General features: G+C 43.2%; 6 protein-coding genes across 8 annotated transcripts; 1 reads left to right on the top strand and 5 right to left on the bottom strand.

Moving 5' to 3' along the window:
• Positions 1 to 41,186: 41,186 nt before the first annotated feature.
• micall2a (mical-like 2a) lies at positions 41,187 to 53,333 on the bottom strand. The gene is made up of 17 exons (XM_030089085.1): positions 53,191 to 53,333; positions 51,652 to 51,700; positions 50,325 to 50,466; positions 49,991 to 50,157; positions 49,702 to 49,829; positions 49,150 to 49,626; positions 48,554 to 48,738; positions 47,660 to 47,720; positions 46,942 to 47,105; positions 46,294 to 46,398; positions 46,040 to 46,104; positions 45,726 to 45,849; positions 43,175 to 43,277; positions 43,001 to 43,074; positions 42,792 to 42,906; positions 42,645 to 42,691; positions 41,187 to 42,547 (listed from the first exon to the last, which is right to left on the bottom strand). Exons 1-17 carry the CDS (start codon positions 53,331 to 53,333, stop codon positions 42,468 to 42,470), a joined length of 2,229 nt encoding a protein of 742 aa, XP_029944945.1. The 3' UTR covers positions 41,187 to 42,467.
• Positions 53,334 to 56,767: 3,434 nt separating this feature from the next.
• Positions 56,768 to 62,021, bottom strand: LOC115386666 (visual system homeobox 2). The gene is made up of 5 exons (XM_030089078.1): positions 61,938 to 62,021; positions 60,634 to 60,778; positions 58,646 to 58,927; positions 58,213 to 58,370; positions 56,768 to 57,175 (listed from the first exon to the last, which is right to left on the bottom strand). Exons 1-5 carry the CDS (start codon positions 62,019 to 62,021, stop codon positions 56,768 to 56,770), a joined length of 1,077 nt encoding a protein of 358 aa, XP_029944938.1.
• A 2,786-nt stretch (positions 62,022 to 64,807) lies between these two features.
• Positions 64,808 to 81,578, bottom strand: ints1 (integrator complex subunit 1). 2 transcript variants are annotated; one of them, XM_030089698.1, is made up of 48 exons: positions 81,480 to 81,578; positions 81,016 to 81,143; positions 80,295 to 80,585; positions 80,028 to 80,224; positions 79,606 to 79,743; positions 79,364 to 79,523; positions 79,173 to 79,278; positions 78,823 to 79,009; positions 78,459 to 78,604; positions 78,233 to 78,374; positions 77,969 to 78,145; positions 77,781 to 77,889; positions 77,572 to 77,692; positions 77,403 to 77,480; positions 76,671 to 76,828; positions 76,363 to 76,459; positions 76,181 to 76,272; positions 76,022 to 76,082; positions 75,733 to 75,930; positions 75,455 to 75,584; positions 74,866 to 75,042; positions 74,604 to 74,753; positions 74,348 to 74,527; positions 74,150 to 74,254; positions 73,785 to 73,952; positions 73,606 to 73,717; positions 73,365 to 73,523; positions 73,123 to 73,269; positions 72,934 to 73,032; positions 72,589 to 72,713; positions 71,703 to 71,957; positions 71,465 to 71,624; positions 71,252 to 71,383; positions 70,823 to 70,991; positions 70,254 to 70,380; positions 70,043 to 70,158; positions 69,870 to 69,957; positions 69,532 to 69,782; positions 67,557 to 67,686; positions 67,334 to 67,467; positions 67,056 to 67,248; positions 66,850 to 66,974; positions 66,651 to 66,760; positions 66,430 to 66,546; positions 66,272 to 66,342; positions 66,100 to 66,191; positions 65,852 to 65,961; positions 64,808 to 65,769 (listed from the first exon to the last, which is right to left on the bottom strand). In XM_030089698.1, exons 2-48 carry the CDS (start codon positions 81,068 to 81,070, stop codon positions 65,654 to 65,656), a joined length of 6,561 nt encoding a protein of 2,186 aa, XP_029945558.1. In that variant the 5' UTR covers positions 81,071 to 81,143; positions 81,480 to 81,578; the 3' UTR covers positions 64,808 to 65,653. The 2 variants fall into 2 exon arrangements, with proteins under 2 accessions (XP_029945558.1, XP_029945559.1); XM_030089699.1 differs by lacking the exon at positions 81,480 to 81,578 and having other exon boundaries at positions 64,809 to 65,769; positions 66,430 to 66,543; positions 81,016 to 81,070.
• Positions 81,579 to 89,107: 7,529 nt separating this feature from the next.
• On the top strand, positions 89,108 to 97,342 carry mafk (v-maf avian musculoaponeurotic fibrosarcoma oncogene homolog K). The gene is made up of 3 exons (XM_030089824.1): positions 89,108 to 89,443; positions 94,939 to 95,017; positions 95,093 to 97,342. The coding sequence occupies exons 1-3, from the start codon at positions 89,268 to 89,270 to the stop codon at positions 95,528 to 95,530; spliced, it is 693 nt and encodes a 230-aa protein (XP_029945684.1). The 5' UTR covers positions 89,108 to 89,267; the 3' UTR covers positions 95,531 to 97,342.
• A 2,461-nt stretch (positions 97,343 to 99,803) lies between these two features.
• On the bottom strand, positions 99,804 to 119,406 carry tmem184a (transmembrane protein 184a). Of its 2 annotated transcripts, none has more exons than XM_030089822.1 (9): positions 119,020 to 119,406; positions 118,564 to 118,773; positions 114,392 to 114,557; positions 112,027 to 112,117; positions 109,906 to 109,981; positions 104,630 to 104,721; positions 103,263 to 103,432; positions 102,965 to 103,162; positions 99,804 to 100,969 (listed from the first exon to the last, which is right to left on the bottom strand). In XM_030089822.1, the coding sequence occupies exons 2-9, from the start codon at positions 118,771 to 118,773 to the stop codon at positions 100,737 to 100,739; spliced, it is 1,236 nt and encodes a 411-aa protein (XP_029945682.1). In that variant the 5' UTR covers positions 119,020 to 119,406; the 3' UTR covers positions 99,804 to 100,736. The 2 variants fall into 2 exon arrangements, with proteins under 2 accessions (XP_029945682.1, XP_029945683.1); XM_030089823.1 differs by having other exon boundaries at positions 99,804 to 100,966.
• A 777-nt stretch (positions 119,407 to 120,183) lies between these two features.
• psmg3 (proteasome (prosome, macropain) assembly chaperone 3) lies at positions 120,184 to 122,987 on the bottom strand. Its single transcript, XM_030089978.1, has 3 exons — positions 122,867 to 122,987; positions 121,370 to 121,591; positions 120,184 to 120,806 (listed from the first exon to the last, which is right to left on the bottom strand). Exons 2-3 carry the CDS (start codon positions 121,580 to 121,582, stop codon positions 120,654 to 120,656), a joined length of 366 nt encoding a protein of 121 aa, XP_029945838.1. The 5' UTR covers positions 121,583 to 121,591; positions 122,867 to 122,987; the 3' UTR covers positions 120,184 to 120,653.
• Positions 122,988 to 142,727: the final 19,740 nt, after the last annotated feature.

Raw genomic sequence — 142,727 nt, 5'->3', positions numbered from 1 at the left:
CTGACACCGTTCTCGACAACATTGTCGCTTGATTCCTTCACTGTCACGCAGTTTTAACCAAATACTGCACGCTAAAATAATCAAGGAGTGTCTGATTCAAAATGTGTCACGTCTGTACCCGGTCCAGCTAATTAGACCTGATTAAGCATGAGGGAACGGAGTGACGCAAATGTGACTTTCCACTTAAAAATCAATTAAGTTTTCCTGAGCCATAGGAACAAATGTGTTTAAGTAAGTTCAGGGGGACAAAGGTCTCCACGGGATTTAAAATTCCTTAACCGCTGTATGGATGTCTGTCTTTGCGGGGAGGTGGTAGGTCGGGGAAATCTAAGTCTAGACTGAGTATGCACTTTTCAGCGGGAGGCAGCCACAGCGAGCCATTAATCACCCGCTCCTGACACCGAAAACCTTCTGCCCCTCATAAGGGCAAAATAACCTCCAACAATGAGAGGAACTAAGTGGCCAGAGACAATGGGATATTGCGTGGTAGTTTATGTTCCTCTCATAAGCAGCCCAGCCAGCCTCAGAAGATGAAGCTGCCATTTGACGCAGCCCCCAGACTGTACGACAGCAGCGGGGAGGGACATTACACCGCCAGGCCTCCGCGAAGCGGCCGAGAGATTCAAAGTGCATACTGGAACGTGCGCTGTTTTTCACAATGAAACTGACCCGTAGCAGCGTCATTGCACAAACATTTAGGGCAGAATGCAAAAAAAAAAAACAACATAGAAACAAAGACAAAAATGGCAGCTGCAACAAGAGAACTGCTGAGTTTAATGGAGCGGAAAGCATAAAAATAAACATCAGCTAAAGTCAGTAGGCACGATTTACCATTATAAACATGTCACCGGTGCTGCTTTTTACTTTGATCCATGACCATGAGCTCAGATGATGCGAATATGGGTGAACAGAGGTCCTCGGTAAAAGTAGCAGCCTCAGCCATAAAAACACTCGGCGAAAGTGTTGCATCCTCGATGTTACATAAAGCAACCATAATTGAATGTTTTATCACAACAATTCATCAAATTACAGCGTACACACTAATAATGCGGTGTGTACCGGGGGTCGCTCCAGGAGATGAACCTGCAGATTATCGGGATTATCAACCCAATCTCCCGTCGGCTCTCCGTCGCCGCTGTTTCACAGCAGGCTGCTATTTTCAGCAAACACTGGTTTTAAAAAGCGACAGTAAATGACCTGATCAGGACACAACCGCAGATACACACACACACACACACACACATATACGTCATCGTGAATGTATGGGCTTATCAAGGTGAATCAATGTTGAAGCTGAAAAATGGAGCCTATAGATTGTTTGGTACATTTTTACACCAGTAATCATGAGATATCAAGCACCGTTGTTTAAGTTACTGAAAATTAATAACGGATTCACATCAGCTAGCGGGAGGAAGATGCTCTATCATGGAGATGAAAAGTCTGACCGGAATAATTTGGAAAATGGAAAACTTTCATTGTGTTTTGGTTAGCCTACACGCTAACTACATCATTTCTTGCTAATGCTAAAAGCAACAGAATTCCGTTCATCCATTCACTCTAACATGTTACAAGTTTGCAGTATGGATTTTATGATACAACACTGTCAGTTTCCTCACTGTGTCCAAATACTTTCTGTGAGTGAAAAAAAAAAATCCATATATATGTATCGCTGTAATTTTTTGTGATAAAGAAAAAATGGATTTTCCTTCCCTGTTAGTGCCTGCCTTCCCCTGCTGCCGGTGTCAAACTCACAGAGTGTGTCTGATTGAAGTTGTTGGGGCAGGTTGGATCGAAAGCCCCCCTGTGATTAGGAGGTCAGCAAGTCTGAGAGATCAAACCCTCCTTTCTCATCCTCTAATCACAGACTGTATAAAACAATCTAAGCACCACTTAACCTGCGCCGGGGCCCTGATATGGCTTGGCATGCTCTGTCTCTATTAATCAATCAGCTTCATGCTTTCATGAGAGCCGAGATGCAAATGTGGGCTGCGGCTGAATGTCCCATTTCTATGGATTTTTGCACTCTAATCAATCGGGGCTTAAGGTGCCACATTTCTGTGACATACATGGACGTGGCTTAAATATTTGACTAATATAATAAATAGCTAAAAATGAACAGGCCACCATTTAAATCACGGCCAAAAATGTAAATACTGCAGCCAGTAATGATTGAATATCTTTGTGGATGTCCAGAGCTGATCTCTGTTTCCAGCACCTCCCATGAAAAGCGTGCCGGTGTCTCCGTTTGACAGATCCGTCATCCCCCCCCCGGTTTATCCTCGCTGGAGTGGTGCAGTCTGATCACACTGACAACACAATTTAGGCAGCAGAACAAACTCAGCTGTTTTGTTTTCTGGTGACAGCTGTGTTGCTCTCCGCGACGCGCACGCCACTGATGAGGGAAATGTTAAATATGAGAGCGCCGGAATTCAATATCGCTCCCTTCTGCGCTGCCACGCAGGAGTAAAAAGTGTCTGGATTTCTTTTGGTTTGCATGGGAGCAAGATGATTAAAAGATAAATGAAGTGTCATCCATCAGTGGTGAAGGACACCCGCTTTCCAAGCAGGGGAAATATTTTGGCTTTTATTTGATTTTGTCTCAAAAGCTGGAGAAACCCAGATTCAACAAGCTAAGGTAGATAAACTGAGAGGCATTGAAACTGAGTTTTTCTAATAGTTTTAGGGCAAATCTTGGGATTTCTTTTTATTTTTTATTTTTGGAAAGAAACATGATAAATGATTAGAGGGTGTAAGGCTTTAGAACAGACATTTATAAAGACTTGGATATATTAAAAAAAAACACTATTATGAGAAAAGTTCTTCTTTTTTTTTTAATTCCATCTGGATCCAAACATCTATTAACAATTTTAAACAACAGGAAATGCAGCATTCATCTAGCTTCTTACTTTATGTGAGGCAAAGCCGAAACTTATAGCCAAAGTTACTGTTAATGTTTTTTTTTTTCCAGAAATATGAGAAAACCAAACCGATAAGCTCAAAACCAGCCTAAACCCAGACCAGCTGAATCACTGACATGAGTGCAATGTAAATAAAAAAAGGCATTCTGCTAGTTTAACACTGTTTTTAAACTGGTTAGACTGCAAAACAGTCAGAGTGCTCTCATGATGCTGCTTTTCTCTCCGGACCAAACGCTGTACCAACATTTTGGAGCGTCACGTTCACATGACTACTGAAGAGGGTGACAGTGACATGGTTACAGACTGGTATTTTCCTTTTTTTTTGCCTTCCTGCCTCATGTTATTTGGGTAGAGGCTCCTCCTCCCCATCAGCTGTTTACAGAAACTCTGAAAAGGCATGGACATTCGTATGCTGATGATGAAGTTGAATTATTATGACTCAACTAAGAAACTCTTTTGGTCAGAAAGGGGATGAGAAAGTGAGATTAATGGATTAATGTGTACTAAATGTTCATCCGATGCTCAAGTGCTTTTTTTCAGGTCACTGCAAACCAAAGGGTCGACCCTCTTCTGAGCAACCACAACATAAATCTAAGAGGTAGGTAAAAGGTTGTTACAACAGCTGTGGAAGTCTGAAAATCCTGCCAGCAATCATTAGGAAGCAGCTGCATTTAACCACTAACTCTTATTAGTTTCATTTGCATTAAAAGCAACTAAGTGATTTTAATATCTCACACATTATGAGACCAAAATGGGATTTTTCAAACAAAAGAATATTAGTAAAATAATATTTTTAGAAGACGGCTGATCAGGAAATACAAAAGGCTTTGAGGTTTTTCTGCAATTTGCCCTGTGCGGAAAGTCTTCGGAGTGCAACATAATTATCTACATCATCAAAAGCAATTATGGATGCATAAATTGAATGCATGTCTACGCCCCCATTGTCCCTCGCATATTTGTCCCTTGCACAGATAACACAGCATTACCATTACAATGGAGGGGCAATAATGGAGTTGCCCAGCTGGGGTTAAAGGGACGTGACAATAAGCCTGACAAGCCTCAGTCGGACGCAGGGCACACAAAATAATAATAATAATAATAATAATAATCATAATATTACATTTTGCCCATTCACACGTGGGTTTGTATAATCAAAGAAATCACAGACATCATGGATTCACAGATGAACTGTGACGCCAAACATAAACTCAAAATTAGCATAAGCCACTTTCATACTTGTTTCTGAGAGTATTTTACACGATCAGAGGTCAGAATAGTGAAAACATGACAGTGAAAAAGGAGAAATGCTGTGTGTCAATAAAAGAGTTATTGTTAGTTGGGTGAAATGTGGATTTTGAACCAAATCTCAACCAGTGCTGGTTAGAAATGTACTTTTACCAACATGACATGGTTTATGTTGGTGCAGTGGTTAGCACTTCCAACTCATGTCCAGAGTACTCCGGTTTGATTCCAGGTCTACATGTAGAGTTTGCATGTTCTCTTTGTGAGTGGATGGGTTTGCTTTTTAAGGCAGTGATCACTGTAACTCTCTTAGAGATGTGACTGTCTGTATCTCTGTGATGGGCTGCCTCCTGCTCAGAGCGTGAATTCATTCCCATCAATTTCATCCCTTGACGATTTCATGCATAAATAATAATTTTGCACTTGAAATAACGAGTGTTTTGGGTGATTGAGGGGTTGAAGGTTCGGCTCAGTTCAGAGTTTTGGGGTTGCATTTTACACTTTCAGACAGGATCAGCTCCTTTAAGATGTTCATTACTACTCAGAGGTATGGATGCGTCTTTAAATGAAACCCTGTCAAATACAATGTTTCAAAGACAAAATGTCAAACTTGTGTTGTGTTTTTGGTTGTGTGTTTCTGTGTGTTGTAAGTCTCTGGAAATGTCCCATTTTGAAAATGGTTTACAAACAGAATCGGAGGTTGCAGTGAATAGCTTTTCTGTATATGCACTGACAGATAAACATTAATAATAGTGGTGAATTAGGCCCCATTTACAACATTTCATAATGGAAAATGCATCATTTTTTGTGTTTCTGTTTCTGAAAGGTTTCGTGTTTACATGGCAGCGATTTGAGAATGATGTAGCGCTCATGTGGAGCCACTAGTGGGTGCTATTGGTTGTTTATGTAACCAATATGCTATAAACATTAACAATGGGGAGGAAACAGACCTTTGTATGGACAGACAAACAAGTTGGATTACTGATGGAACCTTTTAAAACTTCCACCATGGGAGCTGCTTTCCAAGCTGTGCTCTCCGTGGCTTCGGCGCACCGTTGTTGCACAAAAAAGACTCCCGAAACACAATGAAAGTTTTCCGTTTCCACTTCAAAACGTTGTCTAAAATGCACATATTAATATAAAGGAAAAGGTTTAGAGCTGTTCATATCAGATCAGTTCTCTTGTTTTGTCGTGTGATTCTTATCTTCAGGTCAAGATGATCAAATACTCCAAGTCTGCGCACAACAGTCTGTAATGAACAACGTAAAGTGTGCACACTCGCTCAGACTCGAGTTGTTTTAGTCTCTAGGGACATAAATAGGCCAAGTACATCCACTCCTAGCATGTAAATGAGCACTGTAGTCAATATTTTTGATAACAGCGAAGGAACAGTTACTGTTTGCTATTAAAAAGTTGAATTATTTTTAAGCCTCTTGAGAATATCATTAATTATTATTTCTCGCTTTTTTTTTTTTCTTTATCAGAAGGCAAAATTCTTTAACAGGCACCAAAAATAAAGAGTCATTTTCCGAGTAACTACAAATGATTTAAATGTAAATATTCAGATGTGCTCCAGTGACTTCCAGTCTGCAGTCTAATTATTTATCAAGAGACAAACTGAGGCTGAGCAATCCTCCTTTAGGTTTTTTTTCTAACAAAAATCTTCAAAGATAAAAAAAAGTCAAACCATCGACAAAAACCAAACTATTTGGAAACGTTGAATATCTGAGGACGTCGTCGAGGAGCTGGCATTTGTCAGATGGTAAAAAAAAAACCAACAACTCCGAAGTGACGGCTTGTCAAACATGCCTGACGTCCTTATCCTCAATCAGCGAGAGGTGATAAACGTCTCCGAGTGCCCGCTCTGCGTTATTATCACAGTCTGCCGCGGTGACTAATTTTGGGCCTTTTTCCTGAGCCGCAGACGGCGCACCAGGCCCTCGTCTCCTCAGCCGAGACTCTCCGAGAATCCCTGGCAGCTCATATATCAAGGGAGATCCTCACAGCGGTACTCCTCTTCCTTTTTCAATGCGCAGGGTAAGTATTTTAATTAGTTGGCTAATTGTCTAAGTAATTGGAAGACAACTTAGCTCAAAGAGTAATCAATCTCTACAGGGCTGTGTTCTATCACATCAAAGGATCTGTAATTAACACTGCAAACCATGGGATGGTCTTTGACTGAGCCCGATAGCACGGGGGCGTATGATCACAGATAGCAGGGAGGTTGAGGAGATGGATCTGGGAGGCCTCCGATGAGCGCGCCGAGGTGTTATCATCCAGACACAAGCAGATCCGAGTCCGCCCGTGTCTTTAAAGCCGGAGACAGACCCGGCGCATGCAGCAGCGCTGCTCTGTAAACAAAGCAGATAAAGCCGGCGCTTATTAAATAATGCGTCTTTCTATGTGTGTTTGGCTCGCTCGCATCCGAGTCACCTTTATTCCTTTAAATTCTGGAAAACAGTGTTTTTATTGTCAATACTTGGGGAAAAAAAAAAAAAAATCAATGTGAATGTCTTTCTGCGAAGCTTGAACGCTCAATATTGGACCCCCCCCCCCCCCCTCCTTCCACACCCTTAAATTTCCCCAAAGCATATCTGTTAGTTTGATTTTGACAACAGAATTGGCAATTCATTAAATGTTTTCATATTCTGAGTATCAATTTCACTTTGCAGCAAAGCTCATGCCAGGCATTAAAAAAATTATACGTTTGGGGATGGACGAGACTAATCACGTCTCAGATTCATCCATTCGAGGCCCCTTAATTTCCCCGTTGTAGAAAACAAGACGTATAATGAACAATTATACATAAAGTCAATTTCAGTGTTGTGCAGAAGACTTAATTAAAATTACTAATGAAAAAGGGGGGGAAAAAAAAGAGGAACTGCTTACAGTGTGGGAAGTTTACTTGTCAATTTCAAAATGAGTAAATGCTTTGTCTTCATGGGCTGTAATGAAAATGACCTGAATGGCAACACATTTCTTTTTTTTTTTTTTGTTTACAATCATCATAAAAAAGGAAAGAAAGAAGAAAAAAAAAGACAGTAACCAGAAACCCATCTTGTCATTCATTCTGAGAAGAAGTTGACCTAATTTGGCAAAATTGTGGAGCGGCTAAACATCAGTGCCATTACGTTACAGCGGGACGCACGTCTCGCATTATCAATTAACAAATGTATTCAAAACGCAAGAAATGAATGTCATGCTTGTGGCAGCAGCCTAAACTGGATAATTATGATGAAACATCCGGAGGAGAGCCGTCAGTGGAAGACATGATATTCCCTGAAGTGCCCCCCCCCCCTCCCCTTCCTTCTCCCCCCTCCCCTCCCCCATCTCCGTCCCCCCCCGCCGCAAGGCACAATCCGCACAGTGGCACTGACAGATTGACAAATAAGGTTAATAAGTACTTTCCACCCCTCCTAAAGGCTAATCAAATATTAATCCTCGAGGTGTGGTCAGCAGGAAAAAAAAAAGAAAAAGAAAAAATACAACAAACAATTGGTGGAGGGGAATTGATCGAATTGATTCTCCTCCCGTAAAGCTGCGGGCCAGAGAAGAAGAAGAGGAAGAAGAAGGAGGAAGAGGAAGAAAAGTGGGAGAGCCGCTGCTCAGTTGGAACTGTAGGAATTCATTTCAGGCTGAGAATGAACAAATATTTGCATATAGGTGCTTAAAGCAATGTCAATTTTAAGTCCATGGCGTGGAGCAGGGCTGTGGGCGTGGAGGTGACGCTGACCTCTGACCCGCCCACAGGAAGCGTCTTCCAAACCATCCAGACTCAACTGGTCTTTAAAATGCGACGCTCCGGTGGGACGATCACCTCAGCCGGTCAACTCTTTCTCAGAGGAGTCATCGTATTTTGATTACTGAAGGTGATTTAACTGACAAAAATATCTTTAAAGTAATGTCTGAGCCAAGATGCCAACACATGACAGTTTTCAAAAACATGCCCATCGCATCCAGTGCACTCGATTCTGTCACATATATCTGTATGTGTTTTAAATTTCCAGTAAATACTCAACAAAATATTGCAAATTGATCATGATGACGATGTCAACATGTAGCAGAAGACTGCGATAAGTCACTCGAGCTCTGCAAATTCAAACGGGCGCTTTAAAATACGAAAGAAAAAAGGAAAGTGTGATTAATTGCAATTAATTCACAAAGGCTGAGTGATTAACTAATTGAAATATTTCAATTGATTAACAGCCCTAATTACTTCATACTTGGTGGCCACAGCGCAGAAACACAAGAATCCGTTACAAAAAAAATCAACATTGTCCACACGCTGCTCCTCCTCTGAAACACACACGGATTTCATTCAGTTTATTTACTGCATTATCATATATTCCGTGTTTACAGGTCTTCATTTGTGAAGGGTTAAACCGTCAAATCGTCTTTTTCCTACGCACAAAAAGTGAGTTTCCGCCGTGCAGCCTGGTGCGCACAGTGGGGGCAAGAATCGACAAAATGGGCCCCTTGAAAAACATACTATTGGTGACAAATTTGAATTTTACACAAATCTCCTCCTTCCACCCCTCTCGGACGCTTTTGCGCTAATCGGGAGCCCGGAGACATCTCGGAGGCCCGGCGGACCATGTGAGCGGGAGCCACACACTCCTGGACTGATAGGGCAAAATTGGATCCAGTGAGAATGCAAAGAAGCTTATCAAGCAACACTTCCAGGCAGTGCTCTCTGCAAGAGCATATGTCAACATCATTTATTAGATGTGGCCAGGGACTAAATTATGTATGATCACAAAACGAGAAAAAAAAAAAAAAAAAAAAAAAAAGGGAAAATAGGATCACACGCAGCAGGTGGATAGAATAATATTTGGAGAGAATATGAAATTATTAATAGAGCCCCTTAAGGGAGAATATTTGTTAACATTAACCGGTGAGTCATTTGTAATGCTCGGAGTGTATAATTAATCACATTGGACATTTTTGAATCATACGTGGAGTTAAGTGAATGTTTTATTTGTGCGGTGTTTCTGAGCGGGCCGAGGCGCGTTGCCGCCGTCACATGCGGTATATTTCACATACCAGTGATACAACTAGAGCCAAATCAACCATTCTCAAAAGGCAAACCAAGTAAATTGTATTTTATTTTTCTGCGAGTGGAATTTAAAAAAAAAGAAAAAAAAAAAAAGAAACCCTGTTAACTGTACGCCCGTCACTCCAGCCAAACATATACTAAGTAGCTTTAATATTGCCAGATGAGCAATCTCTCAAGCAAAATACTCTTCAGAGATACTATGTAATTGACTCCACATCTAACAGTATGGAACAAATCCCACTAGCAGAGGGAGTTGACAAATTGCATTAAAAACACTCAATTGGGCCAGGATTGGATAGAAGCTCATGTTCCTCCTTATCCCATTAAACATGAAACAGTTTAATCTCTAAAACTTGCTGACATACGGGGGAAAACGCTTAAGCGGGAGCGGCTTGGATTTGATTTGCGGAGGGAAATCGAGGCACAACAACGTGGCCTTTGGACCGCCGCGCGCTTCCGTGCGCGAGCTAACACGTGTAGACAAGAGCAGAGTTTGCGCCGGCACGGCGACGCCGGAATGGCATTATTTTAATCAGCGTCAATTACAGCGTCGTTTAGCGGCGGCGGCGGCGGCGTGCGTTCCGGGCGAAGCCGCAGACGCGCATTATCGTTTGTCTCAGCCTCGCAGAAAGTGGGCAACGCTGAAGAGACTCAAACTGTCAAATCATCCAAGTTTTTTCTTCAATAGCTTACCCGATTTGAACATGTTACGCTTCTTTTCAAGACATGTAAACAGGTTTTGACATGGGTCTAGTTAAATGTGTAAGACATGGTGGAAAAAAAAAAAGGAAAGGGAAATGCCTGTGTAGAAAAACACACACACACACACACACACACACACACACACACACACACACATACACACCAAACCTGTCAACACACAGTACCTGCTTTAAATCTGTTCCCCATTTCAGGCAATCTGTGGGAACCAGGCCTGTGGAGTCTAATCCTGTTTTCATCCGTACCCCTTCTACACAGCCCCCCTCATCTGTATCACACTTTCAATTCCACTTGCTAGTGCCTTTGTGTGATTTTCATTTGATCTAGCTTTTAAAATTCAAAATCTATTCAAGGTTTTTTAGTTGGATTCACGCTGTTGCCGTGAAGCCCTATTTATGTGCTACATTTGGAATTGCAAATCAAGAGTGTGTGATTTACTGGGAGGTGGCAGTGTGTGTGTGTGTGTGTGTGGGGGGGGGGGGGTACGATGTCTAACATTCCTCGGCATCACCTTTTATGATCCTGTAGGTTTAAAATGTTAACAAGGGTGTTTTAGCAGGCTGATTTGTGCTCTATCAGCCTGTCTGTCCCTGCGTGACAACAAACACAGTTCAACTTTAGTCCAGTGGCTGAAAGCGTTCATTCCGATGTCTGAACTCGTCTCAAAATTCACAAAGCTTCAACATGTTCTCTCACTATCTGTGTTTTTTTTTAACTCAAAAACTCATGTATTTTTAGATTGTACGCCAACGTTCTTCTTGCTACAACAAAAAAATTCTTCAGAATTCACAAACAGATTGTTATTTACATATATTCCAAAAAATATTCACATCCATATATATGCCCCCCAACTTGTAAAAAGCTGAGACACAGAATACAAAAATGAGCATCCTCAGCACATCCCATGTCCAAACTGAGACATGTTACTGAAAATATTAAAGTAATTTCAATTTTGATCGAACACTTATTGAAAAAGTTGGAGCACTTTTATCTCTGTGCCATAACTCATAGTTGATTTTGGGTTTTACTCGTTTTAAAGGTGCTGCAGGCAGGATTCCGCATCTCCGCCATCTTGCTTAGGGTTACCGAAGCAAGATGGCGATTTGACCCATCTAAGATGGCGATTTGAAACCCAGCACAGCCAATCCAGTCCTGTTTTCTCTGACATCACGCCCTTAAGCAAGTTAAGCCCCTCCCACAAGAACGAGCGACAAACGCCCCTCGACCAATCACGGTTAGAGCCTCATGGACTCTTCTGATTGGTCAAAGATACCTGGAGCTGTCGAGATTCCTTTTCAGCTCAGAACAGAGACAGATGGAAACGCTGCGCCCTCGCGGTAGTGCAGTTATTCTACACTCCTAAAGGATTATCAATGGATACTCTAACATTTAATCCAAAGAAAACAGAAAAATTCGCATTGACTAGCAAAATCCTGCCTACAGCACCTTTAAATCATTTTGAGGCAAATTTAGAGTAATTATGTTATCATAAAGCTGCTACGGTGGAGCAGTGGTTAGCGTTTTCACCTCACAGTGAAGAATGCACATGTTCAAACGCTGTCCAGGGCCTTTCTGTGTGGATTTTGCATGTTCTCCCTGTGTGTGCCTGGGTTTCCTCCCAGAGTCTAAAGACATGCATGTGAGGTCCAAAGTAGTGAATGTGAGTTTGTGTGTGTGTGTGTGTGTGTGTGTGTGTGTGTGTGTGTCTCAGTCTGGCGACCTGTCCATGTGTATCCTGCCCTAAACCACAGCTATCTGTGGTTGACTCCAGCAACTTAACAACCTGCATGGGGTAAAGCTGTGTCAAAGATGGATGAAAACAGAAATGTTTTGTCTTTTTCCGATCAAAAAGTGAAGAAAAACTCACCCAGTGTTATTTTCCTTCCACCTGAATTCATCTCTCGTCTTTCTGCTTTAATCAAAGTTTGCGTTGAAAAGCAAACACATGCATACACAAATTTAGCTATTTTTGTTTGTTTTTGCTGTTGAGGCACCATCCAATAAGTTGTATATTTCATATGTTAATGCAAAGAGTAAAAATATGTACGTTCATATGCCTTTGTGGTTTAATATCTTTATTTGTTAATGGCTATAAAAGTGATTCTGCAAACTGTTTTAACTTTTTGTGAAGTTTTTTTTTTAATTTCTGCAAATGCAGGAGTAATATTAGGCATTCTGACATTTGTATGCACACTTTAAATTAGCTTTTTGCTTTTTTTAGTACAAACACAGTGCACGCTCGATGGAGAACAGTTAATAATGCAGCTGGTTAAATCATAGAGGCGGGAATGTACCATGATGCGCTTGCAGCGCCAGAAACAACGGTGGTTATTTGTTTGGTGCACTTCTCCTCATAAGCCCGATCGCTGCTTTCTCCAAAGTCTCAACAAGCTGTGGGAACAAAAGAAACATAACCTTTTCTTTTCACTCAGTGCTGCCAAATGTCAAAGCACATCTACATGCACAATAATCCTGGAAATCCAAAACTATAAGAGCCCTGCGTTGGATGACCACATGTTGTTTTTATTTATTTATTTATTTGAAGCAATATGATTTAGAAAACACGAAACAAAAGCAGCCGCGTCTTCAATTTGGTCCAACTTTCCCTCGATTATGCCAATGGGACCATATCAATATCAACCAAATTAATAACTCCCGCCACTGTGAGGGATCGTCGCCTGCCTGAGCTGCACCTGCTTCGATCCGCAGGACGTAAGAATAGTGAGGAGACAAACTTTGGATCTGGTGAATAAATTCCTCTGAGCAATATATGCAGAAAAAAAAAAAAATTTAATATTGCTGCAGACTCTCATCCGCTCTGCAAATAAATGGTTACTTCAGCACTCAGATATGACTCTAAAGAGCACATCACAGGGAGACTGATTCATATTCCCGAATCACAGACGTTAGCATTAAGAAAAGAGAGAGAGAGAGAGAGAGAGAGAAAAAAGACAGACTTGGTTGTTTTTCAAATGTCAAGGCATAATAAACAACTGAATATTTCTGAGGTGTGTGTTTAAGCTCAGCAGTATGTTGGGTATCTACAGCAAAGGGCTGCGGTAAGTATACGTGAGCCTTTGATGATCAGCCTTCATCTAATATTTGCTTTGGAATAAGTTGCGTCTGATAATCACATTACAGGAAAACACTGTATCGGCTTATCGGAGAATATTACGGCCCTACTTGATGCCCGGCGAGGGATTTAGGCGAGCATTACCAACTCAGCCATAACAAGTCCCACTTCCTGCGATTATCTGACACAAGGTGCTGACAGACGCTCGCTGTTGACATTTCTGTTGATATTGGCAGTGTGAAGGACAGCGATGGCAGGGACTTTACGGCGCTTACAGGACTCACGCCGGCGCGCTTTCCCTCTTTCGTCGCCCCGCATTGTGCCGCTCGGCGTATCATCCGCCGCTGAATGAGCCGCGCACTGACCCGCCGCCGCAGACCGGGAATCGCGCATCGGGGGTTGTTTTCTCTCCGCCGTCTCGGCCGCGTGGTCAGACCCGGCGCCCGGGAACAGCTGAAACATCACAAATGCAAAACGTAAAAGCCCCATTGTGGAGCTGCGTGTCAGAGAGTAGCACACGTAATGGATCGGGGGTCACGGTGTCAATGTTTTTTCATGTTGTGGCCCGATCCTAACCCGATTAGTTTCTGTTAGAAGTTATTATTAGAATAACACAGACCCTACTTACCATAAAATAACAGGTGAGGTTAATGGCGAATGATTTGTTGCATTAAAACCACAGTTTTCGCGTTCCCAACCCTCACGTCTTTTTTTTCCCGGCCCTAATGGATTTTATTTTACTGAATATTTTCTGAAAGCATACATAATTTCCTGCGGAAGCAAGCTTATGTTTCATGAATACAAAGCAATATTAAAAGCAAAAAGTTAAGGCACTTTGAATTAATCATTTTGCGTTGCTAAAAAATGAAAAATGCACAATTAAGAACATTTTTTATGCCCCTTTTTTGCAGCACGGCAGCTTCTTCCTTTTTCATTTTACTCTGTCACAAATTATCCTTTTGAGGCAGATTCTACAATGGCGATTTAGCTTTCATTAGGGAGTTCATAGGATGGAAAACATAACGAAAACTCTTTTCCTTCACTCACTGGGAATGTAACCAGTTTGATGCATGTTCCACGCATGTTCAGGCCTGTTTTCTCCCGCAGTCCAAAAGACACGGACTTGAGGTCAGTTTGTGATTTGTAGGAGAAAGTGTGAGTGTGTGTGCTTGACCCCACCTGCAGCTGGGATGAGGGTGGGATAAAGTGAAATAAAAGACTGATAGAAGGATGAAATATTTGACATTAACCCTTGGACAGTGTTAGATAAATCTTGATCCTTCTACAGTAACCTCATGTCATCGGAGGGGTTTGAGGAAACTATTGTTAATGATTATAGTGTATCGTTCTCTGTGAGTTGTGTGTTTCATGACAAGAACAACCAACAGAACCAACCAGCAGCCTGGAAAACAAACGATCGTCGTCACACGTTACTGTTCTTTTCATCTTTGTCGTTTTCACACCGTTGCAGTGTAAACGCAAAACTTTCCTGAAACGATGTGTTTTCAAATGAAAAAAGTTACATTGTTTTGTTTTGTTTTTTTGTCTCATTTTGTGCTCCTCAGCTCTTTGTGTACCTGCTTTACACGTGCAACTGATTTGAAAGATAAAACAAGTCGAGAAACAAAAGACAGTCACGTCTAATTGCTTCATACATCCAACAGGTTACATCAGCCAATCGAGATTTGTATTTTTGTCTTCTGTATGGAGGGTTTGTCTAGTTTTAGCATAAATTGCTCTTAATCATCATGTTTCATGACATGTTCTTGTGAAGTGAAGAGATGGATAAAACTCATATTTCAACACGTAGACATAAAGTAATCATTCGAAAGTGCATTTAAATCCAAAACTGGACAACGCTGTTTTGTAATTGTTGGGAACAACTCAGTACTAACTAAAAAACAAATAGTGTTTTCATATAGCTAATGCAGCTTTGCCACATTAGCATTAAATTACTATCACAATTAACAGTAATCAGAGCAAGAAGAGGAGACAGCAACCACCAGGTAAGATAACAAACAATATTATTATTCTGTTAATTCATCATAGATACTGTAGATATAGAGGAAATATACTTACATTAGGAGGGTTTTGTGTTGTGACCAGAGCTGAGCTCTGGGGCGTTCCATTTTTGATTGACATCTCTATCAACTGATCTGTCACAATGTCTGCTTAGTTTCTTCCAGTGAAAAAAAAAATAAGGAATCTGATGCAAAAACACTACATTATTATCAGTAATTCGTTTGACACGTTTATTACCAATCAACAACAAAATGCAAAATAAACAACTGGTGGAAAATGATTTTCGTTCATGGGACTTTTTGCAACGTTTATCAACTGTTTGATGTGATTAAAGTCATTGTCTCCCAAGTTATAAAATTGCCAGTATTAGTGGTTTCGGACATGTCTTAAAAAACACGTACTGTATGGTGAGAATCACATTGCGATGGTCAGAAAATCCATTTTGCTAACAAGTGTTCATGAAGCAGCTGGGAACTTCAGTGTAATAAAGAAATGTACTGCAGCAATGCAATGTGGATTTTTTTTTTCTTTTTTTCGCAGTTTTTCATGATAAATTTGACTTTTTTCTCGCTTTTTTCCTTCTATCTTCTCTGTCATAGTTGTTAGTAAAAAAAGAAAACTTGAGTTTGTTTTTTAATTTGTTTTTTGAGCAAATTCGCGGGTCCTTGAAAAATCAAACATTTTCAATGTATTATAATTCAGTGGTTGCCAACCTCCCCCCCACCCCCCCAGCCAGGTTCAAGATAACTTCTTCTGAGTCCCTGTTTACACCACATTTTCTGTCAAAACGCACCCTTTCAGAAAAGTTTTGCATTTACACGACAGTGTTTTGAAAAAATGATGTCCGTTTACATGGGCACTGCCGAAAACGATGTCGTCAACATGCCACCCCTGTTGGTGCAGTTCGTTGTTTTTGCAATAAAACCACACACACATGCACGCAGAGAACAAAACGCACCACTTGTAATATAATCATTCTCACTCTGAAGCAGGAGCTTCTCCTGCTCTAGATTCCCGGTGATCGCTGCCTCCTACCCCTCCATCCTGGAGAACCACAATGCTGGTCACTGTCAAGGCAGGAAGTGAGAACATCTTTTCTTTGTTGCATCAACAGGTCGAACCAGTTCACCACTGGGGTGGGGTTCGGGTGCAGTAGAATCGGTTGTTCCTTTGGTAAAATGCTGAAATCCCAGCATGCACCATGCTCTGCCACTGTGATTGGATGAATGTGATTTATCAAAAAGTGCTCCGAGGCGACTCAAAGCAGTGACTCTACTGTAGAGGACGTCTTTTTGCCAACACTTCAACCAAAGCACTTGCTTTCATCAAGCAATTCATTTCAGAGTTTATAGATCTCCGACGTATCGATATAAGATGAAACAAACACACATGCACCGATGTGTGATATATATTTCCCTGTGTAGTCCGTCACTGAGCTTTTTGTACCTGAATCACATACAGTAATGACTGTGGCACCGGCTTTTCCCATGACATTTAGAGGTTAATTCGAGCTGGTTTCATGGTCATTTATCGATGGAGGGTTCAGAAATTAGCATTCACCACGCTTTTTATTGACAGAAGTGTTTAATAACCCATCAAATCAAATAGGATGGTCAGTCGGGAAGCGCGTCTGTGCAGGGAAAATATGCTCCGTTTCGAACGGCGAGACACTTTTAAACTCCTGATGCCGGAGCCTGGAAGTTTGAGCGTAGAATTAATTTGAGCATATCAAGGGAAGCGGTGAGACAGATTTATGCCAGGGAAGCTCTGTGGTAAATATTCTGTAGGAAGTAATGCCTTCTGTTGGGTTAATGTGTGTGGAGGGATTTGCAGATGACGGACCTGCATGAGCTGCTTTGATCCAGATGGACCTGGTCAGTGCGCTGGAGACAGATGAGGGCAGAGCGAGGAGAGGCTCCTTGTTCTCACCACAGGTTTCCTTTTATTTTGACAGATTTACAGCCTTGCTCAATCTATTATATCTTTCTTTTTTTCCACCTGTGTTCTGCCTTGCACTCTGTCTGATATTTCTCACTTCCTTTCACATCCTCTTTTTCCCCCCAAACTTGGTCACAGTCCTCTGAGCGACGGCAAAATTGTTTACTTGTGTGCCTGAATGAAGGACAATTTTCTTTCTGCGAGGCGGCAGCTGAAGCATTGTAGCTCGCAGAACAACGCACCATGTTCGGAAGCGTGTTCCTCGTCGGGAAAGAACTTATTCATCAGGCGAAGCTCTGCTCATACAAGCTGAAATATTTTCTTTTTCTTTTTTTTTTTTTTGTCTAGGAAATTAGCTTGAGCGCGTAAAATACACTGCACATAATTTCTGTGATCTCCTTTATAATTCCCAGCTTCCTCCTCCACCCTTATCTTCCTCCAGCCACTGTTTGCTCGAACGTGTATAATTTCACGTCCGCAGATTCACACGGCATGTCACCAACTCCCAGTGAAATATGCTTATGTTCAAAGGAGCCCTAATGTGGAGTGATGGGTGGGCCTACGGTAGCCTCGCAGCCGTTGACACACAGCTGTCTTTGCTATAAATCTTGCAAATCCACACACACACACACACACACGCACACTTCAGGATTCTTTGAGTGCTAAATTGCTTCAGCTCTCAAAGTAAGTGTAGCAAGAATCTTCCAGTATACACCATTATGGGGCCAATCGTTTCAGTCGGCCATCAAAGCTTGGAGCCGGAGCTCTAATAGCACCGAGCAATTCATTCAGATTACGTGTGTGTGTGTGTGTATGTGTGTATGTGTGACCAAATGTAAATAAGTAAACAAATCTGACTGCTAACATATAGTTACTGGACAAGGTTAATCCTGCAGGTTAATAAATACAATGCATTGCCGTCTTAATGGCATGCGTGGCCTTGTCAGAGCTCCTTTATCTCGCAGCCTTGTCTGTGAGGCTGTTATATAATTATATCATTGCATTTGTCATTTGCTTTCACCCTTGGGGTGAGGAACAAATTAAAGCACTGAGTATGTTAGCTTTATAAGCAGGAATGTCCGCAACACAAACCAGAACAAAAGTTCATATTTTCTGTGTAATGAATGTTACATTATTTATACTATGAATTATGGATGAACCGGAGCAGACCTGTGCAGCCCTGAACGGGACGGCTTGTAATCAATCCCCGTCTGATGGACCTACTCCAACAAACAATTATTAGTGGTTCCTCTGTCTCAAGCCTAACTAACTGGTACAGAGCAATAATGGGCGCGATTATTACCTGCGCTGGAGGTTTAAATTACGCGACCGTTCAAGGAAACGGCGCTGCCTGTAATTCGGGAATAAATATTAAGATATCGTAAGTCTGATGATCGTGCAGATCGGAGCATTAGAGATTAGGCAGCTCGCTGATTTGGCGTCATTGAAAAGCTTATTGAAGCAAAGTGTTAATACTACTCCCAAAATACTAAAGAGAATGCACATTAAATGACAGCAGCCTTTGAATTAATACACTTTGTAACTTCACAGGCAGCGGTGTGAGCGCTGAGCCGAGATAGGGAGGAAACATTATTCATGGTGTTTTTCATCCTAACTCTACTTTATTAGCTTATTTGATTCCCCATTCTCCTCATAGTTGATTCAATACATTTCCTATTTGCATAAAACTGTCCGGTAAGATTATCTTCACTTATTCGATCTATCCTAAGAGTCACCTTGTTCAGGATCTTATATGAATAATGAGATTTTAAATTGGAAGACACTCACACAGAGAATGAGGCATTTACAGTTAATTCATCTCATTGAGTTACATTGCTTAGAGGTATTGGAGGGTTTAGATTTTCATTCAAGCATCATATTTAACAGTGTCTGCTTCCCCCACTTTACTGGCATTGAAATTTAAATGGCCCCAGCCTGACAGATCCAATATTGCGACCCACTGTTGCTATTTTCCTGGGAGCAAATATATTGTCAAAATCCGCGCATTCGGAGAATGAGAAAGCAGAAAAGAGCGATCACAGAGAAACGCTCACCTTTGTGGTCTACCCTTTTTTACAAATACTTCAATTGGTGGTGGGGGGGGGGGGGGGGGGGACTCTATTCTTTATATGCCTCTCTGTAGAGGAGTGAATATTGTAGAAATTATTTCTCATTTTCCACATATATTCACACTAAAACAACAGCGGGCCGTTTCCTGTTGTGTGCAGTATAACAGAATTATGCATTAGTGCTACATAGTTGAATTCTGTCACACGTCCATGTTGAACTGACAGAGAAAGAGACAGAATGAGAGAGTCAAAAAAAGAGAGAGAGAGAGAGAGCGAGCGGGGGAGGGGGTTAATTGGCTTTTTATGACTCCAATTAAATAACATTATGCACATACTGGCTTAACGGCTTATATGTGGCCTCCATTAACAATGTCCTCTTGATTGGTTCTTGGGCTTAAGGTCTCCTCCAACTCAGGCAGAGCTTGTCATAGTGTTTAAATCCATATGTGGACAAAAAAAAAAAAAAAAAGCTTGTGACAGAGAGTTTATGCATGTGTGTGTGTGTGAATTCTTCAAATGGAGAAACTACAAATCATGAAAAGATCAATGAACCCATCGAAACGAACACAACCTGCAACAATACCTCTTGAAACATTATCTGTCTGACATGACAACAGAATGAAAGTAAACCTCGCCGTTAAAAGGCCTTGCTGCATTATCTTAAAAGCAGAAGAAAAAAATAAAAGAAGAAGAAGAAGAAGAAGAAGAAGAGAAAGAAAACAAGCATGTGCCTGTCCTGAAGCGGAGCTCCTGAGGTGTTAACTAATCTCTGGTGGCCAGTCTATGCACTGCCTCCTCTAATTGCTCCCTGTATTTCAGTCTGGTGTGAGAGCAGCCATTGTAGCGAGCGCCCAGTCAGCCCCCAGAGGTCTCACACCTTCATTATCACTCTTTATTGCAGAACCTTATACGGGCACTCGGCACCAAACAGCCTGCCCGTTAAAAATAGAGCCTTCTCCTCTCCTCTCCTTTTGGTGGTTTCAGTTTTAATTACTAACACAGAGCCAAAGCCAGAGTCCTCAGCAGGCCTGGCGTTTTTTGTTCACTAATTAAAGCGCGGATGGAGTTTATTGAAGGGACCCTGACTCTGCTCTCTCATCTATTATTAAGAGGGCAGGACAAATCATTTTCAAATTTATATGCTGAAACCTGTCCAGGGACAGGCGAGGGGCGGCAAAGGTTGGGGGAAGGTGGGGTGAAATGGTGCTGAACACAAGGGAAGCCGGTCGAGATGTTGTGGCCGAGGAAATAGAAGCAGCTCCTGGAAGAGGAAGGGATAAATGCAGCTGTTCGACGGCGAAACACAAAGAAGCGAGGCGCCATGGATTACTGCTCGCCGCAACGCACGCGTGTGAAGTTTCAGCCTGATTTGGATCATTAGGGAAAGAGAGTCTTGACAGACCTGCACAAGTAGCATTAGCAACGATAATGGCATTGATTGGAGGACCCCCCGCTGTGCGCTCTGTGTAAACAGTGGGCATAAATACCGAAGCAGCGGGGCGGTAATGCGAGAGCGCCGTGTCCAGCCGGACTCGAGTTCTTAGCGATTCACCAAAAAAACTCAGCCGCTTAATATTCTTAATTGTCGGAACAGTTGCGGCCTGCGCAGGTACCTCAGAGAAGGAACGAAAAAGACAAGAGTTCGACTGGAGAGGCAGCAGCTGGCAGTCAGAAGTAGCTACAGGCATTTTTACACCGACATATTAACATAAAACCACATAATGCAGAGCCTATCTCTTTATACGCGCTGGATTGTGTTTGTGTCAGAGATCAAACTGACTCAGTGTAACGCAGAAATGCTTCAATAATAATAATATTTTATTTATAAATTACTGTCACATAAACTGCAGTGTACAAATGAACGCTTTGTCAAGCCGCTGCCACACGCTCAGCAGCGTGTGAGGTATCCGCGCGCACGGGAAAATTAGCAACATACAATTAGAGGGAGGAAAAAGCCTCATATCTGGTTTCTAACCTTTATGAGCTGAGGTGGAGTGAATTGAAAGTTAGAAATAATGAATTTAGCCGGCTGAAGAGCAAGAGAATCCTCCCTTAGCCTAACAAGCAGCTCGCATCCTCAGGGCAATTAGTCACTGTCATCTGAGGGCAAATGTAGAACCCTCTGCATGCTTGTTAAGTAAAAACTTACACAGAGGTCACTGACATGTAAGAGAAATGCAGTGTAACCACTGAGCTATGGAGGAGTTTTCCACAGTAAAATAAGCCAGACAAAAACTCACAGCGTTGCAACGATTCCGCGTTGCTTTTAAACAAAAACGACGTAGCCTTATTAACCCGAAGCTAAGTGGGAGTATTAATGAACGCTGAGCAAAAACACAACAATCACTGTCTTTGTGGTATTAATACATGTATCTGTGCTCACCTCGTAATTAAATGATGATAATAAAGAAAATAAATAAACTATTCGTAACGCGTTGATCCTGATGGAAAAGCAGAATCTGCCCATTGCGCGCTTCATTCTGTTAACCCGGCGATGCGCCGCCTGGATCCGACGTATCTGCAGTTAAAACCAAACAAATTCTCCATGTAAAGCAAACGGAAGAATAAAGTGAATTTCGCGGCCATTCGGCGTGCGGCTTGTTTAATTTTGCCACTTCTATGCATTATAAATGTACACTTCTTTCAGGGCGGATTTTTTTCCAATACATACAGGGCTGGGATATATAGGTCAGAGACCCCAGTGCCTTATCAGTAATTCGCCATTGCCTGGTTATTAAGGACAGCTTAGGTGGAGAGGGCTGGAGTACCAGGAGGGGTTAAGGTGAATTGATTGCCTGTGGACATGTTAAACATGACCCTGTCAGGCCTCCACTCCACTCCTAAAATGCACCAACCTGTGCACCTCACTCCAAGTAATCAGCTGTAAAGGCTTTAATAAAATTCAGAAAGCCCCGAGAACCTCCCCCCGGGGACTGTACCAAGTTGGAAATAATCGAAACCCGAGGCAAGAGACATTTGCACTGTGTTACCGTAGGAAGCATAACAAAATGCCTAGTGCTCTGACCCCTTAAAAAATGTTTTCAGGCAGGGAGGGGAGAGAGAAAAAAAAAAAAAAAAAGAGAGAAGTTGCGGTTTATGTGCGTAATGGAAGCACATAGGTTGCTGTTGTTCACTGTTAAACAGATTGGAAAGTAATCACCAAAGTGTCTGTTCCTGCGCTGACTGGGTTCAGATGCAGCAGCTTGCAGCAGAGGGGCAGTGGCAGGGTAATTACGGGGTAACTTGGGCTCAATCTGTCTGCGGACGCCCTCCCTCTTGGAAGGGGGTGTTTCCCTTGATTAGCCCGACTCGGGGTGAAGCCCCCACTGCAAACGGCAGATTGAAGTTCATCACAGGGGTCTCAGCTGCCAGTATGTTGCAATGAATTGCTTGCTGTAAGAAGGTGTTGACAGGAGCAGCTGGACATCAGAGAGTGATGAAAAGAAAGGCAAATTCATGGAGGACCCAGACAGAACAGTCCGCTGGGGAAAAGGTGGGGAATTGGTCATCTGCTGGCGGAGAGCAGAACTGCAGCTTTCCTAGCCTAGCCCCAGGGTGTGTGTGTGTGTGTGTATGTGTGTATGTGCAAGCCAGTTCTGCGTATGCGTGGCCGTGCTCGTGGAGAAAAAAGTGGAGAACACCAAAGTGTGTGAAGTACAGTCACACTGACTGATTGGATCACTGTAGCCTCTGGCAATTACTCAAGTGATAACCTCCCTGAAATAGATATTTAAGTCAAATCATAACGCAAGGCGCTGGAAACAAATGCCCGCAGCATATTGATAATGTGACAACAATGCAGCAGCAACCGCACGTCAAACATTTCTATTATCTCGATGTCATCTCTCGGCCGGGTGATTAAAACAATCAGAGCACATGTTAAAATGTGTCACTGTTTAAAACACAGATCACATCGGGCCTTGTTTAGCAGCCAAATAATAAATAATGACATGAGCCGGGGCTTTGCAAGGGTGGCTGACAGCTGCTGGGAGATATTACATGTGTATGTGTCCATTGTCTCAATGCGAGCGCGGCTCCTTAGCTCAGCAATGGTGACTAATGTTAGTGAAAATGAGAAACGTGTGTGTGTGTGTGTGTGTTTTGATGAATAGAGATGGTGCCCTAAGGTGAGGACAGACTATATTGGTGTGATTCTACCATTCACTATATTAATGAACTGCCTAAAGGTGCAAATTAGGTTTTAATGGGTGTTACTTTACCATCTTGGTTCTACCACACACAAAGCCCTTTCACTCAGTGTTACGGTTTCTGAGCCTTTTCTTTTTTCCATTATTATTGTTATTATGGAAGAAAAAGGAAGCTATTAGAATTTCAGCAATGCCAAAATATCGTACAAACATTAGAGGCTCATCTTCTGTGAAAAAAAAAAATGCTTATTCATTTTCTGGTGACACTATGTTCTGACTCTCTTTTTTTTTGCTCGAAATGCTTCAACTCGTGCTGCCAAATCTCATCTTGCACCAGCTTACAGTGAACAAAGCCAAACCACTTCACCATTTTGCATGCCTGCACGTTAGCACCGGCGGTTTAAAAAAAGCTGCAGCTTGCTGCGTTTCAGAGAAAATGCGAAACAAAAGATGAGTTTAGGAGAAGATAAAGCTCGGGGAACAGACGCCTCTTAAGTCAGTGGTTTGAGAGAGGAGCGCCCTGCCTACACTGGTCTCTTAGCACACTTGACACCAGCCACTACTTAATTAGCTGCCATCATCTCTCGGCCCTGGAGAAAGAGAGGCAGGCTAATGATTAGTCATTTAAAAAGAAAAAAAAAAATCAGGGAAATTTAAAAAAAAATACATTCCAAAACATTTTATGTCATTCACTTTTCTTTTATTTACTTTCCTCGATGCAAACGGTGATCACGTCGACTCCCATAGCGCCCTCCCCGCTTCACACGCCGGGACTTCAGGGCCGTGTTTCGCATAAATGATTCAGTTTCCCCGCAATCGGTAACTGATGAGACGTTTTTGACACCCGAAACGGGCTGACTGTGCAGAGTCTACAGGGAAATCTGAAGAGTCATGTTTCTGTCTGCGAGGACAGCCTGTATTGCTTTAACTCCTCCTCCGAATCTCCCAGCATACTGCAAAATCAATTGCTTTATTGATCTATAACTAATTAGGGGAAGATAAATGATTCAACTATACAAATACGGGCTTCTATAATGAGCCGATGTTGAGCAAGACATTTTAATTGACTTGTGCATATGAGGCAATTCTTCTACATTAGACTTGCGTTGAGTGCGTCGCTCCACAGGTACCCGCAGCCTAAAGTGAGGCACCAAATCATCCCGTTTTTTTCGAAAGCGTTTGGGTGAAAAATGCGTCTCCGCCGAGGTGTTCGGCGGGCGCCGGTGTCAGCGCGGCGTCCGGCCCCCGCGGTAGAGGCGCCTCTCGGCTGTGACTCGACGTTGTGTGCAGTCACCGGCGATCAAAGGCTAATTAGTTTCAGCTGACACGGGCTGCGGCCCCCAGGTCAAAGATCATGACTGATGTTATGGAGATGATGGTAGCGAGAGGGAGAGACGCGGGGGAGCGAGCCGAGGGATCCCAATCCTCATTAACCAGGAATTGTTGCTGCTACATCAAATCCGGAGCTAAACTAAACTGAACATATATTTCCCATTCTAATCACTTGTTTTACACTTAAGAAAAATCTGAACTTTGGGGCTGCTTTGTGTGAACGCCTCAGCCCTCAGTGAGCGTTTTGCAGAGAGAGAGAGAGAGAGAGAGACAGAGAGAGAAAGAGAGAGAGCTCAGACATCGTAATTTTTGCTGTATGCTTCCCCCAAGGCTACTTTAAAAGATTCACAAAAATACACACCATGCAATTTACATTTTACAGTAAAGCCAGGGTAGTTCATAGACAGACTCATAACCAGGGGCTCCCTCTACAGGCTGACTGCAGCCCTGCTGACAAGCGCGCTCTCTTGCAATGCTCCATTTGTCATAGCAGATGTTTAAAACTATTTTCCCTGGAAGCCCTAAAATCTGAAGAAGTAAATTAATATCCCCTCCCCTCCCATTTTAAGTCCCTCAGACTCAGTTCATAGCCTGCACTAAGTGCCCTTGTTGACTCAATTGGATTAGCACTAATATGTAAACACAGGAGGTAAGAGGACTAATCCTCTAATGAGAGGAGGAAAAAGTGAAATAAATAAGTTGGAAATGCCTCGGTTTAAACGGGAGGCATCTGTCAGGTAAGCTGGATGTGCGCAGATTGAAAGCAGGTATTAAATGTGGACCAGGGGATATTCTGAGGTAAACAGTTGTGACCATTCAGTGACAGCGTAATTACTTGTTTGTAACTTAGTTGGATAATAGGAATACAGCCTCCGGGGGATAAGACAAAGACTTGTTAATTATTAAAGCTTACATCAGCCGGGCACGGGAGAGTTGCAATTATTAATGTTGTTGTTCTTGTTTGTGCTTAAACACTACCTCTGCTGTTAATATACTCATTAACCAAAATGAGTGATTTTATTACTCTTGATTTGGTCTGGGGCTTGTTAAATATATCAGGGCTCAGCTGTCGGTGTCTGCTCGGGGATAAACACTTCTGGCAGATATGGACAGGTGAAGAGGAAAAGCATCTGCTGCAATTAAAGTAAAAATCACAGTTTAAATTATTTGATTTTTTTTGTTGTTTTTTTTTTTATATACATTTTGTTTAAAAAGTAACTCCTACAGAGATATTTTCATTGAGATATAATCACACATTCAATGTTGCAGGACTGACTAATTGCATCTTCCAGATTCAAACATAATATTATGTTGCACTGAAAATTAAACTAATTGAGTTCTTCATTTTTAATGAGAAACTGCTACATTTTCATTTATTTGCATTCAAATGTCATTGCTGATTTGCAAAGATAATTTTGTGGTAAAATATATTTTTTTCCCATAATAATCAAAAAAAAAATGTTGCAGAAATGATGAATTCCCCAGTTAGAAATGATTCATTCAATATGATTATTTCATCTCGTATAATTCTTGCTTTCTATTTAAAACAGTTGGAGAGGTGAGTGGCTTCAAATCTACATGCAGCTTTCAACTAATTTGGAAATAAAAAAAATATCACATGAACATATTCTTCAAATACACACACACATATATATACACACAAGGGGGGGAAAAAAAAGTAACGCAAACAAGCAATTATATTTGTTCACTCTCTATTGTGAGCTAAAACTCTACGCAGCTTTAAAGGGTGTTTCTCTTCCTAATGGGCCCCGTGGGGATGAAGGGGTTAATTGATGCAGATGTTGATCGCTTTTACACACGATGCAGGGAGCATCTCCCTGGTGGCTCCTATTAGAGGCAGTTTTAATGAAGTGCTAAACAGAAGGCTTTCCTACAGTGTGGCCTGTCCTCAGGAAGACTCGGCAAAGAAAGCACTTCACAGGAAAAACAAGGTCCCCTATTGATTGTCGCGCCAAATAACTGAATCCTTTGCCCAATCAATGCTTATTTCTCAACTTATGGAACCCGGGCAACATGAGAGAAAGTCAATCAGGGAGGCGTTATGTTGCTGAGGGCACATAAATGAGTGTGTGGTTGTCACGTGGAGAAAAACCAGTGTAGATTTTAACCTCTTGGTGGTGATAGTCCCAATAATTAGGCTGCAATTCTGCAGCACGCTGCAGCTTAATGTGTGGAAATCACATAAAATTGGTCAGATTATTTTAGACAAATATGTTAATTTAAGTTTATTTGGGAAAGAAGCAAACACTTTGCATTTAATTTTGCAAGTAATTTGCATTTTTGTTTTTTTTTTCTGCCACAGAGGTCAAACATTAAGAGGCGAAAAATAGAAATACACATTTGAATTAACTTCTAAAAATAGTGACGCTTTTATTTCTAAGCTCACACATGGAGAAAGGCTCCCTGCATGGAACGAACTAGTCAGTGGAGGTTGGTTAAAGTGATGGTAATGCAAAGGGGCTTCTCACGCAGCGTTACCAGCCCATAGTCACTAAATTCTGCTCATTAAAATGACAAACCCAAACACACAGTTACTCAGGCGTGATCTTCAGCTGTGTATGGCATCTGGCCCTGACGCACCTCCGCCCCCCAACTCCCCAGAGCACCCTGCGCGCACACACACGCGCGCGCACACACACACACATACACAGAGTAACCCCAATCAAATTTTAAAACAATCAGCATTGCTTTCATTTCCAATTTAGTCACCTGCCACAGTCTCCTATTAGTGTCCACTATGATACAGTATTAGGGGTTCGTAAATGAGGAGGGGCGTCTCGGTCCCCCCCCCCACCCCCCCACCCCCTTTAGACTGACGGAGCTTCCTGCACGTTCCCCAGTCAGCTTCCCACTCCATCCGTCAGCCTCCTCCATCCTGATTATCAGGAGACACCAGTTTCAAAGAGACATCTTAATAGTGATGTCAACGTATTAATTAGAAGTGTTAATGAGCTAAAAGCAACCCAAATTAAATTAATGCAGCAATAGACAGAGAGCGAAATTAGCTTCAATTTCTGTAAATGATTCTGAAGTGTGCACAACATATCAGCCTGTCTGAACATTCCCATCCCCCAAAGCTAATCAAGAGCTACATTGCAATTAGCTGCTTAATTAAAGCAACACTCTGCTCGGAAAATCCGGCACAATTAAGTAATGGCTGTTATAGCATGAAGACAGACTGTATTTTTCTTCTGGAGGAGGGGGAAAAAAAAAAAAGAAAAAAAGAAAACAACATATTCTATCCCTAATGGCCTGCAGGGGATTGAGCCAGCCAAGATGTGCCAAGATGGAGAGGTTTCTATCTCACGCTTCAATGGGGATCTTTGCTCCAGCTGGAAGCCTTGTGAATCAATGACAGCAAGGCAGATCAAACTGCCGTGCCCAGGGTTGCTAAGACATCTGAATTGGCACTGACTGGGGTGACTGCGTCCTAATCACCAGTTCTATTTTAGCAGCTCAATGGCTTCCAGTTGGACAGAGGGGCTCCAGACTATTGACACTTTGCACATATTTCAGCAGCGGACCTGTTACTGATCCCCGCGGCTGTGGACACTGTTGTCCTCCAGTCCCTGCTGGTGTGGTTGGAAGAAACCACTGTGTTGAATAAACACTGTAAGAGCCAGAGGAAAAAAACTGGCTGTGGCTTTATGTTTTAAGTCTAAAATGCTATATGCAGAAGTTTATCAGTGAAAAAAAAAACACTAAGAAATGCAATGAACCAGTTAGTACCTGCAATTTGTAGATTTTAAAAACCAGAAGACTTCTTTTCATCATAATTGACTGAAAGAAATCTCTTAATAAGTTCAAAAATGTACTCACAGGTAAAAAAACTGCTGCAACTTCTAAACAGTGCAGACTGTTTACACTGATTTTCAGGCAAATTTTGGAAAAAAGTGATTGAGTTTCATTTGAAAATAAAGACTTTTGATGGTAAAATTAACAAACATATCAGATTATAACGCCGTTTTCTTTAAGTGTATGATGAACACAGACTCACAGAGCTCGTTCAAACCATCCCACCCTTCAAATTTGGTTCCGTGTGTCACAGTATTTCTGACATTATGAGATGCTTCATTGTTTACGGTTGCAGTAAAAAAGCATTCTACTGTTTTATGAGCGTTTCTATTATCTGCATCTGTCACAGCAGTGAAGTATTTTACACTGGCTTCATACTGAGTCACCATTCTCAGCTGTAGCTGCACAAATAGAATTTGTCAACAAAATATGCTGATGGCTGCTTGGACATTTATTGTGAAAACTAAAACCTGATAACTGTTGGACTTTTGACACTTTTACACATTACAAAAGACTGTTGAGTGATTTCAATCCTTTTTACAACTTCAGTTGTGCTCTGATTGAATAATAAACTTAACTAAAAGTAAAAAACAGTATTATTTCTCATCCCCTGAAGCCATACATGGAAGCAACTGGCTGGACTCTAATTCGTTGTTTGTGCTTTCAGTGCATCTTCCTGAGTCTCCTGAATGTGCCCAGAAATAAAAACTCACTCTGGGGCGAAAACAGCGCCGTGCTAAAGTTCAAGTGAGGACCGCCGCCCCTCTGCGACGCAGCTATTGTCTGTTTTTAAAAGTGCCCAAATGAGCGGCGAGCTGTGATTAACAGCCTTCTCAGGGGTGGAGTCCGGGGACCGTGGTGTGAACGCCGCCTTTCAGCAGGTGTAGGCCACAGCAGAGCATATGCCGTCAGGTAACCAGGCCGCGTCGCCCTACAGAGACTCGGCTGCGATCGTTTTCCCTGGGCCTGCTTCTGCTGGGAGCCGGTGTCACTCAACAAACACCATCTGCCAGGAACCAGGTCTGCCTGCGAAGAGCGTTTATCAGCGGGTCAAGGAGCGGCGCCTTCCTCACATAAAGAGCCCACACACCTGCTGCTGGAGGAGACAAAGGAAGCCGCTTTTACAGCCGCTAATTTCTTCTTTAGGAATTATGTAAACACGGAGCGGTAAAAGCAGCAGGCACAAGAGATGGCTCAGACCCCACAGTGCTCCGGGATACCTTTCCCTTTGCTGGAGAGACGGCCAAAGACACCTGAAGTGTTTGACGCTAAATTAGCTTTTCAAAGACAATAATTAGACTTCTAGCCTGGAGGTAAATTACCTGCTAACCAACTGAACTGTGTTCTAATTATAGGATCTTGCCTCTGAGCTATTGCCAAAGATCTTCATTCGTCGCGAGACGATGTAAAACACGTTTATATAAAAGAAGAAGAAGAAAAAAAAAAAAGAAAAAGCGTGTTGAAGTGGCAAAGCCTGCAGAATACAGAGTGAAAAATGTGTTCCGTGGCTCCGTTACACGGAGCCGGCGAGCTGACGGATCACTTGCGTAACTGCAATAACCTTTAGAGGATTTAAACAAGATAATTTCATAGTGCAGGCAGATGGCAGCCGCCGTTCCTTATGTGCATTCTGACGGAGGAGGTTGACTGAGCAACACTGGATGGCTGACAACTAGGTACTTATCTGCGCTTTGCATATTTTGCAGTTGATGTTGTGACACCGCAAATTGATTTGTAAGACACACAGTCAGTGAAAGGATATTGAATATTTACACTCGCCAAGTAATAAAAACCCATCACGGGGGCGACGGGGAGGGTTTGGGTTGGCCTTTAGGTCGAGGTAATTTCTCATTGTTCTGCCGGGCGGAGTGCGGCGCCTCCCGCAAGGCGGCACTGTGGCTGCGAAAGGAGGGTGGGGGGGTACGCGGCGGCAAAGGGCCACGCATTTGAATTCATCAGCCGTGCCGACGACCCGCCTCTAATTAATATGTAAATTCTACATTGTTTGTTTGCTGCTGTGTCAGAAACTTGTGTGACGAGTGGCTTCCAGGTTAACAGAGATTTAGTGGCGATGGAGGGCTGGAGACCCGCCGCATACCCCGACCAGCCCGTAATGGAATATTTTTATTTAAATACATCAACTAATACAGTACGTCTCCACAGCTTAGAACCTGGGAGACGGGCTAATGATATTTTATTAAGCCAGAGTAATTGAGGATCCCATCAAAATATGTAATTAAACACTTAAGCATAATTATCCAACACAGTAGGAACCCCAATGAATTAATTAAAAAACGTCAATACATCAATTTATTTGAATTCCTTTGTCCCTTTTCTACTTGTAATAATTAACATTTTAATTGCCTTAATTTGTGATGAGTAAAAGAAATTTGCACTTTATTCCACGCCGGCAATAAAAGCAAGTAAATGTGAGCTCGCTGTAATGTATTCACAGGAAAATGATGATGAATGTTAGCCGGTGTGGCTCTCTGCAGCTGAGGGGAGACAAAACTGCTCCCTTTTTTTTTTCTTTTTTTTCTTTTTTGTGGATTAAAAGTGTGTGTGTGTGTGTGTGTGGGGGGGGGGGGGGGGGGGGGGGGTGCGTAGAGGTGTGTGTGTGCAGATAATGTGTGTGTCTTTGCTTGCTTGCTTGCCTGGGTATATGTTCATTATCAGCAGGCTGCCTGGGTTTGATGCATACCTGGAGAGCAACTTAATATCCTCAGGCCACTACTACATGTCAGGCCATGAGAAAGATACACACACAAGACAGAGGAACATCTCTGGCCCCGGTGGAGCCATTTACCTTTCTCCAAGTAGGTTCAAGATATTAATTAAGATAAATCTACCTCAATTCACACATTCTGCCATCTGCCTATTTATCAGAATTATGTTAATCATTTCTGTAGGGCAGAAGAATTATTACCCATTTTGTGCGTAATTCGCATTAACATTCAGAACTAAATGATTTTGCATTCTGCTCCATATGGACTCCTTACACCATGACATCCTTTCAGCATACTGTAGTAAAATAGGGGACACATTCATAACAGTCGTGTGGTTTGGTGTGACGGCGCTCTCCCTGCGGTACACCTACAAACAATATGGAAATGTATCCATTCTAATCACACTCAGCCTCTCAGGATTTATCCGTCATGATGCACCTCATGTGTTTGAACAGCTTTAAACAAAACAATAATCTTATGATGATCCGTTCTGTCTCGCTGGCTGTGATTTGAAGTGATTCGAGGCTGCTTTTTTTTTTCCCCCTCCTTTTGGCCAATAGATGAGGTAGTTAATTAAACTCTGAGGAGATAATTAAGATGAGACGGCTGCTTGAATCACTCCGGTCATCCCGCCATTATGTGGGGCAGGCCGACAGGTGGCACGGGCCCGCATCAGGTGACAACTCAGCCAGCAGATCGCACCATCCGATGGCACGGGCGGGTTTCAGAGCGTTCCCCTCACCCCCCCCCCCGCCGGTGCGAGACGCGCCTGCACACCCCCACATGTCACGTAAAGTCTATACTGTAGATCCGCTAAGTTATGGGATTTGATCTGGGCTTTGAGTTTGTGTCTGCGCGAGCGCTGCCGGCACGTTTGGGTCAGAGTCGGGGGCTGGGAGGGGAGCGCCGGGGCTAAAACAGGGCAGATCAGACTCCTGCACAAGCCAAGGACTAATGAGGGTGAGGACGGGGGCCAGGCAATGCTATGTGATTAAATTTAGATCTGGAAGGAGATCTTGACCCATGGTGCCCTATGTCTAAGTGACATTTACCCAAGAGAAACACACTGCAGCTGAGGCTTATTAACCTTTTATAGATCTAAGCACTGCCGCCTGTCTTAATTGGCAATCGGATTATTAAATGCACCGAATTCAGAGTGATTTGATCCAACGGCGTCTGCAGCGCGGAGGCTGTTTTGGACGGACGGACCCGTCGGCAACAATGCGGGCGTCCAATCAAAGTGTTTCAGAGTTAAAACTCTCAGGGCAAATCTTCAGTCAATTACCGGACGGTAACAAGCATCATTGGCGGTAAGTCATTAGGTTAACTGGGAATTTCACCATCAATAGCCCAGAGTTCAAATCAGATCCTAGAAAAGAGAAGTGAGAGGAAAAATCCATGTCATGTGGAAAGAAGATGGAAGAATAACGGAAACAGTGAGAACGGAAACCTCGTTAAATGTTTTATATGTAATAGGATGTAAAACCACTTTAGAACAATTAAAAGAAACTTCATTAATTCAATGAAAAATAGATACAGGATGAGAAGCCGGGCTTAATTACCCACAGAGCTCTGAGTGGAAAAAACTTTGAAGCTTCTCAGCTCATTTGGGTTTTAAATTAACCTTCCTGCAACAGTGTGCAAACCTTAATAATAAAGCAAGCGCAGGTAGCACCTTTTAATGAAATAAACAATGATTACATAGGCAGACAAATTACTAGTTTCGGCCAAAGTTTGAAGTAATTAAATTTTGCATGGTTAAGAGAAACAATGTCTTTTGAAATCTATCATAAATATTGGTTTGAAATAAGGCAGCGAGGGGACATTACCCTCTGCCACTGTGGAGCATCAAATAAACTAAACCTTTCAGCAATATTGATAACGAGTGGAAGAGTTACAGTGTAATGCAGGTCCAGAAATTCATGTTGGGAGACAAATCTTTTTGTTGCATTTTGGCCGTTTGTTAGCAAGACAACGGTGTTGGGAGTCACTGAAGACGACACTTTTTCAGAACGGCCCCCAAAGTGGAATTTTTCCAAAATGCCTCGATTCAGTTGTATAAACGAGTGAAAACACAATTTTCTGGAAACACTTTGACTCCGTCTTTAGACGCTGCTACTGCACATGCACACCGTAGCAAAGAGTTCTTCTGCACATGTGCGAGTATCAACAATGGCAGCCTTCAGTGGCGTGACTCCCAGTCCATATTCTCCTGGGACTTGGTAGTTAGCTGAGAGCCACTCAGAATAGGAACCCAACTTCATTGTCTGTCCATACTGTGTTCTCACCATTGTTTATCTTTATAGTCTATTGCTCCCTGCATTCTTTTTGTGCTTTCATTACAAAAACAGCCACACCTACCGGGAACCCTACACAAAAACCAAGTCGTTTTCAATGTTTCTGAAGTTTGTGGATATTCGGACATTGTTTTCAAAATGTTGCCATGTAAATGCTAAACTTATCTGATATGAAAACGCAAAAACATGTTTTCACTTCAAACATTGTCTTGTAAACACGGCGTCATAAAGGCTCCAGCCTGGAATCAAACCGAAGTATTTTCACAGTGAGGGAACAGAGCTAAACACGACACCGCCCTGTAATATCAGGACTTGTTATCCTGTATTTTATTTCTTTTAATTAAAAGAAATAAAAAAGCAGAAGTCTAACAGTTGCTGCACCTTTCGCCAGCCGGGATTCGCTCTGCGCTCTGAAACTCAGACTCAGATGAGGCTGCTATAAAAGATTTCTTCTTGTAAGGCTTAAATCTGACAACCCACACCCAAAAAAAAGAAAAAAAGCTGAGTACATGACTTAATTCCTATTTGACAGAACCGGTTGGCTCATGCTCGACAATCATTTGTGTGATTGCGACTATTTGTCTTTAAAGTCGATGCGTCTGATGTAAAACAGCAACAGAGCCCGATAATCAGCGCAACACATTTTCCCGGCGGCTCTTAAAAACTTGCGCCTCGCCTGGTGCTGTTGATGCCGACCACTCACTCAGCGCGAGACGGCCACTTTTATGGACTTCTTACAGTCAGTTAAGATGACCGACAAGCACTGGGAACATTAGTTCTGTGCCACAAGTCCCATACATCAACTGTCTTGTGGCGAGTAAGGGAGGGGATCAACATATTCTAAATGAGCAGACATAATCCCACTGAATGTGGAGTTAAGCCATTTCATAATTAGCAGATTTTCTAATGTATGCCAGGCTTTAATGACCTTTGCAAATGAGAATGGTTGTTTGAATTTCCATCCTTCACATCGTTTTATCCCTGCCATATCTGCCTGATAGAATGAGTGCACCAGTTGATGATATGCATAAGCTTAATGAACAAGTGCACACACTTCTGAATGGAAACTGATGGGCTCAAGCCAGGGAGATTGGAAATGCATTTCCACACCTTGCATATCATCATCATGACCATAAGTGGTGCCTCTCTGACCCGTTAACAATGCATTTCAAGCCTTTTCCTCCAATTAGGTACACTTCTCTCTCGGATTTCTCTCATCAAAATGTTATTAACGCACTATAGTTTTAAAATATACTAGACTCCTAAAGCTGCACAACCTCTTAACTATTGCAAATGACAAAATTATCATTCAATCAGATGCACAGATGACAGACACAAAGTGTATTTGCCTTCATGATATAGTTTGTGGACGTGTGTTTATGCGGCCAAGACAGGAAGTGTGACAGCTTCAAAGTTTAAACTCGCATCAAGTAAGAAAACTTTGGGTAAAGTTCACATAATCACTCCTGGTAACTACATTTATCACGTTGAGGATGATATTTAAAAAAAAAAAAGCATCATTTTTGAGTTTTCATTTCAGAAAATTTTGACATTTACGCAGAAATGCTACAAACGCAGCAGTTTTCCGGTAGGACCACTAGTGGGTGCTGTTGGTTGTTTTTGTAATAAAACCACACACAAACGCACAAATAAGAAAACACTATAAACCTTGAATGCTCGTGCTTCTTGTATTCTGGTCAGATGAGGACTCTGCCTATAAGATGTACATCAATAAGATGCTTTTCTAATTTTTTTTAGTTTGTTCTTTTGTTTTACGTTTCTGGACTTTTTAACCACTTCACTGTTTCAGTCACGGCTCTCATCTCTGACTGCTACTCTCAGTCGAGAATTTCCCTGATGAAGTTCAGACTCACAACTTTTTTGAATTATAAATGTTGGAAGAGGCCAAAAGTGCAGTTCTGAAAAAAAAAAAAAAAAAAGATTCATTTTGGAGAGGAAATCTACTCTGATAGATATTCAGGCTTTTTTCTATCATAGTAACAGTTTCGCTGGGTTCCCCTGCCCTTAATTTGCTGAAAACAACAACTTATTGACCAAATAATGAAAACTGAACTGTAAATAAAAGATATTTAAAGCTTGGCAGTTAGTGATCTGTGACTGATTCAGGAACTTCTCATTTCTCTTCACTAAAAATATAAATAAAAGGTCATGTTTTTGTTGTATTTCATCATAAAATAAATTCCATACTAAATAAAGCTGTTGTTTGTAGTTGCAGCAGCAGGACAAATCTGGGATGGATTTTCCCTGAGACATTTTTTTCTTTTAATATATGAAAAAAAAAATTCAATTTAAAAAGAAACATGAAAAACTAGAAACGTGTGCAGGCTGAAACCTTTTTCTAATTGATTTTTTATGAAGTTAAAAGAAAACAGACTAAGCTTTAATGACAAAATCAAAAGTGCAAAACAGTTTCGACAAATGCAGACTATGTTTGCAAAGATTATGGATAAAGACTTTTCATGATGGTTTTAGATCTAAAACACTCCTGATCAGTAACATTTTGAAATGTAAGAACATCAAGAAGACTTGAATTCAACCAGAAAACTCCTACTTGGAGCTGCGGTGAGGATTTAGCAGGACCGAGGGGGGAGCGCCGCGAGGGGGGCTCATTCTCCAACATTATAACTCCCCCGCATTATATTAACCTCACTGACTTACAAAAAGGCTTTTTCATAGAAATATGACGGGAGAGACGTATTCTCTGCTGCAGTGTTGCACTTCCTAACTTTCCACCCCCCGCCCCCTCGCCGGAGGCCCGCCGTAAAGCCACGCGGTGCGCGGCGCTCGCGAGCCACCAACATTCATCGCGGCTTTAATGCTATCAAACTGTAATCTGTCTGGGATTTCACGTGTGTTAACACAGCGACAAACGCGAGACCCCCTGAAACACGGCAACGGAACTACATAAATGTCTCAAATATCTTAACTAGACAATAAACAACCCATTCAGTTCGGGGGGATTTGCATGAGAAACGCGGGCATTAGCGAGCAGAGACAAGTCTTCTGGCTTTCAGCTGAGGGGAAGGATGACTTCAAACATGATCCTTTGTCAGACGGGATGATGGGAGACACACACACACACACACACACACACACACACACACTCAAGCCTCTCGCTTTTTTGGCAGATCTGGGCTCACAATGCCGTAGATTAGCGGCAGCCTGACCACAGAGCTGAAATAAGCTAATTGCTTAATTAGCTGACCCAATTCCATAAGCTTCTTTTAGCATATTAACAAGAGCTATGTAACAAATAGTTATGTTTCACAGAGGCGGTGTTTGTTTATGGAATTACAATAATGAGGATCAAGTACAAAACACACGGTCAATGGCTCTCCTTTCATGGCACTCGTGCTTTTGAAAACTCAGAGTGTCGGCTTGATTCCCGAACGCCGAGGTGCTTTTCATTCATTTGAGAAGTGAGTTCAGCTTTTGTCTGATCACCAGCAGGTGATCCTGGTGCTCGACCCTCGTGTCTTTCTGTTTGCATGTTGTGTTTTTCTTTTCTCCCCTCCTCTCTATTTTTTTTTTTTTTTTATTCTGTTAAACAATTAAGCCGCGCGGGGGAATATAGTTTGACCGCCCTCTCAATATTCCTGGACGTTTGAGCAACGAGGGACAAACGACAGAAAGGACAGAAAAGAGGAAAAAAAAATCTTATTAGATTGAATGATGATTGAAATGGATTAATTTACATTTTCTGCATGCATACTTTACATACATGATCTTTGCTCAGCGCAGGGAGTTCTGGGCAAAAGAGCACTGTTTGTATGAGATGAACTCATCTATATGCTAATTCATTGGCATGTAGACCTGCTTCATTTCTTCCATTCAGGACTGTTTACCTATTAGCTCTTATAGATGCAAAGGGAATTGGAATATTAAAACCAAAAAAAAAAAAAAAAAGCTAAGGAATACTGAGCATTAGCAGTACATCAGCTGTTATTATATTCATATTACTGAGGCTGTTTTTTTTTTTTTTTCTTTTTGCCCTTTGTTTAAACCGTGAACCAACTTCCAAGGCTCTTTACAAATAATCCAACTCTACCACTTAAGAGCGACTTGTTGCCGCCGACGGAGGCATGCGGGGTTTTTCAGAAGTCCTTCAGAGGATGAGAAGGGACGACACCCCACCGGAAACCGCACGGATTCAAACGAGGAGCAACGTGACGCGAGAAAGACACGACGCAACTTCTTTCTCCCCCAATTCAGAGCTTTAAGGTACAACGTTCGCTTGAGCTTCAATCGACGGTTTAAATAGTGGTTAAACGTTGCCTTATTACGGCCTTACAGTGAGGGGATGTCTGACGGATCACGTTACAAGAGAAGCCTAAATGCTAATGTAATTTCACATGAACCAGCCTGAAAGAGATGCAATCAGCCGCTCCCGATTCAGATGACTGTTGTGTTTAAGAGGATGACAGCCCCCTTTCTTATTGTCTATGTAATTCACCAAAATTGCCACTTACAGCCGCTAAGAGCGGGACGTTTCATCTCCAAGCTTCCTCTGGTCTCTGCTACTCATCCCATTTCTACTTCCTCCAAAAGTGCCACCACTTCATTAACCTTGCCAGGCGTGAGATAAGAGCGGCAGTGCATCAAAGCCCGCCTGCCCACAGAGAGAACAGAGCCCTGCGTGTCTCCGCTACACAGCAGCCATCACACACACGGGCGGAGGCGCAGTCCACCAGCCATCCGGCGCACAGAAAAGACCTTTTGTGTTCCCAGCTGTCATTCTGAGATGTATTTCTTTCTCCAGTTCTTTTTTTTTTTTTCTTTCTTTCTGTGTCCATAACATCATCACGTTTAAATATATATTCAGGGCGAGATGAAAACATTCGGTCGTCGCAAAGGGAGTCTGACTGCGAAATAATTGGTCCCGCTCAGGCATTTCATTGCCACAGACACTTATTGTCTGGCGGCCGCCGTTCTAAGTGGGGTTCAGGTACACGGCGCCCGTCGCCGCTGTGACCTTATGCAGTTTAAAACCTCGAAAATGAGAAAATTAAACAAGAAGAGCATCAAAGCCAACTTCAGCGCGATGAGTAACAACTCCCGACTTCCTCAAAGCGTTAAACTAGATGGTAGGAAATGTATTAACTGAGTCACAATATTGTTTTACTTGCACCACATACAAATCTCTCTGGTGCATTTAATCCCTCTACCCACAGTTTCTCAGAAAGGAGGATATAAATTATTTTCCTTTGGTGGAAACGGCAAATCCCTGTCTGGATTCTGTTAAAAGGCTTAAAATGTCACTAAATGCCAAGGCTGAGACTCCTGCTAACACGTAGGTCTTTAAGACAAGATGTTAAAGCGTTGAAAGTTACCTGAAATTGATGAGGTTAATATTCTTATCGCAAGCCGAGGCTTCAGAGGAAGTGGATATTGAAAATAGCCAGGTAACCCTCCACATTAGGGGCTATCACGCGGATTAGCGGCGTAAACACCAATTACACATTTCATTGTTTGTCGTCAGCAGTATTTAGGAAACAAGTTACAATGCATAAATTAAAGGGATTGGCACGCAGGAGGGGTGTTTTCCCCCTCACAATGAGGCGGCGTCGCTGTAAAGGAGACAAGAGAACGGCCCCAAAAATAACAAGTCATGATGCTGAATGCCGGGCTGTAAATGAGTAATTTACCATGAATATCCGTCTCTATCCCTTTACGGCCACGCCACGTTTCCCGACCACATTATACCGGCGTGGAAGGGTCTGTCACCGAAATTTGAAATAGAGGACAAAGGGCCGCCGAGCAAATGGGTTTTTTTTTTTTTTTAGACGCCATCCTCTGAGTTCGCTGCCAATGTGAATCGGAGGTAAAATACAGTGCATTAAGTCGACCTCTGAGGCAGCACAGAGGAGGGTAGAGTGAGACATTCTGCTATCTATTAAGACTTGCGCTATGTATATATTGTGTTTTGAAGGAATTTTACTGATCCACAAAACCAGCAGGAAAGGATAAGAGTGAGTCCCTAAGACCATGTGGTAAAGCAACGGCGGCGCGGAATCTCCGGCAAGTTGAAAGTTGCTGCGCCGTCGAGGAGAAAGTCTGGCAGAATCCTGCACGCCCGCTGATAACATGGTTGGATTAAGGATGTTTAAGGGAAGTGAAAATTATTCATTTGAGATGGATGAAAGCTGCACTTGTCAAGTCTACCAGTCATGCACTTTATACATTTCATTTCCACTCGCCAGCATGCATAATTTCCCCTCAATGCAAATTTTTTTTTTTTCTTACACACTGGAAATTGTGAGCATATTTACAGCGCTCCCTTAACACGTTTCCCCGACGCAGAAAATGGATAATCTCTATTGAACAGGGAACAAAACAATGCAATTTTTTGTCTGCAGAGGTGTGAGAATCTAATTTTGTGCGGGAAGATAAACCGACACGAGAGGCAAACGGTGGCTTCTCTTTGAAATCGGGCTAAAATAAATAAAAAGGAGACGGCGCTCATCACAGTGACATCTATGGAAATAAATTAAGCATTTGACCTCTCTTATGAGTGTAATTACCGATTCTGAAGTGACAAAAGTCCTGGCCTCAGTGTTCGCCTGGAAGCCCTCTGCAACTGTGTGTGTGTGTGTGTGTGTGTATGTATACTGTGTGTATCTGCCTCTCTATACAAATATTATGATCTCTCTGATGAGAATTAAGTCTCCAGCCTGGATGGCCAATAAATTAGAGGCACGCTTCTCGTTTACTCATCAGAGCTAATGAGCCTGATAAAATTACCTCGAGGATCATAATTACAGGCTAGTGGCACAGACTCTGGCAGGGACTGGAATAAGACGAAACACACACACGCACACACACGCACACAGAGTCACACACACGGAATTTACATTGTGCTTAAAGAGGCAGGGTACAAGCGCTCAACTAAACACACAACACTGCTTATTAGGAAGAACAACAATGTGCGATTCATTCAGAAAACCTGCAGGAATTCTCCCAAAGACACCAACTTGTATTTAGGCGACATCTGCATGTTTTTTTTTTTTTTTTTGATGTACAGGATTAACATAATGCAAGGAGCCAAACAATATTGCAATTTCCACCTTTCTGTCAGAGCAGTTCAAACTGATTTTACCACCCTTTCATAAAGATTAAGCACTTCATGGGTAATGGCATATTTTAATGAACGATGGCAGCCTGGACACAAGAGCTCACCTCAGAGGATTCCATTTCATCACACATTCACAGGATGAATTGTTTTACTTATGAATATTAATGTCCCACTAATTTGAGGCTGTTGTTAATGCTTGTCGCTAGGAGCTTGGCAAATCAGGTCCCATTCCTGTTAAAACCATGTATTAGACACCCCCCTGACACTAAGCCCTCGCCTTTGATTCTTAATTGCAGAAGTGCAAGCATTTGCAGTAGATGGGGCGCAAAGCTTTAATTAACTCTAATATCACACATTCAGTCTCGACTGTCAACCACATCACGCATGGCATTTCGTACCAATACCATCCCCAACTCTGCTCAGCTAGAAAGATTGTGTTCCAAGTTCGTGATCACAATTTCATGCATCTCAAAATGAGGGATGTGTACTTTCTAAGTAGCTGCTATATTGACTGCCAGTGAATTATCTTGATGCCGTCTTTGGAAAAAAAAAAAAAAAAAGAAGAAGCTGTTTTGGCTGTGCAGCTTTTCATGGAGAGGAGTTCCCGTGTTGTTGAGTCACAGATGAAGCTTGTAACATGAGAGAGAGAGAAAAAAAAAAAAAAGAAGCAGGTTTGTGGTTTCGACAGAAGTGTGCTATGTTATTAAGTAAATAATTCAACCTCTCACACGTGTGCTAATCTTCAAAGGATTTATTGGGAAAACAGATTTCAAGTTTAAAAAAAAAAAAAACGCTATAAATACAGAACATGAACAGAGCATTCAATAATACTTTAAAGATGCGGCGTTCCGGCGCAAACACGGGCGGATGCCACTTTCACAGGCGAGCGACTCCACGTTTTCAAACATTTTTAATAGCTCAGGTATACGGAGCAATTCTGATGCAGATATTAGTAAAGAGTAACGTTTAATTAAACCAGGTTTGAAGATAAAGAGCTCAATACAACCTATAGTTTATAAGCCTCCGCCAGCCATAAGCTACTGCTCTGCCTAATCCTCTTTCACATAACATTATTGCATCAGCGCAGCCGAACATTTTTGCAGCATTTATAAAATTAGCAAAGAAATTAACTGTCTGCACTGTGGCAAATTGGATTTCCAAGTTGTGGCCCGGTGATACAGCATACCCAGGCTGCCACCTACAGTACAGCGCGAGAGAGGAACTGGAGCTGCAGCTCAACATGTGTGGCTCCTTCAATTTTACACTCCACAGCTATTCAAAGTTAATTGTCAAGGCTCGGCCTAATATCCTTACAGGAAATTTGTTAAAATCCATTATTTAATAAATACTGAAATAATTTCATTTCGGATCAAGACCGCCGAAGGATTACACGTTTTGACTCCTCATTCCGCGAGGAGCAGCCAGTGCTCCTCCGTCATTTACACACCATGATAGTTTTACATTTTTTTTTTCTTCTTTTTTTGACCAAGCACATTTTATATTGATAAAATTAATACGTTACGTCACTCCGGCCATCCTACAAATATATAGTCTCTATAGGTATCAGGCAGATCCATAAGTTGTGGTTTTCTTCTAACCCCTGTGCTGAATACACACATGAGCATGTAACACACACCTTTTTTTTTTTTCTTTAAACAGAGAAATAAATGAGAAAGAAAAAAAAAAAACATTACAGCTCATTTGGAAAACAGAAATGTCCCACTTCACTAAAGAACAAACCAAGAAGTGAAGGTGAATTCTTAGAACAAACGAACCCAACGTTTGAGATTGAACATTTTCAGAGTGCAGATTAAATATCAGTGTAATCCTTCATGTCCAATAATTCCATAACCCTCCCGTTTCCTGCTCATTATCACACCGCCTACTTCAGCAGTGAAATATAAAAAGCTTTAATCTTTAAAATGATTATTAAGACAGTAAAAATTATATTAACTTAGTTTTAAAAATTGTAAAAAAAAAAAAGAAAAAAAAAAGAAAAAAGAAATTCCCTTCAGGATCATTCAACTCGTCTTTTATTTCTGCGCCTGAACAGTTTGGAGAGGGAGGATTTCCTCTTAGTTTTGGCTCTCTTCAGTCCTGCACACCCAAACAAACACTGGAGATTAGCCGCTGCTGCTGCACACACAGCTGCGGGACAAATATCTGTGAGAAACACACCTCGGACCGAACTTACCCAGATTCTGCATCATCGTGTTCAACTGCTGATCCTCCTCCACCTCCCTGAAAATCCACCCAAAACTCAATTTGTCTCGTGTGTGAGTTCTACTGAATTAAACCGTCACTCCCGGAGTTAAATCTCCCGGTTGTGGGTCTGCGTTACCTCAGCCTGTCCTTGTCCAGACCTTCCACGATGGCGTTCCGGCCGTCCACGATGTCCATCAGCCTCTGCAGCAGCCCGCGCTCCCGCTGCCGCTCCTCTCCGGACTTCAAGTGATCTGCGGCGCGGAGTTGACAGAAACTCACGTGTTGGATGGAAGAAAAGGGGGGGCAAGGAAGGAAACGAGTTGCTGGGACAGACGGATCTGGTACCTGGCTTCTCCAGCAGCCTGCGGAGTTCCCCCTCCACACCTGGCTGCTGCCGCTCCAGCTCCTGGGTCCTGGCTCTGACACACGCAACCAAACGCTCGTTTATCGCGCTCATCAAGAGTCTTCTCATCAAAAAAAAAAAAAAAAACTCAAATTAACAATAATAAAAGCACTCACATGTACACCAGCTCGGACTCTTTCCTAATGTACATCTGCTTTTTCCGAATGAGGTTAAACCAGTCGACCATCAGCGGGTCCATCAGTATGTCCCCCTCACCCTCTGGAAGACAAAGGAAAAAGAAAAAAAAAAAAAAACCAAAACATTTATCAACCAATTACAATCAGATTCGAGCGTTAAGCAGCTGCACGGATGGCAGACACTTCTTTGAGAAGCCATCAGCTCGGCGCCGCTCGTACGCTTCAACGCGATCCGGCTAAATGTTTCCGACTTGTGAGTAAATGAAATCCTGCAGGGATAAATTAAGCTCAGAAGAAAGTGTTCAGACAGCAACGTTTAAGTAAAACTCAGGCTCCGCGCACTCCTAATGACACCGTGCAAACTGTAGAATTAAAAAAAAAAAAAAAATAGAACAATTAAAGCCCTCTAACCCAACTGCACTCCACCCCCCACCCAACACACACACACACACTCATTTTATTATCACAAGATAAACCGTTTGTGTTTCCTTAAGACTGTTTTATTTACACCATAATAATATTAAGTGCAAATGAGGCTTTTAGGATAATTTGGCTGGTGTGTAGGAAGGAGGCTGAGAGGTTTCTGGAGAGGGAGGATTGGGTGGTGTGTGTGTGTGTGTGTGTGTGTGTGTGTGTGTGTGTGTGTAGGGGAGGTGACTCACCTCCTGGGACAAAGTCAACACCTTTCTTGAGGCGCCACGCCGCAGCCAACCGTCTTCAAAACGGAGCCCAGACTGTTGATAATTTTAAATCTGACTCTTTAAATGATTCCGTTGAACAAAGCCGCTCGTGCACGAGCTGCAGAACAGGATGTTCCAGCAAACCCCGATTTACTGTAGACCCGCTGTTACCCAGCCGACATCTCACTTTGGCAAATATAAATACAATCTGAAAAGACTCCTCGGTTTCACATCTTTTAGTTAAAACGCAAAATGTGTGAAAATATGTAAAAGTCGAGGATGCATGAAAAACATCTGCAGCCCCTTTATTCTGATTTATTTTGTGGGAAGCATAAAGTGACTGCTGCAGAGTTCTGTTGCCACTGGAGGCACCGTTGAGTCCAGAGCGAAAAGCAGAACGGCCATCTCGACAAAAAGTTCCGTTCTCATTGAACAGGCTCAAATCTCATGTGTTGAAGAACTACTTGAATATCTGAGTAGGCGGACGAACTGATTTTAGGGAAAACTTTACAACTGCATTGAGACATTACGCAACGAAGCAAACGTGTTCCTGCAATAACCAGAAAATTATTATGTTCATCTGTTCATGTGTATTCTATTCTTGTTTTCATCCAGTTGAGAAAAAGAAAGCATCCTCTGCGGAGTGTAATTCGTGTCAAACGTCAGATCAAACGTCTGCACGCTCAGGCCAAAAAATAACAAAAAAAATAAAGAAATTAAGCAATCGACTAGAATATATATTACAAAACCTAAGTCATGTTGACCTTGAGCAAAGCAATCAGGCCCCCTCCCCGACTCCCACCACCTCGAAGGGGGAGGCAACATCCCAGTGGGCCGGCTGCGGCTCTCACCTCATTTGGCTGCAGAAAGAGTAATAGAAAGGGCAGGAAATCCCGCCACACACACACACACACACACGCACGCACGTACACACACACACACCAACCTACAGCCGCGTGAGGAAACCAGGACACTGCTCACTGACACAGCAGTGGGATTCAGAAGCCCACCCGCACCACAAAGCATCAGGTTATTCATAGCGAGGGGAAAAAAAATGGCAACTCTGGCCTGATGGTGAAACCCCTCACAGACCGCCGCGCTCTGCGTTCTGCCTTCTCCTCACTGAGATTGGATGCAAGTTGGAAACTCTTTTACTTGTTGCAAATGGGAAAGGTTAATGAAGCCAGCGATACGCTTAAAGGTGCGACAGATTTGTGAGAGTTACCAAGTTTGAGGTCCGTTCTGGATGGAACTTGGGATCAATCTCAGATAAGGCACACAGAAGCATGTCATTGAAATATTCAGTTTTTTGAGCAACATTGTATTTCCTCAGCAATAAATGGTACAAAATATTGATAATTTTTTATAAAAAAAAAACATTTGCAGATATGATATTCAAAGGCTGTATAATTATATACTTTTAATTTGCAAGTTTATCTACATTTACTTTTAAAACCCGGATGTTCTGAGACATTTTGACCAGTTTCAATTGTTCATAAAGGAGTCGAGCAGAGGATTTATAGAGGTCATGATCAAACATCTCCATATTCACTGATGTAACAGTACAATATCACATTTTTATAAAAGTCCCGACTATTTTATATGAGAAACTGAGATTCATGAAGATGTTTGTGCCAGTTAAATCGAACTAATGGGTTTAGAAGGTTTTTCATCGAAACAGGCAAACATCCTAACAACATGTATAAAAAAAAGTCCTCAGTTTTGTCATAACGTACTATTAACATTCAAAATAGAAAACAAAAACTCTGATTTCATTTGATTCAAGATTTCTCAAAAACAGCTTTGCGTCATTACACCAGTGCATTGTGGGAGCGGAGTGAGCGGCGTACCTTCCTCGCAGCTGCGCAGCCTCTTCTCCAGCTCCACGCCCTCCTTCTCCAGCTGAGCCACGTTCGCCTCGATATCCTCCAGCTCCCGCTCGATCTGCTCCACGGGACGGTGATAAGACGCCGCCTGACGCAAGAACAAAGAACTTCCAGAGTCACGTATCGACGGTTTTAATTTAAAATTTCTCTCTTTGCCCACTTTAAGGTAAAGAAGGTCATCTTTTTTTTCCCCCCTTTTTTTTGGGTGGGAATGTAATGAAAGCATATTTGTAGAGCTGTTAATTAATCTCTTAAGAGACTTAATGGAGGGAACTTACAGAGGGTGACCTCATTTCAGGCCTGGAGGCGTTGGTGGGTGACAAATACTTTCCCTTTTTAGCAGCTAAGAGGTAGATAAAATAGGATTAGATAGTCCTTTCATGGCAGCTTTTCAGAAAAGCATTGTCACATATGACTTCACCTGATTTATTTGCTGCTAAGAAAAAAAAAAATGACTGCTCTTATGAAATCAACAGATCGGGTTTGTGCATTTGATGCCGTTTGAAAGAAAGAGAAAAGGTGGGGATAAAACCTGAGGGATTTCCATGACTGGGCGCAGTCGTCAGAGGGGTGACGGACTCCTCCGCCGGCTGTCTGGGAGAGGATTTCACAGGTGAGCGACTCCCGTGTTTAAAGCCTGAAATGAAGAAGAAGAGGCTTTACATGTTGGACATCATCTGTCTGAAACTCCGATCGATAAAACTGGTTCTACAGCCTGAAACTTTAAGATCAATAAGGTTCACGTGTGTCTTTGAGGTATATGTGTTATTCATTCAGGACGAGAAAAAAAAAAAAATTCAACAGTTCACATAGTTAACTGTAAGCATGATAAACAGTACTTGTCACCATAAAATCTCCACTGGCTGCAGTTTTAGCTGGAGAATCTCAGAAGAATCTCAAATATGAAGGAAAACTCGATTAAGTGAGACAAACTCAAACTTTCATGAGCTATATAACTTCGGTGCTGCTTTCAATGTCGCTGCTTTGAAGGGTGGTTCAGCACAGACACTGTCGGGTGGAGACGGCTCATTTTTTTAGGAGGGAAAAATATGAACTGCAGAGATAACGGCAAGAAAAGAGGTTTCAAACACTTCGGACCAGATCCGATAGCGCTGTAATAATTCGATTTTAGACTCATTTAATAAAAGGCGTGCTACTGAAAGGCTCAGAAGTGCCTCACCTAAGCTTTCAGGGCCAGGCGGAGGTTTCGGAGGTGTGACTTCCTTAAAGGGGGCGGGATCGGGCTGATGGAGGCCGACTGGAGGCCGGGCTGCGCTGATGGAGACCGGAGGACCCGTGGACGAGAAGGCAGGTGTGTGTTGCTCCGGGAAGGCTTCAGCATCACTGAATAAGCAGGAAATAAAGTTTTGAAAAAAGAAAAAGTATAAAAACAGCCTTCTAAACTAAAACAATACAGCAAGGCCAAAAATAAATGCGCTCAGAAATTTCTATGTAGCTTTTCATACTCCGGAGTAGAGTTTACTTGAAGGTTTGTGCCTTTAAAATATTTTTTTCTAAAAGGTTTGTGGATTTTTGTGAATGAATGATCATGTTTTTAAGCATGGTGCATGGAAACTGTTGCATCGCAGTCAGTCTCATGCCTCACCATGTTAAGAGACGACGAAAGCAGCGGAGAACCGTCAGCAGGGGTTAGAGACAGGAAAGTGCAGCACAGAGAGGAGGGAAAGTTCAGGCCTGCTGCTTCTTGGAGCTTGTTAGGATGGAAGACAGAGCTAGCGGACGCACTCTGAGCCAGTCAACGACAGCGGAGATGGACGGGGTGTGACGGCTTCTGGAGAGTGAAGGAGCTGAGAGGTCAGACGGGCAGGAGGGGAAATCTTTCTACCATCAGGCGACGGAATCATTTCGTGATTACTGCCAGAGTGGCTCATACGTACTTGAGTCCCAGCTCTCTTGTCACAGGCTTGAGCTTTATGTTCCACTCCTTGAAGCCTGCATCTGTGGGGAAAAAAGAAAGTATACTTTAATTAAGAAATACAGCAAATCCTTAACAAGATTTAAATTTAAAGAAATGTCTCTTCTTACAAGACATCCGTTTCTGTGTTGACTCACGAACGCAACGCGGTTTGTTGTGAACAATAAACAAAAGAAGTCCCCCGACTCCTCCACGTCACGTCCAGCTGAACAGCTGATAATGAGCGCAGCCGCTGGTTTCATTATGTTTTCCTCTCACAGCAAAGCACTGCGCTGACTGATCATCACCTCCACATCTGTATTGATCCAAATGTCCCTCTACCCCTCTCTCTGGTGATTTACAGTTGTTTCAGCTGGAGCTGGATGTGACGTACTTTTACTTTCACACATGTATAATAATGTGAGTCACGCCTGTGAAACAACAGTATCGTCTAAGACAGTAAGTTTTTGGGGGGAGTTAAATGCACGTCTGGTCTCTGGAGTTATTTTCCAAGTCAGTAAGACCTGTCAATGTCAAAAATAAAACAAATCTGAACACCATCCAGGATAAAACCAGCAGTAATTGTGTTTCCGTCTGCAAACCCCCCCCTGCGCACACGTCCGTCCCAGGAGAGTGGCAGCTCAACTAGGAAAGTTCATTAGTACCAGACAGAAATGGAAATGTCAGCTAGCAGCACGCTAGCCCGACTCGCTCTGTAAATAGGACAAAAGATGACAAAAGGGCTTTGTTTTCTGCGAATGTGTCAGACAGACAAAGAGGATGGAGGTGGGTGGAGAGGAGGGGTGTGGGGGTGCTGGCGAGTTGTCAAATAGTGGTTTGAGAACGCATGAATCGGAATGAGTGCGGCGGAGCTCGCCTTTGGCCGTCCCGTGTCCAGCGGCGGGCCTGGCGCTGTCTTTGTCGACGGCCTTCGCACACGGCGGTTCCTGATTGTTTGCGAGGCTGGAGGGAGACCGTCCCGCGCCGCTTCCTGCCGGGCGCTGGCTGCAGTGTTCCCGTCTCAGATGAGGCCCGTCGGCCGGACTTGGCTCGTCGCCAAACCTGCACAGACCGAGAGAACCGCCGCCATCAGCCGGAAACACGGAACACAGCTGAAGAAGAGTTCTCTGAAACTCGAGTCAGAGAAGACCGCAGACAACAAATTTCTTTCCATTGATGAGACAGCTAACTTGTTATTGGATGGAACTTAAAATGTGTTCTTAAGGCAGATGCTTTTTAAAGTTTGTAGTAAAAGATTTCATACTTGAGATGTGTTTGAACTGTAGCAATGCTTCCATTTTCCTCTTACACAATTGAAGATGAGCTATTTTAAAGCACACCATCTTGTATTTTAGACTCTTTCTGCACTTGTGGGTGCCAAAAGAGTAACCCATGCTGTAAAAACTAGTTTTTTTTATCTGAAAAATCCCTTTCAAAATATCTTTACAGCTCAAATCCAGACTCTGTACTCACCGTCTCTCTGCTGATCTGATGGTAAACGGTCGTTTGTTGTTATTGTTGAAGTTCTGCTCGGCCAGTTTCTTCCCGCTCGTCATCCTGGGTCTGTTCTTCTCGTCCTCACCGCCCAGCGGGATCCTGGGTCTCCCTGCAGCGCTCTGCTGCTCCGCAGGTTTCCCGTTACCCGTCGAGACCTTCGGAACTTGAGGAGCGGCCTGGAAAAACTTCTGCCGAGCCGCCTGCGTCTTCTGGGCGCCGGCCGTCCAGGAGTGCGACGGCGGAGCCGGAGCGAACGGCTTCTGGACGACCTTCAGCGGGGCGGTCAGCGCCGAGGAGGGACTGGGTGCAGCCCGGCCGGCGGGCCCGGTTCTGGAGGGGTCGTTAGCCGGGGGAGGTTTGACGCCGCTCTGGTGAGCGTTGCAGATAAAGGTGTCTGGATTCTTCCCGGGTTTGTAGCCTCCTGCATGAAGCACCACGGAGCACTCGCTGCATCTGGAAGTGGAGGTTCATTATTTTTAAAATAACTCATAGAATAAACAGCGGCGTGTGAAACGAGTGAATTCTTACTTGAAGCAGCTTCTGTGGAACAGCTTTCCTTCTACAAAGTGCCTCTGAACCAGATGAACGTGGCTCTTGCAAGCAACACACTTGCTGTTCAGAGTCCCGTTTTTGTTGGCGTTTTCTGCCAAGACCACCTGCAGAGAGGAGGGGAAACCGAAAGGTGAAAGATTTTCACCTAAACCGCCGAAAACAAACAACATTCTGATCTCTCTCTTTGGGATGATAAAAAGTTAGAGCGTGAGGAGATGTAAACACGCTGTCTGGTGAAGACGTGTGGTTTGACATGACTGCTGACCTGGCCGGCGGCTCTGGCCGGCCTGGCCGAGGCCTGAGCCGCACGGGCGGAAGGTAGGCAGTTCTCAATGGCGGCTTTAGGCACGAAGCTTTTGGCAACCACGGGGAGGTTTTTCTTCTCTGACGGCTCCTCCTTGGAGCCCTCTGCTGGCCTCTTTACACCTCCCACTGAGGAAAAGCAAAAACACTATTAGTGTCAACAGATAAACAACAAACCTCAGGCTGCACAGGGGGGGAAAAGTAAGGAGAAGCTCAGAACTGAAGCGGTAGGAGGGTGAAGCAGTCAGTCCTGTCTGTGCGGCTGCTGAGGATGTTTGGATCCGACGTATGCTCACTGGGAGGCCGTCCTTTGAAGTAGTTGTAATACTGGGAGACGTAGGTGAGGATGCTCAGCCTGTCTGGGATCCTTAAAGCCACCATGTCTTCTGCATCCAACAGAGCTGGGATCCCCAACTTGTCCTCCGCCACCTGAAAAGCCTTGGAAAAAAAAGAACCAGGAAAAAAACAGTTAAACAGTGTGACGGAGAAACTACGCTGATCCACAAGCACTTTCTGCCCTGTGAAAACACAGTTCTCCCCAGACACACACACACACAATTACAGCATGTGTAAAAATGTCAGACAATATTGTTTAGTTTAAATATATCAGCAGCATTCGGTGGCCAGGTCTGAGAAGGGCCGTGTAATGAAAAGAGCACTTCCTGAGTGCTCGCAGGGATAAGAGAGGGGACGGAGGGAGCAGGATGTGAGGGCATTGTTTACCATCACCCTGCACATGCTCTTCAGACTTAAAGGAAAACCCCCAGTGAAAGCAGAAACATGCAAAAAAAATTAACAAATTTCTTTAACTAGTTTTGCTACCAGCGCATTTTTCGACCTACAACCTGTAAGAAACACGAACCCATTCATGAAAAATAGAAGGGTGTGAATTACCACACCGGTTGCATTCTCATATTACAGCACAGGGAGCATCTCCAACAGATCTCAAACAAAAAAAAAAAAAAAAACTCTGAACCCGATCAAACACGACATCCTCGCTCCAACGCATCTGTTCTGGTTGCACAGCGTTCAACAAGCGAGCATCAGCTTCATGAGAGCTGTCATCGAGTGGCAGGAGACAGCAGGCCTCATTCAAAATGAATGTACCGGAGAGAAAACTAGACCCCCTCTCAGCGCCGCCCCCCCGAGCCGGGGTTTGCTGCTGACACTGCCAGGACGATCCAAGACAACAAGGAAGTCACACACAGAGCGCACTAATCCTCAGAGCAAGCTGGGAAGTCGAGTCCGGGACTCAATAATGGAGCGGTCCCAGCCGAGCCGCCCGTGGCAGCCAGAGGTTACCAAAATAAATGAGTTCAAGTGGACAGAGGCAGAGGGAAGATCTAAAACTGAGGAAAATAAGGGAAGTCTGGTATTAGCAGAGACGCGTGTTCCAACTCATTCTGCTGAGCTGTAAAGAAAACGTGGAAACAGCTAAATATTTAACCAATCTGCTGCATAAATGCCAAGGCAAGAATAAATACACCGCAACTGTGAGTGTGTGTGTCATCTTGTATCTGGGGTTAATGAAGTGGATGTTTTATGCTACATCAGACTTTGCCGCTCGAGTGCGAATGTCTGCTCCTCTCAGCCAGACAGAGGTTGAACAACTTGACATCTTACCAGCGTGTTGTTCTCAAACACATCCTCCTTTCTGAGTGAGTCATAGTCTCTGGGAAAACAGAGAGAGAACAGAGACACGTCTGGTTCAGGTGCAGGAACTGAGGCGGATCCACAGACTTTTTCAGACCAGGGCACCAAGACCTCACCGCTCCGACGGCATTTATTAAACAAACAATACTTCAATCTGTTCTATTTTCCATTTGGACATGAACAAATAGGCTGAAAACCACAATACAGACCAAAATTCTTAATTTCTAAATTCAAAAACTCTTATCATGACATTAAAAATTTGTCTTCACACTTTTTTTTTTAGAAATTTTTCAAGAGGCATAAATAGGATTGTCAGCATGTTTGAACACTTGAACACACTTTAAAGGTGCATTAAGGAGTTTTACAAACTTAAAAATACTTATTTCCCACCATAAATATGTTACACATTTTTAATGATGTGTACAATGTGCCCTGACATATTCATTACAAGTACCTCTAACAGCGCTAAATTGTCACTTGAAAGTTGCAGTGCCGGTCCGGCACCAGCATTTTTTTGGGGAGAATTTGAAAGGAATGACGTAATGCGCGCTCTGGATGGTTAGGTTTCATTTCGTCCGCCATTACTCCGCCAGATGCTTAGTGAGCAACAGCTGAGCAGGAGCTTCCAGAAAGTAAGAAAAGACCGGCCTCTAGCACTGCCACAGCTCCAGCACAGACTCCACCAGGTAAAAGAAACTTAAATCTTACTCGGGCGCTTCTAAACGAGCGAAGACGGAGCCCCCCTCTTCCTTGCACGCGAGCCACAGGGACGAGTTTTTCACTAAGCTGCATTACGCCCAAGGCCTGCAGGGGGCGCTGTTTCGCATAAAACGTGCAAACTCCTTAAGGCACCTTTAAGCACACAACAGCTTGTCAAGATAGTCCCAGTTTCTCCCCATTTTACTCTGGACACAAATTGTCATGAAAGACCTGGAATGGTTAGATTTTTGTTCAGAATTAATATTTTAGAGTTAAACTTGAAATAGACCTATACAGTGATAAACAAGGCCGCTACTGGCATCTAGCTATCATATTTAAACCACAAAGTGAACTGATAGATCAATAAGTGTGTTTCCTTTTGTTGTTAAGGTTGCAGATTATGACATCTGAGTTTTTACTATGAAAATCTAAAGAAATATACTCAAGAATTTCAAGTCCTGTTCACATTACTCAGGCTTGACCTTTATAACAGCAAAAGCAGGTTGTAACCTTACTAAATAATGGATATGAAGGATGTGGGAAGGGGGCACACATGGTGCCACCAGGGAAGTTCCACCCCTGCTCAGGAAACAACACATTTCAACAAACGTTTCTTCTTTTCTTTCTAATGAAACATGAATTTCACGAAAGACAAAAACAAAAGTCAGAATGAGGCATAAATACACTGAAATATAAACACTAACAGGAAGAAAAAAAAAATGCATAAAGTACTTCAAATTAGAGGCTCCCCGGGGTGTCTGAGGCAGCCGAAGTGCCCCTGAGCAGCGCTAACCTCCTGAACATACTCACATGAGGTCCGGTCTGTATTTGTGTATGAGCGCGCAGAACGCCAGGCCGCTCCTGAACGAGGTGGTCATGTTGGTGATGGCCACGTCTCGGTAGCCCTCACACTGCAGCCTGCACCACTGCTCCAGAGCCTTGATGGCAGCCATGCTGCTCCCGAGGAGTCGCTGTCAGGCTGAGCCGAGCGCGCAACAGGCGCGCGAGACGAGGAGGACCGGGAGGAGGCGCGCGAGGAGCAGCGCCGGGAGGAGCCGAGGTGGGGGGGATAGACACGTAGAGGAAAACCCACAAAAGAATGGTCTCAGCCCGATGTTTGACCGTGAACCGCCGCAGCTGCGTCCTGTTTCCTGCCTTGCTTCACCTGCCCGTCCGTCGCCGCGCGCGGCTCTTCCAGGCTGCGTGCGCGCGCACCGGTGCGCCGCTTCCCCAGACTCATTAAAGTAATTGGCGCCGAGTCCGTCCATTCATCACCCCGAGCCCACCAATCAAAGTCATCCAGGGAAGTACACGGTTGTTTTTCTGCTATTAATGAATAATAAGATAAAAAAAAAAAAATAGGCCAGTGTTGCTAAAACGCGTTTAAAATTTAAATTGACATATATTGATTGTCTTTATTAAACCTGCTTATTTAACTTTAATTTGTTTAGCCTAGCTTATTTTATCTTAATTGGCAGGAACACCTCGTGGGCCAGACAAGTCACATGATAGCATAGCTCTCTTACCTACACACTGACTCGCTTTATTTTGTTTTTAAAGGTGGAAAATTGACACAAAAAAGTGCAATTAGTGAGTGTTTATGTTCCGTTTTTGTCAAGGACAAGTTTTAATTTCTTGAAAAAGCAGGTGAATGTTAATCGGATGGCCATGCTGTCATCCCAAGGGCTGGATAACCGACAACACTGAATCAGACAAAAACTTCAGACCTTGACACATTCAGTTTTTATGGTTTCCCGATAAACCACTGAAAGGTCAAATGTCAGAGACAACAGAAGAGAATTTGGGCTAAATAAACCACATGAATGACTTTGTTATTGGTTAGTTTGTGATCATTAGGCTCTCCTGTCCACACTATTTTGACTTTATTTATATGATTCAGACAGAAACCACTCACCTTTACTTTCTTTTGGATTTATTAGTACATAGGGCACTTCACTTGCTGTAAACCACTGTATACTGATATGTCAGAAAGAAGACAAGACTGCTGCATAAAAGTAACTGTAAAATTAATACCTCATTGAGTTTGAGTTCAAAGTTGCCCCTTTTTAATTATTAGGCCCTCCTGTCTTATCTAATCCTGTTTTATATTTGACAAAGAAAGTTTTCCTAACTGTCCTGCAACATTTGATCAAATACACTCTCCAGCAACTCAGAGAGAAACCTGTGAAACGCCATCCATGCATGGAGAGAACAGGAAAACTAACCACTACACAACTGTGCTGCCCACTTAAGTGCAATGATTGACTGTTTTTATTTAAATGAAGAAAATTCCAGCACTTTAAGTATAGAGATGATAACTAAGTCTATCAGGTGAAATTGTAGTTTGCATGTTCTGTCTTTGGGTTTTGTGTGGGATCTCTGGTGGTCCCTCCCCAGGTCCAAACACACGAGCATCATGGTCCTCTTGTTTCTCCGACTGTTCAGGGTGTCCTGTGCGTTCTGCTACACGTCAGCCGGGTTCCACTCCAGCTCATTTTTATGTACAATATGAATTGTTAGTGATTATTAGGTGCTCCTGTCCTCATTCTGATACTCTAACCAAACAAAAAGACAATCTCTATCTTCATCTATTCTACTTTGATGAAGCAAAGTTCACATTTGCATTTATTTCCCTGCACAAACAGCAGATCACTAACAAACTATTGTTCTGTGTATTAAGGGAAGTGTTTAGATCCCTTCTGTGGATCTTCCTTTATTGTAATATATTCACATTGTGTTCCAGTGAAGTAAAATACTGCATGATTTCTAAAGTATAAAACCACAAACTTGCTATCTCAGGCAGCACACAGTGAATTTGAACTGAATCTATGACATGCTTTTTTTTTTTTTTTTTTTTCAGCCTCAGTTCTCTTTGTGTGGGGCCTAATTGGGGACTAATTGAGGCCAACCACCATCATATAGGATTCCTAACCTAATTAGCCCATATCATTGAGTTTCCCACAAAATCTTTAGCCAAAAAAAAAAAAACTTGTAACTTCCTGTCACAGAAACTTCCAGAGAGTAAAATGATTATGGAGATTTAGTTTCTGGTGAGCGGCTGCAGAGTCGTTTCAGCCTCGACGACAATCAAAATATTTGCATGTGCTTCTCTGACCTGTTTTGAAAAATAGCCCCACATCAAATCTGACCCACTGACCTCTGCAGTCGGCGCTCCAACCTCCAACACGGGGAGCGTAATTAGTGAGGGACCGGCGTTGAAATTGAGCCTTTGAAATGTGAGCGACCCGCGCTGACCTCCTTCACTAAAACGGGGCCACAAATACTTCAAGGCATCAATTGTTTATTAACTGTCACAGGGAGGCCAAGCGGCTTTGAGACTATTGTAGACAGCACAAAAAGAGATGTGTAACTCACATTACAGTGTGAAGGAAATGCAGCTTGTCTTGTCTGGAACACGTTTGGTGACTTGTTCATATCCAGAAGGGGGCAGTGTGGCACTGCACAGTCACTGTGCACACCCCGGGGTCAAATGCATGAAGAGGGCTCAGCAACTCTTCTGTGGTCATGCGTCTTCATCAACAAGCCTTCAACATGAGCACAACAACAGCGGTGCAGAATCGGACTCGTCACTGAACGCGGCACGCTTCTAAAGTCACCGAATTTGTTTGATCAATGACTCAAATTTAATGAACTCGTCATATTTGATTCTCCAGATGCTTCAAGACATGCAGATCAGAGGGGACTTCCAAACGATTGATATCCCTCTGCATTAGGTACCGGTTTGATTAAACATTTTAATTCTTATTATTTCATAGACGCATGCTTTTCTCTTTAGTTTTCATGGAACTGTTCTGCTGCAGTTTCAGAGAAAAACCGACCCGTATCGTGTCGTCTCCTCGTCGTGGAGTCAGACTTCATGATTTCAGTTTTCAGCTATTTCCATTGTTTCCTGTGAGGACGTGTGGCTGCGTGCACACATCCTGCCTGTCTGCGAAGGCTACCCAAAAGGTCATCACTGAAATCATTCACTAATTACTTGACTGTATCCTATTTCAGCCACGCTCCGATGGACAGAAATGATAAGATGTCAACATTTGTCTCTCTCTTTGTCTGTCAAGCCTTCAGCATGCGTTCTTAGGTTCATGCAATCACAGCAGATTCAGACAGACATTTTTTAAATGACCTGGAAACTGCATAACGTTAAAGAGACATGATATAATGGAGATACTTTAAAGTAAAACACACATTAGGTCCTCGGTAACTCTGAAAATTAAATCTGAATCAGTAGTTCAGGCCTCATTTGAGATGTTTCTTTAATGGCAGTGACGTTCTGAAATCTATAAAGGGTTCAAAAGTATATTTCTGTATATTAATAGTATCTACACTTTTGTTTTATTATCAGGACAAACAGGAAAAAGGGAAATGATCAGTCACTGTGCATGGCGTTGCTTTCCTGTGTTTGTGCGTCGCCCCCTGACATGTTTACGGAGCCGTGGATCTCGGCCTCGTGCTCTCTGGCTTTGGCCCTCAGCTTGGCGATGCTGCAGGAGCGGAGCTCCTCCGAGCTCGGCCCCTCCGGCCCCTCCGGCCTCTCCCACTTCCCCAGCGGCGGAGCGTGCACGCTCGGCGCGCCGCCCGCCGCTTTTGTCCAGGGGTAGTTCTCTCCTTCCTGTTGTCGGTCCCAGTGCTCTCCGTCAGAACTCTCCGTCTGCTTCAGACGTCGGCTCGCCTTCTCGGGAGCCTCGTCAGCGTCTTTTTTCACATACGGCCCGGCGAGCTGACCCTGGAGCTTCAGCTGCCGCCTCATCTTGGCACGGCGGTTTTGAAACCAAACCTAGAAGCACAGTTAAAGGATGGAATAACCAAATATGGCAAGAGAACGTTTCCCTGTACAGTCATCTGTATGTTTCCTAATATCAAGACAGGCTTTTAAAATGACAGTATATGATTCATCTCCAGAGGATGTGACACACTATGCTATATTCCTGCAGGGAAATTTCCTTGGGACAGATGCAGATGCAAAAGGAAATGCTGCAATTATAAATAATAAATTAGGAGGAAGAACACATTGAGGAAAGTGCACCTAAAGTACAATTAAAACAAAAAACAAGCTATTTCAAATACATGTGTAATAAATACAAATTAAAAAGACCAAATCTTAAACTGCATTTAGAATATAAACTGATTTGGACCACTGCAACAAACATTTGAAGTGGATTAAAGTAAACATAAAAGGAGACCAGCTGCACAAAATCTGTAAAATGGATCTGTCAAAAAAAATACATGGAAACTAATGTATCAAACATTTAAAGTGCATATTTGTCTTGAAAAGATTTTCATAACCATTGCCGAAAAAATGCTGACTAAATATGTAAAAAAAAAAAACCAAGCCAAAACTCAGTATTAATCCATAAGTGAAAAAACTCAATGAAGGCGTTTCAGAAAAACTTAAAGTGAATTTGAATTTGAAAAAAACCCAAACAAACAAAAAAGCAAACAAAAAAACATCGTAACTGCAAATGTAAATAAAAAATAAATAAAAAAAATCAAGTCTGCATGTTATATTAAGTATATCTTTCTCTATATACAATTCTGTTTAACCGCAGAAATGCAATATATCAGCCACTCCTTGGAAGCTAAACTGCATTTATCCAGACTCCGCTGTGAGACACTCCGGGTTTCACCTCTGCATGTCAGAGAATGCTGAGATCCAAACCAAACAGTGGAGATAACGGCGGCCGACTTATTAAAAAGTGCTGATTACGGAAAAGAGACTGAAGAATGCATTTTCCACCTTGCACAGGAAAATTAATATGAGTTGAGCGAGGATGGTGGTGAACAGTCCCAGCAGGCGCGCGGCGTGCCAACTACCTGTACTCTGGCCTCGATGAGGTCCAGTCTGAGGGCCAGGGCCTCCCTCATGAAGATGTCGGGGTAGTGGGTGGTCTCGAACGCCTTCTCCAGCTCCTCCAGCTGCCAGCTGCTGTAGTTGGCCCGTGCGCGCCGCTGCTTCACTGGCCTCTGTTCATCTGGAAAGCGCAGCACAAGCACCAATTACACAATCGCCAACGGGTGACAAGGAACTAATGGCTCTAGATTGGATAATTAGCACGGCAATCATTAGGCCCACTTTAACACCGCGTGGTAATTGATTGTTAGTTACGAGCTGTTAGTCAGTCTTTTGTAAACATTTACACTGCAGTCAGATGGCGCTCACAGACTGTCTTGGAGACGGCGGTCACGCAGTGCCAGTTTGGCTGCGCTCTGTCGTGCGACCCGTCGCCGCCTTGGCGTTCCGACTCACCCGCGCCCTCCGCCAGCGGCCCCATCCCAACCGCCCGCGTGGCCAGGAGCAGGGCCTCCTTGCATGGCTCCGGCTGCAGATAACTCCTCAGGGATTCGTAGGTGATGAACGGCCCCGGGATGAGGATTTGGGGCTGGGAGCCCAGTCTGGTGGGGAACGCGGGGAAGAAGTGGGCCGCCGGCGAGTGGAAGACGGCGGGGAGCAGAGTGGACACCAGCTGCCCGGGGCCAAACATGTCCACGCCTCGAGGGGTCCGTCCACCGAAGAGGACCGGGCTGCCTTCTAGGAGGAGGATGGACGAGCGGTTGAGCTCATCTCAAAAAACAAGGACGCTGTGTTGCCTGTGTCCCGGGTTGTCGGCGTCCCGTCTGGTTTTGAGGTGCTCGGGTAACACTTGAAGAGCGGAGGTTGGTCTCACCTGAGCTTCCTCCTCCAATCCTCTCCCCCCCCTCTTCTCTCCCGGTCACATGACACCTCAAACAGACAGCAGGACTCCTCTTCAGGTGGAGATCCACCCAGTGATTCACCGCCCGATGGGATTGAACGCATCACCCTTTTCCCCGTGTTTGCATAATTTGTCAGGACGTTTCCAACCACATCCTTCAATCAGGCCCCGACTTCGCTCCTGTGCTCTGAACTCCGGCCCCGCGCGGGGCAAGTCGCAACATCTTCTGAAATTTCACTGAGCGAGATGGATGGAAGCCGAGTAAGCCGTGGTGTTTGTGTACACAGGCATGTGCACGGCGAGCGCTCAGCGGACCGGTGAGCGGCGGTCCAACACAAACAGGGGGGAGATGACTTCCTGAGAGCTCGGATCGGAGCGAATCCTGGAGGTTCAGGTAGCTCTGGAAAAGTTAGATTACAAGCTAAACAGGAAAGGAATGATCGACTGTCGAATTAGTTCTGATTGAACCAGGAATTCATCCCGGTGGAGCGACCGTGACTGTCAGGGACCCGGGTTTGAATCCCAGGTGAAAGGAGGACATTCAACGTAAAAACTAAGAGTAGGATCTGTCGTACATAAACTGAAACACTTTGGAAACTAATGGTGTTTATCAACACCATTTACTTTCATGATTTTCTAAGGTCAAAGGTAAAATTTGTAATTTCTCTGTTTTCATTCCAAAAATAGTTTAGAAAATAGTTTAAACATTTTAATACATATGCATGTCAACAAAATAAAATGAAAATACTAAAAGTTTCTATTAATAAGTCTTTCCTTGAACTGCATTTATTTGCATTGTCATTTGATTCAGTTTTCATGCATAAAATATTCATGATGAAATCTCAACAATGAAAAATTACATTTTGTTTTATGAAACAGAAAGGTTTAGACATGAATTCAGGCTGTGAATGTATTCAGTAATGATTAATTATGTGCAAAACATAGACTACATTGTGTGAATTATGCACATTAAGCAGATAATTGAAAAAAAAAACCAATACATAAATACAGATACATACAAAACAAATGGCTTTTTTTGAAGAAATTTGAATGAATTTTGCATTGTGTTTCTGTCACTCCTGCTTAAACAGCTGACTCTACATTCAAAAATATCAAATCATGGAAAATTATCAATTCAAGTAGGAGGAACTGGATTTGTGTTTCCCATCGAAGCTGCTAACGATTTTTAAACCGTGTTTTCAGCCAACCTTTGACAGATGAATGTCTCTGTGCAGCACTTCCATTAAACCTGTGGTAAAATGTTTTTACCACTGTGGCTGAAGTGTGCAGTCAGTAGTCAGAGTTACCAAACACTTACAGGAATCTTCCCTCCCAGATCAAAGTGTACACATCAACACATTAACAGCCATGACAGGAAGATTATCAGCACCTTTTTTTCTTCTTCTTCTTCTGCTCCTCCTTTGAGCGCGGCAGATGTGGCTTAGCGTTGATGGATCTCTGATGACTTGATCACCAGCTCAGTCTGGCTGAATTAAACCCAGGTGTGTCAATTAATCCAGAGACACATGTCACCGAGGCGTACGTCTCCGCAAACCCGGCTCGCCGGCCGGCGGTGAGAACACGCAGCTGTCAGTGCTGTTGTCACCGCCGGACGGACGGGACGAGGCTTTGATCAGGACGATCAGGTGAGTCAGCGCCTCGCTGTGGACCGCCGCTTTCATCTGCACCTGTTCAAACGCCAGATTAAGGCCTCGCCGGAGACAGGCGCTCCAGATTAGCAGGGCACCAATTTGGATTTTTGACCGCTTGAGTTGAAACTATTTGAAAATATTTGGGTGGAGTGGAGTGTTTGGAAGATGTGTTGTTTCTCCCATAATAAGACAGAAATGTCAACAACAGTGTTTTTGGAAACTCTGTGGACACATTTACCTGTGTTGAAGCTTTTGTAGATGTGCTCCTGTCTTCTCTGCTGGGGCAAAATTTCATATCCATCTCAAGATCTACAGTTGATCTACACACATGAAGCACCTGAACGACTCAATGGCTCTGAAGCTGGCTGATAAAAAAAGAAACTAGAAACTGTTTAAATGACAGTCTCAAGATCTTTGAACGATTTCCAACACTAATCTTTGCTGGACCCTTTCATGGAGTCAGTATCAATGAGTCCCATTCATCCTGCTGACTTTCAGCATCCCACACAAAGTAATCATCTCTATTGAGCTACATTCATTTCTATACCTGTATAATATGTACGTCTCCCGTAAATTTTTTTTAATTTTTGTGATTTTTTTTTTAATTAGTATGAGTTTTATGTTATACCAGTCTTTATCTTTACTTAAAAATAATAATAGTGTTTCCCAAAAAATGCTTAAACACATTCTTTGCATGCTGAACATACCTGGCAATAAAGATTTAAAATTTCTGAGGAGGAAAAATTAGAAGTGATTAGAAGTGTCTGATTTGAGCTGCGACTAAACAAACACTGTGTGTGGTGGGACTGACGATGGAATGGTAATCTCCGTTTGTCCCTGGCACACACGCACACACACACACACAGTTTCAGGGATTTCGGCTCTGTCTCAGAGTAGACCCCCTCCTCCACACTCCCAAACTTGTGTTTGTCTGCGCCCGGGTCCTTTAATGCCCATTGATCCAGATAATCAGGGACAGAATTGGTGAGAAACCAGTGGGGGGAGCAGCTCTGACAGTCGCTCCTCACAAGGCCTGAGTGTGGATAATTGAAGGAGGCATTAAGACAACAATAGTAATGGCTAAAGCCGGGCGATATTGGTATTTCCCCCTCCTGAATGACAAGGCAACAGGCGAGCTCCACACCTAAAACGGCGCTGACGGTGTCATTAGCAGGTCGGACGGGCCGCGCATTACCTGCGGGTTTAGCGAGTCGCCGATGGGACACTCTTCATACGTCCTCGGCTTGAATCGGGCTTGTTTCAGCTTGCACACGCTCATTGAGAAGTTGCTGAGAGGGACGGCTGAAATCCCCCCTTAAATGTGGGGCTCTCGCTTAAGTGTCCCCATAGTGAGGGGAGTTGTGTGTTGTGTGGCATCTTCACATGAATGTTCAATGCACAGGAAAGTTTTGTGTAGTTTGAGTTTTATAAATCACGTCTGAGAGCGGAATATGCAACAGTTATTTGAGTTTGTTGCAGATTAAAAAGCACTGCGAAACAAAAACAACGTCTATGAATTCGGGAGTGGATGAACCGTCGCCGAGTGACGAGCTATCAGTCAGCCCGATGAAGATTATTGTTCCTCCTCATCCGCTTGCAGTGGCACTTTAGCTCATAAAATAAAAGAGTCCTGCCAAATGTCAGCTGAAGATGGATGATTATCGTCGGCCCCGCCGTCGTGGGAATATATCTATCTGGTGTCGTTTGCGAGCCCAGCGCAGATTCAATATTTAATGAAAGTATAAGTGAAGCTTAAGGGTTGTCACTCGCGCCCGTGCCGTTAATGACGTGTCACATTACCATACTTATCGGATTGGGTCAATCTTAACTGCAATTACTGGCCTCATTTCTTTTTAATTCATTACGGACGTCGGGTCCTTTCGGTCGTCCGGCCTCTCTGCAAACACGTGGATCGTTCTTCCCGTCGCTTGAATATGTATTTTAACTGTCAGCGGCCCGGACGGGCTTCACGCTGAAAATCTATTAATGGGTCCGGGGTGCCGCTATAATTCAATCAGCACCCCGAGAATGTGTTCGCAACTTGGTAGAAAAAGTGTATTTCATGGCTGAGGAAGCCCCCATGCTCGGCGCCTCACTCTCCCTGGTAATAGTATCCCTCACGGCGAGCAGGTTGATTGTTTTAGTCCTGGATCACTGGCCGTGGGATAAACCTGAGAGCCCCCGGTCTGCTTTTCATGTCAAAAACCTTCAAGGGAAAGCGGCCGCAATCCAAGAGCAATCACACTTGAGACATCAAAGTGCCAGGAGAGAGAGAGAGAGAGGGAGAGACGGTCTGCATTTTTTCCACGCGAGCCAAGTGCAACTGAAGCGTGGAGTAAGAGGAGATGATCTAAGACGAGGGTGCCATTGAGAGGGAAGACGGAGAGCAGACAGATGTGCGCGGGCAGGTAGCGGCACATCGGAGGCCCCTCCCACGGCTGAGAGAGACACCGAGTCGGTTCAAAGTTTGGTGGAACTGGACTAAAGCTGCAAGGGTGTATCGTGATCGAAGATTTTGTTGAGGTAGTGAGGGTGGAAAGTATCCACCGCAGGAGGATTTATTGAGACGTCCATGAGACATCCAGGCTGGTATGATGAATAAAGCTTGTCAGTGGTCCATCAGGCTCTTCCTCCTCCACTTCCTCCTCAAGCTGTCACTCATCTCTGTTCCGCCTCGCTGCCGTCCAGCCAATGGGATGCTGGCGCCCGACCAAGAGCCCAAGCTGCTGCGACTTGCGCGGGAAGTTGATTGATAACCGTAAACAAGAGCCTTTTCGGCCAGTTATAGGACACCGTACAGGTGCAATTAACACATCGGGCAGAAATCTGCGAGACGAGCCGGTGCGTGGCGAGATGGGCTTCACATGAGAACAGGTTGAAGATGTATGAAAGATGGTCTGATGGTCATTATTATTTGCTTTGTAAAAAGGTAAAAGAATTATAATATACATTTTTTCAATTCCTGCAACAAGTGTTTCAAACCGGACTGGTAAATTAATGTTAAAACAACCTCTAAATCGAAAGTTTTTCTTTCTTGTGAAGAGCACAAATGATGGCAAGGTGTAGATTTTCCAAAAAACTAACGATTACTAAAGAAAATGACTACAATTTCAACAAGAAGTCAATCTTAATGCTACCTTCTGGTGCAAAATACCGTGAGATGTCAGAATCTGCTTTTAAAAAAAAAATCTGTTTTCATTGAAATTTATCACTATTTGCTTGATGGTTTGGCGGCCTGGACTGAAGCCTGTTGCTTGTCAGGTTTTGGCCCTTGAGCCTTCTGTTTGACACCCCTGATCTATTGTAGATCAGTAGTAACATCTACATGAATTGGTAGAATAAAAGCACTTCAACTTGAAGCTGTGGTTGATTTTTTATATCGTTAAGAAAAAAATGTTTTCCTTTTGAATTTAAGTGTAAAAAATGAGTGTTAAAAATAACATTTAGTTAAACGTATTGTTTGATTACCCAAGCTCATCTAACCTTCCATTGCCAGTTGAACTACAAAACAACGTCAGGTCCAGCGTTGACCCAGAACTGGCCACCCTGGGGGGGAATAATGGGGTCAGAGTTTGGTTCAAGCTCAGTGAAGGGGGCTCATTCTCCCGCCTCGCTGTGTCTCAGACATCCTGCTTTCAGCTGCCCGGCCCATCCGTCTCAGCGAGCGTCTGTTTTTTTGTGAATGACAGATTCCCCCCCGACCCGCCAGTGTGGGCACGTCCCGCCGTCACCGAGGGTCCGGGGGCCGGGCCGCGTAACAGAACACCGGGAAGCGGGTCTGTGAAAACCTCCAGCCCGCATCCCTCCTTCAAAAGGACAATTATCGCCACGGTTAATTTCCCACCAACAGCGGCGTCCACTTTCCCGCTTTACCAGCACGCCGCCGCGTTGTTTAACTTTTCCCTTTGACTCCATCAAGAGGTTTTCAGTCCAAGTCACTGGCAGCGGGCAGAAAACAACTCGCACTTTCATGGCGAAACGCCTTCCGTCACAGCGCGTGCATCATGCCTTTAATTTACCCGTTACACCCGAGTGGGGAGCCGCTCCCGCTTTTATCAGCATCCTCCAAATTATTACAGGAGAGAAATGAAACCTCACACCCTCCTAAACAGTATTTCCAAAGGTAATTGTGTCTTCTTATAAAAATTTCTCTTATTACCATTTCGGACAGGTTTCACAAATGTCACCTTTGAGTGACGGCGGCTGCCAACGTTCACTTTCTGCTCCACAAAAAGAGAAAATGTCTTTGAAGACGTGTTTTTATTAGCTGACAGAAAGTGTTCAGGTATTTGATGAACACGGTTTTGAATGGAAACATTTTGGCTTTCCAGTTTTAAACAATGCTTGAAAAAGTTTTTTTTTCTTTTTTGTCTAATATTGATAAGTAGAAACAGTATCAAACAAAACAATGCTATCAAACACTTCGTCAGTGTTTGTTCCAGAAGGCTGACATGTCCTTCGAAATGGAATTTTGGAATTAATTTATTTATTTGTAATCGAATTAATTATATAGCATGTATTTCTTAATTTTTAATTTCTGCTGATTCTCTCTCTCTCTGAGACAATCCCATTCTCCACTCACATTCCAATTAGGTTTTTTTAATACTTGAATTATTGTTAATGTTGCTCCATCATTAATAAAAACACTTCTCCTCCCTCTGAATTTGAGACCAAGACTAATTACTACAGCATTCACGTGAATTCCAAAGTTTTAATTGAAACATGTTCTGCACATTGAGGAAGAATTTCAATGCTTTCTTTGAAGTCACTAAATTAACCAGCAGCAGCTCAGCGGAGGATCTTTTAATCTGCGCCGCCGCCGAGTCTCAGAGTTTGCTAATCTGCGGTGGTCAAATTAGAGCGACGTTTGAACTACGGGAAAACGGAGGGAGAGTCTTTTGCAGTCAGATGTTACGTGGTGGCCTCCATGTGAAGGACCTTCATGGACTCTGAGATCATGGAGCTGGTGTCGATCTGTCCGTAGATCCCGACCAGGAAGGCTTTGTGGAGCAAGATGTCGGCGTGTTCTGGAGAGAGAAGGGAAAACAAACCATGATCGCGATAGCTTCAATTAATCTAACGCAGGACTGACGGAAAGAAGCTTCTTACCTTGACAGAGGAGCACGTATTCAGGCAGATTCCTCAGAGCCGTCTGCACCACGTCGAAGTTGCTGCTGCCCATGCAGTACATGAACGTTGGCAGGAAGTCGGTCGCCAGGCTGCAGAGTCAAAAACATTCAATCAGGCCTAAGAATCCCCCGTTTGGCTGAGTTTTGGTTCATTAAAAGAAGAAAAGTTACGCGGAGACACATATCGGTGGCGTTCTCTTCAGGGTCACAGTGAGGCAGTGAACTCACCAGGGGTTGTTCTGGATGCAGCGCAGGGCCAGACTGAAGGCCATGTTCCTGCTCAGCTCCTCAGACGAGGTCATGAGTCTCTGCAGGTCGTTCTGCAACACAACGTGTTGATCGATGTGTTACACACTCACAGAACGCCGCCTTTTACCCGTGTGTGTGTGTTTAGACTCACGGTGAAGTACTGGATGATCTCTGGGCTCCTCCTCGACTTCTCGTCCACCTCTGTCAGCACCTCCAGCACATCTGCAGCAGACGGGGAAACAGAGTCATCGCATTGCTCACGGCGGGAGGCTGATGCAGGCGGGACGAGTGCAGCAGCGCGTCGTTTACCCTCCACGGCCTCTCCCCTCGACATCTTCTTCAGGTACATGGTCATGTCCGCGGCGCTCAGCGAATACGGGGCCGAGATGTTCACCAGAGGCAGCGAGCCTGTGGCCAGGTCGTCTGCTTGATGAAGAGGAGCAACTGGTTAGGAGCGCGGACGCCTCTGAATTAAAAATACTGCTGTTGAATTAGGTAGGAACTCTCAACACTTTCAGTTGTGCGCTCACCGTCTTTCTCTTCCGCTGCGACCTGAGCTGAAGAGCTTTTCACCGGCAGAGTGAGTCCTGCCAGCAGAGACTTCAGCTGCACCAGGTCTGGATTTTCAGCACACATGCTCCTGAAATGGTTAAAAAAAAAAAAACCCTGAATTTCAAAGCCGAGCCCTTTACCGTAACTCGTCAATCACACAGACCGGCCGTCACGTACTGTAAGATGCCCGAGTGTTTCTGTAGATAGGGAATGGCTGCCGCGGCGTCGTGTGTGATGTACTTCTGTGTGAACTGCAGGAATTTATTGATGAAGACCAACGGAGAGCGCGTCCTCTGGAAGTTCTAAACCCAACAGAAGGTCAAACACAGACGGTGTAAAGCTCCGACTTTTAACACAGCTGATTCCAAAGCTGATGGTCCCACCTGAAGGACCTTCATGAAGGAGAGAAGGCAGTCCTGAAGCGCCCTCTGGTGGTCGCTGTGGAAGACCAGCGGCTGCAGCAGCTCCAGGATGGCCAGGACGTTACTGAAGAACGTCATGTGGTTCTGCTGCCTGAACTCCTGGATGTTGAGGTGCATGCGGCCGTGCAGGAGGCCGGCGATCATGGGAAGGTGTCTATTAGTTAAAAAAACAAACATCAGCAACAGATCATCGATTATAAAAAATAACATTGAGATATTCCTTTTTTCTACCCGCACACCTGAGTAGCAGCACGGGGTGCGACACGGCGAGCTTCCTGCAGGCGAGGTTGGCGTCAGACACGCGACCCTCGGCCGACTTGGAGTCCCCGATGTCGGCGAGCAGCGTGACCAGGCGGTGGACCAGGACGTCCAGCTGGAAACCGCACAATCCAGACAGGTTTAGAAACGGCGACAGTATGATCATTTAAACCCCAGTCTTTGACTCAGAGTGGGCGTGTTCACCTTGCAGCTGCTGCTGTCTGCCGCCCCGCCACTGCTGAAGGTGCCCTCGGGCAAGGCCACGTGCTGGATGACCTCCGGGAAGAGCAGATAGATCTGCAGCAGCAAGTTCTGGCACCGCTTACTCATCGCACTGCGAGCCAAAGTAAAGAAAAAGAAAGAAAAAAAAAAAAGAAGCTGTGTTATGATTTAAGGACGAGCCGCTGGGGAGTAAGCTATTCACTTTAGGGGGAAATACATTTTAAAATTGGCTTAGGACAGTTCAGCTGTCCATCCTAAAGCCACGAGCTTAGTGAGAAAATAATCAAGACTGTAATCCGTGATGTTATTGAGTTGTGCAGCTTGAAGCTATTTAATTGGCGGCGACTGGTTGGCCAGTTTTGTGCAGCCATGAAAAAAAAAAAAAAAAAAAAAAGCCTGTCATAACTTTTCAATTCAACTGAGTTTATTTCTGCAGTTATGTTGACATGATGAAGAAGAAGAAAAAAAAAAAAAAAAAAAAACGGTCTTGCCAGATTCACTTCCTCCTGTCCTCTATTGTTTCTGCCTACCAGAGACATTAATTAATGTCCATTAATACTGGCTGCAGACATAAATAGCGTCATGTAATTCAAAGGTATTTGCCTTCAAGTCACAGCAGTTTCGTAAAATCCTCTTACTGGCTCAGGCTCTTGTCAGGCTCAAACGATGCACTCCGCTAAACGAGGAGTTTATTACCGATATGCATTAAGCGAATCGCGGCGACCTTGACCAAGAAAAATCTGCACGTTCAATAGTTTGTGTGTAATTGGAATAAACACCAGCTTATATGACGGAAATCCCCCCACAAGAAGAATGCTGTACATACGATCCAGTGTTTACTCAACACAAGGCCAAAGCCCTTTACTTCCAGCATGTTTTCATCCCGCCGTATTTTCACCAGCCGCCGTTTCAACGGACAGCTAAGCTCTGCTTAAAATACTGTAATTCTGAAGCTAATTTTGCTTGACCTTGGCCAAAGTTTCCTCATTAAAGTGGTTTAATAACCAGAGACATATTCATGAAAGGAGGGTTTGCCTCCACAAAGAGTTGCACCCTGATCTCTGACAGCTAAGTCAGAGCAGGAATTCACAACACAGGCAAGTTTAGAGCTTCAGCCTTAATCCTCTTGCCTTCATTATAATACACTGAGCTTTTAAAGAGATCACAGTACAGACGACTTCTGCTGGTTTTAATTTCACACCAATAGACCTAATTATCGAGTTTTCCCTGGTCCGCAGCATTGTGGCTGACAGAGGAAGTCTGAAAAGTTCATCTGCACTGGGGAGGAAAATCTTGTGCGATTTACTCCAAGTTTATCGGCGCGCCATAACATGGCTTTCTGTATCGGGGCTAATTAGAGGGAACGATGTCCGAACGGAGCGGAGGAACACGTTGGCGATCCGCCGATGGGAAGATATGATGAACATGTGTTTCTAGAGATAAAAGCTAACCTGAAGAAGGTGACGTTTAGGACAGGTGTCTGCAGCTTTCATACATCAAATCTGAACAAACAGTCGCTTTAATTATTTCACAGCAGACAATGTTTTACAGAAACCTTTATCTTGCAGTTTAACCTTTTTTTAAGGCACTTAACGAAGAGGAAAATTTCAACCCTGGAGACCTTTTGAGGGGTTTTCAACTTTTACTTGACACTTAAAAAAAGCAAAAACTATGATGTGAGGTTTTTTCATTAAAAAGAACTTTGAAAATAGTAAATATTTTAAGTTGTAGATCTTAAAAATATGTCTAAACTGAACAAATCTCATGATATCTTATTGGCAAATTTCATTCAATCGTACTGTCAATCAGTAAACTGTACATCGGTTTACCTTGTGCATTACTTTGGAGCAAGAGGAACTTTTCTTAATTAAAAGATGCCATTATTGAAGTTTCTAGTATGCGTTACTATTTTAACCCTTTCATGTCTTGTGTGTTCAATGCACCTCAGCATACTCACCTGTCCTCCCACTTCTTGGAGCAGTTGATGAGGTACTCCGACACTCTCTTGATGTTTTCCAGGTGGCCGTTGCAGTAGGAGTGGAGGAGGGGCAGCCTGGACTGGATGAGGGAGCAGGACGCCTGGTCCACGTTGGTTTTGTCATCGTACGGCGAGTCTCGACTGTTGAGCTCCGACTCCGATAGGATCAGGTCCACCAGGCTGATGAGCTCCTCGGAACTCAGCCGGAGGACGAATTTCTCCGTTTTCTTCTGCAGAGGGAAAAACAAAGAGAGAAGATTCAGCGTCAGGCCGTCTTCCCTGAAAGGTAACGTTTGCCTGCAGGCCTCTGATCCTACTTGAGGGATCTTCTGGTCCCGCCCCTGCCAGATCCGCGGGATGTGGCTGCACGCCCACAAGAAGTCCAGAGCCGACGACGGGTCCAGTCTGCAAAACAGCAAAACTCAACTGAAGCAACCGTCTACGCGGTAAATGACATTCCCCCAGTGACAGCAGAAAGAGAATGGAGTACTTGTAGTCGCGGCGTTTGCTGAGGAGAGCGCTGATGCACTGCAGCAGAGTGGGCCAGTTTGACTGATGTGTAAGCAAGGCCAGGAGATAAGGTCTGTAGGCCGGGGTCCCTCGAGCCTGAAACAGATAATGCAGAGCAAACGCGTATTCTCACAGGACCGGACGGAGCAGCGGAGAGAGGGACGCTATCTGCTGAGCTGCGCTTATCTCACCTTGTTGAGAGCAAACAGCAGCTTCTGCTGAAGGTCCGGGCACACCGACGTGACCTCGGGGTCCAGATGCTCCAGCCAGTCCACCAGCAGCCCGCAGCTCAGGCCCGACTTCGTCACCTCGGAGCCGCTGCAGGAGTTCAACACACCGTTCAGAACTCAGGAACAATCCTTATTCATCATTAACACACATGTCGCTTGTTCTTTGCAAAAGACGAATAAATTGAAACTATGACCACGAAGATCAACAATTCCAGACATTTACAACCAAAAAACCTGATGGATTATCAGCCACAGCGGCTGACAGTGAGCGGCGGGGCCTCAGTGTGTACCTGCCTCAGCAGCGGGGCAGAAAAAGCACGGTTTCCTCTAAATTTCACAGCGTGTGAGTCTGTAAAGCCACCGCGAGGCTGCAAAACCAATTAAAGCTTCCGCCGAACGCAATCCAATAGGAGTTTACGGCGCCGCGCCGCTATTTTTGTCACAGCCGGCCGTGTTTGTCAGTTTAGTCCCGTCAAACACGGATGTTTCTTGCGTGACTTGTGAGGGAAATAGAAAAATGCAGCGCTCACTTGTTAAGATCTGCTTCCTTCTTCACAGCTCGCTCCTCACACTCCTGAAGGAGCAGGGAGATCACCATGGCAACAGGGCCCGCCGTCCCGTTCTGCGTGCTGACGGTCATCAGCAGGAAGAGCAGCTCCTCCAAATACGGCGACTTCACCTCCATCAGGCCCTGCAGCACTGAAACCAGCAGCGGTGGATTCATTAAATGAAAGCAAAGGTTCCGTAACTCCACAAAGTTCAAGTTTATACTTCTAGTTGAAATTTCTTACAATACCGATTTGCATTTGAGGATTGTCAAAAGGAGGCAGGCAGAATGGAAAGCTGCTTCTTTTTGCTTTTCAATTGACTAAAAACATATAATTTATCAATAAAAAGAGAAAATTCAGCAACATCTTATAGGACCGTCACATCGACGCGCTGGAACGGCCGCTTCTTACCTTTCCCGATGAGTTCCGCCTCTGCGTTGCATCTCTCCCCGGCTCTCAGCATGGCCATGATGGTTCTGAGCGGCACCTCGGTGTCTCTGCGGTACGCCAACGCCTCGGCCAGGTGGAGGAAACCTGTTCGCACTGCGGAGCAGAAAACGTTTCATCGCTCACTGCCTGTGGAAGACGAGTCGTCGAGCGCCGTGAGAGAGGAAGTCTGCTCACCGTCACTGTGCCGGTGTTTGTGGGAGTTCTGACCGGCGAAGGATCTGAGCAGCGTCTTCAGCGGGCCGCCGTCCACCGTCGGATTGTCCAACCAGATCAACATCTCAACGATGACTTTGAGAAACAGCGAGGAGAAGGTGATGTCCTGGGACACGAGGCGCTACGGAGACATTGACATGTTGCAACGCAGCCGCCAATGATTTCTCAGTGTGTGTGTGTGTGTGTGTGTGTGTTGTACCTGGTAGAGGTGAAGCTGGCGCATGAGAGGACAGGAGAGCGCGTGGCTGCGGTGCATGGACATGACGATGGGGCCGGCGTGGGTGGAGGTGAGCAGGGCGGTGATGGCCTGCAGCAGGCGGAAGGCCAGACCCCCCTGCTGAACGTGGCCCTGCTTGGCCCGCATCAGCTCCTTAGCCAGGGCCTGCTGCAGGGCCAGCGAGAGCTGGCTGGGAGGGGGGCCGGGCCAGCGGGGGTCCACCTTCAAGGGGAAAATCTGTGGGGAAAATACAGAAAAACTGGTGAATTTCATACAATATTTACCAACCAGCAAATTTTATGTCTTTAACAGGCATGCAGTTCTACAGCCTCGTATCAGCCTAAATTTAATTATTAAAATTAATTTATTGGAATGATCCTATGTACAGAACGGGGGCTTCATAAGGGCATCATACTAACCCATACAATTTGGACTTCGGAAAAAAAAAAAAAAAAGGAAAAAAATCTACTTTTTATTCACTGAACTTGAAATGTAGGTAATTTAATTGGCATTTTTACACAAAAACTGGAAAAGAAAAACTGGTACAGAGAAGCAGTAGCTAAAAAAAAAATCATGTTAAAAGCGGCTTTTTCATCAACAGATAATTCTTCTCAGCTCTCAATAAAAAAGTAAATTTTCGACGTGGCCCGTTTGGAAAGTTAGTCACCCACTGATGCTGTACAGGATAATGATGGACACTTGCTAATGGACAATTCCCCGAGTCATGCTCAGGTCACGCCCTGTGGCGTAGTTTGTCCATAAACCCACCCCATCAGCAGAGGGTCTCTATCCCAGTATTTTCTCTCCCTTCGACGTATCAAAGAGGCACGAAAAACAAAACAGCTGCTGATGAATTCTAGAATTCTACCTGCAGCAGCATCCCGGTCAGATCGTCGTCTGGTCCGACTGCAGGGAGCTGACTGGCTGCTCTCATCTTCACAGAGCTATGAGGCGTCTCCATGGTTACCTTGACCTTACTGGTTTCAGATGAATCTGTGGAAAAGGACAAAATGCTTTTAAATCAGGCGTTCCCACCCTTGATTTCTTGGAGCGTAAAGGCAGGGAGTCTTCTATCTGATCTTTCATTACAGGGAAATACAGACAGCGATTCAGGTAAACTCTGACACCAATAAGGCCATCTGAATGGGAACTGTTGGATAATACGGGCTGAAATGTCAGATAAGCAGCATCAGGAGTATTAAGTATCACTGACCTCTGCGTGGAGGAAGAGAAGAACTCAGTAAGGTATGGAAAGTGTGCCCCCCAGTGGCCCCTCGCTCGTGTTGCACTTCAACCAAGTGGGCCATGTAGTCTGTGGACATAAGAGTAAAAAGTGAGATCAGTTCTAATCCCAGGGGGGTGAATGACGGTTTGACAGCTGAATGTCTGCAGCGAGTCTTACGCTTGTCCATGATGTTCTGCTCCAGCGTCTGGGGGTCGTGAGAGACGGCCTGGTCCAGGTACTGCAGCAGCTTGCTCATGCTCGAGACGGGAATGCCGAAGGACTGGACGAACAGCAGCAGCTGCTGAGGCTCCAGGTCTTGTAAAGCTGAGGTAAAACGCAGGAAACGGCAAATTACAGAGGAAAAGGACAAAATTATACAATGAGCAGGACAAAGTTTAGTGGACTTGGTAAAGTGGTACCCGCGTCGACCAGTCGAGACACTTCGGATCGAATCATCCTCAGCTTCAACCAATCAGGCAACAGAAGAGCCTCCTCTGACGTGTCGACCAGAAAGGCCGTGGGAAGAGGCTTCTTGTCAGGAAACCAAATGTCCAGAAGAGCGTGGAAGTCACTCTCCCCTGCACAAACACACAGATGTAAACACTGTTACCATTTGCTGTTAACAATGACGACAGCGAACGTTAAAGCGAGAGGGACGACCTTTGGGTGGCCCCAGAGTCAGCAGGATAACCATGGCGTGAACCACGAGGATGTGCATGGTCGCAGTTTCCCCTGTGGTCCAACGCAGGAACACCTGGTCCTGAGACTCCGACTGGAAACACAAAGCTTTTAGACACTGTCGCCATCAAAGGAATGGTTTAGTCCCACCCAGCGCTCACCCAGCTATACAGATCCTCTCCTTCCTTGGTCTTCCTCATCCTCCTGATGTACGTGGAGAAGATGGTGAGGAAAGCCGAGAGCACGGCGTCCGACTCCGGTTTGGTGCAGTGTTTGGAAAACAGGCTGTTCATGATGGTGGAGCGCTCCACGATCAGCCGGGCCACATCCTGGAGAAAAAAAAAACAAACAAAAAAATCTTTAAAGCCTCTTCAAAAAAACAAAGCTGTTTATTTTCGGTACTAGCAGTGAAATGTTTTGCAAAAACAGAAATTTTTTCAAACTTACATTCTTTGCTACAACAAATATACAAATTACATGAGTTTGACACCCCTGATCTAAGCGTTAGAGAGCTCACTGTGATTACCAGGGCCAGGTCATTGTGAGAAGCCTGCTCTTCCACCGGTGCATGCTGGGATAGGTAGATGAGATAGGCGCTGATCGTCTGCGGCTCTGTCTCCATGTGAATGGCCTTTGTGAGGAAGCAGAAAAAACAATCATATTTACAAATACAATAATAACCTTCCTTACACTGTATTGCCAGCTGAACAGAAGGCACTGGGACCTGCTGCAGGGCGGTGGACGTCATTCCTCTGACGCTGTCGAACAGCGGGAGCTTCGGGAGGTCCTGCAGCAGCCACTGGTACCCCGGCAGCAGCTCGGCGTCGGCAGAGTCTTCCTCCATCGGCTGGTCTCGCTCCTCTCCGTCTTTCAAGCCTCCTTCACCCAGAACCAACGACAAACCCTGCAAAACGCACGCAGCACGCATCATTTCACCTGAACCAACAGTATGAGAACGGAGGAGGGGTTAAATACTGTACCTTCATTGCGAGAACTCTGGACGCCACCTGAGACGAGCTGAGACGACGCAGGAAGTAATCCAGCACTTCGCATGTGGTCTGTTCGTCAGCTTTAGGGCCCAGCAGGAGGTCCTGCAGCCGTCCAAGCAGCTGCCTTTGCTTTTGTTGTCTCTAACAAATCAAATCAAATTAGCATTTGTTAAAAATCTTCAAGTCTTAAAATGTACCAGGATAAAACATGGACGACCAATACAAAGATTGTCTATGGTTGGAGTCAAGTTACTTGTCTCTTCTTGGCCTTCTGCTCTTTGCTCTCTTCGTCGTCGTCCTCGATTGGCAGGCTGTCATCTGCAGCGTCGTGCAGGAGGAATTCACACAGGCACTGCACGGGCAGCACGTCCAGGGAGCCCTCACTGGACTGAACCAAGTCCGCCAGCCACGGCATGGACTGAGAGGAAGCCTGCCAGATAAAAGGAAAAGTACAGCATCTTAACAAGGAGTCCCAGACACTATTAAAGATTAAAATGTTTTGGGTTTTTTTTTCCTCATTCCGAAGCATTTCCACAATTCTACAAGTTTTGAGGCTTTATTTCCCTGATTAAAGTCAGCCTGTTTACAATTTCCGGACAAAACAAGTGACTTGCTAATTAATAGCTTGAATGATTTCAACAGATGTCCCAGTAAGAAATTATTAATGATCCAACTTCCTCAGTATCAATGAGAGCACAGAGAAACTGTCAGGAAATGCAGCCATGCTGTATATTTTAAACATATAGCAATAATTACAGCAGGAAACTGAAACTTGAAAAAACAGAGAGGCTCTGTGATTCAGGGGGAAAAGCTCAGGTGGAAGTCGCGCTATAGGAAATGACCTGTCTCTGGATGATGTTGAGGAGAAAGTCCGGGTTGCGGCTCCGGCAGAGGAGATGACCAAGGCGCAGAGACTGGTTCAGACTCTTCACCTGCTCCTGGACCTGAGGAGGGGGTCGCCGAGGAGGACCCCTGCGAGTTAGGAACAGCTGAGTTAGGTTCTGTGAGTCACGTCTACACTCAACGTTTCAAGCATTTAGTTTCTGTGTGAAACATATAACATATTGAAGAATCATTTATTGTTGGGGATGCGCCTGCAGTGCATCATGGGGGTTCTTACTGTGGATCCAGGCTGGTGAGCTGCGAGAGCAGCAGGCTGTTGCTCTCGGTGATGGTCTGCTTGGTGGAGGCAGCGGCCAAGTGGCTCTCGAACGCCAGAATCTCCTGCTTCTCCCTCTGGGAGATCTGCAGCTCCCTGTTGATCATCTCCGTCTTGGTGTCTTCGTCCGTGATGGTGCACGGCGGGTATGTGTAGTTACTATGAAGACGCACAAACACTGATATCTTAGCTGTGCAACGTCATCAAAGTTGTAATGTAGATTTCTCTCTTTTTTCAAATCAAGTCTCACTTTGTCATAACCATCTCCATGAGCATCTTCAGAGTAGGATAGCCATCCCATGCTGCCAAACCTTGAGGGAAACATACAAGGTTGCATGTTAATCGATAATATCTCTAAATATATAAATATATATATAAATATAAATCTCTAAATATCCAAGTGTCTTACCTATCTTCTGAGGATTAAATGCCACCACCACGAGCAGCAGGAGCCAGGCCTTCCAGTAGAGTGTGGAAATTGCCAAATTTGGCGGTTGGTACCTTCAAACGGCAGCAGTGGTTTGTTATTGCAGCCTATAAACAGTCCGGTCTAAAAGTGTTTTAAAAGCCAGCGAGGACAGCCGAACCCACCCCGCCGGCAGCTGGATGTTCTCCGGGTGGTGGTATGTACACAGGTTCAGCACGGCATCGATGAGTTGGATCCTTTCCACTTTCAGGACCTCTAAATCTGTTCAGCAGGAATCAATCAGTCTGGTATACAAATGCAAGCTGGAGAAACACACCAACCGTGACACCGGTGGCCTTTTAAAATATATACATAAGCTGACTTGACTTTTGGAGGCTCATTAAATGAAAGCACGTGTTTATCAAACGTTCAAACACTCTGCCAGGGTGAAATACACACATCTTCAAGTGTCTTCATAAACATTTCCCGTTACCATCAGACTGAACTCCGGCTGCTCTCTTCACCAGGTGATCGGCCAGCTCCATGGCATCAGCCGGGCCCAGGGGCAGATCACGAGACAGCCCGATCACCAGGATGCGCATCAGCGTGTCCTCCAGCAGGGGGACCTCAGAGCACAGGCGCAGGAAGAAACTGAGGAGGAGGAATATTTCAAAAAATTAGCTCCATCAGTGATGGAAAGATGAAAGTGATTTATTGTCACTGTAGCAAACTAAACATGAAGGCACCATATTAAATTAGAAAAACAAATCTAAACAATTTGGTTTAGTTTGGTAGACTCAGCTGTTCTGCTCTTCCTACAAATGCATGTTTTTTTTTTACAGACGTGGCACTATTTCAAAGGGATTATTTTTTTGTACATATTTTAAAAACTCAAAGAAAAAAATGCAAAACGAAACATTAAAAAAAGTCTAAATTATCACAAGGACAAAACACAACATATCATTTACAATGAAACATCCGCATTCAGCAAGTACTGTTGAGATATTTTAATATATCATATCATGTTTACACTTCACAGAATCAGATTAATCAGCATTTATTGTGTTTGTTTTTGTCCTGAAATGTCTGTCTGAGGGTTGACATGTGAATAATCAGGATGAGACAAATCCCCGAGAATATACCGTGTCTTCATGAGGCAGTGAGAACCGGGGAGTTTCTCCAGGGAGGGAAGGTGTGAAGGTGTGGACGCTCATGTTAAACTCACTTTCTGTCGCTCTCCGGAGGCCAGTTGTCCCACTTGTAATACGTCTCAGGCTGCTCTGTGAAAAGCACTTTGTGAAGGCTGCAGAATGACAGAGAGAAAAATTGAACATGACGGAGCAGTGGTTCCTAAAAACAAGTCCAGTCAGGGTCAGAAACAAATAAATATTAACCAGTGAACGTAGTCTTTGGCGCCAACTTTGCTGATGGTAGGAACCACACTGTGAAGCCACCACACTGCGTCTCTCTGGATGGACGCGATCTGATTCTGAAACGACCTCAGGACCTCCAGATCTGAACAAAGAAACAAGCCAACTGTGAGGCAAACCTATTACCTGCGTAGATATGGAAAGATTTGATCAAACACAAAAAAAAAACGCACTCTTCTTCTCTCCTTTGTCCCAAGCAATGCCGGCTTCTTTGACCTGAGCAGTGATTCCCAGCATCATAGAGACGGTCAGTAAGTCAGTCACCTGGATGACAAAGCGCTCCTGATGACGAGAGAAATATTAAAACGTCAACATCGAGGTCAAACCCTTGAACTAAAACAGCTGAAATCAGCATGATTACTTTGAACTCCATATCCACGTAGCTGGCCTCCTTCCTCTCCTGCATCAAGCCGAAGCAAAAGGACTGGAAGTTGATCTCATGCTTGGTCTGTTTGATGATCTCTCTCAGCAGAGCTCGGGAGGCGCGCAGGTAATCGTCCTTATTCGTTAGCAAGTCCTGGAACACCATCGCCAAGAACTGCAGACACACGAATCCAAAAATAACAGTTCATTTTGAGACGACACAGGAATTCAAACACACAATCCAAAAAAGATTTGATTTCACCTTTGGCGCCTGCTCCGGGCTGTGCTGAAGAACCGTGTGGAGGACCTGCATGTTGTTGGGATTCCTGGCGTTAGACAGCTCGTTAAAGATCACCAGCTTCACCATCGTTCCCAGGTTGTCTCTGTGCGCATTCAGCAGCTCCCTGGAGGATCACATCGAAAACATCCGAGTTGACTGAATGTGAAAACAGAGCGGGGGACCAAACAGTGAGGACCAGTCAGCACACCTGACACACAGCATGTAGTGGTTGAGAAGGACTTTGGGTTTGAGGCGGATCTTGATCAGGTTGGAGATCACCTCCATGTCATCCGCCCCGTGGGTGTTGCAGTTCATGCACAAAGACATGAGGAGGTCCTGAGCTGGGCGAGTGAGCTGTGGCCACAAAAACAAAGAAAGTGAGGCGATGCTCAGAAATTTGGACGGTTAGTTGTGGAAAAAAAATCAGTATAATCAAGCCATCATGATGTACCCAGCTCAAGTGATAATGCAAAACCTTTTTGCCATTTTAGTTGTTGCCTTACATGAAAACAGTGCTTGGAGACAATGAAAACCTTTTGACAGCTGATGTACCGAGACATCAGATTACCGACCTTTGGGTTCTGGAGCCACATTTCCAGCCTCTGCACGGCCATGAGCCGCGCCTCTTTGTAGCCACAGGTAGCCGTGAGCAGACGCAGCAGGTTTCGGGACACGTTGTCCATCTGTTGCCTGCGATTCAGCTGATCTCTGAGGACGTCCAGCACATAGTCCTCCACACTCTCTGCCAACTCTTCATACCTGAAGCATTCCAGGGGAAACAGGAAAACCACACACAATGTATCAAACTAATACAGATGGCAAAGAAATACTGTTAGCTGAGCTTTACAATTCTATCAAATGAGTGTAAGACTGCACACTGAAAATTTTAAAGATGTAGTTGGAGTAATAATAATTTCTATACCTCGGCATGACTTGCCCTTCATCCTCAGGACTGAGTTTCTCTTCTGCTATCAGGAGTTCAGTCTGGCTGTCGTCCTCGTCTGGAGTTGAAGGATGAGGACTGCTCCCTAAAGCGCCCCCAAAAAAAAACACTCAATGCTTTTTATAACTTCAGAATTCTACAAATTGAGATGTCTTCAGAATAAACTTTACCTGCACTGAGATCTCCAGGAGTGCGCCCGGTATCAGCCTGCAGCAGCATACTCTTTGGAGGCATCTTTGTGCCAAAAGCAGTCTGAATGTTGTCCACAAAATTCTTACAGTGAGAACTGTCCACCCAGATCCGTTCTCCCAGCGAGTCTTCGATGTACACCTGAAAACACATTTTAGACAAAGCTCAGGAGTGAAGGGAACAGAACGATGGCTGTCTATTTAAGCTATCCCGACAATCTCACTTTGACAAAGATCTCTGGCCAGTTCTCGTCCTCCTCGTAGGCCGCCATCAGCAGATTGCAAGCCAGAACAGAGACGAGGCTGTTGCCCTTGGCTTTGAAGTTGATCGAGGCGTCACGGCGCAGGAGGCTGCACAAGGCCTGAGCAAGGGACACATAAACAGCAATTAAGCCGTTATTAGACTTCAGTGTTTTAAGTCTTTTCAATAAACCTTGAGTATGCTGCCAGGGCATTCACTTTGCAAGACTTCATTTAAAGCTCTATACTTATTTTGTTGACATTAAAATTACAACACTAATGAAAGCAACACTTTCCAGTCACTACTTTTCCAAAATTAGACAAAGAACAAGAGTGATTCATATTGAAATATTAAGATTCTTTGAATTCAAACTATATTTAATCAACATCAAGATAAAGGTCTTACTTCAATGATTCCTTCAGTAGCAAACACATTGGGTTTTATTTTAGCCAGAAACATGAGGCTGAGGTATAGAGTGATGTCAGGCTTGGCTCTGTTCATCTTCAGCTGTTTCACCGCTCCGCAAAGCAACCCCTCAATACGGTCATCGTTTCCTTCTGACTCTGCAGCTTCGATCTCATCCAGCAGCACAGCTGGAGACACTGACAAAACAAACAGACAGATGTTCACTAATTCCATGCTGATTGAAAAACACGAGAGCTACTGGCATACCTTCAATGGGCACGACTGACGGCTCCTTTATGGAGGGTGATATGGCCCTCTTGTCTACAGCCGCAACATCAGCGAGTCGTCCCAGAGCACTGACTGGAGGAGTGGTGGAAAGCTTGGGCCGCTTGGTGAGGGTAGACAGACCCGATGAGGAGGGCAGAGAGGAAGTAGTCTCTCTCTTACGGTCAGCAGGTAAACCAGCGGCTGCAGGCTTCAGGAGGACAGCGGGGGCTTTGGGCTCTCCTGCCTGGTTCTTTGATCCTAAAGCAATAAAATCTCCAGGCGGGGGATGCCCTGGAAAAGTAACATGACAGTTTGATTACTGTTTATTTCAATAGTGGCAAACACAATGCAGTCATTTCAAGGCAGTTTTACGCAGAAAAACTTAACATTTCCACAAGCGACAGTGGAAAACATAAACTTCATTGAACAGAAAAGCTTATTCCACATGAGAGGAGCCTGACAGCTGACAGCTCTGCCTCCTGTTCGACTTTTAAAATACCCAGGACCCTCCAGCACATCAGCACTCTTAGAACCAAGTGTTCTGCTGGGGTGATATGGGTAATATATAAAAGTAAGTTAAAAGAAGGATTTTCAATTCTTTAACTCATTAGAAAACCAATGAATTGAAGCTACTACTGTAGTCACATGCAGTTACATCAGAGGCTCAGCTGCTAGTATTACTATACAACACAGTCTGGAGATAACAGAGTTCTAGTCATACCTGATGGTTTTGCAGCGCTCGGCCGCCTCAGAGTTGTGGGCTTTGGACGATTCATCTTTGATGAGTGGCACAAATCCAAACAGCAGTGAGAGCGAGCTGAGCAGAGAGACTCTCCTCCTGAGAGGAGACTAAAAAAAAAAAAGTCAGGAAACATCACAAGTTCACAGCTAACACCAACTGAGCTTTTCACAGACTAAACTGCACAAAAATGAGTAATAGCCATACAGAAGAGGAGTAAATACATACAAAGTTGTATTCTGACAGTCTGAATACTTCAGAATTAATGCACAGAATGCGTTTTAATTGTTGGGATGCTACACAGAAGACAGAAGCTAGGCTAACAATACAGCCGCTAACGACACACGGACCTGAGCTAACTCCGCTACCAGACATCACTACAAACATTAATCTGTTCTCAGCAAACTCGGAGTGACCTGGATGCTTAACGTGTAGCTTAAACTGACCGTGATTACCCTGAGCGACGCACGTCGTGCTGAAATTCTTACTCTTATTACTAGCCTGTCAGCTAACACTAACACAGAGCCATGATGGATTCTTCTTCGCCTCCGTGTTCTTGCTGTTCACCAACAGAAACAAGGCACAGCGCCGCTAAGCGGTGAGGATGGGAACATCATGTCTGGGTGCCACTGCCTTGCTATTAATCACGTGAGAACGGAAGATATTTCGCCTAATTCCTCCTAAAATATACCCATTTATGGTCATTTTTACTTATCAGTTATTATATCCCATTTGGGAAATTGCACATGATAACTTCCTGAGGAAATTTGCACATAAATGACATTGCCAGTACAGTATGAGCCAACTCATGGTACACATGGTGCACATAATGGTCCTAAAGGCTGAATAGTAATAATAATAATAATAATAATAATAATAATAATAATAATAATAATAATAATAATAATAATAATAATAACAGGAAACATTTTGTGAGGGATGAAAAAAAGTCATTGTCATAACTAGAGGGCCAATTTGTGACCAAGCACAGTGCCATACAATTTTTTCCAGAATCGTGACAGTTAATAAGAATACCATTGAATTCTACAGGCTGCATCATGCATGAGAATATCATCATTAAACAGTGAGCACTGTTGGGCACAAAGTTCTGCCATACTGTTGTTGTCCTGTTAGTTTCACAAAGCTAAGTCACTGCATTTAAAAGCTGATAGAGTCTGTTTAAAAGTCAGCTCATGGATGATCCAATCAATAAAGAAGACATCCAGAATGACTAAACTGGGCTGTTTTTTTTTTTATTTTGACTCTTCAGTCTGTCTGAAAATTCAGCCTCAGAATTAACTACATGGTATCAGATGTATTCAAGGGGTGGTTAATGAAATAAACACTTCTGAGAATTCCTCAATGACATACTTTTATCCAATCATTAAAACAAGTGTAAGCAGATATTTTCTTATCATATAATTAAAATTTAATTCAATAGTTCTGCTCACCATTCTTAAAAACAATTAAAGAATGAAGCAATTCAGCCTTGAAATGTTTTGCCTCATGACTTGTTCATTTCTCTATTATCACCACTCATTCTTATCACATTTCTGATATGACATTCAATACTTGATGATGGAAATCACTCGGTTTGACTTCTCAGAGCATCTGCTGGAGAAAAAAACATTCCTAAATAAAGATTTTTCAATTCAGTGATGCACTACTTATACAACTGGCTGATGTGAAATGAGATCTGTCTTAATGGCAAAATAATGCACTTTATTGAAATTTTGTTTTGGAAAGAATGGTGATTTCGACAAGAGGAGGGATGTTTCTGCATTATGACTCATTATATTTGGATTTGTTTTGAACAGATGTCATGGCACTGGAGCTGCAGACAGTCTGGTGTTAGTGTTAGTCCCCTGGCTTCCTGTTGGCCTTTCCGTTGGCATGAAGCTTCCTGTGGATGAGTGGGTTTTCTTCTGGTATTCCAGTTGCCCCAGTATCAAAAAGCCAAGGATGTCAAACATAAGGCCCTTGGGCCAAAGACTGGCCAGCAAGAATGTCCAATCGGCCCACAAAGCCATCAAGCAAACTGTAAATACTTCAAAGAAAACCTTGGTTTCTTCAGAGTTGTGGATACAACAGTGAAACATCAACTGAGACATCAGTGATGCTGCTGTGAATGACAACAAACTAGCATTAGTTAGCATTTAATTTGTTGGACATTTCAATCAATCAATCAATTTTATTTTTGTATAGCCCAGTATCACAACAACAGTTGCCTCAGAGGGCTTCAAGATGTTACATTGATTGGTAAAAATAAAAACAGTGAATAAGCATAATATTAATATGTCAAATTCAGTAACAAGACAAAACGAAGCAACAACCGCCTTAGACCTTCACATCCGGCAAGAAAAAACTCCAAAAACCCAGTGGGAAAAGAAGAAATCTTGGGGAGAACCACAGTATGGAGGGATCCCTCTCCCAGGGACGGACAGCTTTGGCAACAGCTAGCATGAGACAATAAGAAGTAAAGCCTCGGACTATGTTGAGGACAGTCCGTTGGACGGTCCAGCACAGGAACTACGGATCCCAGAGGTAGAACTGAAGCCAGTCCGCGGGCAGGACCGACAGGAGTGTCCTCCCGGTCCGGCCGGAGCTTGTTCGTAGGCCCTCGTGATAGTGGAGTCAGCAACTGAAACTGGAGAAGACTCCCCCTCGAAGGGGGGGGACAGTAGGTGAAAAGCAATGAACGGACTAAAGGGAATAACATTCAGACATTAGAGGATAGGGCTCAGTGCACCGTACTTCCCACAGCATTCTAGCTCCTGGGGCAGCTTTGTGAATAGTTTAGTATTTAAACTAGCATTAGTTAGCATTTAATTTGTTGGACATTTAACTGTTTGGTGTCATTAAAATTGGTTTTAAGTTGAGATTGTAGCTATTTTCAGCACAAATTAAAAACAAATGACAATTTAATCATGAAAAGTGTGTGCTACAAGGAAAAAAAATCCTTTTTGAAGACCATCATGGAATTATTTCTCCAGTCTGTCCCACTCAAATGAAACTGGGCTGCATGTGACTCCTGTACCAAAATGTGTTTCACACCCCTGAGATTAAGACAGATACCTTATATTAATTAATGTTTATTGATCATTTATAGTTTGTTCATTGGAATTTTTCAAATTCATGAAAAAATGCTTTTATCAAAGTAAATACAACATTAAACAGTATGTATGGGTAAGAAAAATAGCCATGTGATGGGTTCCTTATTGGAGTTTATGAAAACATAATTAGCTTCAATACACAGGAATTTTTTTAGCCAGATCTTTGTACCAGTACCAGTATTCAACATTTTTCTATATTGTCAAGCAAATAAGAGATAGCTATTGAATGAAATGATGAGAAACCGTCTCATTAGTGATTAGTATTGTGGAAAGCATTTTTTTTAAAACATAAATTCTATAAACGGACCAAAGCATAGCACAGCTATATGATCTTGTATCAACTAACTATTGTTAATTTGGAAGAAATTTGGAGTAAACTTAACAAATCATGTCTACGTGACGGTGCGTTCCCCCATGTTTGTCCTGTCAGCTGGGACTGGCTTTCAAATCACACATTCCTGAAGTTCAAGATCATTTAATGGCTGTAGTAGCAAACAACAACACGAGGTGGTGATGGTGAACCGACACAAGGTGGCAGCAGCCTCTGCTCTATAAAACAGATCACTGACTGCACTGCCTCATATGAGCTAACTAACCAGAATGAAAACCCAAACCAAACAGCTGCTTCAAAGCCAAACCGTCCCCTGAGACAGATGACGGAGTGTTTCAGTGAAAGAGGATGTGAAATGTTAAAGAAACGGAGATGAACTGCATCTCTTTTCTCGAGGAGTGACAGTCCACATGTTTTCATCGCCCCACAACTTTTCCGTGCCTGGAGCAAAACAGAGTGAGAGCATCAAAGCCTGGGCGGCCTTAATAATGTCCATATTTAGTCCCGCCTCTGGTCAGCGGCACGGATCTGCTCATTCCTCCACCGTTGCTCAGCTGTGACAAGACTATCAAGTGCAGTAAGACGCTGCTCTCCGCTTCAGCGAAGCAGACTTGTGATCATCTTCCTTGATAGGTTTTTCTTTTTGCTTCAGCAATCAAAGAGTTTTCACTCGGGCGAAGCTCTCAGAGTGTCTGGTGGACACAGCCCTCCGACCCGAGGCCCGCCCCGGCCTCTGCTGCCACCCATATCTAACTTCACGCTGTCGGTTTTTCTAAAGCAGCTCCGAACTGCCAGCTGGTTACGTAAAGTGTTTTCATATGAAACACATTTTGGTGAAGTCAGTGGAATGTTCAGTAAGAGCTCCGAATTAAACTCTGTGTCATCTGGGAAGTTCATAAATCTGCAAAAACAATCCTTCAACTTCTGGCTCGAACAGTGCCAGAGACAGCTATTTCATGTGTCAGGTATTCTCAGCAAGCAAACTGCTCTACAGTGAGTAAACATCCAGCGCGAGAAAATGAGTTTTTGAATCTGTATTTACGATTTTATATGACTTTGCTCGTGGGAATGTTGTTACCTCAGTTTGAAAAATCCTGCATGGTAAATATCAGCCTTTTTTTTCCCCCTCCTTGCTAATAATTTAAAGCATTTGGAAGAAAAAAAAAAAAAAAGATCCTCTTACAACAGGGGGCCTCTTTGTACCAGATCAGATTTCTGAGTTCAACAGTCTGAGTCAGAAAGAAGCAAGATTAGTGACTCAATGTTACTTCCTGTAATCCAAACCTGCCTGCAAGGACCTGGACCCCACAGATCGAACCCACCCCAGTCCGCCGTCCCTGTTTGTGTGCTGTTGGACACCCCGGGTGTATTTCAGGTCATCTACGTGCGCCGCCGCCAGATGGACGGTAATTGGGTGGAATGGCATCGACTGAGCAGCTGGACGTCCGACTGATGCGCAGCACCGGCGGTGGTCCTGCAGAGGCTCTGTCTCAGAGTCTGACTGCTGTGACATTCAGCAGGAAACACAGCGTAGCGCAAGTGCTGTGATCTAGTTTCTGTTTGTTTGTTCAACGTTTCCCCAACTACATCCTGTCTCACTCAGCTTAATGTCATCTCATCTCTGATTTAATATCATGCTTAATCCAATCACAAACCTCTGCACATTTAACGTTTCAATTTAGAGTATCAAAACATCACTTTGATCAAATGCCTGTCAATTATTCTTACAACTAATTCAAAACATTATGAGATTATTTCAAATCCTATTTGTGTTCTTATTCAAACATTTCAGTCATATCTGGTGTTATCTAGCAGCATCATCACATGTAAAGAGAAGTTTCTTTCATTCCAGTCGGTTTTAAACCATCCCGGCTCAGTCTATCTCACTTCATCCTGTGATCTGATCTCATACAGTCTCAACTCATCCTATATCGTTATATCTAATAAAATCTCACACTGCATTTACTCATTCCAAACTATTTCATCCTGTCTCACCTCACCTCACCCCATCTGTCTAATCTCACCCACTCTCATCTGATCTCAGATCAGTTCACCTCTTCCCCTCTTCTCCCATCCTACTTAATGCTTTTTCCCTTTGAACACTGTGCAACTTTACCTCTAATATCCAAAAACAAACAAATATGATCTAATTGAGAAACTTATCCACATAAACCACCCAGAGGAAACTGTGTGTTGCTGCTTGCGGTTGCCCTGATGATGACGATGACGATGATGATGATGATGGAGGCAAAGCCGAACACAGAGCCGGTTACTCATCTATGCTTTCCGTCTTACTCCAAGCGCACCGCAGTGCAGATGAAAGAATGCGGCAGACTATCTTTTAGCAAACCGATTGATTCCACATGCGATCCGGAGGAACGGGTCTGATCTGCTGAGTCATTAACCACAGAGTAAAGACAGTAACCATAAATCTGCAGCAGTCTGCTTCCCAGGAAACATCTCGGGCTCAGAGAAAAAAGATGGAAGGGGGGGTGTTAGTCAGTTTTTTTGCTGGAAGCGGGCCTTTGTGGAGCGTATGAGGGAGTATTCCTCTTGTGACTCACAAGTGTCATAACTCAGTGTTTTCAGTGTTTTGAACGTCAGTGCTTTGGAAAAACAGTAAAAAGCGGAGCCCTCCTCACATCAGAGACTCTGACTAGCAACAAGTTTTATTTCTTTTTTGCCTCAACAGCCGCTCTGTGGTCACAACCCAACAGGCCTTTAATCACTCATTTACTAATCTGCTTCGTCATGTATCTAAAGGTCGCACTGACGACATGCCTCACATACTGCGTGTGTTTATTTTTGTGTTTCTGCGTTTCCTCTTTTGGGCTAAATTTAACTCCACTCAATAGAAGTCATCATGGAACAGAAAAAAGAAAAATTCAATAGCAAAATGTCTTTTGACCTAAAAAGGTCAATGAAATAAAGAAGTAAAACCAGGGAAAGCACCAGACGATGCGTTCATGCTGAGGTGTCTCCACACTGCCTTCATTGTGAAAACTCATTTTTCAGTGCATTTGACAGTTTCCCATATTTTTCTGAATAAATCGGTGGATTTAAAGAAACAAACAGGCATTGTCTCCTGGTTACTAAATGGATGAGTTTTTCATGAAATTGATCACATGCATGTGTCACAGGAGCTGTGTGAGGCACGTTGACCTTTACCGGGAATTTGTAGTGAAAACTCGACCTTCTGTGATTTCATCTTTAATGTGAATCTCGGGGCTCGTTTCCCTTATAAAGCAGAGCGGTCTAGCTGAGTGGTTCCCAACCTTTTCTGCTTCTGCTTTTTGACAGATTCACCTTTCTTTTCAGCCTGACCGCCATTTTTTCTCTCTGTATGCTGAAAAAAATATCATTTTTGTGCCTTTATTAAATTAAAAAAAAAACACCTAATATGTAATCTGACACTTAAACCTAATAGTTTTTTTGACATTGATAGAGTAAATGCTAACTCAGCCACATTTAAAAAGTAAAAAAAATCACTTTAACTTAAAATCAAGAGGCCTTTGGGACCTCACATGAATCTTTGAAGCCACCCCTGTGAGGGTTGGGGCCCCCCCCAGAGAGCTTCACTGGGGACCCAGCAGCAAAAGAAACATCTGGGAGTCAGGTGGATCCTCCTTTTTTCTTTTAATTTACTTTTTGAAAAAAAAAACCCCTCATGATCAAAAGAAATATGCTGAAAGGAAATCTAATAATTGTAGAGTATTAATAGTAATAAAAATAACAAGTGAAGAGCTGTTCCTTTGCTGGGGTTAACAGGGGGCCACGGCCACGCTGTGAGAGTGTGTTTGTCCTGTGCAGGGTAGAGATGGGCACTCCTCTTCTTTCAGCGCCACGGCCCAGCATGTTTTCAATGTTTCCCTGCTGCAGCACACCTGGATTTAATGGATCATCATGAAGCTCTGCAGAAGACCTAATAACAAACCAGTCATTACAATCAGATGCGTCAAAGCGAAGGCACGGGACCATGGCCCTCCAAGACCAGGACTGCTGATGTTCAAGTATTCAAAAAACATGTTTGGAAAGTCTTTAAAATATGCTTTTTAAAAAGCTGGTCCGCTCAGCAGAAACGAGAAGGGAAAGTGAGCTTTGTTTTGAACTGTGTAGCCCTCCATGTTTATAGTGTAAACACACAGCATCTGCTTTTAACAGGCACAGTCTGGAGCCACCTCAAAGCCGAATATCTCAAAACTAGAACCGGAAAAACCTTAAAAGGATGCAGACTAAGCATATCTGCATCCACTGCTTTAATTACCCAGAATAACTTGTGACGTGACTGGCTGCAGCGCAGTTAAAATAAGAGAAATCCTGTGACTGCTGGGCTACTACACCACATACTTTCCCCAGGAATGGAATGCTGCTGCTCCCAAGCTCTCACACAGGGAGGGGGGGGGGTCGCTGTTTTCACTCACTTAATGCACATTTTTGAATACCTTGTAGTGAAGGCCTGACCATAAAAGAAGTGGGAGGGAGCAGGAGGTCTGAGGAGAGCAACAAGTCTGAGATTTCCTCCTGGAACTTCTGTTTTTTTTTTTTTTTTTTTTTTCTCGGATTGTATAAAAAGGAAGAAGAAGCTGACTTCGTACAGATTAGTTTTGTAAAGTAAGCAAAAGCAGCGGCCAACAGTATCTATCTTCTATTTATGGATCCCCCCTCCCACCTCCTCCCTCGACCCCCCCCCTCTCTTCCCAGACTGACGTCAGCAGAAAGTTATTTTCATGAATGGAGGGGGCGGTCACGAGGAATCGGTGACGTGAGTGCTTGCGGAAGCAGCGCGTGGAATGTTGGTACATTGTTGTTGTTTTTTAGTTAATTTAGTACGAGGATACGCCGCCGCCGTCCGCTCCACGCGCTACACCCGCCGTGTCACGTTTAACCGGGACCCGCGCGCGACCGACACCGACTCCCGGCAACATTCACGCAACTCCCGGGTCCACAGAGGAGTCCGTCCACAGAGGTGAGCTCAGCTTGTTGTCTTTTTTTTCCCCACCTCGGTTTCTTTTTTTTTTTTTTTTAATCTACATTCCTGTGTTAATAGTTGGAGTTCTCAGGGTGACATACCGGAGCTCGGTGGCGGGTCTGGGTTTCCGCCGCACAGCTCGCGGGATGAGTTCTGACCCGGTTCTGAGAGTTGATGTTGACTTGGTGAAGAGTTTGTGCGGCGGACACGTGTTGTGCTGGAGAAACACTACGCAATGCCCAGAAAGTGGATCAGGCGTCGGAACAGGCGCGATCAGGAAGTTTATTATAGTAATCGTCTATTATTTGTACCTTATTTTCCTTTTTTCGCTCATTTCAAACTCTTTAAATACACATTCGTGCAATACTTTGAAGTGAATGGATCAATTCAGAGCGCTCAGAACTCACGCCAACTTATTTATGGAATACATTATTTTTCTGAAACAATTTAACTGAAAATGAAAGTTACTGTTGCTCACTGATGTTTGTAATTATAAGTTATTCAGACATTGTTTAAACTCTATTCTGTATTTCTCGGATTATATTTAAAGGATAATAGAAGTTTTAAAAAAAAGTTTAATGTAAAGCATTTCCACATCCTCTTTAAAGACAGTATTTGGAATAGCAGCCTGCTCTTGACATTGGGATCAACACGTGGTCTGCATTTTCGACATGTGGGACAAAGGGCACGATGTGAGGTGAGACCACCAGGGCTGCCTGGTCCACACAGGAGAAAGCAGCAGTTCCAGCAAACAGCAGGAGGGGCACATATTTCCACAATCAATCAATCACTGTGGAGGAACAAATGGCTTTATCTTATCTCTCTGTTTAGCTGTAATTTGTGGTCCACATAAATCTTAATGGGTGAAGATAAATAAACCCGGTTCTCAAAGTGTGCTGACCTGATGGATTTTTCTTTTTTACCTCCATCTTTCTTTTTCTTTCCTGACTATCGTGGACTTGTGACCTTTTTAATGGCACCGTGATTAATAGATGGAAAATATTTGTCTCTGGGCAGCTTGTTCCACTTAGATGGTCACAGATTTGTGCCCAGGATGTTTTTCTTCTTCGTCCACTGTTGGGTGCACAATGTGTCTCAGACAGTGGGATAGGTTGCACCCCACCCCCCCCCCTGTCATGAGGTTAACATGTGGTTCAATCACCAAAGTGATGATGTCTGTTTTGGATGGAGCAGTCACAGCAGCTGACTCATTTCACCACCTCGCAAGCACATTAAAAGAAATCCCCCATGGTTGAATAGTCTGGCTCCGGTTATTCATCTGGCCGGACGGCGGTGGAGAACACAGAGCGTTTTTGGTGGTGGAGTGTTGTGAAAGTGAAATATTTGTGGGTAGCAATGTGATGACTCACTGGGATTTTGTTGGCCGTGATGTGTTTTGCTCCCTTTACTGGGAAAAAAAAAAAGAAGAGATGTTGAGTTTTCATCATTGACTCTGGAAGCCGGCGATTTTACACACAGCTGAACACGCCGGAGAGCGCACATACAAAACAATAAGAGGCAGAGTCTGCAGACTGTGACTCACTGACAGTTACACGGAATCCGAGGAGATTTGCATCATGTTCTTTCCTGGATTTCCAAACACTGCTTTCACTTGGTGGTGGGCCACAGGTGTGGCGAGTGTCGGGTTCGCCGTTTTATTTATTTAGCGAGATGGTGGTGTCGGGCATGCCTTGTTTATTCTCAGCTGAAACTTGCTGATTAGGCTGGTGAGTCACATTGCAAAGTGACAGCCATGTAAACAAATGCTCTAAAATAACCTAAACTTGTGATTTCCGCTCACATCCTGCCCGTGTTTACACCAGTGCCCCAGCTAGTGGGTTTAAAAGAGAACATTAACTGGATTAATATCAACATTTCCAAGTAAAGAGTCACAGAAGATTTTCAGAAACTGTGTGTTTGGCTCGTAACTCCGTTAATGTCCATTTCCGTTGCATTTTTGGCATTTCTGTGAATCGAGCTGTCACGGCTGGGAGAATATCTCTCCTCAGATATTTAGTGACTTCTCCTCCCTTTCCGCGCCAAACGTTCCGGCGGTCATGCCAACCATTTCCAAGGTTCTCTGTACTTTTCCTTCCTCTCCGTGAAACAACGGGATTTTCCAGGAAACGTCAGATCAGGAGGGTGTGATTCCCTGCCGCTGGTCGTCGCTTTTACCAGTAAACAGCGTGACTCACTGCTCAGCTATGCTCTCCATTTCCTTCACATATTATCCCACCGAATGTGCTGCGCCGAGGAAAAGAGCGAGAGTGGGCTGCGCGCCCCCAGTCTGCGGCGGGAAAGCTCCTCACCTCCTCTTTGGAAGAGCGCAAGAAAAGCGGGAGCTTTCTCGGAGGACCGAGGTAGACGGTCAAGGGCGAGCGCCGAGTCGGCTTTCTGTCGAGCTCGCTCCCAGAGCGAGCTGAAAACAGGAGAAAAACAAAGCCGAGTCTGCATTTACCACTGAAGCGTGAGCAGAGGAGTCTGATAGCAGAGGGTTAGGGGTAGGGTTCGGGTTTGCGCTCACCTGCTGCATGAACTTGAGGCTGGAAATGACCCTAACATGAAGAGAAACTGCTCAAGTTCGTCGAAATGACTTGTAAATAGGTTAACATGTGTAATATTCATATTTGTCCCCATTTTCTGGCCTGGGTGTGTTTTTTTTTTTTCTGCTTCTCTCGTGAACGGGGTCACAAAGCGTCTCCTCAAAACAAGACGTGCGCTCAGCAGCCCGGGCCGTGCACAGCTGTCCTAACAAACAGGAGACGTGGAGCAGACAGCTGAGTGAGCAGGACCCATGAAGAAGTGAAAGGAAAGGTGGACTGTATCTTCTGCTCTCCTCGCAGACGGTGGTCTCACGTCCCACACACACACACACACACAAGCGCGCGCACGACACGTATGCCGGGCCGGATTTGTTTGGGCACGGCGAGCGAAAGAGACATGAGACGCTTCTGAATTCCAGACATTTCGCGAAATTTGCGGCCCATTGTTTTACAAGTGGGATCGTCTTGAACTCCACCCCCACAGCCGAGTGCATAGCAGGACATATTCAGGCAGCCCGCTCCCCTCGGCAGCCAAGATCTGCCTGGATGTGTGCATGTGAGAGTTTGCACATGTGTGTTCACTCAGGAATGCAGTTTTTTTTTTTTTTTTTTTTTGTTCTTTACCCGCCATCTGTGGCCTTTTTTTTTTTTTTTTTTTTGTTTCAGATATTTTCCCAGACTCCTTCTCTCTGTGTTATGAAAAACCCTACCATGAGTTGTTTTCTCGCCTGCGTTGGGGGGTGGGGGGGTTAGTGGATTTGGCTGTGTGATATAATTGCTGTTTTTCCTCCGGAGGAGACTTTGCGATCAAGAAAAACCTTGTCCGTGCGCGAGTTGCAAAAACATAAGCACATGCCTAAAGAATTTGAGGGAAACAACCTGGCCTCTTGGTTTAGGCTGGAGGCCTCCAGTACGAAGAGACGGGAGGCCCCACACCACATTTCCATGGTCTTTGAGAGGAATATACCCAGGGACCCCCTTCTGACGCAACCCCTCTTAGATGAGGCTGTTTAGGCCAACTTTCTTGTTGTGGAATGCCTCATTTTCAGGCCGTCATGTTTATTCGATGCCTCTGAAAATCTCGATTACGTAATTCTTCTGCGGCGTTTTTTTATTTTTTTTTTAGCAGCAGATGTTCTTTAAGTTTTCTGAACAGCAGTTCGTGTGGCTCTGGGTTTGGCTTCTGTTTATTTTCCAAGGCAGAGTTCAGAATCAGATTTGAGCTATTTTAAGGATAATGACTAATGTTTGGAAAAAAAAAAGTTTTGTTATATTAGCAACATTTTTACAGCCATGGTGGAAACACGACGAACACCCTGGAACGAGCCGTGGCGCCCGGCGTACCAGTCCTCCATGAAAGTAGCTTTCATGGAGGAAAGCCGAGGGAGGTATTTGCCCTCTTACTGAAGTATCACTTATCACATGCTCGCTTAAATTGTTTAGTTGGCAGAAATTTGTGTCAGCGCTGTGCGCTAAATATATCCCCCCCAGAGTTAAATAAGGGCATGGACAGGCTCAGGAAAGCCCGGCGTAAGAGGATCCAGCCATAGAGGCGCAGCCCTGAATCGATAGACTCCAATTGTCTCTCAGCAAAAAATACATTAGTGACTATAAAGGAAACTATTTCTCTGTGACACTCTATCGTCAGGAATTTTTCCACATGCGCACCTACTGGCCTGTAAAGTTCAACATCACTGTAAACGTTATGTGTTTGGGAGTGTGTGACGGCCAGTGTTTTGGACTGCCTGTTGCTGTAGACACCGAGATATCAGATTAGATTGAGCGGCATTCAGAGGGACAAGTAACAAAAAACAGAGACCGTCACAGGAGAGAGTGTGTGTGCGTGCGTGCGTGTGTGTGTGTGTGTGTGTGTGTGTGTGTGTGTGTGTGTGTGTGTGCTGCCTTGAAGTCGTCAGCATAAGTGGATGTTTGTGATTTGTACTATGTATGGGTTGTGCTGCGGTTATGAATGAGACTTGTTTACCCTTTCGGTGACCATGTGACTCACACTCCCACGCCCATTGGCAGGGCGTTTCCATGGCAGCTGTGAGCATGGAACAGTGAACTCGTAGTCGAGCTGGTCTGCAGGTCCTGAAATGGAGCCTGGGGGGGTTGGGGGGGGGGGGGGGGGGGGGGGGGGGGGGGGGGGGGGATGTGTGCCTCTCACAGGATCACAGCTCAGCGCTCTCGCTTTTTTTGGCCATGGCAGCAGTCTGGAAAGCATGCGCCTTGCTGTAACCAGCACACTGAAGGCTTTTCTAAAAACTGCCCTGGCAAAATCACTAAGTCACAAGAGCTTAGATGCAAAGTTCTGCGAAGAGCAGCGGCAGAGAGGTTGCCTGTTTCTAATTTTGCCTGGTCTAGTGAACTACATTGTCAGGGCCCTCCTCCTCCTCCTGCTCTCATAGGTAAATACAGGCACGCTCCAGTTGCTGCTATTTACTGGAGTCGTGCTGCCATCTGCTGGCACATATGGCACAAACAGACACTAATATTGACATATGATGTAACCCTGGAATGCTGCTGTGTCGCCTCTCGGTTAATTCACAGAGAGGAGCGCTTGTATCTGCGTCATTCATGCTGATCTTTCAGATTCTGGATCTGAGACACACTGCTGCTGTTCAGAGAAATCTGAACGTGTTGGTACAATACGATCCAAAACAGCCCTCGCTGTGAAGCAGGGGTGTTGAACACATGTGAGTTCAGGGGATTTGTGTTTGAAGGTACTGTTTTATAAATCAATTATCCAAAATAAAAGACAAATCCCTCAAAGTTGGGATTTAAAAATAACTTTTGGACCTGAAGTCACTTGTGTGTCGTCACCCACCACCCAAGATCCAACACATGTTGAAACCCGCCTTGCAAAAAAAGTAAAAAATATACAATCTGACATCCTAAGAACTATTGATTTGTCATTGTCTGACGCTGACCCTCTTTTCTTGTCCTCAGTGTGTCTTCTGTGAGATTCTGGTCACTCGTCTGCATGCAGGGAATGACGACTCATTTCAAGACGAGCAAAGCTTTAAAGGTGAGTGGCGAGTGTGAGGGAGGCCTTCCTGACGCCTGTCCCAACCCTCACCTGCTGCGCCTTCCTCTCCCGCAGGTCAAGAAGGAGGCGGGGGAGAATGCTCCGGCGCTCAGCGACGACGAGCTGGTGGCCATGTCCGTGCGGGAGCTGAACCAGCACCTGCGCGGACTCACCAAGGAGGACGTGGTGCGGTTGAAGCAGCGGCGGCGGACCCTGAAGAACCGCGGCTACGCCGCCAGCTGCCGCATCAAGCGCGTCACGCAGAAGGAGGAGCTGGAGCGGCAGAAGACGGAGCTGCAGCAGGAGGTGGACAAGCTGGCGCGCGAGAACGCCAGCATGAGGCTGGAGCTGGACGCCCTGCGCGCCAAGTACGAGGCCCTGCAGTGCTTCGCCCGGACAGTGACGCGGGGGCCCCTGTCGCCGGGCAAGGTGGCCACCACCAGCGTCATCACCATCGTCAAGTCGGCCAACCACAACAACTCCAGCCCCGCCCCGTTCTCGGCCCCCTCCTAGTGCCGACGGGACCGGGCTCCTGGCTCCGACCCGGCCCGAACCCACTCCCACCCCCCCCTCCTGCGCTGAGAGGACGCTCGGCCGTTAGACTGAGGGAGGCGGCGAGGGGGCCGGCTCTATGTGACGTTGTGCTGCATTCACCATTCTGTCTCCCTTCTTCTGTCGTCCTCACACACCCTACATTGTCTGTGCACTGTGTAACTCCCCCCTCCTCCTGACCCCTGACCCCCAGCGCCGGCAGGTCACTGGGCCTCTGAACACAGAGATTCACTCCAGCAGAAAGTATTGGACACCTGACGACTTTCAATGTTCTAAAACACCCGAGACTGAAGTAGCTCTATCCTCGAAGCCTTTTTGCCAAATGTCCTTATCTGACCAAGCGTCTCAACGTGAGCGGAGCCTTTCTGAAGCCTTAAATAGTGACGTCTCCTGCTCTCCAGCCAGACGCCTCCGAGGAACCGTCCAAACACAACACCAGATGTTTCCACCGATACGTTCCGCTTCTCTTTTAGGAGGTGCGAAGCAGTAAAAATTGTTTTGGTTGAGTGAAAACCAGCCGAAACGCAGCCGTCCGGGGCAAGAGGCTGGAACAGTGTTGAGCTACGAGAGGTCATCAGAAACCTGCCTGGGGAGGTCAAGAAGGTGAGGTGCCTTATCCTACTATCCCTCTGAAGAAGTTTGGATTAAAAAGACCAACAGTTGCAGATTATATATTGAGAGTTACCAAAACGTTCAGATCAGCAGCGTCTAACTAGTTGATGGTGTCAGATAGCAGCTTTTCACAGAAAGTTTCCATGAATGTTCCTCCATGGGTCTAATTTAGTATTTTGAGAGCTATTCTCTGCCCGTCCTGGACTATACCGACTCCCATTGCAACAGGTTATTAAAGATTTGTGCCTTTTCTCTGCTGGAGAGGACTGGAGGACATGTCCGCAGGGGGTCCGAGTCACGTTGGTCCGATTATAAAGAGGCGTCTTCGGTGCATTCTGGCATTGATGAAATATACTATTTCAGATTGTTTGCTTAAAAAAAAAAAAAAATGCTGGGCTGTGATGGGTTTGGTAGAGGAAGGCATTGAAGGCCGGTGTGAGGGTGCGGAATGTGAGATGTTGGTGTATTCGTAGCTCAAATCGAATCAAATTCACCATAAGTATGATTAGAGCCGTTTTAAAGGTTGAACTCTGGAGGACTAAAAAAAAAAAAAAAAAAAAAAAATGTCAGATTAGTTTGGATTGGGAGGATTCGCCTCTCAGCATGAAGCACTTAAAAGGAAGCCGATACAGTTTAAATGAAAACCAGGTCACAGGACAACTTCTGTTTGGAATTGGATAAAGACGACAAAAAAAAAAAAAAAAAAAACGCAATTCCTACAGGGCTCCGCCGCATGATCGGACGTGGTGAGACCACTCGGTGCCGGTGGAGACGCCTCATGTCACAAAGGATGGTGTACTCTGACATGTATACTGCAGCACTTACTGATGTTTAGCCTTTCCTTTGTATGCCACTCTTTGGTAGGTAATCCATATTGGATATAACGATAACGACGAGAGCAGTTTCTTTTTTTTTCTCTCCTTTCTTTTTAAAAGTACAATGCAATCCAACTTCCGTCCTGTATATTACAGATTAGAGACGACAAAGCTCCCACTGCTTGTGTCGTCAGGTTACATTGAAGAACTCCGTCCGAACAGAAATCATTCCTACTGCCGGCTCTGAAACAGCGGCCGTTCACTTTGCTTTCGACACACTCTTCTACAAGAGAACTCCTGACGCCCGTCTCTACAAAACATTAAAAAAAAGAAGAAAAAAAAAAAAGCCGACTAAATGCAGTAAAATGCCCGGTTGTTATTGTACGTGTTCTGTAATATTTAAACATGAAAAAATTCACTTGAAATTCAGCCGTTTCTTACCGAGGATCCATTCCTAATTTGGAGTGAAGTCAATAGAGATTGTTCATGTCAGGATTTTCTCTTGGCTAAGAGGACATGACTGTTCTTCCCCTGTTCCATAGCTGCAAAGAACAGTACGGGGAACTCTGCTGCTGTACATCCTGCTGTGATTTTGAAGCAGGGGCATTGCTGTGTTCTTACTCTCATTTTGTATTTTCACTTTGGTTTCTATGTTGATACACCCTATGTTCTTTTTTTCCCCCCCCCGATACTTAGTTTTATACAGGATGCATATACAGTATATAAATATATATATATAAATATATTACATATTTTTCTATATTTATGTCTTTTACTATCTGGGAGTGGTGTGATTATGTAATCAGTCTTTGAAGTCTAATTGTTACTGATGCTGACCTTAATCTGAAAACAGAAACAAAAAAAGAAAAGAGGAAATCTTTACATTAACAACGAGAAAACTATTCTCTCCTCTCTCGAGTATTTATAACCCATGGATAGTTCCTCTCAGCACATGTACTATTTGTTTGAAACCGGGGTTACACACAGGTTGAAGCTGGTAATTACTGCGTCGCTCACAGCAGGGGTGTCAAACATAAGGCCCGCGGGCCAAAAACCGGCACGGTGACGCGGCAGTTTCTTGGACGTTTCACTGAAGGTGTCAATAAAATGCGTTTGACACCCCTGGCGACAGTCTGACTGTCAGTTCACTCTCACTGAGCAGCACATGTACGTCATGAACTTGTAAAGCTGCTATTTGCATTGAAGCGAGACTTTAAAACGCGGATTAAAAATGCGATCGGTCAATTTTCTGGATCGAACCTGCAGTACGTTAAAGCGACTGTTGACCAAATGTTCCGTTTACAGCCGTTCGGGCTTCTTTAAGTGAAGATTTTTTTTTTTTTTTTTTCGTGTGTGTAAAATCCTGATGTCAACTGGCAAAATCAAGAGTTTCAAACAAGAAAACTCACCTGATCACATGATTAAAGTCATTTTTTTTTCCAGCACATTCAGAAGAAAACAGCTCAAAGCGTTTTCTCTGAAGCCTAACAGCGACCTCTCATGGTGAAGTTACAGAATTATATTTAAGATGCCTTGATATGTATGGATATAAAGATATATATTTTTTAGCACTTATTACCACGTCTGCGTCTCTGGTTGATGCCAAACAAAAGACAAACCTTTCTCTGGGTGAATTCAGATTCATTGGAGGTCTCAAACACCTGCTGCTCTGTAAAACTAGCCAAATGATGCTTAAATGAAAGCAAACTATTACATAAAGAATGTTCATGGGTTAAAAAAAAATGAACCAAACTGTTTTACTAAACGCCTGCACATCCTAAATAAAGCTTGTATTATCCAGGAACTGTTTAAGCTAGCAACGGTTATTTCACATTACTGTGTATAACAATGACATTGCTTCGATTTTAGAGGTTATTCATTACTGAAAACACACTTTCGATTGAAATAAGCTTTGAGAAAGAAGCTTTTCCAGCCCTACAAGCTACAGTACTTAGCTTCGGCAATGTGGAAAGTCTGGCTGAGTTGTGGATTAAAAAAAAAAAAAAAGAGTTTGAAGTACAGCAGCAGTAATTTAAATGTAATGTTTCTGTGTATGTAGTCTCACGTGAGTGACTGTCAGTGGTGATTTTAAGAGGACAGTAAAAAGGCAGCATGTACCCTCCACAACCTGTCACTACTCTGCTCATATAGAATTTTTATTTATTTTTTTTGATCTGTGTAATTTTATTAAGAAAAAAAAAAGCAAACAACACCTAAATTATTTTTTATTTTACACTCATTTATTTACATGTTTTTTTTTTTTCAATGAACTACCCTCATGTACAAATAAAATCTGTATTTGTTTCTGCTCTGATTTAAAGTATGGTAAATTATTCCTACAAATAGGTCTGCTGTGTCTGTTTTTTTGTACTTACAAATAAAGATTTTTTTTTCTCCTCATTCGACGTTTTGCTCAGTGGAATCGAAATATGTTACAGAGTGAAAACAGCATTCTCGCCTTTCCTGGAAAAGTGGCTCAAATTGGCACAAACGAAGGTAAAACTCTGCAATTAAACATTAAAAAAGCATCTCTGCTCACTGTATTTGAAAAGCTACGCGTCTCACATATGGCAACAGGGAGAAAACACCTCCAAAAGTTCCTATTTGTACAAAGTTTTTGCATTTCTCTTCTCCTGATGATTTATTTAAACCACATCTGAATCCAATAAATACATGAACAAAATCCCAAATTATAACTCAAAACAGATTAAACAAACAGAAAAATATTACAACACCAAAAATTGCATTTAGAACATATTTAACATTCCCCGGAACATGGAATTATCTTCTCCTCCAATGTGCTGTTCCCTTTGGATTACATATTAATTTCAGTAACTGTCCTGCCAGAATGCTTTTGTATTAGTACTGCAAGTCCAGACACCACAAATGTATAACAGGGACGTATAGGAGAGAAAAGTGATGATTGAATACATAAATATGTAAAAACTCGATAAAAAAAAAAAAAATTGGGGGAATTTCTGTAAGTTATATAAACGTGTCAATCACAAAAAGCCAGAAGCGCTCAGATAAGTGCAGACAGAGGCTGCGGGAAGCAAAAGGTTGGCGTGTTTAACAGCTGCTTGTTAGACTCGTTCGCATATTGAGGGAATTAATGAGGATGTGTTCACTTGTGCTTTGTCAGACGGCGTTTTGTCCGATTTTTGTTCCCGTTCTGGTTGCGTACAAAAGGACTGTGCCGCGCGGTCTGCGGTTTTGAAGCGCCTGCTCCAAAACTAATGTGCCTTTGAACGAATCCTTCCGTTTGTCGGGGAATGCTCAGCAAATACTTCAAACGAGCACAAGAGAAAACCGTCCGTGGGGCGCCCTCTTCTCAGGCGGCGCCGTTTCCCCCTGCTTCCCCACCTGGAGTCGCGTATTAATCACATCCTCTTTTGAAAGTGACGGGAATCGGAGGGAGCGGTGACACGGTGGCGGGGACGGAGTCGGGCATCAGGCGGGCGTCTCCCGCACGCCATTTTCATGCTTTCATTACTGCTAAGACGGAGATAAATCACTTCGCTGGCGATCGAGCAATTAGCTTTAAAAATCTCATTTACCTCCCTCCCGGCGCTTTCGGGATCATTAGAAGAGAACAGAAGTGAGCCGTCCATCTTGAATACTGGGACAGTGAAAATTAAACACCTGGGATCAGTCCGGCTCTGTGGAGGACAGCTGCAGCGCCCAGGGGATCGGAGAGGCGTGGCAAGGCCGCAAACACCCGCGTCCTGCTGGGAACGCAGCTAGAACTCGTCGTCGGAAGTGATCAGCATGACTTTGTCGGGCTTGCGGGAGCTCTTGCTGCCTGCGGCCGCCTTCCCGTTGGCGCTGGGCTGAGTCACTTCCTGCGTGGACTGCTGGGTGTACTGCTGATAGGCGGGGGAGAAGTTGTGGATGGCATCCTGCACCATGTCTCCCGGGTTGATGGTTTCTTTCAGCCCGCTGGAGATGCTCTGCATCGGAGGGATGTTTTCTGTCCAAACACACACACACACACACACACCGGAGAGCTCAGTAACGGACAAAAGACAAATTCTTCTCACATGTTTACTACATTAAGACACGTTTTCCGTTTTCTGAGCAGCCTCTCCAGATTATCTTTAAGAAACATCTTTCGAAGTCTTTCAACAGAAGATCTGAATCTGATTGATCAGACTCCTCATTCTGTGGTTCTTCGTTCGTTATTTCCTGACTGCTGCTGTCCGTCCTGTTTTTCCATCTCTTCAATCCCCCAACCGGTCGAGGCAGATCTCCCCCACCTGAGTTTGCTTTAACTGCAGGTTTCTTTTGTGTTTAAAGACAAGGTTTCAGTTTTCCTTCCACTGTAACCACGGTGCCGTTTCATGTGGGATTTTCACACATTTTAAAACTGAAAGTAAAGTTGAAGGATTACAATTTTACAACAAGCTCTTGCACAAAACCAGGAATGTAAGGTTTTTTTTTTCACACACATTTATCACATTTAAATTCTGTACAGCAGAAGCTCGAGCCAGTTTAATAGAGTCCTAACAGCAAAGAAAGAATATACTAAATGTTGAAAATACAGAGTCGAGCATTATGCCAAAAAATGACTCAATATGTTTGTGCATAATGCAAGTTTCTGTAGTTTAATTAGTTTTATTACTGATGCATGAAAGCAGCTCTGTTTTATTAAGTTTCTAAAGGTGAATGGACTTTATGCATCCAGTGCATTATCTCCACCTCTACAGTCTGAACGCTTTTCAGATGGTTAAATGCCAAGCTGCCATGAAAGAGCCGAACCTCGACTGGGAGGAACTTGGGGATCAGTTTACATGAACGCAGAAATCTGATCCTTATCCAGTTTCTGGAGTTATCGGCCGTTATTGTTATTTAACTTAAGTCGAAGATGCAGCAGTAATATATGCTGATAAAAAAAGAAAAACAAAATCAGCGTGATATGAGTTTTTTTTTTGCTGCTCTCTGCCACCAGCTGCTTTCTACAGACGTCTGGAAATGGAGTGAATAGGATTCAGTCACAGCCGCCGTCTCTGCTGATTGTCCCTGAGCACCCAGCTGAGAGTCAGGCCCGGTTTACCCCAGAACTAACGGGATGTCCAAAACAAGAAAGGAGAGCCGGGAGACATCCACACTCCCGTGTTTCAGGGTCACCAGCAGCGCCGTTTGAATTGGCTTACAGAGGTGGCCGAGAGGAAGAGGAAGAGGAGGAAGAGGAAGAGGAAGAGGAAGAGGAGGAGGACGAGGAGGAGGAGGAGGAGGAGGAGGAGGAGGAGGAGGACAGCACGGTCGACCACACTTCTCCTCACTTCTGCCTGTTTTCATCGAGCTCAAGCAAAGAAGCATCAAACCAGACGTGTGGCGGCTTCCAATAGATTTAAACTGTACCAACTAATTAATGACAAATACAAGATCATCACATTGACATTGGATTTCTGATGTTACTTTTCCAGACTTTCCCCTCAATAAAAGCATGAATCCTCAACCTGCATATTTAGCATTCCTCAACATGTCTCATACTTCTATATATGAAGTGGTGGAAAGGACACAGAGGGCATTTCCCTTTACTCTCATTTACATCTTATTGGGAAGCAAAGCTGATGCAAAATATTGACCCTGGCTGCTCGTTAACGCTTTGAATTTGAGCTGCCTTCCACTGCGTCTGTCCTCCGAGGCATTGGGGGAAAAAAACGTATGCCTTTACGCTGGTGGCGACGCGCCGCATTTAATTCGAGTGTAACTGTGTAAATCCAGACGAATGAAAGGGCGAACGCTGGAGGGGGGGGGGGGGGGGGGGGGGCGCACGCTCTGAACGGCCGGTCTTAAGGTGCAAAGCGATGCTATTACTGCTGCGCTCGAACGCTCTCCAGCCTGTCAGTCGTCTTTCTGTGGGGGGAAGACGCGACATCGGCCTGGGCAGCACGTCAACATATTTTCAAGGCGAGGACAGGAGGTGATGATCAGCCGAACTTCCGTCTCCATCCGCGTCGCTCACCTGGCACGTCGCTCTTTTTCTCCTGGTAGACGGTGCAGGTGAAGGCGTACCGCAGGGCGACGGCGGCGAAGAACATTTCGATGCAGGTAATGAAGTTCTGCCAGCCGGCCGCCACGGTGCCGGCGCCCACCTCGTGCCCGTCGATGAAGAGCGCGTTGGGGATGACGCCGCAGCGCTCCAGGATGGCCAGGACCATTCCTGAGAGGAAGCAGACGTTTTCATTAGCAGGTTTTTTTTACTTGCATGAGCTGAAAAAAAAAAAAAAAAAAAAAAAAGGCCAAAAGAGGGCTGAACTTACCTTGCCAGAAAGATAAGAAGATGACAGATTTAATGGTGAGAAACTTGAGCACCGGCTCGTACGGCCGGAGAAGATCACTGGTGGCGAAGAAAAAGAGGAAGAGAGCGTAGAGGGACAGGCTGACGGAGAAGTTGTAGATGATGGTGATGTAGAGGTATCCGCCATTCACGCTGCACGGAACAAGAACAAAAAAAAAAAAAAGTTACAACATCTTGAAACTTAAATCCTCCGCTTGAGAGCGAAACGACAGCGGCTTGATATTTTTAACCGAACGAAAATCACGAATGACGCTATAGTTTTTGTCCTTCAAGCTTGTTTGGAAAGGGGCTGATCTCTATATTTGATTGTCAGCCTGCCTGCGTTGGAGAGAGCCTCTCTGAAGACTCAGCTGTGACTACACTAATTACTGCTGTGCTCTGCAGAGCGCGTGGCTGGCTCCAAGAGGAGAAGCAAACAATCTGATCATCATCACGGCGTTGAGTTTAGAGCATTTAAAGAAAGGACTGGAAAAAAAAGAAGAAGAAGAAGAAGAGAGAGAGACGTTTACTCCAGCCCGCTAATTTTACTGTTGACGTCGACGGAGGAACAAGAGGAAGAACGGAGGAGAGTTTCTCTTTTAGAGGGTGACTGATTGCAAAGTTGTGTATTAAGCTCTCATTGAACTCCGCGCGTCTTTTAAGTAGTGTCTAAGTAATTGTTGTCGCAGCTGAATCTTCAGAAAGCCAAACCGAGCTGAGAGGCAGACGAGAACACCTGAATTTAAAGGCTGCACATTTTTAGGGCCTTTGATTACGCGCTAAAGACAATTTCATTGAATATATTACGCTCTTCTTATTCTCCGGGGACCTTTATTGCTTCATCTGAAGCACCGAAATACACTTAAAATAAATTTGCCCGGCGACAATTTATCTCCAGACTGCGTGGCGCTTGACACACAAAGGAAAAATATAAAAGGAAGCAACGCTTCTCCTCTTACAATAACGTCCTTCACCGAGCGGAACGCACGATGAGAATTAAGGAGGTTCATTTTAAAACACTTGTGATATTTGGGGAAAAGTTCCAACATCGCTTTCTTTAGTACATATTACAGAAGCTTCGGAATTACGAGCACGCAGTGCCAAAAATCCCAGAGTAGCAGCAATTATGGCCACAATGGTGACACAACTGGGACAAGACGCGGCGAAACGCTGACGAAGTTTGAACTCAATACGTTTAGCTTTTCATCCAAACGTACCGACTGCGAGGAGGTGATACAATTATCTCTGCCGCCAAATTGTTTCCACGTGCGCATAAACAGCGAAAGAGGCCTTCTGGCGGTGACAGGGATGCGCGCGATATGTAAGGAATGAAATGCAAATAAAGCTCACTTGAAGTCTCCGTCGTGATATTTGCCAAAGGCCTGCAGGATGATGGTGATGGCGGCCATGATGGGCTTGACAACGCAGAACTGCAGAGTCGCCTGGAGAACGCATTACAATTCAGAGTGAGACAAACCACAAGGGCGCCACGGAGGAGGAGGAGGAGGAGGGGGAGGAAGATATCACAATCTGTTTGTACATGGAATGACATGAAAAACATTCACAACAGACTGACTGCTTGCCAATCTTTGAAACACTGCCGGTATCAGACAGCTCAACAATGTTATTCTGTATCGCTGCTTCTGCTCTGTGAGTTTGACATCTCTGCCTGATGTCGACACTGCTCATATTTAGGGGAAAAAAAGAAGCCTGACTAATAAAGTTACACAGCGTTTTATGAGGGATTATGTGTGGGTTTATTAGCTCGGAGCGGGGACTCCCCGGACTATCTGCTGTTTGCTGGGCAATTATTCCTAATCTCTCATTCACAGCACCTCGCAAAAAGAGAAAGGCTTCAAAATGTCAGCTTTTACAAACTGCAGCAACAGTAAAGATCAATCTTTATATGCTTTGTTTTTTCCTCAACTAATCTGCTGCCTGTGACTTTACATAGCACAGACGAGTTTGTCGTTTTCCCTTCATTCAGCTCAGGTTCTGCCAGGCGGCTCAGGGATCGGGCATGAACAACTCTCTGAGTAGCTTTGATAGAAAATTCATTTTCTCACGACTCTTTTGCAGACAGACTCAGGTTATCCTCCAGAATTATTTTGCATTCACTTATACAAGCAGTCCAGGGCCTGCTGTTTGAGAAACCTAGGAGACTCTTAGGTATGATGCTGCCACCACCATGCCTCAGAACAGATGTTCAGGGTTTGCGTAAAAGAGCAAAATGATCAAAAAGCTAAGATTTTATCTCATTAGTCCAAAAAACCTTGTCTTAGTTGACCTTGGTCCCTTTTTTAAGCAAATTCAAGGTGATTCAAAAAACAACTTAACAGTAGTTTCTCTTTATTTTGTTGAAGAACTCAGTCTAATTCATGCATAAAACTCCCTTCATATGTTAACGATTGAGTTGAACAGAAATGTAATCTCCTGCATGAATAGAAAAAAAAAATGGATTTGTTTTGTCAAGGTGTAAAAAAAAGACAACGAAGTTGGTTCTGGAAAGGAAAGTTTTGACTTCGACAGAAAGTCAAGCGCTGAACTCCTGGGAGGAGATAGGAAAAACAAAAACGTGAATGTAGGTGGCAGGTTTTGCTTTTCCACACCAGACACGTCCACTTCAAATTTCTGACCAGTCAAACAATATTTGTCAGACATCACACAGGAAAAAAAAAAAAAAAATCCTGTCAGATGATGCGCCGAGAACAAAGTGCGAGAAAAGAATGACGGCCAAGTTTCTTTGCTCTTGTGGAGTATGGATCGACCTTCACACTACTCAGGGATATTTTCTGCTGAGCTGCTTTAAGTGTACTTTTTGTCTTATTGTTGCAGCTGTAGCAGAATACTGATAAAGCGCAGACTGTACTGTCCAGACACAGGTATCTCTTATTTATGTTTCAGCTGTGGAGGTTTTCAAAGTGCTACGGAAATAAAGCTGAACTGACAACACCTCACACACGTCAACTGTAAAGAGACTAAACAATTTATGTTACACAAGTTCAAAAACAACCAATGGACAAAAATCTCCTCTGAATTTCACACAAAACAGAGAAGTAACCAAATGTTATTGACTATAATTTCATGTAGGAGGAAAAATATCCAAGTAGTATAAATAGTATAAATGTTGTCAATTGATAGAATGCATCCTGTGTAGTCTTTCCTTCAAAGTTTATTCGGAGAGGTTCTGTTGACATTGAAGAGGACTGAATGGGACATCAGGGACAGAAACTCATCTGTAATATTAAACCGCAGGACAGGTGTCCTCCTGATCTGACAGCGTCTGCTCCGACTCCTGTCACTGCTGCTGCACATGAGAGCAGATCGGGAGCGCCGCACTCAGTTCACCAGAGGGGGGCTTTTCAGACGGACCTTCGTTGGGTGGTGAGATTGGCAAAAACGGAATCTTTTATAATACTGATTTACTTTAATGCCTTTTGTGTTTGACAGTAATTACTGGGTGAATGACTGCCATAGAGTCAGTTTGGCTGTCTGCATCTCCTTAAAGCAAATAATTTAGCGCGATAGCAAGCGACACGTTTGATATTCAAAACATAAAGCTCAATTTCAGAGCCTGTGGATTAAAACTCAGCCAAGGTTTCTGATTCAAAATTAATTCTGAATCAGGAACCTGAATCAGTAACTACATCAATGCAATGATTCCAAGTCGTGTATTAAACTTTAATACTTAGCTAAGGCCAGAGTCCACACAGCCTGACAGATACATGAGACGGGAGGATAAGACGTCAGCAGTTTATCAGCTGTGTATCGAATGTATTGAGGCTGAAGGTTTTATACCAAGTCTTTATTCTATGCTTTGTCGAAACAAAATCTGCTCACAAATCACATCTGTGCTTCCAACAGGCCATGTGGGATACATGAGTACATGAGAATTAACTTTTTTTTTTTTTTAATTCTTACTTAAAACAATACTGTTATTTAAAAAATAGAAGCAAACACAGATCAAAGTCAGGGGCTTCAAACTCATTTTAGTTCAGGGACTACATGCACAGTTTCGTCTCGAGTGGGTCAGTCTGGTCAAATATTTCCATAATGACCTTTAAAGCTAAATGTTTCTTTGTTGGGAGATAGATGCGGATGGTGTGGAATACAGTGAAATGTCCTAAAAGTTTCTCCCATCGCTGCTGCATTATCTATATTTTTACAAACTCACTCTGACAAAAGAGCTGTGAGGTCAATGTTTGTTTGCCATCTTTCGTGGCTGCAACCGCCGATATCTCAGCTCGGGTCTGTGTTTGTGCCAGATCGGAGCTGGTTTTGGTTCTCGTGTATTATGTTTGATAACCCTGCTCGAAAACGCAACATGACTTATCGCAAATCTCTCCTGGAACCCTGATGAAAAACCTCTGGTCACGTGTTGGAGCAGGGAGACGTCTCCTGAAGGCTCCTCCAGACGCCGCGATCTGAGCAGTCTTAAGATTAATACCTGCTACGCTGTGCGACGGGGGATTTCATAAACTTGGGTACGAAAAGCACATCTGACAGCACAGTGTCTGTTGCAATGCATTTCGATATATCACATTACCCTGGATATTATCTACACACTCTGCCGGTGTCCTCTGGAAAATAAATAGATGAAGCTAACAGAGATTTGTCATCTGCTTATTGTTTTGGCGTAGCTTGTATCGTTACATCATCTTCTGCTGCAGCGATCAGACTGTGTGCTGCGAACCTGTGTCAATTTTTAAAACAGGAACGCAAGAATGCAAGCCACTGCCAAAGGTATCGTCATTAATACTTATCCTTTGTTTGAGATGTCCCAAATCGCAGATTGAATACCTGCCTTGAGGGTGTGTGCAGACTGAAGGGTGTGCGATTGCTGCATTAGTGCGGTTTGCGCAGCAGAGCCATCCACACCCCGGTCTGCAGACGCAGGCCGCTTGAAAAGCAGGTTGCAAAGAGAAACCAACGTGTGATTTAATTGGACTACACACAGATGTGAATGAACTTCAGAAGTACCGCAGTTTATTTGAATAGAGTTGATTTTAACTGTTTAAAATGTTCTGCAGTAACCCAGCATGCATTGTGCTGCGTTCAGCTTCTGTAGATTCACCTTTGTTACACACTCTGCTGTAAAGTTGTGGAGTGGTTATAGCATTCTCTCTGGTTCAAGTCCAGGCTGGGGGGATTGTTTGTGTGTAGTCTTCATTTTCTTTTCTCAGGATACTCCGATTTCCTCTGACAATATTTTGAGGTTTACCGAGGACTATAAATTGCCTGTAGGTGTGAATCTGAGTATATGAGATTGTCTGTCTCTGTGTTTTCCCTGTGAAGGATTGGCAGCCTATCCGGAGTGTACCTTGCTTTATTCCCATATTCGGCTGGGATCTGCTCCAGCAGGCATCAAACTGGATAAAGCAGAATAGAAGATGGATGGAAATCATTACTCCAACCCAGATCAATGGACAATGCCACATTGAATTATATTCTAATATGCTATGATAAATATAACACTGGACGTGTCAAAAATTTATTGATTTTTGTATCTTCCTGTGTACCTATGCAATAGATTCAAAGTTACATTAAAAAACTAAACTGTTCACGCTCACTTAGACTTCACCCTTTACTCAGCTGGAACCAAAATACCTGCAAGGAGCCACATCAGGGAACGATGAGATCCCACTTGGGGTCTTTTTTTTTTTTTTTCTTCAAATAATCCCCTGAAGTGTAACACAATGTGATAAATGACTTAAGACAGAAATGCTGAATAACAGCTGAGCCTGTAAGAGAGTAGCTTATCCTGTAACCTTATCTCCAGGAGCCAGCATAACTCCAGGCTGCTTTTCCATATCAGCGATTCATTTGTTAAACCCTCTTCTAATGACACGCTGGCGCTTCCCCAAAATGTGGAGAGAATTCTAATACTTTACACAATAATCTCAGGGACAAATTATGGTCATATCAATGAAGATGAGCAAAAGCAGAAAACTTCATAAGAAGTTTCTCTATATTTACACTCTCATAAGTATAGCCGACCAGGAGGACTTCAGGAGTTTGAGATTTGCTTCTTTTCAGAATGGAAACAGTTGATCTTTAAGAAATATCCTCTACTTCCCTCAGTGTCGCCACATGAGAAAACCTGCAAGCCTTTCCTTTAGAAACTCTTCACGTACCACTTCTGTCGAGGCATATCGAGTGTTTATCATTTGCTTCTTAAAAAAAAAAAAAAAAAAAAAATCATTTCACCCTGCATTTTGTTGTGAAGACGTAACTCTCATCTCCAATATCCATCAGTGTTAGGCTGGAAGCTGGAGCTGCATCCCAGGACGCGGGGAAGGAGCTGCGCTCTGACAGCTCATATCATCTCTCTGTGTTTACTATCAAGCGGCTCTCACCTGGCATCAATTGCTTCTGTTTTCTTTTTATTCTTTTTTTTTTTCTTTTTTTAACCAATGGATGTTATCCCCTCGAAAGCATGCAAGCAACTATAACAGCTGTCATTTTGAAGCAGCCTGGCAGAGCTGAACGGAATGGTAATTTACAGCACAGTAGTGTCGACGCTGTTTGTTTATTTTTAATGGCGATTTGATGCCTTCCTCGTTTTTGGCTGCGGTGGTCGGGAGGAGCGTCTCCGGAGCAGAGATAAGGGGATGATTGAAGCTCACCTGTTTGCAGAATCTTAAAAAGCCGATGGAGTAGCTCATTCCGACGAGGCAGCACGTACCGTACAGACAGCTAGACCTGCCGAGACAACGGGAAGTAATGAGCTATTAACTCACGTCAGAGCCGAGGCTTCATGCGTTTACCAGCAGATAACAGGAACGGAGGCAATGTGTTACCTGATGAGGATATAAGGAAATGGATACCAAAAAAAAAAAAAAAAAATACAGCTTAAACTGTAACCTATTATTTGGTTTGACATCTAGCCTTGAAAAATTATTTGGAGAAGTATCTTCATGTCAGAAGTTTGACTAACAGCTGCACAGTAAATCAATCACCAGCATTACTCAGCACCTATTGGGAAATCCATCAACAGTGGGAAACTTTTTCAAGCAAAAATATTTAGACACATGATTTTTCAACTGTCTCAAAGGCAGTTTTGTTTTTATCTTTGTTTTAGTGCCTTGACTGAGATTACAATGGATCCTCTTCTTTGCCTTTTTGATCATTTAATTAAAAGAGAGAAGCAATCATATTTTACATTTATTACCCAAATTGACATTTAAAACATTTTTAAAAATGATCTGTATTCATTTTATCTCATGAGCTATTAAATCTCATGTCTAATAATTTTAGATTACTCTGGTAAGAATGTCACGGTCATTGTCTTGATATATTTCCACCTTTATTTTTTTTACATAAGCATTCTATATTGCGTGTATTGTTTTCTTACTCTTCTATTTTCTGTCCACTTGTTGCTGTAATGATGCACATTCCTCCATTGTGGGACAAATAAAGAGAAAGCTTATCTTTCATATCAATATTGGAATATTTCATGAGATCTGATCTTTTTTCACCTAAATCAGTTTTACAAACATAATGATCCCAATTATGACAAAACATGAATCATGCTATTCTTCTTATTTGCAAATTATGTTGGAGATTATAGACATTTGAAGCTGCTTGTCTCCTGAAATATTGAGGAGATCAGACAAGACAAAAAGAAGAAAAAGTGTGATACGCTCACCCATGGCTAGCTTGTAACTATATGAATAGCTGAGGAACTCGGAAACATCAGAAGATTATCTTTTTTTTTTTTTTAATAATGAACTCAGCTGCTGTTAAATTGCTGCTACGGTTTGAAGATCATGGCTGTATTTCAATGTTTGTAAAAAGTCTCACACTTTTATTTAGTTGATTAAAACATTACAACTAACCTGGTGTTTCTGTGCAATTACATAACAATGACAACAGTATAATTCAACCTGAGGCGCTAATGACATAAGCCTGGCATGATAAAGTAGGGACCAGTATAATCATGATTTGAGTTTATGTAACTGCTATATGATTGTTGAGAAACACCATTCATAAGTGCCAATTTTTAAAAGAAAAAAAAAAATCCAACGCTAGTAAGAAAGATGTCATTGATGACTTGAACAAGGCTTTAAATGTGTCTAATGAAATCCTGGATCTGTCAGCTAATTTAACTGCCAGCTTGCGGAATAAAACACACTCGACTTGAGGTTTAATGGTTTAAATTATGTCTGCAGGAGATTTTATCGTGGATCAAATTGGTGAGACGGCGATGATGGGGCGTTGAGTTATTTGCTGGAAACCTAATGGATTTAAAACATCGATACTGGATGTCTGAGGAAGGCCTGAAGGGAGGGTAAAAGCAAAGCAGAACAGGTAACATTGCTCAAACAAGGCGTGAACTATGTTTCCTGGTCCTTGCAGGCTGGTGTCAGGCAATCCCATCATTTATCAGAGCTCAACATTAGTGCCAGCGCTGTCTTAAGAAGTGCTGTCCTGTGGCTGAGTCAGCCATAAAGCACTGCCTGCTGAGACCGGTCAAAAGCTCACAGATAAAGGAGGACCGCTACTGATCAACGGCGCCGTTATTTATCGTCGGGATTTCAAACTAAAAGGGAATTTAAGGAAAGAAGTGTGGACTGTGTACTCTTTTTACGACTGGAAGCGAAGCCAAAGCCACAGCGCAGTTTAGCGCTGGCTGACTTTATGCCTTTATAACCTCCAAGGCGTCTCAAACTAATGTTGTGCAATAAAGATCTTTTAATCCGGTTTGCACAAGTTAAATCAAGCAGAAACGGGCCGAGTGCACTCACTGTATGGGCTTCCCTCGGATCTCGGCCATGATGGCGCTCTCTCCTCCAAGATACTCAAAGGACAAACTCAGGAAGTTGTAAATGACGAATGCTGAAACACAAAGAGAGAAGTCACTTCTTTTCATCTACCAGAAAGCACCGAAATAACAAAGAATAAGGGTGGGATCTGGATGTTTGGTTTGCATGCAAACTACCACATTTCGCATTCAAACAGCAATGCTGGGAAAATGATCGCTGGAGTTTGTATGTCAGGCTACTAGTTGGTACTGTTCTTGTAACACACACATGAACACAATACAATGTAAATATTCACACACGTTTCAGCTCCCCTTCGACGACATAATAAATGTAGACTTTGTCTGAAAGGTACCAAAAGAATGAACATAGATCTGAGATCTTCAATTGTTATTGTTGTCGATCTACTTATGCAGTAATCTGTGTTTCAGAAAACTGGACTTTTTCCTGTTTACACAGAGAGAAGAAGCCTTTGCATTTGGGAAATGACTCTGAAAGCCATTTTCAAAAGGTGTTGTTTTAACTGACTTGCAATGCTGACAGAACGTGACAAATGTTCTTCAGTCTGCACTTGAAAACTTTGTAGTGTAAACAGGGCTTTAGTCGTAAGTCTTTTAGCCGGTAGCCCAGTTTATCCATTTTAACCCTTCCTCTGTTTCAGCCGCTTCGCTCTATCGCCATTATTTTTTCTTCTCCGACGGCTTTCGGCCACGTTTATACGACAACATTTTCAAGTGAAAACGCTTGTCGCACTCTGGGTGTCCGCTTACATGATATCAGTGCTTGAGCCAATGAAAACGCAACTTTTTGAAAAATGGCTCCCTAAGGGCTCCCTTTCATTGCTGAGAATCATCTCTAACAGCAATCCAACTTGGTCTTCAGTCTATACAAATCTTTGTGTACTTTGTGTAATCTTCATACGTAGCGTATGTTCTCACACGTGTGTGTGTGCGTGGCTTCATTACAAAAACAGACAACAGCACTCACTAGTGGCCCTACAGGTAAACTACATGGTTTGCGGAGTTTCTTCTGTTTGCATGTAAACGGACACCATTTTACAAAATATGCGTTTTCACTTGGAACATGTAAACAGGGCTTTACAATGCGACGCTTATTTCAGCTGATAAATCACTGAGCCGTTCTGTTATTTAACAGTCACATTTGTCACCTCCAACTAACATTAAGCTGCATTAAACATCAAATCAAAATGCTTATTTCCACAGAATTTTGTGAAAACACATTGCAGACTCCTGGTCTGGGGAGAAAAAAAATCATTTAAAAAATGTATTCTTATATTATCTCATAAAAGCGTCTAGACTTAACTTGCTTTCAGTGTCCACACTCACATCCAAACACACACAAGCTGTTTTTGAAAGCTGCATGATGCCTGAAGCAGCTGAAGACCGGTTTTGCTGTGATTTTGTTCTCTTTTATCATCTTTGTTATTCTGTAATTGTCGCCACCAAAGTGAAGCACTTTAAATAGCCTGGCTTCTGAATTGTGCTGCACATATTAAGTTGTACTGCCTGGATGTTGAACGTGTCTCTTTACATGACTTTAACTATGAAATGAGTCTGTGCTGCCTTTCAGTATAACTTGAATAAAAAGGTCAAAAGCTTTCACAGAGAGAAAAAAACTTCCATGCGATAAAAAAAATAATTAGTCCTACATTTTGGAACAATAAATGTTTCAGTCCTTACATTAAGGAGCTTCCAAGGGTTCCGTGTCTTGGAAATCCGCTCCTAATCCTTTGTTGCTATTTAAGGAGGGATTAAATGAAGCTAATGCAGATGGGGTCCAGTCAAGAGAAGGTTCATTATGTTTCCGCTGTGGCTGCTGGTGCTGTTCAAGTCTCCCGGCTTTCCGATGCAGTTCGCCATCAATCAGCCACAAAATTGGCCTGCAAACTGGAAGCTCCTCTTCTGAATAATGGATCACCTACTTTAGTCTGTTCTCAAATTACTTGTAATCCATTTTGCATATGATTCACTTTTTCCAAAAGTGAAGTGCTTTGATCGTAAACCAGAAACACGTGATGAGAGTTACACTGTACAACAGCTGTCAGATTAAATCTGAGGAAGTCAAGTTTACAAAAAAACGTATAAATATATGACAAAAACAAATTATAAGCTTTTCTCACAAACACTTTGTAAGCTTCATTATGAAGTGACTCCTCCTTGAAATGCAACACCTCAGACATTGAGGTCAAGTCATTTAATAACCGTGGCTGGTGAAGAAAAAAAACTAGTTTGGTCACTTCCTTTGCTTTTCTGCTTCCCGGCAGCTGAAATATGGGCCGGGCAATAAAAGGGCGCTATCAGGCAGATGAAGCGAGGCGTGTGATGCTTACCTTCATAACAGTCTCGAACCGAGTCGAAGTACACATAGTACTGGTTGTTGGTGATGAACAGGAGGCTGAGCCAGGAGTCGAAGGCGTACACTGGCACAATGAACAGTATCCGGATGATGTAGCGCTGCTCATTGGGTACGGTGTAGGATCGAAGGTGTGTGTAGATCTGACAAGAAAACAAGGATAAAGCACATGAAATTAGAGAATATTGTCTTAAAGAATAAACAAAATTGTTATTTCAATTCCGTGATATTTGTGAGCATTATATTTGAGACAAATTTACAGTAAAAAAAAAAAAAAAAGTTAATGGCAAAGAATACGGGAGTCAACAGATGCTAAACCTGCAACAAAACTAAAAGAAGATAAATGTAAAATAAAGAGGCAGAGCTGCTCATCAAACTCTTATGATTGAGAACTGCATCTGCACTCAGACTCCAACCTCGAGAGTTTTATACACTATGTAAGTCCACAGATTGACAGATTGTACATCAATGCAATCAATTCAGTGCTGTGGCTTCTCTTACTAAAACTGGGCTCCAAGGTTAACAACTGAGCAAATTAAGAAATCATTGTTATTCAATTCAGTGTAGCTGCTGCATTTTTTTCCTGTGGTTGTGACTTGAATGAAAATAAAACCGATGATGAATTAGCATAGAAAACCAGGTCATTTCTTGTCTAAATAAGAATACTAAATTGCTCTTTAGGTCACATTTGAAGGTGCCACCCATTTTAATCATACCTATGAGATACCAATCTTAATTGCAAAGGCATGCTTTTGCACTGGAGCAGGAAACCAACAAGGAGAACAAACATATTCTGCTCAGAAAGGCCACCAAAGGTCACCCAGATATGAACCTGGCAACCTTTCTTCAAGGCAACCATGCTAACCACTAAACCAATGCGCAGCCAGCTACTTACTTAATCAGGTGAAGGAATAAAGGAAACAAAAAAAAAAAACTGCAATAATTTCTTAGTTAGTTGTGTTCCTTAAGCAGTAAAGTGATAAAAACCACAAGAGTACTGAAGACTCAAAACTTCTCTTGCCAGGATTTAAAAACAATCAGATTTATGACTCCATGTTATCTTTCATTTAAAGTCCAGGTTCTTTATAAAAGGCATTTGCAAGGTTTCTTTGAAAGAAACAAAAAATGATGAGGCAACTCAAATCTTTATGACTTCCCAGATGGTTCCTGCTCCAAACTTCTGGAGCTCCTAACAGAGGAACACCCTGGCTTCACACACTGCTGCAGGCAATCACATCAGTGGATAACTGTTATTTTGCGGCTCTGATAAAGGTCTTCTTGACCTTTAGATTCAGTCCACACTCTCACATACGACTACTCCTCAAGCCTCCATGTGGACTCTTCAAACAGGACGCACTGCACCTGACAACATTTCGGGAGGGAAAACAAACTGCACATAGGAGACAACTCTGTTATTCTTTCATCCATTGACCTTCAGTTTGTAGACGTGGACTGGCATGGCAAAGCCAACACCTGAACTTTCTTTTTTTCTTACACTTAACATCTTATTTAAATGGACAACTACTAAAATAGCAGCAAAATGGATGCTTCTTCTATTGATAAGGATCGGCTCTTTCATTCCAACCTCAAACAAGTGCAGCCTGGTATGAGCAGCATGCCTGCAGATGAAAATCGTACTTAACAACGTGAGGAATGCTCTGTTCAAATTTCTCCTTGAAGGTCTCTCAGATAATGTAACGATGCCGTGGATGGAGGCAGCAGTCTGTGCATCTGCAGGTTTAAACTGTCATCTCCCATTACACAATCAATGGAACAAAAAAGGTTTTATTGTGCACAGTCTTGCAGCTGGAGCTCTTACAGCATGGAGGCAAGATTATTAGAGGACACATCACTTCGGTGGATATCACCGAGGTGTCAGAGATGATGGCAGACATTTACATGTAACGGTTGAGTCATTTACAAAAGACTAGCTGGCTGAAACTCCACACTGAACCACACTGTTGATAATTCATGTGTCAGCTAATTATGCATGAGAGGCAACTCAGCTAATAACATAATAACATAATAACATACATTTTTATGAAACTAACAACTACACTGCTACTGGGAGACATTCAACTTTCAGGTGTCATGCCATGGACGACTCACAGTAATTGTGTTCAGAAATATTCAGGCCATTTTTCAATCTAATCTGAAATTAATTGTCAGATTAAATGATTTTCTAAGGACTTTCTCCAAATTAAAACAGCTCACATCACAGGCAAACTATCGCTAGAATGGCAATTTCTTGCCGTTATTAAACTACTTAATTGTGCAAACGATCTGTATGCAGGTCTGAGTGTTTTTAGGTTTCTCTTTAGAAGAGCAGACAAAACATATCAGTACTGGTGGACATCCCAAGTCTGCTCGGCACAGCTTGATTAAATGCCCATTAGAAAGCGCACATTAAAGCCTGATGACTGTGAAAGGTGGGAGCGTGATGTATTCCCCCATCTTTACAGTCCAAGTGAAGCAGCACGTAGACTGATGGTCCCTATTGAAAAGGCAGAAAAACTCCTGCCGACTCTGTGATGCTGACCTGGCATTCATTCATACTTGTATGTTGAATAACTGCTTCAAACACAAGTAAACCCATCTCACGTTTGCATTTCTGTCCAGATTACAGATGCATGGACAAGGGGAATCAGAAATCTGAGCACAAAAAAAGAATCCAAAATGAGAAGTCAATTTCCTTTTGGGAGGACGAGTGCCACCTGTGAAACATAACACAATCATACCGCCCGTTGCTCTCAATCCCAAATGTTTCAAGGCACAAAAGGGACCAATAAAGCCACCAGGAAAAAAAAGAAGTACACTCTACAGATAACTAGTCCGAGAAGCAGTGGCTACATTACAGCAGAGAGGATCTAAGGTCATTGTCTATCTGTGCTTAGTATTCAGAAAGTGAGTTTAAGAGTCTATAGCAATCCTCTGGAGCCCAGTCAGATGAAACACCACCAGCATTGCAACACTTGTTCTGCGGACCATTATATTCCCCCTGTGTAACACAAAAGATGCCTGTTGCAAACCTGCTCCACCCTCCCTGTGGAACACTCGCTATTTATTTGTTCAATTAAAATGTCTTGCTGGTGAGCGTTTGGCCAAACACGTACTATATTAAAAAGATAGAAACCAATTTGCAGAAAATTGAGTCACAAATCCCTAAACAGGGATTGCTTTTTGGATCTGTTGATGCAACATGTTGATGCAACATGCCAAACAGCTTCCTCAGCCACACAAACAGCAACGTTTTAAATAATGATACTGCATAAAATATTGATTAAGCACATGTAGATGCAACTTCAATTACCCTATAGGGCTGTTTTCAGTCCAACGATGGACAATGATTCTGTATATAGGTTACAAAATAGAATAAATTGGAGGTTCGAACTGCACAACATGAAAATGGCTACGAATGGGAAAACAACACCATGGTCCTTTATAACACTGTAAATGTTATCTCAGTATCAATTGATTTCCCCCGCTGATATCACACGGCACCCCTCTGCATTCTCTGCAAATGATAAAGCCGTAATGATAAGCTATCATCTGCACAGTGGGCAACACACCCACAGAGGAGGAGTAATCACTCATTTACCACAGCGATGAAAAGCTTTCTGTGTAAAGGTGGAGCGTGTTGAGCCGTTCGCTCTTCTTGGTCATCTTCCTCACCCCCATACAGAGAGCGCTTGCTGTGGATTCAACGCCCTGTAGTAAACTAAAGGTTTTCCTTATCAGTTTTAATGTGATAGTAACTTGTTCATAATCTAAGGAAAACAATCCCCACAATACAACAGGGGATGAGGCCAACCAAGGTGAGGATGCTGTAGAAATGACACTTTTTAACAAGATAAGAACGTGTTTGTGCGAATATGGAAATAGGTCTTGTGAGCAGCGACACTTGAACTTCCTGCTCGGAGCTGTGATGTAACGAGCCTTTAAGGAAGAAAGAATTCATTTCTATCCTCTGGTAAGGGAGGAACAATCTGTCCATCCTGGCCATCTCTGATTACACATTTACATCATCCGGAGTGCAGCGCGTTGAGGGCGTCTTACTCACCAGTGCTGTGGGGATGAAGTCATTCTCTGTACTCATTAAGGCAATGAGAAAAGATAAACATTCCTGTGTGAGAGGGAGCACACACTCACCTGGTGGCATGTTAAAAGCAGGGCAGACCAGACAAATATGCCTGAGAGGGCCCGGGCAGACACTGTGGTTAAAAAGAACTGATCTGTCACCACAGAGCCATTGCTGGTTTGAATGATGGTGATGTTGGAGGAGATGTCAGACTTGTCTGGCCCAACAGATGCAGCCAGGTGGACGGCAGAATTATTTATGTCTGCAAGTGAACTATTCATCTGAAATAGAAAAAAAAAGAAAGAAATCAGTGTGAGACTAAAAGATAAAGTGATAATACCAAATCACTGAGTTTGGTTTAATTCTTCTAGTATTAAAAAGAATTAAACACGGTTTGTTAAGTTAATTTACATGTCAATGAGTTAAAAATATATATATATAAAATTCAAAACCAACAGAGGAGCGTCGGTATAGAGATCAATGGCCCCCGCGCTGAGCTCCGTCTTTAGTGTCAACAAACAGCTCACCTTGTCCGGTGGAAGCAGCTTTATCTCCTTTAAAATACACTGTCCACTGAACGGCCGGGGCTCGCCACAACCTAAAGGCTCGACATGTACGATAAATCCGCGTTTGAGGCCATTTACAGACGGCCCGTCTTCATCTCCGGGCCGACACTTCCTCGTTGCAGACAGGTGCCTCGCGGAGGTCGAAGTCCACGCAGTCGCGAGAGCAGAAATTCAGTCCAAACCGTCCACTGCTGCCCCGCACGCTCACGCAAACCCCCACGGGCGAAGGCGTTTACCTCCTGACGCTTATTAAACCGCAAACTTTAAGAGCAAACAGTACTGTTGACTTTAACCAGAAGCGACGACTCAGAGATAAACAGGTTAGACACAGGTGAAGGGATCACGTGACGCCGGTACCACGTACGCCGTCATGACGTCATGACGGAGAACCGGTGTTTTGTCTGGCTTGTCTTCGCTAATGCATGGAGACAGACACTCACGCACACAGACACACACACTCCTAGGGGCATTATCAGGGCCACAAGGCAACATCCCATGCATGTTTTTGAAACACGTGAGGAAACCAGAAAGGTATTTGAACCCGCGGAGCTTAAAATTACATTTAAACAACAAAAAGACAAGTGCTGAACTATTAAAGCAGCAATTTACCACAAAATTATGATCAAGTATAACTTGATTGACTTTTTTCTATGTACATTTAAGATGTAGTGACTGATTAGAATAGATGTTTCTTGGTGTTCGCATGGTTCTTGCCTTCCTGTGCATACAAGGGTGACATTTTCTCCCAGTCCAAAGAAAAAACTGGGATTGGATCCAGGACAACCCAGCACAGAAGAGAGACAGACATGCTGGATTGCACCATGCAGGATTTCTTCACCCTTTAAATCTCTCAAGATTACATTTGCCACATGTAGAAACCATAAATACAAAATCAACTTCATCAACCAACTTCATGTAGGATCATCCTTTTATTTCATTCTTGCTTTCTGATTAATTTTTTTACCTGTTGCTTCAAGTCAGTTCTTTGAATGCACCACTTGAGATTTACAACTACCTTCTTGGATTAATCAAAGAAAGATGAAAACAACAATTGTTGGTGATGAAAAGGTTGAAGCCCTGTTGACTGTGGATGAAGGCAACGTGCATCCAGGATCTTCCCAGTGCATCACAAGACTGACTTAAAGTTCACAATTGTCCAGTCCAATTTCCAAGTTTTGCTGAAATATACCTTAATGCCATCCATTATATAATCCGACACTATCCTTCAGTGAAGCGGACTGAATGAACTACAATCACATAAATAGAACATACATTGATACCTTTCATTGTACTCATTCAAAATTTTATTTTTCCCAATACATCTCAGTGTAAAATATATTTTATACAAAACAGAAAGATCGACAAAACATTTCATACAGTGGGTAAGGATGAACGACTGCCATCAATGTAAAAACGGTTTATCAACACATGACAAAAAAAGCTTACAAACTTTGAGAGAAAAAGTCAAAGGGATGATTTTGGATTCATAAACGTGTCTCAAAGGACACGTGTTTTTTGAAAATGTTTTTTTTCTCCCAGGCACAAAAAAGACCTTGCAGCAAACCGTCGAGATTACTGTCCACTTTATCCATTCCCTACCACACTTTGCAACTTCTGATGACATCTTTTAACTGATTAATTGATTCTATAGAAGAATCCTTTAGTGCCAGTCCCAGTAAGACGGGCCTGTTTCCAGCTTCCTGTGACACGAACAACGCCAGGTTTTTGGCACAGACGTGTGTCAGCGGCTGGAAAGAGAAACAGAAAGCAGAAATTAGATTATCACATACGCAAAAACTCCTCACGTTCACTTCATTACCTTTAAAATCCCAATGATTAAAAATAATTTTTTCAATGGCAACATTCCTAGGCCCTCCATCTGGACACACACAAACATACACACACTCTTTAGGAACCACAGCTTTACAACAACTGTTTATTTTACAGTAAAGGACAATCATTGTTTTTTTCAATGATAATGGGAACAAAAAAGTAAACTCAGGTCTTATCAACTTTACAAGCAAACTTTGAATTATTCCCTTTCTTCATTGCTGATAAATCCCATGCACTGCATGCCTGTTAGAAAATGACATGCTCACGCAGAGATGAAATAGGTTTTCTTGAGCAAATGTTAAGAGATGACTGCGCACATTTCACCACAATCTGCTGGAGCGGATCACAACCACTCTCATTTGCCCTTTCACAGCATGAAATGGATTACCCCGTGTTGCAACAAGTCTGTCTGATGGCCTGTGAACAAGGCCGTATCACACTGATACATTATTTATCTGAACAATTTCATCCAACAAACCTCGTCTTTGCCCAGCAGTACTTTGGTGGAGAACGTGGGGGTGCTGAGATCATTAGACCTGGAGTCGGGTGTGACGGATACCAACGTCCCGATTTTGCCGTACTGTGTGAGAACGATGAATACGTAATTGCTGAACTCTGTGCAGACGACTTCTGTTGGAATTCCATTGACTTCTTTCTGTGCTTGCCTCGATTTGATGATGGGCCCGGACATTTTGTTAGTCTGGGGACGAAAAAAATTACAGAAAAGGTGTATGAGGATATGAGGATTATGAAGAGGGAAAAGATCCAGACACAGCAAAATGTTACATCAAAAAGAGGGTACCTCTTTGTTATTAAAACTAAACATGACTTAAATGGCTAATTCTTGCGATTAGTCTAAGATATTGAGTGCAATAAGACAATTTTCTTAAAAGACATTACTTTTCAATCATTGCAATACTAACAGGTCTTCTGTGGTTCAAGCCACTGAAGCCATTGCTGCATGCTGAAACTGTACTTTAGTTTGATGGTAACTTGCTAAGCTTGTCACCTCTGCCTCCACTGTAAATTGTTCTACCAATCTTAGATGATGGCAATTTAATCTACAGACCCCCCCAAAAAAACTCTCCTTTGCTGCTTGTGTTCTCTAATAAACTGGACAAAAAAAAAGTCACTGGTTTTATTTCATAGACAAAACACTCCAGTCCCTTCTCAATATTCATACCCCAAATCACAGTCTATATTCTAATGGATTCATCAATCTGGTCATACCCAAAGCTCATGCTTCCGTTGGTCGCTTCTCATTTCTCATTTCAGTTTGCTGCTACAGATGACTTGCAACAAACCTTAAAACTTGTTTCTACTGGTATATTTATTACATCTACTCTCATAAATACAATAAAATTGATATTGAAGGATCACTGCACTTGATTTTAGCTTTTATCAACCCGTGTCTTAATACGTTTCACTGCAAAAACAGTAAATACTACTTGATTTCTTTAAAAAATGTGTCACACTGTTATAATGTATATATTTTTACTATGTTTTTCTTTGTGGCTCTATGGCGCATCTTGGCCAGGTGGTCACTGTAAATAAGAAATGGTTCTCAATTGTGCTACCATGTAAAATAAGGGCAGAATAAATTAACAATCCACATATCAAATGAGGATGTGCATAACTCATGAATCCACTCCTTGCAGCTCCGATGATAAATTGCTCGGTCATTTAGCTTCAATGTAGGACAGTAATGGTGGGGGGGTTTGTTTGCAGCACCACCGCTTTAAGTGGAAGAGTCAGGATCACATCCTCGCTAAACGGTCATCTTATCAGCAGAGACATTTCAAAACCGGTTCCTTGGCTCAGTTTACAGCAGAAAAGTGAAAGAGTCGCTGCTCACACGCGACGCTACCAGCGCGGCTGCTAACCGTTAGCTTTGAAGCTAATGGCCCCGTTGGGCTCCGGTTAAAATATTACCTCATTAAACACATTCAGGCGCGTTTGTGTGAAGAGTCCTCACCTTTTCTACTCGTCGGTCCGCTGCTGTAACTTAACTTTGCAAAGAAAGCCACCAAAATTTTGAACAACTCTGACGCTGTCACAGAGCATCCGGCGTGAAAACAAGCTGTGACGGACGCGCTGTACGTACATACGTGGGGACGCACTGTGCGTGGTGACGTAAGTAGCGTCACGCCCACTACTAGTTACATGCTCTAAAAACATAAATACAAACTGAAAAATTTATTTTACGTATCAGTTATGATTGTTTAAGTTTAATAGTGAAATATGCTGCACTAAAATGCATCAGTGCTAGCTGACTATAACATCCATGGGGCTTGCTTTGTCTTTTGATTATGGCTTCTACTGGCTGGAATACAGTCACTTGAGAATAAGAGGTCATCTCCAGACTTGAAAACTGTCACTTATTCTGGAGTCACATAAAGTGAATCTTGTATGCACTCCAGCTGAAATAAATGCGTTACAAACATGCTCAATTCCACACTTGTGTCTGTAAACTTATTGCGATAGGAAGAACCAATAAAGTACACTGATACACTGATATACGTTTTTGGACAAGAGGTTTCAAAGTTTGGGAGACTGAGCCCCCCTCCTTAGAAGCTGAACCACAATGAGCCCTCCTGAAAATGTTTCACCACATGTATTTACGCCACACTAAATTGCAATTCTGAGGTTTTCACATGACAGTATTATTGTTCACAACTGATGATGCAACAAAAATCAATGTCTTTCAGTCGATAAAGAGTCGTTGAATGTATATTTCAGTTGTTGGTGGCTGTGGCTTGGTTGGGACAGTGGTGTGTCTCAGGCGGAAAGGTTGCAGTTTCAACTGGAGTGTTCATCCAATGGGACACTTGGCAGGTTTAGGGTTAAAGTCATCTGACCAGTGGTTGGGTGTTTATACCACTATCCTCAAAATTCCTGCCATGCCTGTAAAGTATCTTAATTGCTACTGTACTCACAGTCAGTCGATAGACATTTCCTTAACATTTAGGTCACGATCTACTTTCACAGTTCTGCAAAACATTTACATATGTTTATGTCCAGTGAGCTGAGAATATGCCATAAATGTCCCGTAATACAAATAAACATAGAGGTCAGTTGAAAGAAAGACACAGTCATTTTCTTTTCTTTGACATTGCTCTAACATATAGTAAAACTAACTTGCAACACTCTTCATAAAAGCTGTTTTCTTTTTGCCTCAAGTTAGCCAAAGAAGTGAAGATTAAAAACACTTAATACACACAGAGCACTCCGAGCTTCTCTTTGTTTTTCTTGTAAGTCAAACTCAAGGTTCCAGCGCTGTTGTTCACTATGCATAAATAATCTGCACAGTCATTTTCCTCTATGTGACTGTGATGAAGTAGGGATGATTTAACAGAACTTTCATAAAGTATTATTATCGAGAGTGAAATTGTTTGAGTTTAAATTAAGCTGGTCCTCTGGTCTGGTACATTTCAATCAATATTATGGAAATTCTTCCACAGCAAGAAACCCCAGAGGCAGGATGATTTTTAATTAACTGTCAATGGAGCTTTAAAATACCAGATAATGTCTTGCTTTCTTCATTTTTTTGTTCATTTTTAGTGTTTTTTTAAAACGTCGTACAACACAACAGTCTGTGTCTGTGCTACTAAAAATCCATCCATCTTCGATACTCACTTTATTCAACACTGTACAAATTGTCCAGCACACCTTGAACAGGTCACCAGTCAATCAACACTATCAAAAGATACAAATTCATTTAAAACTCACATTTTTCCACAGCTGTACTGTGTAACTACAGAAAACTCACACACAAGAAGGACATGTACATTTAAAGGCAGCCTTGAGCTCTGAATCAAACCTGAGATCTTTTCATTCTGAGGTAAGAGTGTGAACCACTAGATCAGGGGTGTCAAACACCTTGATTGGTGATTTGACGGGCCGGATCGGAGTCTCTTGTGGGCCGGTTTTGGCCCACTGACCTTATGTTTGACACCCCATGCACCAGACCAATTTAATGCCCTTACTACCAACACAACAGATGAAAACAAGATGTATTTTGTGATTGTCTGCTTGTCAACGTACATTAGATTTGATGTAGATGTAAAGTGTGGTGTCTGGGCCGTGTAAAGATGAATCACTCCTGTTTTTCTGCTTTTGTCTAAAAGTTGTCCATTAACACGATCACATTTGCTTTTAAAGATGCAGAGGAATCTCCACCGCGAGCAAAAGTGCTTGCATGACTTTTTTTTTTTTTTCAGGTGGATGTGAGGCTCCATTGAAGTCTGTGAGTGCTGCATCAGGCTGATTTGAAAGGAGCCATCCCTATGAACATGACACATTCACAATGTCAAATACAACCGGCTCAGCGAAATTGTTATGCACTCTGAGTAGGCAGCAGTAGGTATGAAATTGCTTCGGCCGCTCTCCACACTCCCTGGCTGACCATGTGTGTCCTTGACTGATCATCCTGATCTAAACAAAATTGCAATGCATACATCAATATACAATATCTGGGCATTAACGTATGGAGTCAGACGGGCCACTCGGCCGAATCTGTGTGAGTCAGGAATCACCTGGTGGATCTCCACAGCATGACCAGAAGGCTCAGACTTTAAAAGGCTGCGTGTATCACAGCAGCCGGAACTGAAGGGGGATGAGGAGGTCTTTGAAAGCTTTGAAAGCACACTTATAGAGCGAGACAGGCTCCGAAAAGAGGATGGAGCCACTTTAATACTGGAATTAATGATTTGAGTGTAAAAGTTCAAGCTGATAACAGGGAGATAGTCTCCAATTCACAGCTAACAGAAACGTTTCAGACTATTCTATCACCGCTTGTCATCCTTCTAATATGTTGAGAATTTTCACAGATCATTTTTCTTAAACGTATTCCTGCCAGAAAAAATGCTCCTATCTTCATGTTTCAAAATCACAGTTCGTGATTATTTGTGCCAGATTTTAAAGCTAGAAGACAAAATGATATATTTACATGGAGCAGTGTGAATAAGGACTGATATTATTATCATAAATCACTGATTGGATTTCCAGGTGAGGATGTTTTGCAGTTTGTATAGGTTTTCTCCGAATAAGATAACTTTCCCTCACATTCCAGCCCATGCTTGTTCGGTCTGCATCTCTCTACTTTCATCGTGATGCGGACAAAAGACCAGTCAAGAGCATAACCTGAGCTTCGGTTGAGGTGGAATAGACTCCACCTCATGGTTGGGAGGGTATGTTCTGCCAAGAAAATGAACAAAACAAAAAAAAGAAAGAAGAACTCAGATCTGAGCTTCGGTTCATGATGAGATTTCTCCACAGGAAATTCCAAAAAAGGCTTTGAAATTTGCTCTAGTCTTAAATCACTCAGCTTTGAATAACGAATCAAAATAAACTCAGACTGAAGGTTACAGTTGCTGATGCAGGGGTCTAAGGGTGTCTACAATGTCCAGAGAAATTAGGAATGATTTAAATCTTTACAATAAAATCTGAAAGAAGATAACGCTGGTTATGTTGTGTTCAGTTCTGTAGAGTGTGTGGCTTATTTTAATAGATTTGTTCTCATCCCGCGTTTGCTTTGTCTGACACACGGACAATGTTAAATTTAAGAGCCAGATGTACTTTTAAACTGCCTCAAAAGACAGACTCGAGAGGCATTGTTTCATGATCTTCCTCTGGGCAACAAAAATGCTCCAAACACCAGCTGGAGCCGGAAAGTTTGATCCTCGGCGTAGCACAGAAAAAAAAAAAGAGAGAAAGTTCGGCTGTGACACATCTCTAAAAGAGCTGAGGGTGCTTTAGGGTTTTCATTTTACAAACACACCCCAGCCCTCAGTCTGTATGACTCGTCAAGTGTTGTTTTCTGTTTCTCTCTGTCTCACACACTCACTCTGTGTCAAAATGTCATCCCATGTGAAAATATCTTCTTGTCTGAATGAAGCCTTCTCCATCCATCACCTCCCACACTTCGTCTTCACATTTCAATTTTTCGTCTTATGTTTGTCTAATCGAATCTCTTCGATACAATCTAAATGCACATATTATGTATGCTGCTCCAATCCCACATACCCATTCTCCACGCCATTTTTGCATCTTCTCACAACCTTAGGATTTTAAATACTGAATTAAAAATATTCACAGTACCGGAATTAAGTTTTTTTTTTTTTTTAGCTGCAATCTTGTCCATATTTACGTACAATTCACATGATGCAATCTGCTGTTGAGAACAGTTCACTATTGAAATCAGATTCAATCCCTTCATTCGTCCAACTGGTTTCTTCTTTTAACAGACACATTTCCTATTTCATGTCTGATTCTGATTTGAAAATGTATTTAGCATACACTTTGCTTGCACGCACGCTCCTAATCCTGTGAGATCTCGAGAAATAACGCGTTCTGTAGCCTCTTGGTCACGACTCCAACTCCAAATCGTCCCTTTACCCCATTGCTGGGCTGCATTCTCAGACTGATCTGAAATCAGTAAGTTTTGAAGCTTTGTCCCAAAGTAGTGAATCCTCAAAAGCCTCTACATGACCTCGCAAAGACTGGCACACAACTACACACACACACACACACCTTCACACACATAGACATTTATTACCCTGGTGGCCACTAGAGTGCTGTGCTGTATTACAGATCGAGCTCAAACGAGACTTTACCATGACATTTTCAAGTTGCACTCATGCCACATGGGATTAACCAGCAGGCCTCTCTCCATTAAGTGTTTTGAAAACAAAGGCCAAGACAAAGCATCAGGAAAGACAGAACAACATGTTCAGAGAAAGTGACAGACAGCACCACCTTCTTTCACAGGCCACCGAATGGCTTCACTTTTGCCTCTTCGATTTCTCAGTGACGTTATTTAATAAGACTTTGCTGTTAAATTACTGAAGAAAAGCCAATTTGGAAGCTTTGTATAAACTGGCCACAATCTGGGATTGGAAATGTTTAATAATAATTAGCGATTACTTTACTAACCATAGTTTCTGGATTAAGGAAAAATTAAAAATCAAGAACAAAAACAATTTTCTGCCAGCAATCTCATGGCTGAACTCTCTGATTCAATTTCCATTTATTTTTTCCACTCCCCAGTAATGGAGAGTGATACAAAAAGCAACTGTTCAGCAGTGCAAAACATCTATGTCTACCACAAAGTCATTTATACAATTAGTTCAACACTTTTTTTTCCAGTACAACATTTCCAACGCCTGACATCCAGTGTCCCTTCTCTGCATGATCGAGATGTCTTCAGATTCCCGTGAATTAGTTAGTGTCAGGTTTCTGCAGAGTTCAATAATGAGCCGTTCGCTTGAACCAAGTGCAGGAAGACGTGAACCCTGCGGGGCAGGGCTCCCCCAGGACCAGGATTAGGAAACACCGCGCCCAGTCAAAGGCACCATTTCCTATAGTTTGTCTCTCAGCTTGAATAGGTTATGACTGACAGAAGGAGGAACCAAAGGGTTTGGAAAGGAGAGCAGAAATCTGAGACACATTAAAGACACCTCCCACTCTGTCGCCTTGCAGCCTCTCGCTGCGTTCCAGAAAGGCACACATGAAATTAGAACTTATTTCAGTCTGCAAAGGTTTTGGCTTTGTTTTCCCAAGCTGTTAAATTACTCCATGCTCCTTAAGTCATATCACACAAAAGCAGATTTGCAGATAAATAAAAAAAATCCTACAGCAGCATAACATTTGTCCTTGGTGATGAAAGCGTGTTAGTTTTGTGGGCGTTCAACGGTAGTACACATTTCTTTTCTTTTCGAGTTATTATTGTGGTTGGAGGATCGTCTGTGTGAAGGTTCAGACCTTCTGCTATTCTGAACCGATGCACAGCCTGCAACGACACAAAGTGGCGTCGAGAAACATCAATGAGTTGAGTCCGTTTGGGAGCCTTTTGTGTGGAGTTTAGATGATAAATGAATTCATACAAAAACTGAACTGGACTTTTCAAAAACAAATATATCCAAAAGCCTAATCCTCCCATGCTTGGCCGACCCGCCCCTTTATTAACAGACACTCGATGCTAAATTACAATGTTCATTAAAACTGCGAAGCAAAGAGATATTCTTGTTACCGTCAACAAATACTGAAACAAATGTGTCATATATGACAGATTTGATAGAGTCTATATCTTGTAGCTATAAAATATTTATATGATGTACATTATAAACTGAAACTGGTCCATATTTAACTATAGAGTTAAAAGATTACCACTGGAGAATGGCTTCAAACAACTCAATTACCTGCCCTGAGATAATCCTGCTGGAGCCGTTCATTATTTATGAAACCCGAGTGCACAATGTAGATTCAAGGGAACACTTACACATTCACACTGATGTAGTTTTAATGCATTGTTTCTTTTTTTTTTTTTTCCCCCTTCGTATTCACAGAGCAGCTTTGCATTGTCAGATAGATCACAATGCTGCCATGGCATGCAAAAACAGAAAAGTCCAGACAATCAAATGCTTTCAACACATTCAGTTAATCCTTTAGCGACAGTGGATGGACGCAAATGTTGGGTTTTCACATCCAACCTCCAGCTGATGACAGATTCATACTGAGAAGATAAAATCCTCACACAGGTGTGGAGGTGAGAACTCTGCAGTATTAATATTTCCATCGTGTTGAAAGCGAAACCTCATCCTTTGGCTGAAAGTCACAAGGTAACCCTTCAACACCTTCCAGATTCCTTAGCATTCAGGTCAGCGGTGCATCTACACTTTCCTTGTCCTTGTTTGCAAGTTACACTCCAGAACATCCTTGTTATTCTGTTTTGCATTATAGGTATCTGTTTTTATTCAGAGAGGTGAGATTACGTCCCCGTTCTTGTCCTTCTGTTTCTTTTTCTTTCAAGCAAGAATATCTGAATAATTAACCGCAAAGAAGTCTTACTTTTAACAAACTGCTCTCATCTCGGGGGTACTTAACATATTAAGTGCTTCACATTTTCTTTGTTCTCACACATTAAGCTGCGGTATTTGGTCTTCAATCTTGTGTTTGTGACCATTAATCATCACTAATGACCTTCATTAGGCTTCCGCCTGCTCTGCCTGCGTCTGCACTGCCAGCCGAAAGTGAGATTTTATTAAAAAAAAAAATATTACAGTTAATACAAGATGGGATTAATGTCCTTTAAAGTCAGGAGATATTGATGGCTTTGGGGGGAGACGACTTTAAATAGTTGAAAGTGTTTAGTTGATGAGTTCATTAACGTTAATCAGTTTCAACCGGCTCTTGACACATGCATCGAAATGAAACATAAGTAGCGTGCCCTTTAGTGTTGTTTAAATTTTCACACAAATGTATCACCTGATTAATTCAAATAACTTTGTTAATTTGTGCCACTGATTATCTGCCCGGCCTGTGATGCAGCACCTCATTAGACCAGAATAGCCAGAAGGCATTCATCGGAGTCTCGCTGAGAAATTTAATATTCCAAACAATTCATATTGGTATTCAAAAGCATGATGTGCAGCAATATAATTAAATGTGTAATCGTCTGACGCAGACAGGAACACATCTGAAACTGGCTTGCTTTAAACAGCAGAGACAAGACGACGAAAATCAAGGTAAACTTCAAACTCAGGCGATTCGCTGCAAAGCCGGCCCAGCTGAAATAATAGAGCGCGCTTTACTTATTCTGAAGGACAACTGAAAGATTGCAGAAGAGGAAGTATAAACAGCGCGTGGCGCATTCGCAGATGGTAATGGGAGAAGAGTTATTTTTTCCTCGATGCCTCGGGAACCGGACTCAAATGGCATCCATTAGTTTTTTCCACGGCGTCCCCACGGAGAAATCACCTCACACCTTCAAATTTCATTGTCGCCCAAAAAAACCCAAGGCCTCCAGGAATAAAAGAAGTGCATCTTCCAGCAAAACATCTGCGGTTTGAACACAAACATTGCTCACAGGAATGTGAGCGATGCTTCACATTCTCCAGAATTTCCCATCAGGGGAGAGTAAAAGTCACCAGTTGAGGAAAAAACATCCAGCTGAAAATGTGTCTTAAGGACATGATGAGCAAAAACATCATATGTTTTAATCGAGTTTATGAAAGATTACTGGAAAATTGTGTCTGAGCCGTACGCGCCGAGCATGATCGGTAATTACGTTAAATGCTTGATTCGCTCATCAGGTGTTCACTTCATTAATATTCTACGGAGCACAATCCGGCGAGGTATGACACCAAAGAACGTAATATTCTCACTGATCCGTGACAGGATGGCATGTCGGTTTCCACATTCTGAAATGTCAAGGCTCTGAAAGTCATGCATATGTGTATGAAGGCGCAGTCAAAGCATGTCGACAGCATGTCTTTATCTAAGTAGGCAGCGTTTAGCTGACAGTTTGGGGAATATCTCGCTAAATGGTTGAATGGAACAAACTCCTAATCCTTCAACTGAAAACAGAATCTCGATCCAAAAATAAAACTTCAACTTTAACTCACATTATCATCGTATCTTTATGTAAGGTTGTAACTTTAACAGTATTGTGAAATAGCTCAGTATAAATTTGCACATTACTGTCACAGTATTATTTGAGTGCTTTCAAACTTAATTACTAGTTTGTCGCATGTACATGAAATACGATGGAGAGCTGCAGAGATATTCGTCTCGCTCTCTTCAGCATTAATGTCATCTAAAGCTCCTAGTTGACGAGCAGCACTGTTACTATCTTACTGAACCATTGTTCTCAGTGTTAAGACATTCACTCGTCTCTCTGTCTTACAGTATTTCATGACTTTCTGTCAATTTTGTCATTTCTGTTAAGTTGTGTTCACAGCATCTATGTCCTATTTATACCAGAGACTTACTAATTCCCTGAAGCTCTGCACTTTGTAAACCATCTTTTTGATGTGGCCTGAATAAACCTTTCATATTTTCTTCAAAGTTACGCTGGAAAACCACAGTTTCCTCTGGGACCCAACAAAGCTGCAAGTTAATCATTCCGCTTTCTTTTTGATTCGGTTGTAACTGTTATGTACTAATTAGTCTCCATTTTCTATGCATAAGGTCAAATATCCCAAAGGCTAATCATCTGTTTTGTGTTACTGTAAACATCCGTTCGGTGGTTGTGGAGCTTTGATTTGTGTGCACAGAAACACAGAATATAAAGCAGCTCGACGGTGACTACATTTTTAATGTCTCAGTCTTTAATTGAACGTGAAAAGATCTTTCCTTTTTTTTTTTTTTTTTTTCAAATCCCAGAAGACGTAGGAAATGAAGAGCAGTAAAACGTGGAGAGGAGAGAAACCATCTGACATTAGAAAGGATAATTTCCCTCTGATTAATTCACTTAACACACACAAATGAACAAAAAAAAAAGCTGAATTATACAGGCTGTGGATTTACATCTCACTGGATGGCGCCGCTTGCGAGATCTCTCTGTTCTGGTTCAGAAGGTGGTTGGTTTTCTCATGTTAGATCAAAACATACATGACATGCATATTTTAGCGAGCCGAGGCCTGCCTGCGCATTACCGTCAGTATTTGAATACCTGATGTGACAAAGTAATCCCATTTGTGAGTACACATACATTTGCAGTTCAGTGGGGGGGGTCGCTCGGCTCGCACGGGCTCCACCCTACAACAATCAATGAATTAAACAGCCTTCGTGCCTTCAGTGTGAACGGCTGCTTTTAATTTTTTTTTTTTTTTTTTTTTCCTGCCCACATCAGCCTTTTTCAGTGATCTATCAGTATCGGGACGAAGCCTGTCACGAGGCACTCTGCTGTGTGTGTCACCTGCAGCTCGAGTACCAGCTGAGAGGGGGGTGTTTGTCAGCAGACAAACAAAGCTTTTCATCACACATGCGCTCTCGAAAACACGTGGGTCGCGAGAAGTCATCTAATATTCTAAAAGGTGGAAAACTCCTTTAATTTAGCATTTTCTTTATTCCCCCCTCACCGATCCGGCTGTTTGAGTGCGGCTGTGTGTCACTCGGTGTGATTTATCGCCACTGTGATGAGTGTTCACACACACTGAAAATGGTGTCAGCGACTTGACTGAAAAAGGCCAAAAGAAAAATGAACAGAACTGGCCTTACTTCTTCAACGTATGACATTTATGCTAATTTGAAATGAAGATCCTCATTTGGAAATACCAGCCCTTTACATTTTTTTGCCCACCGTGCCAGTTCCGGCGGCCGTATCAATCTTCCGTTCGGCTGCTGCCGGCTTCTCGTTTGATGGAAACGCGAGACCGCCGCGCATTGTTTCTCACGAGACGTAATGGGCACAATATTTTACGGTGACACGGCAATGTCTCAGTGGGCGGACCGCCCGAAATTCATCCATCAATCTGCACCCCCCCTGTGCCTTGACGCCCGGGTGGCATTTGGTGGAGACCGAGAGCGGGTTGGGTGACGGGGGCTCCCATCCCGCCCCGGCGTTATTTAGACCAGCGGGAGCCTCGCAGATACATCGCACACACCTGGGAAAAGGTCACGCAGAAAAATGGAGAACAGCGGTAAATTACCGCTGCCTCCCACCACTGGTCTTTGTTACCTCAACATGCCGAACGATGAGCTCTGAATCTCAATCAGAACTTTGTGAGAGTTAATCTGACCGGGGTATTTACCATCCGTGAATGAATTATGGGCTTGAACTGAGTGATTGGGAGTTGATGAAATTATTCACACCGCATGTTTAATTTCTAATTATGCTGTTACCTAACTGATTATATCAGTAAACGTTGGTTTGAGACATTTGTGGCCACATTTCTGAATATAGGTACATTTATTCTACAAACCTTAAGGCTGATTTCTGCTTTCCAAATAAGTAATTATGTCTGGACTTTGTTGTTTTTGGCTCTTTTTTTATTTGCTGAGGTCCAGAAAGAACAAAAACAGTTCTGAATGATTCAGCAGATTTAGCAGTTCGAATACAAAAAAAGAAAACAGATTTTTGTCATCTCATTATTTCCTGAGGATTGTGATTCACAGTCGTACATCTGGCCCGATGCATCCTGCTGATCGTCACGACGCAGCGGTTGAACACAGAGAGTTCATGAAAAGCTGACATTTAAATCACTTAAATGTCAGCAGCAATGAATGGTTGTCATATTAAATATGACGGTAAAATGTTAGTGTTTAGTAGGCTGGGTTTTAATCAATGATCAGCTGTTTTGATCTGGTTGTGTGCAATACATTTGATTAATACTGTTATTAAAATACTTTATATAACCTTATATGACTGTTTACAGCACAGACAACTAAACTCCCCAAGTCAACCCTAGGCTTGCCTTTGTTAATCATTTTCTCTTCTTGATGGAAACATCATGTTTTTATCTTCAAGATTAGGATTAGAAGTGCTGGTGTGTGTCCAAGCTAACACTGGGCAAACATCGGGGAAGTAACCGCGATTACTAATATAAGAAGGAGCAAATAGTGTGGGCAGTGCATTCTTAATATGGATTTTCTCTATAAAGAATACCTATTATATGTTTGACCACTTTCTGTCAAGCAGCGTTTTCTGACGAAGTCTAAAGCAGAGGTGTCAAACATAAGGCCCGTGGGCCAATACCAGCCTGCAAGGGGCTGTCAATCTGGCCACCACGCAAATTGTAGAATCTTCAAAGGAAACACTGAATTTTCAACAAATTTATGAACAGTAGCAAAAATAACACAATACCTGACCCACTGAAGATGCTGCCATGAAAGCAGCTTCACTGCTGTTAAAGTAGCCACAACATCATGCTGTTGGGGCGAGTTTGGTAAGATAACCTATTGGAGGTCAAATCAAGCAGGAGGATGAGGAAGACAGGTGAGTCAGGCCTCTTTGAATGTTGATACTTGTTGATGCTGGATGGACTGGTCTGAGTATTGTATAAAGTGATGATCCAATCTTCACATGAAACCAACTCCAGAGTTTACAGAGAAAGGTCTGATAAAAGGAAAATATTCTGTATGTTTCACTTCTCTGTCAAAGGTCACAGGAGGCCGACTGCTTCAAGATGATGGGAAGTAACTTATATAACTTCTATATAAACAAAACCCCATCATGCATCACTTCACACATGGTCAGCAGCAGCACTTCAGATAATTTGAGTTTTCTCCCGTTTCCATGAAGACGGAGTCGAAGCATTTTCAACAAGTTGTGCATTCCTTCGTTTCCACAGAAACGGAATCAAAATGTTTTCCCAAAAGTTCCAATTTTGCTCGTTTCCACACAGATGGAGTTTTCTCAAAAAGCTGCGTGTTCCCCCTTTTCCATCGAAACACGGTTCCACCTTTTGAGGCTCCGAGCACTGTTGTTGTGTAAATGGACCCGCAAAATGCAACAAAAGTTTTCCATGTTCAGTTGAAGACTAAACCTCGAGCTGAGCTCAATCGCAGACCTTCACAGCAGCTAATCGCTGTCTGTGTGCAATTTGAAACTTCTATAAGTACTACATGTAAGTGAAGGTAACACACTGTCGCTATCGTCTAGTTTTCTGTCACTTAAAAGCTTTGGCAAGTGAGATTTTTGTTCTCTGCCACAGAAGCTTTTCCCTCGGTATTTTTCTACCTGTTATCCCCCTCATTTGCATCATAAGACAAGTCTTATATATTCCCGTGATTGACAGGTTCACAGTGCTGTTTTCATTTGTGTTTGAATACAAATAAAAACAGCGAAAGACAAAAGTGGAAAGTTGCTCTCTGGCACACTTCCAGCCGCAATTTTCTTGACTAGACTCCCATGTTTTCCTTGAGGTGTCTGTGCTTTTATGCAACAAATGAAGCTTCTCAACCAGCCTGAATTTTAATTTTCCTATAGCTCTCTGCTGAATTAATAACATGGCAGGAGCTGTTGGGAGCGCGAGTACACCGCCTATCATCATTTACGAAGGCGGCGGAGCGTCGGCGGAGCACCTCGTGTGTGTCTGCGAACGCGCGGAGGTGTGGAGGGGTCAGGGGGGACGTGGCCGACGAGGTGAGGGGTGTGTGTGTGTGTGTACCTCCGCGGCCGCTCGCCGGAGTTTACGGCTTGTTTTGAAAAGGCTCCGACGCTCAAAGCTGCGTTTCCTCGAGTGTATCCGGTGTCCGGAGCTCGTCAGGCACATGGCAAAAAATCTGCCAGTTTAATGTGCTCACTGAACAGGAACATTGTGTTTGACTGCGGCTGTTCTTATCTGCCCCTTGGTAGTATCCCTCTCACATTCTAATTTACTTTCCACTGAAAGGCATTTTTGTTATTAAATTATTCAAATGAAGACTGCCACAGTATATGAAATAAACTTAAATGGAATGGGTTAAGATTCCACTTTGGGCGATAATGGTTGCTCACAGTTTCCCCCCCCCCCCACAAAAAAAAGGAGAATCACTTTAACCAATAACCCTCAAATTGTGTTGAAGGAATAAAGCAATAAGCCCCACACTCCTGGATAAATAACTGTGATGCCTCTCTACACACCATGAGCTGATAAATCCAAACCCCTGCATGGAGAACGTTCACCACGGTGTATCTCTGTCAGTTAGTGTTGCAGGGATTACATAAACGCTGAGTAACTCTATTGTGATTGAATTTCAGTCACATGTTGCTACAAATATGTCTCTCAAATTCCCCCAAAATCATTATTTAGATTTGTTTGAACCAAAATGTGACGAGGGACACATAAAAGACATTTTCCAGTAAATTCCACCTGAAGGAAAGAGTGTCACATTCTCAAACAGAAATGCAAAAGGAAGCTACACTTCTTTTTCTTTGAGATTTTTGAGCCACACGTGTTACACGTATGGATTTCTCTGCTTTGCTTTTTTTTTTTTTCCCCGTCACGTCGCAGAGGACTGTGGAAGATGGGATCTCAAGCCGAAAGGCAATTTTCAAGCCTACATGAGGTCAGGATGTAACATCACACGAACATATTCAGGTGGAGTATTATTTTAAAGCCCAGCAGATGCTGTCTGTTTGACCGTTGAGGGGACCAGATAGATATTGATTTATCTCAACCTCTTGTCCTGGAGCTTCTCTGTGGACCTGCTCCACAATCTCTGATTAGCCGGAGAATTACGTAGTGCTGTGGATGATGATTCCTCTCCACATTTTATCTCTGAAAGCTGGAACCTGTTGCTGTCATATGGAGCTCTGGAATTCAGCAATGTAGTTTACCAAAAACATAAAAGCTTTACAACAAAGCACGCCTTCTGACAGGTTACAGCAACATGAGAAAGATTAAATAACTAAAAAAAAAAAAACAATGTTAAAGCTGGTTATATTTAGTGCCACAGGCTTCATGTTTACTTCAATTTGCATCCAAAGCTAGCTTTCTGTGTTATGTTTTGTTTTGTTTTGTTTTTTTTATTGATGTGTTTCGATGGAAAATAATTGCTCGGAGTGATATGAGGAAGGTGGATGATTGAAGCTGGTTGTCACAGGTTTTCATTCGTTGAATAATAACCTTACCGCACCTTAACTGATCTGCGACTGACAGAAATGTCACTAAACGTCCATCAGATGCTTACAATCAGTGTTCGGTCTGGCAGAAATATTGACAACCTCCAGTGCAGCCGCAGCTGGTGTTCTGTGTATTTTCTAGGAATGTTGCATCCTGAGTCTCTACCGAATACCTCCAAGAAAATGGCTTTACGTTTACTGATGGTAAAAAATTAAAAAAACAAAAAGATCAAATTTTTACAGCACTTCATGCTAAGGGAGCTACAAAAATGTTAACTTTGCTTTCTGTGAAAGTGAGTTCAGGCCCCGAAGCACTTCAGCAATTAATTAGAGATTTCTAATGATGGAGCCACAGTTATGAATAATCATGTCTCAAGCAACAGGAGTTAGCACAGCCTTAAGGGAGATCAACAAGGAGGCTTATTGTAATTATTATCATTCCTATTCCATGTATTTATTTCACAGCCTATGCATATTAACCTTTCCTATCTACGCTCTGATAAAATCTGGTCACACTGGCTTGATTTTAAAGGCTGTAGTTTGGCATTAACCGAGCAGATTAACTAATACACATTTTCAAAAGTATTGGCCAGCCTGCCCTAAATCATAGGATTTAATCTGATGTTGGTCCATCCATTGCAGCAATAACAGCTTCAAGTCTTCTAGGAAGGTTTTCTGCAAGTTTTACAAGAGTGTGTTTATGGGAGTTTGACTCGCAGCCGCCACTCTAATTCACCCTAAAGGTGTTCTGTCAGGTCCGGGTCGGGAATCGGACTGGATCATTCATGTCTTTATGGACTTTGCTTTGTGCAAAATATACTCCAAAGTATCTTGGTATGTTGACGCTTTCAGAGTTCTTTTCACTGGAACCAAGGGGCCGAGCTGAACTCCCAAAAACCCATCATCCCCTCTCCACCAGGCAGTAAGACAAGTACTACTCTCCCGGCAACTGCCAAAACCAGACTCATCCGTCAGACTGACAGAAGGAGAAGCGTGATTGGTCCCTCCAGAGAACAGGTTAGCGTGTCCGGTGGCGGTGTGCTTTACACCACTGCATCCATTGCTTTACATTTGTAGCCATGAAAGTCATTGGAACGCCTGAATTCAATTACTGAGCAAGCTGAGCGAATACTTTTGGCAATATAGTACATTTCTTGTCATCAGCAATATCATCAATATACTCGTTACGCTCTCGATGTGTTTACAATAACCCTTTCATGCTATTCCCTTTTAATTTATGGAAATCCATTTTGTTCTGTCTGAATCAGATTTTTCCATTTGTCGCCTCATTTATGATAATAAATAGATCCGGAGTCGGCGCATCGAGACATCAGACGCTAAATAAAACAAGCGACAAGGCAGCGCACCTTTCTCCCTTTCTTCTAATCCATTTCCATTCAGCACATTATGAGCTCTTTGACGATTCCGGAGCATCGCCGAGTGTTTTCATATTAGCATCAGAGGAAGGATTACTGCTGTGGATTACAGGCACTGAGTCATGTGTGGGCAGAACAGGTAAGCAGAAGCAGAAGTGTTGCTATGGTGTTGGATTTGAAAGTCCTCTTTATGTTTCGAGATATCAGACTTGCGTGGGCAAAGTCTGTGCAGTTGTCATCCGCCCGACCTCCAAGCTCAAGTCACATTCCTCTGCGCCGCATTTGATCTCGGATGTAACGTGTCGGGAGAGGAATCGGGAATTGTGTTTCTCAGCTGTAAAACTGTGAAGATGAGTCAAAATCTGTGAATCTCTTTGATACGGAGCCAGATATATTGACGGTTGGTCAGTCGTCACATTAATTAATGTTTTCACAAGGTCTTTCGTTTCAAGTAATATTACTAATGCTAAAAGAGAAACGTTACTGAAAGGAAAAACAGAAAACAGAAAATGGTTTAGAAAGAAAAGATATGAGTTCAAATCAGAGACACTGAAAGTGCCGAAGCTGCTTTCTGGATACTTTGATTGTGTCTCATTGGATCTTCATCCTCACTCATTATGCTTGCAATAGCCAAAAACTCATTAAATGTAATGATATTTTAGCTTTAACACCAGAGAGGATTAATCTTTGCTGGAGCCTGTTTTTGTCTGTTAAAAACAAAATAAAAAAAACCTCAAAGTTCAAATCAGATCAACAGAGATTTTTTTTTTTTTTAACATGAATTTATGGTAATTCATTTAGGTCAGAAGCTGTGAAATGACAACGCGACAGATAAGCAAACCACCTATGAGATAAGTCCAGCTCATGAATTCAGGCAGCATATCGTCGCTGAATGAAATTTGTTATCAGAAGACTTTCAGACCTGTGAAGTGAGCAGCGCGGCCCCGTCGTTAAGCGCCGGCGGCAACAGAAAAGCCCACAACGAGCACGCACTCAAACAGTTCGGCTCTCCTTGTTTTTCCTTAGATCGGTAACCCAGTGGGCCGAGATACAGTGTGTGTACAGAACAGTCCCTTCAGTGCGAAATGCGATCTGGCTCAGTTCACAAATTGTTTGCCCTCTCTGCTTCAAAACGCAGCACGCTTGCAAAATAATATTCTTTTTTTTTTTTTTTTTTTTTTTTTTTTTTACAAGGTAATACCTGAGAATGAAACAAGCAGATCTCTGGATTCACGTTGAAGTGAGAACTGTGGCGCTGAAAACTTTTTAAAAATGCTCCGTCTCCATGTAAACATGGGAAATGCAACTTTTCTGACCGGCTGCTTCAGAGCAAATGCAGTCATTGTACTCCCATTGTCCACAATCAATAACTTCAGCATGTGTATATTGTGTATATTGTGTGTTGAGCGACGTGAGCGTGGCGTTGCAAACTGGAACCGTCATTAATTTCTCATTTTTACCTCAATGTTGGTTATGCAAGGCGCCGATATAATCAGATATAAGCGGATATAAGTTTCCCTCCACTGTTAATTGATTTGCTGCTGCAAGTCATTAGATTTCACGCTGTTCACTCCCGCATACCGACACTTTTCCTCAAGTAAGATCCTATCTTGACAGAGTCCAAATTAAAATGATTCTCCCCTGTCTTTGAACTCCTCCGTCTATCTGGAGTCATTTCCTCCCTCGCACACCTTTGTATTAAATGTCAATTGTCCAGAGTGAAGTCACTTTGAAATTTTACCCAGAACTTTGTTACATTGTTTGACCTCCCTCTGACTGTAACACAACTTTATTAAACCACTGAATGGCCCCAAGGACTTAATTCACACAAGTGCTATTTATAGGTATCATGTGAGCATATGGTGATGGGATGAGTTTGTTATTATCTACATTCATAATGAAACCTCACAGAAACAGAGGCCGGTCGATGGGTTGTGCCATGTTATGTTATTTCAAGCATGGAAGTATCCTAATAAACTCTTAAGCACTCACGATGATTAGCTGTTGCATAACCTGAACCGCTGCCAAAGGGTTAAAGCCCAGTTTTAATGTAGTTCGGACATCACCGGGCTCCCCGGCTCGGGCCGCATTCCAAAAAGACAATTTGAGAGAATTACTAGAGGCACATCAAGTTGTCAGGATCCCCGTTCCATCACTGGGAGCTTAAAGAAACATCGTGCCGCGGAGAGGAAATGCGACCCTCACACTGTGGCCTTTTGTTAATTCGCCTGCGTTCGCATCCAAAACGAACTGCGAGCAACGGCGGAGCGGCTGAGCGTCTGGGGCAGAGCCGCGGAGTGTGTTGCTGTTGCAAAGCGCATCGTGCACTGCGTGGGCTGACGCACAGAAAATCCATCATGGCATAACAGCGGCCGGCGCTCGGCTCGATTTGACTGCGTTTATTAAGAGCACGGCTATTTGCGCGTGTGGTAATGCGCTAAGGTGGCGCCACTACAACCGGCCGTGACACCTGACGGAGCGCTTCAAAGTCAGCAATGCGTTACGGAGGTTCCAGCGAGCCTTTCAGCCGCTGTCTTACACTCCTTGCACGTCATTAGCTTCCTCCGATCTAATGATAGTAATTTTACACTTTATTTGTAATGCACTTCCAGCGCAGATTCAGCCCGCTCAGTGTGTTTGGTCGGTGTGTCGGGAGCGCGGCGTGCATGCAGTGCTGGGCAAGAAAACAAATCGTGCCATGTATTTTGGCAAGGACAAGAAGCCGATGGAGGGGAAAACAAGACTGCGGTGACGAGATTCTTAAGTGAGAGACGTGTGAAAAGTACAGCAACCACCTGTTTATCATGTTCAGTAACTGATCATTCAGTCCGTCGCTCTTTAAAGGAGAATGAAACCTTTTGGCCCTGTTTTACAGGATGTTTGAAGTCATACAGGAAAAGTAAGAAGTAAAAGTAAAGTAAAAAAAATAATAGAGTAACGAAAGCACTCAGAGATGTTTGGTTTCATAAATACGCTCGTATATCAGTGCGATGATGTATTATAACACTGCTTTATAACGCTGTTTGTTTCAATGGTGGAACATCTTTAAATAAACCAATCAATTATGGTAAAGTTTATTTTTTTAGAGCATTGATAAATATTTAAATAATAAAAAACAAAAATGTTGAAGATTAGACAGCATGTAGGATCAAAAGCCAACAAAAAAAAGATGCAAGAAGCAAACTTAAAGCTTAAAAGCAGATTTATGTTGGGGATACAAATATCTTCAGATGGTCAAAAAGAAAACATCTTCTGGCTAATTCCAAGAGTGCTTCACAGAAAATTGAATCCAGTGTTGGGACAGACACTGTACAGTTGTGAGTTTTCTATTATTACCAACAATATAAAAAAAACAGAAGAGGAGGAATACACCAGCACCTTTAATATACACAGTCTGAGTGTGGTTTCAAGTCCCCAATCTGACTGACTGTGCAAATAAAAGCTAATAAAACTGTGTGTGCTTCCTGTGCTGCGGACCGGAGATCCACAACAGCCAGAAGACATGGAGAATGAACATTCTGGACAGAACCGGCTCACCTGCTTCTCTTCACTTTCACAGATCTCGTCACTGTGGATCTCAAAGCTTTCCACGGCCACACAAATTAATTTGATAAATCTTGATGATAAGAAACACCGTCTGGATTTTAATAGTGTTTCTGTTCAGACCATCAGAGAGTTTTGAGAGAAAAAAAAATAATAATCTGAGGCTGTTGGCACTGTCAAGACATCTTCGGAGCCAGACTTTTGATGATATTCATATTTATTGGATTTACATCATCAAAGCATCTAATTCTCCACCCCCCCTTTTTTTTGTCATGAATTCGATTCTTTGTTTTTGGAAAGTCGGGTTACGCCGTTGGCAGCGCGCTTGGCCGGGGGTCATGCGAGGAGACGCCCTTGATATCTGCTTTATGGAGTTATTTTGGCAGCTGATGTTCCAGCTAATTTAAAGCAGCAGTCAGATCAGATCCTTTCAGAGGACCTGAAGCCCTCAGGTCCCTGCGGATTCCCCTCAAAGCCCAAAGAATTGTCTTGCTGCAGCTTGAAAAAAATACCACACTGTTCAGTAAAAAGGCTTGATATATACAGGATTAAACAAACAAGTGTTCAAGACTCATTATCCATTTAGATTG

Source organism: Salarias fasciatus, chromosome 4 (genome assembly GCF_902148845.1).
Source record: "Salarias fasciatus chromosome 4, fSalaFa1.1, whole genome shotgun sequence".
Taxonomy (NCBI): Eukaryota; Metazoa; Chordata; class Actinopteri; order Blenniiformes; family Blenniidae; genus Salarias; species Salarias fasciatus.
The sequence above is the reverse complement of the archived record's forward strand: the minus strand, read 5'-3'. Positions and strand labels throughout refer to the sequence as shown.

Coding starts and splice junctions, on each gene's coding strand:
- micall2a (XM_030089085.1), bottom strand. CDS start 53,333: ATGGCTGCCATCAAGGCTCTGGAGCAGTGGTGCAGGCTGCAGTGTGAG. Junction 51,701..53,190: donor AAATACAGACCGGACCTCAT/GTGAGTATGTTC, acceptor CTGTTTTCCCAG/AGACTATGACTCACTCAGAA. Junction 43,278..45,725: donor GCTGCGCAGCTGCGAGGAAG/GTACGCCGCTCA, acceptor TTTGTCTTCCAG/AGGGTGAGGGGGACATACTG.
- LOC115386666 (XM_030089078.1), bottom strand. CDS start 62,021: ATGAGCGTGTGCAAGCTGAAACAAGCCCGATTCAAGCCGAGGACGTAT. Junction 60,779..61,937: donor GCGACTCGCTAAACCCGCAG/GTAATGCGCGGC, acceptor GCGTTTGAACAG/GTGCAGATGAAAGCGGCGGT. Junction 58,928..60,633: donor CGAGCCGGGTTTGCGGAGAC/GTACGCCTCGGT, acceptor TCCTCCTCCTAG/AAGGCAGCCCGGTCCTCTTC.
- ints1 (XM_030089698.1), bottom strand. CDS start 81,070: ATGAATCGTCCAAAGCCCACAACTCTGAGGCGGCCGAGCGCTGCAAAA. Junction 70,381..70,822: donor AAGGAAGCAGATCTTAACAA/GTGAGCGCTGCA, acceptor GAACTCCTGCAG/CGGCTCCGAGGTGACGAAGT. Junction 66,975..67,055: donor CCTTCATGAAGGTCCTTCAG/GTGGGACCATCA, acceptor TGTTGGGTTTAG/AACTTCCAGAGGACGCGCTC.
- mafk (XM_030089824.1), top strand. CDS start 89,268: ATGTTGGTACATTGTTGTTGTTTTTTAGTTAATTTAGTACGAGGATAC. Junction 89,444..94,938: donor AGAGGAGTCCGTCCACAGAG/GTGAGCTCAGCT, acceptor TCTTGTCCTCAG/TGTGTCTTCTGTGAGATTCT. Junction 95,018..95,092: donor AGACGAGCAAAGCTTTAAAG/GTGAGTGGCGAG, acceptor CCTCTCCCGCAG/GTCAAGAAGGAGGCGGGGGA.
- tmem184a (XM_030089822.1), bottom strand. CDS start 118,773: ATGAATAGTTCACTTGCAGACATAAATAATTCTGCCGTCCACCTGGCT. Junction 114,558..118,563: donor TGCTTTTAACATGCCACCAG/GTGAGTGTGTGC, acceptor TTTTCTTGTCAG/ATCTACACACACCTTCGATC. Junction 100,970..102,964: donor GAAAAAGAGCGACGTGCCAG/GTGAGCGACGCG, acceptor TGTGTGTTTGGA/CAGAAAACATCCCTCCGATG.
- psmg3 (XM_030089978.1), bottom strand. CDS start 121,582: ATGTCCGGGCCCATCATCAAATCGAGGCAAGCACAGAAAGAAGTCAAT. Junction 120,807..121,369: donor TACTGCTGGGCAAAGACGAG/GTTTGTTGGATG, acceptor TTCTCTTTCCAG/CCGCTGACACACGTCTGTGC.